The sequence below is a fragment of the Dryas octopetala genome, chromosome 1 (assembly GCF_963921425.1).
Source record: "Dryas octopetala chromosome 1, drDryOcto1.1, whole genome shotgun sequence".
Taxonomy (NCBI): Eukaryota; Viridiplantae; Streptophyta; class Magnoliopsida; order Rosales; family Rosaceae; genus Dryas; species Dryas octopetala.
The window spans coordinates 32,916,685-33,060,863 of record NC_141366.1 but is presented as its reverse complement, the minus strand read 5'-3'; the positions used below and the strand labels follow the sequence as shown (position 1 = coordinate 33,060,863).

Sequence of the window (144,179 nt, the reverse complement as noted above, 5' to 3'; positions counted from 1 at the left end):
ATCATAAACAATAGATTAAATATAAGCAGAGCTAATGAGTCCCATATTTTCCACATGACTTTTGTACAATTTTGCCGGCAATCCTTTAGTCATGGGGTCTGCTAGCATTAACTCAGTGCTTATATGCTGAATGAAGACTTCTTTTTTGTTGACATGTTGTTTGACAACCAAATATTTTATGTCAATATGCCTATTTTGGCTTCCAGACTTGTTATTCTTAGAGAAGAAAACCGCAGCCTCATTATCACAGTAAATTTTTAAAGGTCTTGCTATTTAATCGACAATCCTTATACCTGTGATAAAATTCCTCATCCATAAAACATGTGTAGTAGCCCCGTAGCAAGCAACGAACTCTGCCTGCATGGTAGACGAAGCAACTAGAGTTTGCTTAATGCTCCTCCAAGATACGACACCACTAGCCAAAAGGAAAACGTATCCTGAAGTAGATTTCATTGTGTCTACACATCCAGCAAGGTCCGAATCTGAATATCCAATCACTTCCAAATAATCAATGTGTTTGTATGTAAGCTTATAATCTTTGGTTCCTTGCAAATATCGTAAGACCTTCTTGGCAGCCTTCTAATGTTCCATTCTTGGATCACTTTGGTATTGACCCAACATTCCAACTGTTGGGAAAGATTGCGCCTAATACAAGGCCAATGGATTATTTGATAATCATGCGGATCTACTCTTCCCACTCTTGTCTGATAAAAATGGAATAACAAATCAAGTGAATAACAACAGATAACTAGGCAAAAAAAAAAAAATAAAGGAGACACCGAATTTAATGTGGTTCGGCAATATGCCTACATCCACAGGGCAGCAATAGTAATTTCTTCCACTATGTAATGAGATTACAAGAAACAATCTCACCAAAAAGGCTAAACACTCTCTCTTGGGTTATCTCAAGAGGATCTCTCTTCTCACTCAATTTGAGGCTTTTCTCTCTATTCTCACAAGTGAGACTCTCTCTAATTCTCAAACTCTCTTTGAAAGTTTGGATGTTTTTCGAATGCGTTCTCTCGCTTGCTTGGCTTGCTTCCAATTGCAAGGTTCTGATGCCTTTATATAGGCAATTGGCTTGATGCCATATTGGTAAATATATTGATAGTTGGAAAGCTAAATCCAATTTCTCCATAATTTACGTTCAATATTTGCATGCCATTTAATGCATTGTTTCTTTTATTTTCAACCATTGCTGCACCACCCTTAGCTATACCTATAGCTAGCTCTCCTTTGCTGTAAATGTGAGTCTCAAAAACTACAGCAACTTATTTTCCTCATGTGGTTTTACCCAACCGACATGGCTCACCTATTCAATGCATTTGTTAGAAATCAAACACATGCATTTCTCCTCCACTAAGGAGGGATACCAATAGGGCCCATCAATCTCCCCCTCCCGACTTAGGTAGAGGGTTCCGTCATTCCTGCTGCGCTTCTGCAGAAATCATGCTTGTCCTTCGGTAATGACTTTGTCATCATGTCTAAGCTGTTGTCATCGGTGTGAATCTTCTCAAGTTGTAGTTGCTGAGATTCCAATACATCACGTATCCAGTGATATCGCACATCTATGTGCTTCGACCTTAAGTGAAAACTTGGATTCTTGCTCGAGTGGATTGCACTCTGACTGTCACAAGATAGAACGTACTGATGTTGCTCTTGGCCCAATTCCTGTAGGAATCTTTTCATCCATAATATTTCTTTGCAAGCTTCAGTAGCTGCTATAAACTTTACCTCTATAGTAGACAAAGCCACACATTTTTGTAGCTTTGATTGCCATGAGACAGCTCCCCCTGAAAATGAAAAGTTGACTTTCTTGAGCCAGGATCTCCGGCCATGTCTGCATCTGTGTAACCAATCAATTCAGGCTTGCCATTTCCAAAACACAAACTCATTTTGGAAGTTCCTATGAGATATCTGAGAATCCACTTCACACCGTTCCAATGTTCTTTGCCTAGATTAGACAAGAATCTGCTAACAACACCAATTGTGTGTGTTATGTCGCCTCGTGCACACCATCGCGTACATCAAACTACCGAGGACTGAGGCATATGGCACCTTACTCATTTCTTCTCTTTCTTTCTCACTTGCAGGACTCTGCTTTGAGCTGAGCTTAAAGTGACTAGCAAGTGGAGTAGCAACTGACTTTGCTTTATCCATGTTGAACCAATTCAATACCTTATCGATATACCGTTCTTGTGATAACCATAATTTTCCCTTCTTTCGATCACGGGAGATACTCATACCGAAGATCTGTTTTGCAGGTCCCAAGTCCTTCATAGCAAAGGACTTACTGAGTTCATTCTTGAGCTTTCTGATCTTGTCGCTATCTTGACCTACGATCATCATATCATCAACATAAAGAAGAAGTATGATGTACTCACCATCATAGTACCTTTTCACAAGGACACAATGGTCTGCAGTTGTCCTTCGATATCCATGCTCAATCATGAAGGAGTCGAACTTCTTGTACCATTGTCGTGGTGCCTATTTTAATCCTTACAAACTTTTCTTTAGTCTGCAGACTAGATGTTCTTTTCCTCTGACTTTGAATCCTTCTGGCTGCTCCATCTAGATCTCTTCCTCTAGATCACCGTGAAGAAAGGTGTTCTTCATGTCTAGCTGTTCAACCTCTAGGTTTAAGCTTGCAGCCAACCCAAGTACAACCCGGATGGATGACATCTTCACCACGGGTGAGAAAATTCTTCAAAGTCAATTCCCTTTCTTTGACTGAAACCTTTCACGACTAGCCTTGCCTTGAACCGGGGTTGTGAGCTATTCTCTTCAGTCTTCAATCTGTACACCTACTTGTTCTTGAATGCTCTTCTACCTTTTGCTAGTTTCACTAGATCATATGTCTAATTCTCATGCAAAGATTTCATTTCCTCTTGCATGGCTTTCCACCACTCCCCTTTGTGCTCGTGTGTCAGAGCTTCTTCGTAGAACTCTGGTTCTCCCCCGTCTGTGAGAAACACATACTCATGTAGAGGGTATCTACTAGATGGTCTCCGTTCTCTGGTTGATCTTCTAAGTTGAGACTCAACCGGTTGTTCTGGAGGGTCTTGTTCTTCTTGTACATCATCAGCTGTATCATCAACTGGTTCATCAGCTATGGGGTCATGGACATCATCACCAGCATCTTCAGTTGCATCTCCCTCACCATCATGCTCTGTGCGTAGAGGAACTGGATCCATATTTGCTGGTTCTTCTGTGGGATGATTAGGATTCTCTGTTTTCTAAATGTCTTCGAGGTTCTGGTCTTCAAAGAAGACAACATCTCAGCTTCTGACAATCTTCTTATTGACAGGATCTCATAGCCTATACCCGAACTCTTCATTTCCATATCCTAAGAATATGCATTCTTTTGACTTGGTGTCGAGCTTAGACCTTTCATCTTTGGGAATGTGAACAAATGCTCTACAGCCAAATACTTTCAAGTGTTTGTATGTGATGCCTTTATCATTCTAGAACTTATTCGGCACGTCACCGTTCAATGGAGCTATGGGAGAAAGGTTGATTAGATCAACCGCAATCATTAGAGCTTCACCCCAAAAGCTCTTAGGCAGCTTGGCATGAGATAATATTATTCTGATTCTTTCAACAATAGTTATGTTCATCTTCTCAGCTACTCCATTATGTTGAGGAGTCTTCAGAACATATCGTTTATGCCTGATTCCATTACTTTTGTAGTAGTGTCTGAATGCTCCCATGTACTCTCCTCTATTGTCAGTGCGGATGCACTTCAAGGTCTTCCCGCTCTCCCGTTCAACACTGACGTGGAATTACTTGAATACATCTAGCACTTAATCTTTTGTCTTAAGTGCATAAGCCCAAACCTTCCTGGAATGATCATCAATGAAAGTGACGAAGTATCTTGCACCACCATGAGTACTAGTAGTCATAGGACCACAAACATCAGAGTACACAACATCCAAAACATTGGGTTTTCTCGGTGCAGGTTTATGATGAAACGAAGCTCTGTGTTGCTTTCCAACCAAGCAGTGCGTGCGTGATTTTAGAGGCATATATTTTTCTTTGACTCCGGTCAGTACCTCTCTTTTGGCAAGAATCTGAAGTCCCTTCTCACTTATGTGACCGAGCCGTTTGTGCCATAGCTCGATTGAATCTTCTCCAAGAGTGTGTTCACGTACCCACTACAGACTTTTGCATGTGTCATGTAGAGAGTGTTCTCCTTCGTCCCTCAGGATAGAACTAAGGAACCTTTGCTGAGCTTCCACTTTCCATCACCAAAGACATTTGTGTAGTCTTCATCGTCCAGCATTCCGGTGGAGAGCAGATTAAGACGCATAACTGGAACGTGTCTCACATCTTTGAGAACCAAGTCACAACCCGTGTTGGTTTCAAGGGAAATTTCTCCTCTTCCCACGATCTTGGACAATTTATCATTTCTCATCCTAACATTACCAAAATCTCCATTGGTGTAGGATGTAAAGAAGTCTCTCCGTGAAGTTACATGAAATGATGCACCGGAATTAACGATCCAACATGTATCTTGAGATGTTAAATTAACAAAACCATCTCCACAAATGATTATTACCTCATCTCCATTTGAGGCAGTAGCGGTAGTGTCTTTGGCTTCACCTTTTTCATTGCTTCCTTTTGCTTGCTCTCGCTTGAGCAAACTGCACTCCCTCTTCATGTGGCTTGGTTTGCCACAATGGTAGCATTCTAGATCCTTCTTTGGTTTGGATCTACCCCTTGACCGATCTCTAGGCTTGCCTCGATTATGGAATTTTCTAAAGTTGCCTCTTCCACGATTGTCGACGACAAGAGCCTCTGACTCGGTCGATATTCCTTGTTCATTGAACATGCTATCTTTGACTATGTCAAAGGTAAGAACGCCTTGAGGAGCTGAGTTGCTTAAGGGCACTACCAACGTGTCCCAACTATCTAACAACGAGCTGAGTAGCAATAGTGCTTGGAGCTCATCATCAAGCACCATCTTCATGTTCGTCAACTGGTTCACCAAGCCTTGAAAATCACTCAAGTGTGCGATAACACTTCGGCCATCTTTATACTTCGAGTTCACCAATCGACGGATCAATGAAGCTTTGTTTTGTGCCGTCTTTCGCTCGTACATGGACTCCAACTTTGTCCACATTAAGTAGGCATTGGTTTCTTGTGCCACATGGTGAAACACACTTTGATCAACCCACTATCGAATTTCTCCAACAGCTTTTCGATTGAGAATGCTTCAATCTGTATCTGACTTGCCTGCTGGCTTCGCTCCATTATTTTGGAGCAGCTCGTACAAATCCTTGCAGTAAAGGATGTCCTCCATTCTTGACTATCAAATAGAATAATTTGATGAAGTTAATTTGATCATTGTTGCTGACGACGCCGACTTCTCCATTTAATCGACACAAGATACCACGAGCAATGAATTTGGCTCTGATACCACTTGTTGGGAAAGATAGCGCCTAATACAAGGCCAATGGATTATTTGATAATCCTGCGGATCTATTTTTCCCACTCTTGTGTGATAAAAATGAGATAACAAATCAAGTGAACAACAATAGATAATTAGGCAAAAAAAATAAAGCAGACATCAAATTTAATGTGGTTCGGCAATATGCCTACATCCACAGGGCAGTAGTAGTAATTTCTTCTACTATGTAAAATAATGGGATTACAAGAAACAATCTCACCAAAAAGGCTAAACACTATTTCTTGGGTTATCTCAAGATGATCTCTCTTCTCACTCAATTTGAAACTTTTCTCTCTATTCTCACAAGTGAGGCTCTCTCTAATTCTCAAACTCTTTTTGAAAGTTTAGATGCTTTTCGAATGCCTTCTCTTGCTTGCTTGGCTTGCTTCCAATTGCAAGGTTCTGATGACTTTATATAGGCAATTGGCTTGATGGCACATTGGTAAATATATTGATAGTTGGAAAGCTAAGTCCAACTTCTCCATAATTTACGTTCAATGTTTGCATACCATTTAATGCATTGTTTCTTTTACTTTCAACCATTGTTGCACCACCCTTAGCTATACCTATAGCTAGCTCTCCTTTGCTGTAAATGTGAGTCTCAAAAACTACAGCAACTTATTTTCCTCATGTGGTTTTACCCAACCGACATGGCTCACCTATTCAATGCATTTGTTAGAAATTAAACACATGCATTTCTCCTCCACTAAGGAGGGATACCAATGGGGCCCATCACCAAGTGCATATGCAATATCAGGTCTTATGCATACCTATGCATACATTATACTGCCAACAACTGAAGCATAAGGTATGTTTTTCATCTGCTCTCGTTCCAAATCATTTTGTGGGCATTGATTCAAACTGATTTTGTCCCCTTTAACAATGGGTGCTACGGAAGGAGAACAATCTTTCATTATGAATCTCTCCAAAATCTTCTCAATGTAGGCTTTTTGAGACAAATTTAACGTTCTTAGAGATCTATCTTTGTGAATCTCTATGCCAATGACATAGGAGGCTTCACCCATATCCTTCATATATATCAAAGTTTTGGCTAAGGAAATTCTGTCTCATGTAGCAAACTTAAGTCACTGCTTGCAAGTAAAATGTCATCCACATATAGAATTAAGAAAATATATTTACTCCCACTAAACTTAAGATATATATATATATATGCATATATTGATCAACGATATTTTCAGTAAAGCCATATGAAATGACTACATCTTGAAACTTTAAATATCATTGGCGGGAGGCCTGTTTAAGTCCATATATGGATTTCTTTAATTTGCAAACTAAATGACTTTCTTCATCATCTTTGAAACCTTCTGGCTGATTCATGTATACCACTTCTTCAAGATCCCCATTTAAAAATGTTGTTTTCACATCCATTTGGTGTAACTCTAAATCGAAATAAGCCACCAAAGCCATAATTATTCTAAATGAATCCTTCTTAGAAACTGGTGAGAAGGTTTCATGGTAATCAATACCTTCTTTTTGAGTGAAACCTTTGGCTACAAGTCTAGCTTTATATTGTTTAATATTCTCTGATGCATTTCTTTTGGTCTTGTAGACCCATTTACAATCAATGGTTGATTTTCCATCAGGTAACACAACTAAATCCCAGACCTGATTTTTAGCCATAGATTCTATTTCATCCTTTATGGCATCATACCAGAGATTAGAATTTTCTTTTGTCATGGCTTGTGAAAATGAGCTTGGATCATTCTTTAGTGCAACATCATAATCGCACTCTTTGTAGGTATACAACATAATCTTTATAAATTGCTGGTCTTTTTATTCTTGCAGACCTCCTGACACCTACCTCCTCATTTACGTTGTAAATTTTGGGTAATAGGTTCTTCATGAACTTGTTCCATATGAGGTGGTCCCTCTTGAATCGGTTGTTCTTCAGTAATATCCATTAATAGATTTTCTTGAAAAATAACCAATTCATCTTCTTTTGAGGAAGACCCAATGGGTTCATTTGTTTTCTCAAATTCTACATTACGAGGAAATCCACTCCCACTCAGCTCTAGGTCCTCAAGAAATTTAGCATTTCTTGCTTCAACAATTCTTGGTGTGTGAGAAGGACAGTAAAATCTGTATCCCTTAGAATTGGGAGGGTAGCCTATAAAAAATCCATTCACTGTCCTTGGGTCCAATTTCTTTAATTGTGGATTATAAACCCTCACCTCAACAGGACAGCCCCATATATGCAAATGTCTTAAACTTGGTTTCCATCTGTTCCAAATTTCGAAAGGTGTTTTGGAAACGACTTTAGATGGAACTCTATTTAAAACATATACAGCAGTTTTTAAGGCTTCACTCCACAAAAATAAGGGAAGATTAGAATTTCTCATCATGCTTCTTGCCATATCCATAAGTGTTCGATTCCTTCTTTCAAATACACCGTTTTGTTGAGGTGTGCCAAGCATTGTATATTGTCCAACAATGCCTTCCTTTTCAAGGAATTGAGCAAATGGACCAGGCATTTGTCCCTTTTCTGTGTATCTACCATAATATTTGTCACCTCTGTTTGACCTTACACATTTTATTTTTCTTTCTTTTTGTTTCTCTACTTCAGCTTTATTTGTTTTGAAAGCATCTAGTGCCTCTGCCTTATCATAATTAAAGAAGATAAAGATACATAAATATTAACTAATCATCAATGAATGAGATAAAATATCTCTGACCATTTAGACAAGGAGTGGAAAACGGACCACATATATCTGTGTGTATGATCTCAAGTAATTGAGAACTCCTTTTGGCACCTTTTGTGGTAGATTTGTTGGTTTGCTTGCCTTTAATGCAATCCAGGCAAGTACCAAAACCCTTGAAGTCAAGAGATGATAATATTCCATTATTTATCAATCTCTTAATTCTCTCTATGGAGATATGTCTCAATCTCCTATGCCAAAGTTTAGAGGAATGGTCATCAATAATAATACGTTTAGTACCAATATCATCAAGCATGTTGGTTCAAAGATTGCATTCAAAAGTAGGATCTAAATTAAACTTATACAAACCATCAATTAGAAAACCATTTCCAATAGAAATACCATTCTTTATTAAATTGAAAACTGAATCCTCAAATACAAACTTAAAACCCCAAAGGTGCTAATTTCAAAATAGAAACTAAATTTCTAGAAAATGAAAGAATATAAAAGGTGTTTTCCAAATCTAAACAGAAACCAGATTGCAAAATTATTCTAAAGGTCCCAACGCCCTCCACACTTGAACACATCCGGTTTCCGGAATAGATGCTTTGTTAATTTCCCTTCGGTTTCCTTAGGCTTAGAAATCCCTGCATGATATTGGAAATATGAATTGTAACACCAGAATCAATCCACCATGTATTATTAGGAACATCAACAAAATGAGATTCATAACACACAAGAGAAAATAGATTACCCTTTTTCTCGAGCCATTTCTTATACTTGAGGCAATCCTTCTTCATGTGTCCCTTTTTCTTACAGAAAAAACAAGTGTGCTTATCAAAAGGTTTCTTCATTGACACTCTGCTTTCCTTCCTCGCTTAGGAGATACCATTGCCTTTCTTGGATTTTCCTTTCACATCAGTCACTAGATGAGCAGTCTCTAGTTTCTCATGTTTCAATGTCTCTTCTTCCTGAACACCATGGATCAAAAGTTCATTAGTTGATCATTTTTCCTTATGTGTATTATATGACACTTTGAATGCCCCATATTCAGTTGGAAGAGAATTGAGAATGAAATTGACCAAGAATGACTCTGAGATGTCTATCTCTAAAGACTTTAGTTGAGCAGTAATGTCTCTCACCTCCATGATGTGCTCACGCACACTTTTGGAATTGTCATGCTTCATGCCTGAAAGTTTCTGCATCAAGGTGCTAGAAAGTGCCTTGTTAGATTTCAAAAATTGGTCTTCAATTTCCTTCATGAAATCTGTCACCATATTGCACTCTGGAATTAAACCCCTAATGCTCTTGCTGATATGAGACTTGATGAGATTCAAAGTCAAGTGATTAGATCGCTCCCTCTTCTCATACAGAGCCTTCTCACTTGGCAAACTTAAATCTGTGGGCAAAGGAGGTTGTTCCTCTCGGAGTGCCAAGTCAAGGTCCATGCATCCCAAAGCTAAAAGAACATTTTCTTTCCAATCAGAAAAGTTGTCACCACACAAAATAGGTACATGAGCATAATAAAAAACATGAACAATTGCAAATTAATTCAAAGAAAACATACAAGTTATTTGCTATGAAATTTAGATTTACTGATTGGTGAACAAATGTAAATTCATACCTTCCTGTGGGTAGAGACTTCTGACATAGAATTTACATAAACTTTATTAATAAAACTAGTGAGCATAAGCATCAAAAATAAAAATTTCATGCCTGTGGGTTTAGTAATTTTCTATCTTGATGCCTATCACACTATTTAATTCCAGTTAAGACATAAATAATTACTTCCCTGTGGGGTAGAGCACATATTCAAATGAATCAATCGCAATTTATTGATGTTCTAAGAAAGCAAAACAATCCAGAAATATATAATCTCAAGATGATGTGGCTATTCTCAGATAAATGTCGACAATCCTTATTACAACATCAATAAACCTTCAAAGTCCAATTTAAACTTTCTTTCTGTTATAACTTATAAACTTAGAATTGATTTTATCAACAAGAGATCGACATAGAATAGATATTTCAATTAATTGAGTACAATTACACAATAAGAGATCTACTACATGCTTCTAGAAAGAATATCTCTACGGCATATAATCACAAGAAAATAAAACATTGATGAAGACTTTATACTAAACAGTATGAACTGAAGGTGGCTCTGATACCAAATATAAGAACTGGAATAAAAGCAATATGAATTGCACAGCGGAAGTTAAGTGAGTTTACCTCCAGCCATTGTTGTCCAAGTCGTGAAAAAACAGTCCCCTGATGATAACAACCAAATACTCTGCTTGCCTAAGAACTAATCTCTATTTCAAAAGATCTTCTGACCTATATCTTACTTGAGTGCCTTATTGATAGTATACACATGCATATATATAAGCTAGACCAGGGACCCTTTTGAAATGAACGTGGAAAATCAACTGACTAATATATGTTCCTACCATCAAGGAAGGTGGTTCAGCTGAAATCTCTCCTCAACCCACTACTAGAGTCCTAAATGTAAAAGGTAGTTTGACTTTTGTCACCTCAACGGTCTACTATTATGTTCAACATAAGTGTTTACAATAACACATGTATATATGGGCCTAGTTATTTTTATTAGAGAACTTGATTGTGGGTCACATTAAGTCTCTGAAACAGAGACGAGCCCAACAAGAGAGAGAATTATATGTCTAAAATCCAATAGTATCCAATGGGGGGGCCCAGACAATTTCCACTCTAAATAACAATCATCCATTACTAGCTCTTCACACCCATTTTCCATTGTCACGTACCGATGACTTCATCCTCAAGAAATAGTGCCAAGCAACCGACTCCGAAGAGCCCCCTAATCCCTCCAACCAATAATTAGACAAACGGCTGTGTAAGAGTGACCCTGACCCAAATGCACTACTATTTGAGTATTGCTTGAGGTACGACTCAACGAACTAGGTTGGAGCTTGTGCATGTGTGATGACCTAACAACATTCACTCTATGTGACTTTTGTTATAGTTTGGACAACGAGGTCTTGTCCCGTCACACTAGTGGTCGCCATGCTCAAAACGACAACATGCTCGCTCCCGCAGACAGAGTCATAGACACCTTCATCAAAAGAGACCTTTACCTTCCCTTCCAATCGTGTTCAGATTATGAAGTTGAAAAACTGATCGAAGATTGAGAAAATGGTCTGATGGCGCCCATTGAACTAGGACACCCTGATTGGCCCCTACCTCATAAAAACCATTGACGAATGCTGTAAATGGTTACAAACAACAAAATAAGATGGATCATCGTTTTCTTTGTTTTCAGGTGTTGTTGTTGTGGTTGTTTATTTTATGTTGATTTTATGTGGTTCTAGATGTATTTCTATTGCACTTATTGAATATACCGTTTTTATGAATTTCATATTAAATTTTGAAATAATTACTATACATGCATCCATTTAATCTCTAGTGCACCAATTGATTATATGTAATAATAAGGTAAGAAAAATTAATAATCAGGTATGTCAACGTGTTTAGCTTGACATGTGTGGCATTTTATGAGTTGCATATTTATGTTTTTACCCTTCATGAAGCAAGTACTCTCATACTGCACGGTTCCCCACAGTACATGATGAACCCCCATAAGCCATAACCTACACACTCACGCCCACAATCTACTTGCACACCTACCAGCACGAATAGAAGAAAAGTGAGTTTGGCATAATGTCATTTGTACTCCACATCTTTATACTTTTAGACAAACCAATCAATCAACTAGTGATCTATAATTTTATTTTAAAAAACATATATATTTCCAATTATATTTATATTAATTATTTATCATTTTCAATTTTTTGTTTACTGATTTTTTTGTTTCATGTATTTATGAATGATTTGTATTGTTTTGATTACTTGATTTGTTGTTTTATTTTGTTCTTTTGGTGACTTGAGATTTATTTTGTGTTTTGTTTGATTTTTTGTACATGATTTTGCTTGTTTTATTTTTAAATTGACTGAGATTTAATCTATTATTTTGTTGCAGTTTCAATTTTCAGATGCAGTTTCAGTTTCCTGATACAGTTTCAATTTGTAGTTTCAGTTTGCAATTCCAATTTTCTAATCAGTACGTTCAATTTCAATATTTTCAAGTTTACCCTTATTTTTTGTTGTATGACAAATATAAATGGTCTTAATTTAAGAATTATTGTTTTTGTGTTGGACAGTACCATGCTATGGATAAGTTTGTTTAAAGTTTTTAAAAATTAATTTCAAAGTTTTGTTCGATTTTAGTAAACTGGCATTTTTTGTAGAGATGATTTTTTTTTTTTTTTTAAGGGATTGATTGATATTTTTAACATTGAAAGTGTTTGATATTTTTAACATTGCAAAATGAGTATCTACCTCTAAAATTGATTTACATTTTGAATTATGGGCAGGTCTAACAAAAAAAGTGATAAGATGTCTCTTTCGAAGGCCTTCTTATGATAACTAAATGAATAGTAAAAGATATAAAAAATATATTTACTTTTGCTATGTACGCTTTAATAAAAAAAACAGTGATGATGTAATGATGTGTATAGGGGCAATGTGATTCATGTGCACTGTATTTGCGTGTTGTATCTTTCATGAATGTTCGCAAATAAAAAATGGGTTGTTCGATCAACTGTTGTAATAGTTGGCCCGCAGCAAAGGAAGGAGGGGGCATTAGGTGGGTTTGGTTAAGAAAATAAGGGCCAGTATCTATTCATTAACGGACTCTTAAAGTTTTTTATAAATATTAAATGTCGAACTCATATTAAAGATTTTATTAAAATAGTGAAATTGATATAATTTTCATACGTCTTGTTCATTAACATCTCGGAAATATTATGTCATAGTTAGGGCGGTTAAAGCAACTCTCATACGAGCTCCCGACAGTTCATTCATCTGACCATAGACTAGAGCCATCTTTAATTTTACGTTATAAATTATTAATTAATGATCACTTAATCAAAATTAGATTGTATTTAATTTGTTACAGGCTTACAGCAATATTACTTTCAGCACCGTTATATATACAACACATATAACAAACTACAGATACAGTATGTATTAGAATCGTTCTCACCACTACTATTCAGATAAGATTCATCCTCAGCACTATTTAGATAAGAATCAAGTAACTTTCACACTCAAAATCACTATCAAACTCGCTTACACAATGTGGATGGCCTTATGCGCGGGTCACCTAACAATTTGAATCCAATACCATACTTTTACATTCACTTTGCTCTCCGAGACACAAAGTGAAGACTGAAGAGTGATGAGTGAAAACAAACAATGACAAACATATCAAACATGTCCGGAAATAGAAAAACGTTGGCGCAAGATTCGCACCAAAAAAAGAGGGGATGTGAAACCACCAACCCACAGGGAGAGGGAGAGGGAGAGGCAGAGGGAGGAGGGAAAGAAACGAGAAAAACTAAAACCAAAAACAAAAAAAACAAAAAAAAAGGGGAGGGGATCGAAGGAGGTTGGGGATTGGGGTGGTTGAAAGTTGAAAGTTATAGTATTATTATCAAGAGTGGGGGTGGAGATCATATACAGGTTTAAACAAAATTGGGTAACAAACTGTTTTCTCTCACGCTCCCCTTGCTGTTCGTCTCCCTGAATGCCTTGCCAGTGTTCAGGGTACGTCTCTCTCTCTCTCTACCTCTTTAATTTTTCTTTTCATTTTCTTATATATGTATATATATATGTGTGTCTGTGTGTCTCTGTGTAAAGTTTATATGTACGTCTTTAATTTAATTTCCTTGTATGTATAATTGATCAGTAATGTACAATCTTTTGCCCATTTGCTCTATGTTTCAGAATATCGTGGCGATTTATGTGCGGAGGAGCGAGGGAATAATAGGTTGGTTTTTTATTTCTAGCTTATAATTCCTTTTTCTTGTTTTGTTTTGTTTTGTTGCTGGAGTAATTTTTGTACTGTTCTTAGTCTGAATTTCTGGGTCTACATTCTACATAATATGCAGGTTCTGATGGATTCTTCCGAAATGGAGAGAAGTTGGGCTCTATCTTTGGCCATTCACAAATTAGGGGAATGAATCTAGCATACCATATTTGCCACCTGTATGCCACTCTTTGGTGAGATAATTTTATTATTTCCTTCACCAATTTTAATGTGTTTTCATATCTTACATAAACTTTGTTTTATATTAATGCTCATGAAACAACTCATGTGCAGTGTGAAATCTCTAGAAATTAAGATGAAGGGTCTTATCATCGATAACATGTATATCATCATAGGCTATGTGGGTGAATTTCTTTTTGAAAACCCTGCCTTCCTGTTAACCTTTCTAGATTAGCTGAATTTAGTTTCTACAAGTAAAGTTCAATTGGCATATAAATTGACATAAGAAGGGTTGGAAATTTCTCCACCATGTAAAAGTTTTTGAAGTTCTTCATATGAAATAACGGCAGTAGCTCAGCGATCAACACTAGCCGAGGTCATCTCTTTTTCCGAACAGTGCACGATTCTTAGTTCTTAATTAGAAAGACCCACATGACAGGGGATGTTCTGAAGAAAATGAGATATGATCTGAAATAGATGGAGAAAATTGTCATCAACGTTGGTTGTTCAATGATTATTAAAATATTTATACAGTTCACAATTAACATGCCCGAGTATGCAATTTTGGTAGCAAAAATAATTTTATGACTGAAAGAAATCTTATTTTAAAGAGAATTCTTGTGCGTTCAATTTTTGTTCATTTTCCTTACTACATAGTTGATTTTTTTTTTTTCCCTTTTTTATTTACATCTAGTGATAGAAATATGAGCACCGCTTTATAATTGAGTTTGTAATTCAGACATGCATTTAGATGAATACAACAGTTAAGAATTTTTTCATATTACATCTGAAATCTAGTTTCCTACTATCAGCAAATTAAACTGAGATAAGTTTTAGAATTCTGATGTATGAATTGACATGTCAACTATTTTTTTGTGTCTTAACAAAATGATATTTTGTTTGCGAAGTTTTTTCTTAATGCATTTTGCTATTCTATATGCAATTCTTGGAAACAGATGTTAAGTTTGCTTTTGTTTAACATGCAGATAAATGATGCTTAATCTCCCAGGAAAGACTAATTCTCAGGGGATCTTTTGAGCAAAAGTCCCCTGGCATGCACTGCTTCCATTCTTACCTGCATGAGATTTTTCAAAATGGCTGTAGCAGTTGATCAACATCATGGATTCAAGCCATTCAGCCGATCCCAGCGATGCCGATTACAATCCTACACTCAGCTCGATCACAGCATACTTGCCCACTCCTTAAAACATGCATTCAGAGGTGATAATTTTCACAAAAGCTTCTCCACCCCATGTCTATCCCGAACCACTGCATTGGAGGAAGAGTTTGACACTAATCCGAGGATTGAGATTTTTGGTGGCAGCAGGATACCTAGGGTACATGCCCTCGTAGTGGAGGTCGCCATAGCTTTGGCTTCTGGTGCTGATCTCTTTCCGGTGTCAAGTGGACTAGGGGGTTCCTACTTCGTATGTAGTCAAAATGGTGACACTATTGCTGTAGCAAAGCCCATAGATGAAGAACCTTTAGCTTTCAACAACCCTAAAGGCTTTGGGGGTAGGATGCTGGGCCAACCTGGTTTGAAACGCTCAGTTCGAATTGGTGAATCTGGCTTTCGAGAATTGGCAGCTTTTCTCCTTGACCATGCTGGATTCGCTGGTGTTCCTCCAACAGCTTTAGTAAAAATTTCTCATGTTGCATTCCACATTAAAAATGCAGCCACAATTTCAGCTACACCCTATAAAATTGCTTCTCTGCAGCGCTTCGTGGATCACGACTTTGATGCAGGAGAGTTAGGTGCTTCAGGTTTCTCAGTTTCTTCAGTTCATCGTATTGGAATTTTTGATGTAAGACTTCTAAATCTTGACAGGCACGCAGGGAATATGCTCATTAAGAAATACGAGCAGAACAATTATGCAGTTGGTGTGGCTGAGCTTGTGCCTATTGACCATGGTCTTTGTCTTCCTGAGTGGCTTGATGATCCATATTTTGAATGGCTGCACTGGCCGCAGGCTTCAGTTCCTTTTTCCGAGTCTGAAGTTGAGTACATATCCAATCTGGACCCCTACAAAGATGCAGAGCTTCTACGAGCTCAGATTCCTTCTTTACGGGAGGCTGCTATCCGTGTTCTGGTACTATGCACTGTCTTCTTGAAGCGGGCTACTGTTGCTGGGCTTTGTCTTGGTGATATAGGCGAAATGATGACACGGCAGTTCTGTGCTGGAGAAGAAAGATTGAGTGAATTAGAGAATCTTTGTTTACAGGCTAAGGCTTCCATGCCTAGTACAGATGATGAAAAGAAAGAAAAAATTGGAGAACTTGAAATATTTCAATTTGAGAATGATAGTAAAGAAGGTTTCGATGAGAATTTGGATATTCCTCAACTCTTACAGAGCCATCCTGGAATAAGTAAGCCACCTAATATGTCAAGGTTTTCATCTGCAGGATCAATTACTGGGTCACCCGATGCATTTCTGTCTCCACTATTTGAGGAAAATAACCATGATTACAATGATTATGATAAAAAGACTTTGAGCGGCAGTAATGGTAGTGATGATGGCAGTACTAGTGATGGTCACAAAGTACGGGGTTTGATGAAGAGTGTGAGTTTCTCAGTGCATACTCTCAATTGTGAAACAGGAGCAATATCTTTTGGAGACATGAGTCAAGATGAATGGGAATTGTTCTTGGACAGTTTTGAGAAGCTTTTGCCAGAGGTATTCAACAGCCCACAGTGCTTGAACTTGAAGCAGAGGTTGGGAACTTCCTGCAAGTTCTGAGAAATTAATGTTTTGAGGGAAGGAAAAGAAGAAAAGAAAAAAGAAAAAAGAAATTGATGAACAGCCTTGTTGCTTGTATCAAGTATGAAGTGACTGTACATTATTGCCAAATGACGGTAGAGTAGATTGTAAATAAATACTAAAGGTACAAAGGGAAATGCGATTGGTGAAATGCCATCCTCTCCTTGTACCTTTCAATATTTTCATTATCTTCTATTGTTGCTGTACACTGACATAGAATTGGTTCTCTTGCAGATGTTTTGCAAGGACTTTATTTGAGATGTTCCAAACGGTTGATATTGCTGGATATATGATTATTATATGAACTTTTTGCTATGAAACAGATTGCATATGAGATTAATTCTTATTTGTTTTTTTGTTTGTTTTTTTTTTTTTTTTGTTGTATGTGGTAGAATTCATTAGAAACTAGTTGCATCAACTAGAACCTGTGGCAATTTTGGGCCTGTCCTCCAAAGCGGAACTCATGGCTAAGCTAGATATCAAATTCTTATGTGTTTGGGGGGAACAGATAAAAGATGGGCAGAATAACAGCATATGTTATCAAGATAGATTCAATCTTTCATGAACAAGAATGAGGATTACAAAGAAACTGATGTTTTTCTTCTACTGCAGAACTATTGCTAGCTCCTGCATAATACAGATGAGGTTTTAGGTTATTAAACTTAATATTAAAAGCTACAGACACTCATCTATTTATTCTATGGAAGGAGCCGTCTAGAAAATAAATTTGAACATGTTCCGAGGATTTGGAATTCCTTTGGACTAATTTATGGCTCTGAGGTTACAAATTAACTTCTAACACCCTCTCTTAATTTGTAATCTTCAATTGGTTATAGATGACAGAAAAAAATAGTGACCATTGCTGGAAAATGGTGTATGAGGAGGGTCCTCCTTGGTTGAATGTTTTGATTAACTATAATTAATATATGTCTTTGCTCTTGAAAAAAAATAATTCATCCAAGAGAGTACTGGAAGTATGCTTTAAAGTTAATATCTTAGGATATATTTAATTGTGATTAATTACTATAAATCAATAAATGACAATTAAATATATCCTAAGATATTAGCTTTAAAGCATACTTCCAGTACTACTCTCTTGGATGAATTTTTTTTTTTTTCAAGAGCAAAGACTTAAATTAATAATAGTTAAGAGGGTACATCAGATTCAATCAAAACATTGAACCAAGGAGGACCCTCCTCATACACCATTTTCCAGCAATGGTCACTATTTTTTTCTGTCATCTATTGGTAGTTCTGCAACTATTTCTAGTTGCTCTGAACATTAGTCACACTATTCCTTTCATTTGCTCGTTAGTTGTTCAGGTTGGGCTGGCTAAGTGGCAACAACAGCAACCTTTTCAAATGAAGGGTGGATGTACGTAGCAAACACAAACTGTCCAGGTTTCTGACAGTTTCAAACTGCCACTGTTGTTGCAGTTAGTTGTTAACATAATGCACCATTAAAGGATTAGTTGGTAAATCAGTTTGGCAATTAATTAGTAAACAATGTCCTTCCATGGACCATGGATTGAAGGACTATCATGTTTATATTGGCTCATATGTATAACTAGTTCCAACTATTAGTGGGTATAAACCTACCGTTGTGGTAATGGTTGGCCAGTTTGTTGCATAATTGAAATCCATTGTCACCATTCATCCGATCTGGTGTCTTAACCATATGATTTGCAAAATACTTAATTCACCATTAAAATTCTAGAGGATTTGAATATGTATTTGTGGGATTTGAATTTAGATAATAGTAAAACTCATATGCACCTAAATACATGTAACCTCAAATGAACAATACTAATTAATAGACTACTCAAAAATCTGGAAACACATAATTGAACTGAAGGCAACTTGCATTACATATATATGTCAGTTGAAGCCTAAATTACAAATCTTTCTATCTACCTTCAACATTCTTACAACTAAAAGCATCTAAAACTATTAAACTTGGTCATGCCACAACTAAACCCACTACGTACAAAAGACTAAATTTGTATCAAGCTATATATCACCCTGCCAGTTCTCACACAAAAATGGCCAAGCTATATATCACCATCAGTATCATCCCCCTCTGGATCCCCTTCAGTGTCATCCCCTTATGGATCCCCCTCAGTGTCATCCCTTTCTGGATCCCCTACACCAAGCTAAAGATCCTACTAATAATGTAAAGCTCACATAACTACAAAATGAAATTTGTTGGATAGTACCACCAAAATATGAAAAATAATAATAATAATTGTGGGTACTTACAGTGAACTTAGAAAAGTCCTTCAATTCCTTCGAGGGTTTGCAGTTTATTTTGTGCAACCGATAACCATTTTATATTTACACATGCATGACTTCAACCCCTGATTTTCCAAACCACACAAATTTAGCTAATTTAAAAAAATTCACAATTCGACTTGGAAGCTTCTTATGTGGTATGATTGTATAACATGTAGATAGCCTATATGTGAGGTACAACCATAGAATGGATGCTTTTGCTACCTTAACTTTAGTTCGCTTATTTGTGTGTTCGGTCATCAGGTAATGTTTCTTGAATTTGGAATCTCGTTACAATTTTAACTTGAAAGCTTTCGAATGTTTTCACATTTGTGATTTTCTGAAAGTTGTATGAGCATGCATAGTGGTGACTATATGGAGTTCATAAAAGTTTAGAGTTTATTAAGGTTTAAGGCTTTTAAGTGGCCAAAAAAAAAAAAGGCTTTTAGATTTTGGCTTAGGGAATGAAGCCCTACAACCTAAAGACTAAACACTAATGTTGTGTTTAACCCATAATACAAACACTTGAAAAAAAAATTAACAAATGAAATAAGTTGCGATTGTGACTCAGTCAAAAAGTTGTACTGTTATACAGTTAGAAACACTGAAATTTAGTACCTAAATTTTATGAACCTTAATTCTAGACAAAAAAAATATTACAATATTACAAAAGGAATATTACTATAGCCAAACACTATTTAAACTGTGTGAGTATTATTTTAGAGTTTACTAGATTCTGTCATGTCCTTTTTTATTTAGGGTTATGAAACATGCTAAAACATTAGGGGTTGTACATGAATTTATGGAATCTAAGAGAATGATAAACCTTAGGTGTCAGTGTAAATTACTGCTAAGGTTAAGTTGTCATTTCGAAATGTTTTTTGATGAAATTATAATAGAAGGGGTTATGTGAAAATAGTTTAAAACCTCAAAGGGTCTTGCTGTAATTTTTAAAACTTTAAAAAGTGTATGTAAAAATACAATAAACCTCAAAGAGTGTCAATAATTAACCCTAAATTGAGTACACTCATTAAAGGGTGTTGACAATTATTAGGTGTAAGTGTAAATTAACGCTAAAGTTAAGTTGTCATTTAGAAATGTGTTTTGACGAAATTATAATAGAAGGGGTTATGTGAAAATAATTCAAAAGCTCAAAAGGTCTTGCTGTAATTTTGAAATTTTAAAAAGTGTTGTAAAAATGCGATAAAACTCAAAAGGTGTTAAAAATTAATCCTAAATTAAGCACATTCATTAAAGGGTGTTGATAATTTTCCTTATTTTCTAATAAAATAAAGCGCATAAGCCCAACTCATAACGGGTGGAATATGGATCAAATTCTTGGGCTAGAAGCCTAAAAGTTCTAAAACATGGCTTCAGAAAAACATTGGGCCCCACGGATATTTGAATTATAGCCGTTGGGATCTGAAACGGCTATTTTTCTGATACCGAGTTGTTTAAAACTTGAAAATAGCCGTTTAGAAATCTCATTGTATTAAAAGCAAGTCATCGGCTTGGGTCTTGGATAAGTATTTGATTTGGAAAGCACCTGAGATCTTGGAGTTGGAGCTGATTTGTTGCCTGATTTGTTCCCGGCCAATCTGTAATTGGAAAAGGTATGCACGAGTAATTGTCTAAGACTTGTTCAGCTGGATTTCATATATTGCTTGATTGATTCAATTGAAGAGAGTAATTTTGTTTCATTTCCTCCAAAGGAAAGATGAACGACCTGATGACGAAATCGTTCACCAACTATGTGGATCTAAAGAAGGAGGCTATGAAAGATTTGGACCTGGAAGCCGGGAATTTGGAGATGTCATCCTCGACAAGCGACCTTGGTCTGTTCCTGGAAGAGGCCGAAAAGGTGAAGCAGGAGATGGGTTGTGTGCGTGACATTCTGGTCCGCCTCCAGCAGGCGAACGAGGAGAGCAAGTCGCTCCACAAGTCGGAGGCCTTGCAATCCTTGCGTAGCAGAATCAATGGTGATATTCTGACGGTGCTGAAGAAGGCCAGGGCCATCCGATCTCAGCTGGAAGACATGGACCGTGCCAATGCAGCCAACAAGAGGCTCTCAGGGTACAAAGAAGGCACCCCAATTTACAGGACGAGGATTGCAGTGACGAATGGGCTGCGTAAGAAGCTAAAGGAGCTGATGATGGAGTTTCAGGGTCTGAGGCAGAGAATGATGAGTGAGTACAAGGAGACGGTGGGAAGACGCTACTTCACGGTGACAGGAGAGTACCCGAACGAGGAGGTGATCGAGAAGATCATCTCCAATGGAGAGGGAGGAGGGGAGGAATTTCTTGGGAGAGCGATACAGGAGCATGGTAGGGGGAAGGTGCTGGAGACAGTGGTGGAGATACAGGACAGACATGACGCCGCCAAGGACATTGAGAAGAGCCTGCTTGAGCTTCATCAGGTTTTCTTGGACATGGCTGTTATGGTGGAGGCCCAGGGCGAGCAGATGGACGACATCGAACATCATGTCATGAATGCTTCCCACTATGTTAAGGATGGAACCAAACATCTCACCACTGCCAAGGGATACCAGAGGAACACCAGGAAGTGGATGTGTCTCGGACTCATACTCCTTCTGCTGCTCATTCTCGTCATTGTCATCCCCATTGCTACCAGCTTCAGTCACTCTTGACTCTTTTATTTCTCTCAATTACTTTGGTTGAGGCCTTCATTCTTTTTGTATTAGCTGGTGATTGATTGTCATGAGTTTCCATGAACCATTTTTTTAACTTGTTATTTCACAATGCCAATTGCCCACATCACATATTCGAATGCCAATTAACAAAGCAATGCACACACCATCTCTGTCAAACATGACATCTTTTTAATTATGAACAATTGCCGTTTCCTCTTTATCATCATCATCCGTCACTTGTTTGTCTTTTTCTTTCACGTGCTTTGTATTCAATCTGTGCCAGGCTGCCACTTTAATTGGATGGCCGTTTCTTTCTTCAATATGTATTCATCAGTTTCTCTACCTTTTTCATTGCATTTGACTATTTGAGAGTCTGTTGCTTTTCTCATGATCACGCCACATACATGCTATTACAGTATTACCGCTTCATATACTGTATCTAGCAGCCATTACTCTAAAAAAGAAAAAAAAAAAAAAAAGTTCAAATACCAAAATGAATGAAGCTACAAAATTTCAATTTAAATTAGACTTATTATTGATTTGACACAAGTCTCTTTTGTTGCGATGGTTCAAGTCAATTTGCTATATATTTTTTAATACTTTTCGTATATTCTCCTACAAATTAAAATTTATAAATTTATTTATTTTATACAATTGAAATGATCTCAATGAGATCCTTAAAATGAGCCTAATATTTAATATTTTTTAATAATTTAAATTAATACCCAAAATTAAATTTCTCTATTTTAGATTATAACTATAAAATAACTCTATTAATAAACAACCATAATTCATATAATAAAACATTGATACATTAATTCATATATAATAAAACCATAATTCATGGCAAAAACAAACATTGATACACCAAGCCACATGACACTATCTTTCTCTTCCTTTCACTTTTTCTCATGATGGGTCCCTCCACTTTTTTTGTGCAATTCTAAATCAATTAGCAAGTCAAATTTTTTATCTATTAATTGGCATTTCAATTCATCTATTGTCAATTGACACCCATTGCAAACCATTTTTGTTTCAAATTGTCAATAGATACCAATTGAATTACCAATTGATCACCATTGCACATGCTTCATCAAGTCCGTCAATGGCTCCGTAAAAAAGGATGACATGATGCCTACATAAGTTGACATGGAGCTGATTTGGCATGTTGTCAGTCCCAAAATACTCATCCACATAAGCGCTAGTTCGGCTTTTTTAACGGAGCAATTGATGGACTTAACGGAATATTCATTACAACAAATATGGGCAACATTCACCATTGCTCCCGTAGCAACTAAATTGAGTTAGCTAGTCCAATTGCCACTATACAATCACTAAAATGCTGATGGTTGTACAAAATGGGGTAGCAATTGATCTTTAGCACCCCCAAAAATAATATGGTAGACTAACTTCACCAAACCTGACATTGATGTAGACAGCTAGCAAGCCAACTAATGTGGCAGTCCAATGCTAAATGAATCAAACCATTATTGTTTTGTGGAAGCTTTAGCGGCTGAGTTGTTTATTCAATAAACTATGAATCCACTCTTGACCAACTGGAGGTGACTGTTAGTGGGTGAATCGAGTCACCTTAGTGAATGGTTTCTGAAGTAGTTGCATAGTTCATTACTGAAGTGGCTTAAGAACTACATTTTGCAATGGATCTAGCTACTAATATTTGCAAGCCTCACCCTCATTTTATAGTTGCATAAAAGCTGCCTTCTGTAATGGATTCAACCACTAATTAAGTAATAGTAGCGAAACAAGTATAAGATAGGTAAAATTTACCCACCGAGTGAATCTCTTAATCCCAAAGTAGGTGGAATTTCACCTCCACTATCAGCTTGGACATTGCCTATTGCTCTGTTTGAGAACTTTTTTTTCATATAATATTTTATCGGCTTATTATCAATTTTACCTCCTGAACTATGATTCCATTCCTAATGTGCTTCCTTACTTTTTAATTTTATCAATTTACCACCTAACAGTTACAACGTTATTCTAATATACCCCTTCCGTCATAATTTCCGTTAATTTTGTTGACATGGCGCCTACTTGGCTACATAAACATAAAAAGTGGGACCCACCCCTTTAATTTAATTCAAAATTTAAAATTTAAAACAAAAAAAAAAAATTTTAAACTCTAATATTTAGAAAGAAAAAATAATAATAAAAAAAATAAAAAATAAAAAACCAAACCCACAATCCCCTCCCCTCCCCAACCCGTGCCCAGGCCACCCCCACCTCCCTAAACCCTCCCGATCAGAAACTCACCCCACCACCCTCTCCTCTCGATCACCCACCTGCACCGGCCCCATCACCATTCCTGGCCAATGACCCCTCTCCTCTCTCTCTCTCTCTCTCTCTCTCTCTCTCTCTCTCTCTCTCTCTCTATTTTCCCCTCTCTCTAGATCTGCAAATTGGTGGGTGGCCGTCGGAGGGGATGATGAAGGTGACGGTGAAGTTGTGGTGGTGGACGAGAGAGTTGGTGGGTGGGTGCGACAGTGGGGCTGGGTGGGTGGGTGCGACGGGGTTGGGTGGGAGGGGGGGTGTGACGGGGCTGGGAGATTGGGTTGGGGGGGAGGTGCGACGGGGCCGAGAGAGGCTAGGTTGGGGTGACGGTGAAGTTGTGGTGGTGGACGAGAGAGTTGGTGGGTGGGTGCGACAGTGGGGCTGGGTGGGTCGGTGGGTGCGACGGAGTTGGGTGGGAGGAGGGGTGTGACGGGGCTGGGAGATTGGGTTGGGGGGGGAGGTGCGACGGGGCCGAGAAGGGCTAGGTTGGGGTGACGGTGAAGTTGTGTTGGGGTGGGAATTGCAGAAGAAAAAGAAAAAATAAGGGAGAAGAAGAACTTGAGGGGTGGGTTCCACTCTTGGATCTATGTGGCAAAATGAGTGGTGCTGAGTGGTCTAGAGAGGTCAAAATGACCAATATGCCCTGCCACGTCAGTAAGGTTAACGGAGGTTATGACGGAATTGAGCCGAAGGGGTACATTAGAATAACATTGTAACTGTTAGGTGGTAAATTGATAGAATTAAAAAGTAAAGGGACACATTAGGAATGGAATCATAGTTCAGGGGGCAAAATTGATAATAAGCCTATTTTATCAAACCAGATTGAAACAGGGGCATTTAGGGTCGAAGAACTGTAGGTGTTCGATAGTGTGCCAAAGCACCTGTTAAGTGTTGTTGTACACACACACTATTGTCAAGATGGTGACTTTACAGCTATGGCTTTTGTGGAGTTTGACATTTTAGTAATCCAAATTGTGTAAGCAACTATTATTAAATAGTCAATTCATGGCTCTTTTATGTTAATGGTTTTTTTAAGTATTAAGCAACTACTTTAGCCTTGCCTAGCCACATTGGTTGATGTTAACAAACTCAAATACGGATGACTTATGAAGTCAATGTGAAAATAGTGTTTGTTGACCATAATTTTGGGCAAATGCAATGGTATGGAATTTAGTCAATAAAAAGTATGTGTTGCCCATATTTGTTGCAATATTGCTTACTGAAAGGGTTTGTAAAGTTTAGGAACAAAGTAAGAATGAAAGTTACTTTCAAGGGGTATTTTCACGAATAAACCTTTAAATTATATCGATAGAAATTAATACATTCACAATTCAACCTAAACATCCAACCAGCTACAAATCACACTAAAAATAGATTCAGTTACAAAATTCAAAGGAAATCTAAACCATAAAAACTGATGCAACGACAAATCAACTAAATCACAAATAATAATTCAAAGAAACCAAATAACTATACTAATTGTAGAAATTCATCACAAAGAACTGAATTCATAACTAATACAACAAATAAAAATCATAAAAAAAAGAAAAGAAATAAAAAATAGAATTTCATGCAATAACAAATCTAACTAAACCGAAAAAATTAAGAACAAAATAACATACCTAGTTCCAAAACACTTCCAACAACAAAGAATTATATCTTTCCAAAATTGAAGCCAAAATCAAAAGTGATCGATATGAGATCATTTGCCACAAGAAGCTAACATAAAGAAGTCAATCTCCAAATATAAATTGAGCTACAAAAAGACGATGAAAAAAAACCCAAAAACTTAAAACAAAAAAAAAAAAATACTAAACAACATACATTCAAGATAGCATAATCGCAAAATCATACATGTATAAATCACACAATCAACTCTCATATTTTACAAGCAACAACAAATCAAAAACACACAAAATCAAAGGAATTCGAAAATCATCATGACAAACCTAATCGAGATAGATTGAGAGAGAGAGAGAGAGAAGAAAAGAAAAAGGAGAGAGCGAGCCAAGATAGAAGAGGAAGATAGCGAGAGAAGAGAAAGAGCGAGTGAAGAGAGAGAAGACTGAGAGTGAGAGAATACTTAGAGCGATTGAGAAAAGACAGACGAAGTGTTACAGACCTACACACGTGACAATTAATAAACCTAATAGGTAATAAATTTGTCCTTTAGCTTAATATGATTATTAACTATATTTATGAGTAAGTATGCTAATCAATTAATATGGTTAATTGGAGTTTAATGTTCCAATACAATGCATTAATGCATGTCGGTGTGCTTATCAATTAATGGAGAATTATCTAGAGACATTAATTGATTACAGTGGTGGTCTAGTTCAAAATGTTCTCATGAGGGCTATAAAAATGAGGTGTAGGCTAGCCATTTTGAGCAATCAAGCAAGCAAGGCAATCAACTACGAGTGTGAGAGTTCACTATGAGAGTTGAGTACGTGTGAGAGAATAAGGCTTGGGTAGAGTGATCTTCTAGTTGAGAGAGGATGTACAAGGGGTATCTCCTATTGGGTACAAGGGATCGGATCAGGTTTGACTTCAAACTCTTGAGTACAATTCTTGTACAAAATTATTTCTCTCATAGTGAAGGTGAAAACGCTCTGTGGACATAGGGCATGATTTTGCCGAACCACGTTAAATTCTTGGTGCTCTATTGTTTTGTTTTATTGATTTGTTTATTTTATTCTTCCATCACATTACTAACATTGCCATGACGATTGGATTTACTCCCAATAAGTGGTATCAGAGCTTGGTTCATTGATCGTGGTGCTTGACATCGTTCGTTAAATCCATTCTTCGTTTGTAGTGGTCATTCCTCGATCGTGGTTTCGTCATGGCAAGAAATATTGCCTCCCAATTCACGGTGGAAAGGTTTGATGGAAGGGGCAGCTAGCTTCACTCTATGGAAAAAGAGAGTGAAGGGATCCTAGTTCAATAAGGCTTAACAAAAGTGTTGAATGGAAAGGATGACAAGCTAAAGAATATGTCTAATGATGATTGGGAAGACTTGGAGTCTAGGTGTGTTAGCATAATTAGACTTTGTATTGTTGATAATATTATCAATAGTGTTATAGATGTAGATTCAGCACCGAAGTTGTGGGAAAAGCTGGAGAAGATTTATCTTGTTGAGATCTTGACTACAAAGCTAAACCTGAAGAGGGATTCGTACAAGCTAAAGATGCAATAAGGTGGGAATCTCATAGAGCACATGAACATGATTAAAGAACTATTGGATTAACTAGCCAAGGTTGATGTCAAGACTGAGGAAGAAGATAAGACCCTTATACTTTTCACCTCGCTTCCCGATTCTTATGACAACATTGTTACTAAAGTCTTTTATGGTAAGGATATGTTGAAGCTCGAGGAAGTTTATCGAATGAAAAGAGGAAGAAAGTTGAGGATACTCATAAGTCCTTACATATTGCTCATGATGAGAATCAAAGGGGAAGACAAACTATCAACGGATCTAGTGGTTATAGCAGGTCTAAGTCCAAGGGAAACAATGCTACAAGTGCAATGAATGGGGCCACATAAAGAAAACTTGTCCGGCTGTGAACAAGAATTACAGTAATGGCTCGAATTGTTCCACTACATCAATAGCTGAAAAGTTGTGTGGAATTTGGAGAAATTCTCACAGTCTGCAAAGGTAACACTCCTTCTCAAAATGATTGGATATTGAATTCCAGTTGTACTAATCACATTTTCTCCGTGAAGGAATATTTTGATATGTTCCATGAGTCAAATGGTGAATTATTCTCTTCACTTGATGAGTCCAGTTATGATGCTATGTGCATGGGAACGGTGAAGATAAAAATGTTTGATGGAGCGATGCACACTTTGGGTGGTGTGGCATATGTCTCGAAGTTGCAGAGGAATTAAGCCAATTAGACTCCAAAGGTTGCAAGTGTTATGTAGCAAGAGAAGCTTTATAAATCACACATAGCTTTATGGTCATAATGAAAAGAGAAGAATGTGGTGGTTTGTATCGTCTGATAGGTTGTAGTCAGACCTCGATGAAGAATGGGAAACGGCTTGCACATGAAATCAAGTACTTGAAAAGGGTCTCGTTTGTGGATAACGTAGAGACACATAAGACATGTTTCTAGGGTTTAGATGATGGTGAGAAGGTAAATCCTGCTAGTGAAGAGGTCAAGTCGAGGTCCCTCTTTGGATAACCGGTGATTGGTTACTCGATGCAACTACACATAAGCATTAGCCGTTATGAATTAGGCATAGCTAGGACCATATTCTTATTTGGGTTATGTGAAGCTGGTACTAGTTCAAGGTCAATGGATATCGTTTGTGGTACTCAAAAATGGGCACTTAGAAAGATGGACTTTAGACATTGGAGTCGAGAGAAGCAGAGTCCTTCACAAAAGTCAAGAGGGGAGATTGTTGAGCACCATGCATATTATTCCCTCCTTAGTAGAGTGTTTGCATGCCTTTTGGAATTCTAATAGAAATTAATGGGATTGGGAATTCAATGCTTGACCGTTGGTATTATTTCAAGCAAAAATGGAGTGTATATTCATTTCTGGCATTAAATTGGTGTTGGCACAATGAACATCATGCATGTATTAAATATGATGAAAATGCCCAGTGGCATTTCAGAAGTCAAGTCGATGCTACTCTTCCAAGGCAACTGATGCATTTGTTAATTGGAGTTTAATGTTCCAATACAATGCATTAATGCATGGCGGTGTGCTAATCAATTAATGGGGGGTTTTTTTGAGACATTAATTGATGGTGGTGGTGCTCTAGTTCATATGTTCTCTGCCTTTTTTGAACTTGCACCCTAGGCCCTAGAGAAGGTTTCTTAGCATTAGCATTCATTGGTTTTCTAACAACATGATATGTTTGGAGTTTTAGAAAATAAGGTTATGTGGGATTGACATAAGTTATCTCCTTATGTTTACCAGCCTTCATCAAATAGTCCTTTCTTTGGTGTCCTACCTATTGACATTAAAAATGTGAAGCCTTGCATAATAGTTTATAAGAGTCTTGGGTTACTCCTCTCATTGTCAATTGATTTTTGAATGTATGTCTAGATTCCTTTACTACCAACCCACATTTGATACAAAATGAGCCAAAAACAATCAAATAGTTATCTTTACACACAACCACGCGTGTAAGTTTACTACCTACCTAAGTCGCATTGTTGACATCATTTTTGCATGTTTTTCCCACCATATCCCCCATTTTCTTCACTGTTGCATAATCTACGTATTCCATTGATAAACTAGGAACAAATAAACAAGTTTGAATATCAAAAACTATCATCCATGAGATTTGAACTAAAAACCCTCATTCCACATAGGAGAGGCTGAATGCCACTAGACCAAAGTCATTGGCTAGAGCTTAGGCCTACTACTATGCAGTCGGAAAGTGTGACCCAAAACCCATTTTGGGTCACAAATGGGTCACACCTTAACACTAAGGGCCGGAAAATGTGACCCAAAAGAGGGAGTAACCCAAAGTGTAACCCAAATCCGGGTCTCAGTGTGAGCCAAATTGGCTGTGACCCAAAACCAGCAGAAGCCCACCCATGTAAGGAGAGAGAAGCAACTGCTGGTGAAAAAGTTTGTGGGCCCCGCGCCTGCACCTGCTGCTGTGCTTGTCGGCTGAGCAGAAGAAGTGAACTGGTATGCATCTCATCTCGTGGGCCGCGCCTGGCTTGCTTGGCTGTTGACGCGTGGCTTGCTTGGCTGGTCACCAACGGTCCAGATGAGATGACCGTTGGTGATCAACAGCTGCTGTGCTTTGTCTTCATTTTTTTTTTTAGACGGGCCAAGCAACAAATCAAAGGCCTAGATTAATGGACCGTTGATAATAAACGTTCCAGATCGGCCAAATCTTTTTTTTATAACAAATAATTAATAAATCATTTAAAATAGAAATAATATCCGAAAAATTGCCAAAAAATTTCAAAAAAATTTTAAAAAATTCCCCAAACCCTCCAACAGCTATATTTTCAAATGAGTCTATATATATCACACAACACTCATATGGTTTCATCACAAATTACAACCTTTGTTTACCAAATTTGCACAATTTTTTTTTTCTTTGTCATGGCTCCTAGAGGAAGTGCTTGGGTGGTAGCTGAAGATGAAGCCCTAGTGATGGCATACCTAGAGAGGTCTCCCGACGGTTGTCTTGGTGCCCAAAATAGAGCCGCCATGCTTTGGGAACAAATTTATCAAATTTTCAAGCGTAACATGGGGGGTGAAACCATTCGTAAGGTTGGCGGTGTTAAAGCACGATTCAAAGATATTGCGCGTGATTGCAACAAATTTTATGCTTGCTTATTGGAGGCCGAGCGAATGCGCGCAAGCGGTGCAAATGATGCCAATGTGGTAAGTTTTTATGCATTTATATATTTGTATGATTATTTTTTGTTTTATCAAATTATCAAGCATATTTATATATTTGTATAATTATTATATGTTTTGTTTATAAATGAAGCATATTTATATAATGGTATTACTATTTTATTGTTTTGTTTATGTATCAAACATATTTATATATTTGTATGATTATTTTTTGTTTTGTTTATAAATGTAGCATATTTATATAATGATATTATTATATTGTATTTTGTTTATCTATCAAGCATATTTATATATTTGTATGATTATGGTTTTGTTTTGTTTATAAATGTAGCAAATTTACTATTTATTTAAGTTATGTTTGCATTTCCACAAGAAAATTTATATAGTTTTATTTTTATTTTATTATTGTAGTTTACGCAAGCACTTGAAGGCTTTCGAAACAAGACTGGATTCAAGTTTCCATGGGTGCACATTTGGGAAAAAATAAAGGAAAGTGCAAAGTACGCTGCGGTTCATGCTCCTGTTCGGTTTAGTGATTCAGAGACCCCCGCCACCGACGATGCCGACACTCCCGCCGATGATGATCCCGAGGAGGCGGATCCAGTCATACCACTTGGCGAGGACGAAAACCCACCACCATTCCAACTAATAGGTTCCTCGCGACCAAGGCCACCAGGGAGAAACCATGCAAAACGGGCCAAGGCAGCCGAGCCCGTCCAAACTCATATGGTTGAGGCAGTAGATCATTATAATGAAAATTCAAGAATTTTCATACAAATGAGACTTGACAGAGAGCGTGCAAGGAGTGAAAGAGACGCCGCAAAGGAAGCAAGAGAAAGGATGAAGATCGAGAGGCAGCTAGAATGGGAAGAACAAAATATTATGGGCCAAGACCTCTCCAAAATGAATGATGGGCAACGGATGTATTGGGAGCAAAAAATGGTTGAAGTCATTGCAAGGAGGCAAATGCGTGCTAACCACCATTCGGAGTGCACTCCATCTGAATACTACCCGGATCTTTCCAACCTCAATCACTCAAACCAAGGGTACCCGCCTAATAATTAGAATTAGACCTTGCTCTTTAATTGTGTTTTTTATTTTGAATGTTAATCTTGTTTTAAATTATGTTTTCTCTTTAATTGTATCCTTTAATTTGAACGTCAATCTTGTTTTAAGTCATGTTTGCATTTCCACCCAACATTGGATTCTCCCTTATTAACCACAGACTGATGCATGCTTTACAGTAGATAAGACTGATGCATGAAATGACTACACCATCATAAAGCAAATGAATGTGGACCATTCATTCCTTATCTCAAATGCAAGTGGTTTCAATATAAATACCACTATATTTACCATGTTACACTCAATCTTATTTCAGGATCATTTCTCATTCCATAAACACTAAAATGAATCCTTTGTATGTGTATTCATCCTCCTCCTCGTCTTCGGACTCTGATGCTGAATGGGATAGGGAAGAGGATGGAAGGGAGATGGTGGGTCAGTTGATTGTGTCAATGGGTCATACCATCGTCGCCGGTACACCAAGGCATGGCGGTACTTCTTCAAATCGCCGGTACACACACCGGAATCGAGAAGCCGCCCATGAACGTCTCATGGACAACTACTTCATCCCCTCGCCAATCGAGAACACCGTGACTTTCCGCAGGCGATACCGCATGCACCAACCGCTATTCAATAGAATTCTCGAAGCGGTTTGCCTCCAGGATGAGTATTTTCGTCCAACAGTTGATGCCGTCGGTAGAGTGGGTTGCACACTTCACCAAAAGGTGACTGCAGCACTGCAGGTGATGGCATATGGCATTCCATATGATTTGGTCTCAGAGTTAATAACCATTAGCCAAACCACCATACGACAGTCATTCTTGAAGTTCGTGAGAGCCATCACTGACGTCTTCGGACCAGAGTATCTCCGGAGGCCTACCTTGACCGATTTGAGAAAACTTTTGCGAAAGGAGAGCCGTAGAGGATTTCCAGGTATGATTGGTAGCTTGGATTGCATGCATTGGGTATGGCAAAATTGCCCAATGGCCGAGCAAGCTGTTTACTGTGGGCATTATCGTGTCCCAACAGTTATCCTTGAAGCCGTTGCTGGGTACGACACGTGGATATGGCATGCAAATTTTGGTATACTTGGGTCGAATAATGATATCAATGTGCTGGACTGTTCTCATCTCTTTGATGATATGATTTCCGGCCGAAACCACAGGGTGAAATTCACTATGAATGGGATAGACTACACCATTCCATACTTTCTTGCAGATGGGATCTACCCTCAATGGTCAACTCTTATCACTACATTGCACAGTCCCGTTCTTCCCCACCATAAGTTGTTTGCCGCTCGACAGGAGGGATACATGAAGGATATGGAGAGGGCGTTCGGAATTTTAAAAGCCCGGTGGCAGATTATAAAACGACATGCTCGTTATTAGCGTCCGATTGAGCTTGGGTATATCATGAAGGCGTGCATAATATTGCACAATATGATCGTGGAGGATGAGCGCCCTGAGGATGACTGTAGGGATGACCCAATAGACCCAGAAGCGAGCACTAGAAGGGCAGAAGCTGAATACGAAGGTGTAGAACCATGTCCGACCGGTGCCGCTCCATCATCATTACCTGAGATGAATGTTCGTCGGAATTTTCTTAGGGACCGAAATGTCAACGAATCCCTAAAAACCAATTTGATTGAGCACATCTGGATCCGAGAGGGGAACCCACCACTTGCCCCAACCTAGTCCGACCTGGATCATGGTTCGTCAATGTTGTTCTCATTATCGTATGTTAGGTTAATCTTCGCAGTTGATCCTGAAGTTTGTTATTTGTCTTTGTATTTGCTGTTTAAGTGTGTTTGTGTTTGTCAGTTGCAATTTGTGAAATGAAATAAAGGCATTGATTTCTCTTAGCTGACATGACATGACACAACCATCACATGCTTGCAAAATAATTCACTGAACCAATGACAAGACTATACACTGACTCCACACTCCATCACATGCACAACACTATTGCTTCACATGTGAGATTCGAGTATTTGTGAATCCATCAGGGAATCCAATGGGCAAGTTATGCACATTTTTTCCCTATAAATACCAAGGTTTAACTATAAGGCCAACACATCCACATAACTATCGTTTAGAAATGGCTTCCTCTTCCAAGCAAAGTGTCGGTGAGAGCTCCAAGTAAGGCGTCGGTGAGAGCTCCAAGCAAGGCACCGGTGAGAGCTCCAAACAACAGTGCGATCAAAGCTTGTGTAAGTACCTCCCTAACTGTGCTGCACCATTGTGCGATTATTGTTTAATGATGGAGCGTGCAAAAGAACCAGACTGGAGGTTCTGCAAGTGTTCGGATGATATTTTGGTCCCTTTGTGTGCATTTTGCAAGAGATTGAAGCTCAAGGATCTAGCCAACCACCCAAATCTTCGCCACCAATGGTTGAACCACCTGCCAGAGCCCAAACCACCCGTGCCATGCACCTGCGGGAAGAACCCTCTGATTCAATCATGTAATGAGTGTGAAACCGAACAGAAGATCTCATATTGGTATAATTACAGAGGTGTCAATTCTTCATCATCGGACTCCGAATAAGAAGTTCGCTTCATTTTCTGTCATGTCGAATGCAATTGTTGTTGTTGTTGTTTTTTCTTTAAATCATCGTATTGTTTTTGTTTTTTCTTTTAGTGATCGTGTTGTTCTTGTTTTTCCTTTAAATCATCGTGTTGTTTTTCTTGTTTGTGGTTGTTGAAGTCCCGATGTTGTAAGGCTTATGTTGTCTAATTTATGAAATTTTCTTATTTTAAATATATTCAATATTGACCTTGTTTTAAAGATCTCATTAAAATAAGACAAATAAAATAATTTTTATTGTACTTTAAATTTAAAATTATTAATTAAACATCACTTAATCAATATTAGGCATATTTTAAATATGTATAAAACACTGTGACCCAAAATGGGTCACAGCACCATTGCAGTGAGAATTGGGTCACAGCACTACTCATTTTGGGTCACAAAAAATGGGTTTACCATAGTGGAAGGCCTTAGGAGTTTAGTTGCCAAGTTCCTTCCCTTTTATTGGATTTTTTTTCTTTGGGGCAACTGGGCAAGATTCCTTCCTTTTTGTTGTCGGTTTGCTTTCTACCCAATATTCAGTATCCAACAGAGAAAGTTGATTTGGAAAGGAGAGGAAACATGGGCCCAATGCTAGTGAATAGTGATATTACATCACAGGACGGAAGGAGTAATAAACCATAAAGCAGAATAATGAAACAAGTTCGGGTAAAGTGGTAATCTTATCAGTGTCATCACTCATTAGTGGGCCTCCATGTCCTCGGATCTGATTAGATCCATCCTACATAATAATATACCAACTCATTTAGCCCATTCAGGTGGCTACTTTTCAGATCCAAAAAGAAAAAAGATGGCTACTTTTTTTTTTAGGCCAATGCTATTCAGACCACCCTAAATTGCTAAGTTGACCACCCTATTTTAAAATTTCAACTTTACCCTTAAAACAAAAAAATTTCAATTTTGTTCGTTGGGTCATTCGACAGTTATCTACCGAAATATTTATGATTATTTGACAGTTATCTGCTGAACATTGGTGGATTATTCGGTGGATAACTACCGAATGGAAATGAAAAAGGCATTCGACAGTTATCTGCTGAAATATTTGTATTTATTTGAAACTTATCTGCCGAATATTGGTGGATATTTCGATAGATGACTACCGAATGGATCTAGGTGATTTTATCATGTTTTTGCAATAAAAGGTAAAATAAGAAAAAAATTAAAAAACATTTATTAGGGTGGTCAACTCAGCACAAAAGGGTGGTTTGCATAGCCTCCCTCTTTTTTTTTTTATAGGATGTTGGATACTTGGATCGTTGGATGATGAGAGAATAAAACCATTGCATGAATCTCATAAAAAACAAGAAATAAAGAAATAAAATTAAAGGATGCATAGCATGACAGCACAAGGCCATAATATATCTAAAAAATAAAAGCTGGACTCCAAAGTCTTTCAAAAAAAGGGGATAAAAAAAACTCCGAAGAGGAAGGTGCGTGTTGATTTAAACAGTCTTGGTGGTGTCTTCCTGTTTATCTGTGCCCTTGACCAGAAGTGAGTCAGAGAGTGAGAAGGAGACTGTTGGAGAGCTCTGCTAAGATTTAGAGATTAAAGAGAGACCCACAAACAACATACAATCGTAGATATGGGTGCGGTGAAGGCAGCGATTGGAGATGTTGTGCTTACCTTCATGTGGGTTTTCAGTGCATCGACGCTTGGACTGTTCACGACTATCATCGCAAGTGCTGTTGGGCTTGAAGGGCTGGTCTGGCCCTCTCTCTTCATCACCACCTTCCTTGTCTTCGTTCTTGTCTTTGTCTTCACTTTCATCGGAGACGTCTTGGGCGGGGCCAGCTTCAACCCCACCAGCACTGCCTCCTTCTACGCCGCCGGCCTTGGCCCCGACACCCTCTTCTCCATGGCCCTCCGCTTTCCTGCTCAGGTCAACTCTCTTTACTTTACTCTTTCTTCCCAATTCTCATTAACTCATTATTCCATTTCAATTTTCCTCTTTTCTTCCACTATCAGCCTATCCTATCGTTCCACGATCGAAGGCATGTAATTTAACAGAATCTACTCATTTTAAATTTTATGTCTTTGTCCTCTCATTCCCATTCTTGACAGGGTTCAACATATAACATAGAGGGTATAGAGCTCTATCTTTTAGATATAGAATTATCGTTGAGTTTCCAAACTTAAAACCTGAAATATAATCTAAGAACGGGAGCCCTTCAAACCGATGAACGAGTCCCAATTGACAATTTATACCCTAAAATATTAAACCATGCCAAAAATAAGATCAAAAGGTGAAAAAACAAACCGGTTCTTTAAACAGACATCCTCCAGAGAGAAACACTATGTAACTAATTTATAAACGAATCCAATGATGCTTAGACTGCTTAATATCAATCTCCTTGATTTCCACAGGCTTTGGGTGCTGTGGGTGGAGCACTGGCAATTATGGAGGTCGTGCCCTTGAAGTACAAGAACATGCTTGGAGGGCCTTCCTTAAAAGTTGACTTGCATACTGGAGCTATTGCTGAGGGGGTCTTGACTTTCGTAATCTCCTTTCTTGTCCTTGTAATCGTACTCAGGGGTCCTCCTAGCCCACTTTTGAAGACGTTGCTACTTTCTGTGGTTACTGTGGCATTGGTTGTTGCCGGTTCTGTGTATACCGGGCCTTCAATGAATCCTGCCAACGTAAGTAAAACATTTGTTATTTTTTGTTTTTTATCAAAGTCATAATGTCAGTTTCTTCTCTTCTGCCAATACCATATCAATTCCTTGCACTAAGACGAATCTTATTGAATTTAATGCAACATCACCATCACCATCACCATCTTATAATGATGATTACACTTTCTCCAAATGTATCTATGATGCTATCCATACTGCTTTTAGACAACTTGTACTTGAGATTTGTATTTTACTATTGGAACTTATACTTACATTTTTTGTTTATACTTGTTGATGTATTGCTAAGAAGTTTTCTTTTATTAGAACTGACTTTGTGTACGAAGATTTATATTCTATTGTGATACATGAGATACCCTATATCTGTTGGTGGCGCTTATCATAATACTAAATTTGTTTGATTACTTTTATTGAACACCTTCAGATATTTTCTTTAACATTGCTATTGTGCTCTTCGACTTTTTAATCTGTTTGTCAGATAGTTGTCAATATTTGATTTATGGGACATGTGGACACAATGAGAAAGTATACCATTTTTTTCTTCCCTTTTAATGTATTTTCTATTTTTCTGATTAAATTCTTAGTTGTCATATCTCCATTCGCCCTAAAAGCACTAAAAAGCCTACCTTCTTCTTCATCCCCTCTCTAAACACTTTCCATCCACAACTCTTTGTGTGTGTGTGTGTGTATGTGAGAGAGAGAGAGAGAGAGAGAGAGAGAGAGAGAGAGAGAGAGAGAGAGAGAGAGAGAGAAGACGGAGAGAGGGAGCGAGAGTTGTGCTTATATATTAGGAACTCGTTTATCTTCGTCTAACTCATTAAGTATGAATATATGACATCATCCAGAGATTTAAAAAATTATTTAGTATTTATTATTTTCTGTTTCTGTTTCTATTTCTATTTCCATGATTCTTTATGGTCATCTTCTATCAGAAGTTTGACAGAGAACTATTCAATTTATTCCTTACGATTTTTCTTTTTGTAGCATTAGTGGTTTCTGAATTCTGACGGCAGTAGCATATCGTTGCAAAATTAATAAAACAATAAATATAAAATACTGATGTATTTAGCACATTTGTGGTATTTCCTTAATGGTTAATATATAAATGTGCAATGTTTTCTTATTGTTTAAAAAGTTCCTCTCTACTTTCCCTGCTCTGAAGCCATTTACCCATTTTGAAAAGTCAAGGCACAAATGATTTAACTCTCTCAAAGTATCGTTCCATATTAGCCGTTTTCTGTGACTTCTACATTTTAAACAAGTGCAAAATGTGGGTAATGAAGGAAATGCAGAACCGAATAGGGTGTGAATGCATTAATTACAGTCTAACTGAAATGAAATTGTTTTTTTCAATGAAGGACAGTCTTCTTGGGATGAAAAAAGTAAGATGAATTAATTGGTGAATTTCTTGCGTAAGTTGAAAAATTCCTGTCTTGTGTTGGTGAAATGAAAATTAAGGAGAACTTTCAGTTGGGAACATTTTTTGAGTTCTCCTACGTCTGATTTTGTTGCCTCTTCTTAATTTTTATTTCGTATTTCCTTCCTAGCCATTTGTAAGTAGTGGAACAATTTTCTAGCAAAATCATTTGGTCATGATGAAAAAATTGAATTAGACTGATAGATGCTTGAAATGATTGGGAACTCAAAATCTTTCATGTGTGATGACTTCTTAATACCGAGAAAGATGTAGGAACTTTGTTTTACTAAGTTTAAGATATAATTATATAGTAAGCAATTTCAATGCACTCAACCTAAAATGTACAGATATGAAGATTTCAAGAGATTAGCTTGCCCCTTTGCCTAAACTATATTTTTGACCGCATTTAAGGGTTTACTGCATTGGTCGAAGAGGATTTTTTAGTTTTGAAATCATCTCACAAGGAATTTAATTTTTGGGGAATTGGTTGCATCAATTTGGATACTGTGGGAAGAGAAAAATGTAGAACTTGTAGTATAGGAAACTAGCACATATGGTATCTAGGATGAGAAATATGGTGGAGTTTGATCTTATAATTGATATAAGAGGAATAGTATTATTTTTCCATGAGTTATAATATTTTTACGTTACACTTATTCAGTTAATAATGTTCTTTCCAAAAAAGCACATGTATGCGTATATGCTAAGCTTGAAGTCTGCATAAATTTTTTTATCATTGCTCTTAATTACACAGTTGCGTAGATGGTAGCCTTCCTCTCTAGAATAATTCGCGTTCCTTCAATCTTGATCACTTCAGATTGAGGATGTACTAATCTAGACCTTCCATAGTTTTGATGCATGTTATAAAATACGTTGGTCCTTAACAGAATGTGCAAAGACAATGATCGTTCATTGCTTTTGTTATTCCCTTGTGGGAAGAGATGTGTATTTCTTTGTTGAGTTGTGCACCTTGGCTCTCTTTAGAACCTCTAGGAGGACAGGGAGAGAGAAGCTCTTTCAGTTTGGCAATGAGTGGCAATGCTACCATTGACATTTTTGGTTCTTTAATATCATTGGTGGTGCTACCTCCAAAAAACTTGTATCTCCCACACAACAAAGAAATAGGAGAATTTTTTAGGAAGCTAGGGGTGAGGAAGTAGCTCAATTGTGGGATAGGGTTCGTTTTTGGTCTTTGCATTGGGCTTCGGTATCCTCAGAATTTCGAGATAACTCTCTTAAATCAATACTTTATGACTGGAGTGCAACTGTACTCTAGATTTGGTAGACTTTGTGTTTGGATAAGATTTTGGTTGTAATCAGTTCTGTTGTATAGAGCAGGGGTTTTTGATGAGGGGTTGTGATCTTGTAGCTGTTGTAGTTTTAATGTTTCCTAGCTGTTGTAGTGTTCTTGTTGTATTTCGGTGGACTTCTTGCCCACTGATATGTACTCTTTCATTTTGCTTCCATATCCAGTAAACTTGGTTGGTATTTTTGGGCAACGGAATTTATTTTCTCACGGATTCGTAGATATAATAATATCAAAACTGATTTTTGGATATAAAATGGAGGTATATAATAATATCAAAGCAATGTTTTTTTGTTTTACAATATTAAGTGTATCATGGAAGAAATTATTGACTGGTTCCTTAGTAATTTTGCATGGAAGATGATGTCTTGTGACTATTAGCTTTGCTTCAGGCACACTAGTCTCTTCAAAATTAAAATTCATCTTGTGAACTGAAAATCAACCTTTTGCTTTTTCTGAGCTTCATCCTGTGCAATATTTGCACATAAGCCAATTGAGGTTCTTCATCCCTAGATGTTGCCACCAGAAACTTTTTCCCCTACTATTCTGTACTCGTTTACTTTTTGGGCAATGAGGGGTTGATTTTCAATATATTCTGAATTCTGATTTTATCTTAACCATTGTCGTTTGGATTGTATTAAAGTCAGATTTCACTTTACAGTCATTAATTTGGCTTGGTGCTATAACCATGACCCCTTGCAGGGATGGAGCCATAAATTTTCTTTAGTGGGAGCGACTTCGAACATCAATTATTATGGCCAGTTGTTAATAAACACATCACCTGCCGGATAATGTGGTTAAAATATATGATCCTTCTAACATTATTTAAAGAATTCAACAAAAATTGGTGTGGCATGGCTTATACCCAACAAGATAATAGGATGGATTTAAAAATGATGTATCACAATCCTCAATGTCACAAAGATTTATGATAGGTATTTAGTAAAAGTAAGTTATAAAGGAAGGAGATAAAGCAAAGGAAAAATTTTCTGCATGGGATGCAAGGTAGGGCTTTTTTATTTTTGTGGTGGGTCATGTTTGATGTGAAGGAATGTGAATATTTTGGGGGTAAGTGTATCATGTGTCTTCTTTACACATATTAACATAAATATATATATATATATATAATACATATATGTATATACCCCTTGGTGTTTTCTTTCATTGTATGGTTCTTTAATCTGAATCCTCTGTGAATTTCTTTTTATGATGGATTTATGAATGAGAATCAAATGGCTTGACATGTAAGCAAGAACCTTTATGATTTATGTTGGATTTGAATTATTTATAATCATTTTTTGCCAATTTGTTCTTTACTGCTCTTGCTGTTCTTCTCTGTAGTTTTTTTTAGGGTTTTTTTTTTTTTTTTTTTTTTTCACCTTTGTACCCAAACTTTGACCCATGTCTTATTTTGGTACCCAAAACTCTGAGTTGATCCAATTGTGTATCTAAACTATTATTTAGTATCAATAAGTCCCAAATCCTAACTCCGTCAGTTAACGGAAGAGGATATTCCCAAGGATAATTTTGTCTTTTCATCATCTGCTTCTTCTCCTCTGCCAATGGTTCTCTCTGCCTCAGTGCCTCCACCCACGACACCACCACCACCACCACCTCTCTCCTCCTCCTCCTCCTCCTTTTAGATCCATATATTCCCAAGATTATTTTTCCCCCTCTTCTTCTCCCCAACCCCCAACCCACCTTTTACTGTTTCATATCCATAATTAAAAAAAATAAAAAATAAAAACAAGAAAACTATTGCAGATCCCTCACACCCACCTCCTCCTCTTCTTCTTTTATTGTTTCAAGGTTGGTGCCAATTTATTGGACCAAAGGATATGGGCATATGACAGATCAAAATGTGCGGTCAAAACAGTTGAGTCGTGACCGAAGCTGAAAGCCTGAAACCACCTTCTTCTTCAGTCCTCCTCCTCCTCCTTTTCTTCATTTCCTTAACTTTATTGTTTTTTGTTTTTTAAGCCTTCTGAAATGGTTTAATTGCCCCTCGTTCTGTTTAACTTGACTTATGGAATCAGGTTCTTGATTGGCAGAATTAAGATTTGGGACTTATTAGATACCAAATATTAGTTTAAGTACTCAATTAGATCAAATTAGAGTTTGGATTCCAAATTGAGACACGGGTCAAAGTTTGGATAACAAAAGTGAAAAAGAAACCCTTGTATTTAATATAAAAAGATATGAAATCTTTGGTCTAATTCTTCTTGTGTTTATGATTGTTCCATTTTCTTTTGTTTGCTGGATGTTTAGTTTACGTATTGATTATGATGAGAACTTTCCAAGCTTTATGATATGTAGAGGTCTAACAGAATGTATTATGCTTGGTCTTTGTAGGCATTTGGTTGGGCATATGTAAACAATCGACACAACACATGGGAGCAGTTTTATGTTTATTGGATTTGTCCCTTCATAGGAGCAATACTGGCTTCTTGGGTCTTCCGCGCTCTCTTTCCCCCACCTGCCAAACAAAAGAAGGCTTGAAGAGGCTTGGTAGCATTTTAGGTCATTTTCATCAGTAGATAAGGCTGTAATGAGGACCAGTTTTTCTTTTCTGCTAGTTGTAGCTACCTCACCTAGTGGCTAGTGGTTGTGAAACTATCTTCAAATTATGGATCAAATAAAATGACCTGTCTGGTGAAGGAAATGTATTTTGGGATTGGCATCTTTATGTGCGTGCTGGCAGCTGCTGTGGAAATGAATTGCTGTGTGTTCAATGAGGAGAAAAACTTGTTTATAACAGGTGTACAACTTCTCTCACAATAAATAGTCGCATGACTAGCATGTGAGAAAATTGTGAGAGAGTGGGTGTATATATCTATTACATGCAAGTTTTTCCCATTCAATGAGAGTAGTACTGTTAATAGTAGCTGGGCTAAATTGCTGGTTTTAAGCCGTCCATTTTACATTTCTCCCTTCACCTCCATTTCCTGTATTTCTCCTTTTTCTCCTTTTGATCTAATCTACTCTTACAACTTCCAAGGGATCACAAATTTCACAAAGCGAATGTTTGACCTTTTTTTGCCAATACCTTCAACTTTTTTTTTGCCATTACCTTCGACTTTTTTTTTGCCAATACCTTGGACTTTGAGTGAAGTGTGCATGATAGGAATGCAGGCACTTGAATGTTGGAGGAAAGGGCCAACATGATGCCGGAGAGGGTATCTGAACACAAGCCTTTCGCAAGGACACCATCAACCAAAGACACAAACTCACAAAGTACCGCAAAGGTGCAGAGTTTCCTATTCAATAATCTCCAAAAACCATCCAAAGTAAATTACATAACTTGTTTATATAGTATCTAAAACCTAATAAACTTAGAAAACCAAAAAATAGAGTAACTAACAAGCTAATAGGAAATAAACTCGCAAACAATTAGGAGATATTAAAAAGGAAAGATGAAATATAGGAAAGCCCATTCTTTGCGGACATAATTAATCTTTGAGGTAGCTTTGGGCTTCAGTTTTCCTTTTAGGTCTGCTTGCTGGCTTATTGGATGCTCCTGCATCACAACAGGAGATTATTTGATGAATTGAGGATAAAGAGATGTTTGGGCCGAAAATATTTATGGCTCAAAATATGCAGCTTGGCTCAAAAAGGGCTAACCTTCTCCTCATGAGGATTGAATCCAGGCATCCATTTTTGAACCACCATGTATTGATCAGCAATATGCCAAAGTCCTACAATAAGAACATACTGCATGGCCTCCTCTAGCTAGAACTAGTAAATTGCCCGCGCGATGCCGTCGGTATAAATAATTATTGAAATTGAGTAAACAATTAAGATATGTAAATACAAGTGCTAGCAGAACTTGAAGACAAAAGCAAAGTCTTTAGACATAGTAGTTTTTTGTACATATACATGACTTACCCACTGGAAATATGTTCATACATGACTTACCCACTGACATAGTAGTTTTTTGTACATATATCTTAGATGTATGAACATTTGAAGCCATGGTTTAGTTACAAAAACCAAACTGATGAGGCAATTTTTATGCTGATTGGAATGTTAAGATATTGTTAATATCTTAATCTTAATATACCAAGCATCATTCAAAAGAGGGTTAAACAACAAAAAAGATTAAACAACTTAGTAGTAGATTTGTTTGTGTTCATAACGAAAAGACTTGCAGAACCTAGTTGCTATTTGTTCAAAACATTTTGGGATAGGTGTTATAGGGTGGTCAGTAAACGCCATCGTCTAGACTGTCAGTGGGGTCTTCAACTGGATTTTCAGCTGATGGAGTGGTATTCTTGCCTTCCTCACTTTGTGCAGCAGTGAGATCATCTTGTAGAGTGGTGTTGTGCTGTTGTTGGCTGCAAGTTAAGAAAATGTTAATTTGTGTAAATGAAAAGAGTGGTTTAATTGATATTGATGAGATGGGAAAAAACGGGAGCAGGGAATTAGGCTACTGTATGGAATTTGAAGTTATGTGTTTAAAAGAAAGGCATGCTATAATAATTTTATAGTTGTGCGGTTGTACTTTATTGAATTGGTTTGTCATTTATAAAAATTGGAATAAGTTATATTTGTCTAGCCAACCATTAGCATGTTCCTAATAGTATTGCTCATACTGTTTATTATCATTTGGTTGCCTACTCAAGTGTTTGACTTTCACATGATCAAGAGAATTATGTTCAAATTTGTCTCTCATTGTTCAAAAGAATTTGACTAATTCATTACACTCATTGAACATTGTAATCAAACTCTTAACAATGTATGCATCAAGTTTTTTATTGGCTTCTTTAGAATTAACAGCATTAAGGCGGTTGATTACTTCATTATAAGTATCATAAATATAGAGTTGAGAAAATTTTGGGCATTGTCCTTCAGGTAGTATAAATGAACCCATTAAATGACAAACTTGACCACTAATTTTAAAAATGTAAGGGCATGGTCTATTGTTAATTGAATGATCAACTTTCGTTCCCATTGAAGTGAATGCAAACTTGAAATTATACGCCCTAATGTTCTCCCTAAATAGTAAACTTGATTGGCTTTTGTTAGGATCAAGCAAAGTCTCCAAAAAATAAGGTGTCGGCTTTACAGCTGGAAGTTTGATCTTCCCTTTTTGACAACAAAGAGTAAATATAGGCTCATTGTTCTTAGTTTTTTTTTTTTGAATGGATTCTTTTAACCAAAAAAGTGCACCACAATAAATGCACTTATAAGTCTTATCTCTAAAATCCACATATTCATCAACCATTCCTATGAAGAGAAGAAATGCAGAAAAGAGAAGAAAAGACAAACACACCTTATCAGTAAGAGAGCAATAATGTTGAAATTTGAAAAAAAAAAAAAATTCAACAAAGAAGAAGACATACTCTGTCTTTTCTTGTGATATTATGTCTGACCTCTATTGGTCTGATTTGAAGTGCTTTCAATAAATGGGGGAGTCAAAGTTTCAATACTGGAATGAAAGGACTCTCACGACAACTCAAAGGATTAGAATCATAATCCAATTGATTGAATTGAATCTGATCTGCACTTGTGCAAGATGCATTGAAATCGTCTGCTAGTCTACTTTCAATAGATTTCCTTTTCTTACTATGATTTGCATTTTTTTTTTTTTTGTATGTTGATTGCCTCTAAGAACATCACACTTATCTGTTCCAGGTATTCCTATAGACTTTGGGATATTAATTTGTACAACGGGCTTGTTGTATTATAAAATCTCTGTTAGACAGCCTAGTGTTTGTACCCATTGCATTGAAACGAAAATACACTGACAGATAAATTTGCAGCTCGAAAAGAATACACAGGAAAATAAACAATTGGCCAAGGCAAGTAATACAAAGATTGAAACAATGTACAATTTGTAAAGAAAACACACATGCAAATTACTATGAGGCAACACATTTAAAACAATAGATGTGGATTGGTATTGTACTACAAATTTAAAAGCGGAAAAAAAAAATGCTGAAAACGCATTAAATAGAAACTGACCTGTTGCTTAGCAATGCACAACTGATTGATGAAGCAATTTCAACACAGCTGTTCCAAAGGCAGGGAAACAACACCTACAAAGCATAAATTTATTTGCCGTTAAAGGTGTGAAATTTGCCTATTACGGCGAATAGATAGCACAAATGGAAAGATCTAACTGTCATAACAATCAAAGAAAAAGAAATAGTCTGAAATAGGAAAAACTAATTTTTAGTGACATGTAGACATTTTTAGGACCAGTTTGTTATTTCAATAGACATTTCTCATATGTGCATGTTCACCCAAAGAAAAGGAAAGAAATAAAGATGCACATATAAGCAAATCTAAGAATTTATTTTTGGCATTTCCTATACAAAAAAAAAAAAACCAGTAAGAAAAGAAGTTAAAAAACACAAATGAAAATATTTTATCATAACAACAACTAAAGAAAAAGAAATACTCTGTGAGGGCAAAAAAATTTTTTTACTCATGTGCAAACAGATCACTCTATTAGAAAATTTGATAGTTGTTCTTTAAGGTTGTCCACTAATCATCAATTGTAAAAAAGTGTATGTGGTTATGGAAAAACGTATGTCATTTGCCTTTTTTTTTCTTCGTAAAATTAAAATGTTTAATGCACATGATTTGTGCAGAAAGTTGATAGTCAAATTATAAAATGTTTTCACATTGATACACAAAGGTAAGGTAGTTACATATTTGAAATTGTGATGATTCGAACCTTTGTTTAGCTCTTTAACTAAATGCTTTTTGATTTAACACAACCAGTTTTTGATGAAAATAGACATAAGACAATTGGAAATTTGATCCATTCACTCTCAACTTTTCTCTATTTGTAAGTAATTTATTAAAAACTTGTTTAATCGAAAGTTTGATTCCCACCTAAATCTTTTATAGCTGCATGAATTTCACACCACATTCAAAGTATAAATTTTTTTTATTTAGAAAAGTTAAAATGGATTAAAGTATGATCACTCACATCATAGAAAAACTTTATAGCCATGAAGGCATTATGCACAGATTCATAAAAGAAAGAGGCAACACATACAACTTATAGAATTGCATGAAATCTTAGAATCATTAGTGACCCATTAACACAAAAATTAAAAGCCAATTATAACTTAAAAAGGATCCAAACAAATTTATTTGTCATTAAAAGCGGGAAAACTGCTTATTTGGGTGGTCAGACAGTACAAATGAAAACTGATAAGTACCCCAATCAAATAATAAACTAATACAATTTGTAGGAAAATACCCCAACCAACTAATAAACTGATACCTAATGATGGTCTGACAATCAAATTGTAGTCAGTTATACAATAAAATTGTATACATTATTTGTGGGAAAGAGTAAATGCATATTGAAATTATATTACAAATTTAAAAGAACAAAATATAAGATGTTGAAAAAGAGTGGAAAAAAACTTACCTCTTGATACAATTCGTGCACAATTGTTTCAAAAAAAAAAAGCATCACCTGCAAACCACAAAAGTGTTTTAATTCAAAATGACAAAGGTGTCTATTCCAATGGGAACCAAAACATATAACCAGAAGAAAATCCAAAGGGAAAACAAAGAGCCTAACAAAAAAATAAAAAGACCAATAAAATTACACCATACAAACAAAAGACCTCACCAATAATCAAGTAAAACCAGCAGTAGAAACAAAAAGAAATGAACCCCATGCACCTGAACACACTCCCCAAAGGAAACTAAACTACCTTGAACCCATATCATTTCCACAAACTCTAACCCACAGTAACCCAAAATCAAGCACATGTTAGACCATGCTTAACTAACTGAACACATGCTTAAGACAGCCACCAACAACCCATTTGGGGACCCAAAAAAAGAAACACATAACAACCACCAAAATTCAATCTCATCTTATAAAGCTCTATAAAACGCAAAACAGACCAAGGAAAAGCATCAAATGAACACATATAATAAAGAAATTGTGACACATTAAGCAAAAAATTATGAAAAAAAGAAGACAAAAACTTAACAAACACAAACAAATGAAACCGATGAGCATGCACAATTTAATTGGCCTCTCCAACAAACTATAGAAAACCCAGAAACAAACAACAGACTTCAGCTAAAAGCAGGACAAACACAGCAAAGATAAAAAACAAACAATCATCTAGCAAAACCCAAAACGAAAAAGATGAAAACAGAATAAAACATAAGAAAGGAGAAGCTGTAAGTTACCCAGAAGAAAGAGAAGCTAGAATCTCACCAACCTAGCCCAAAAAAACCCAAAGAAAAACTAGAAATGAGAGGGGGAGACTTGTCTGAATAGAAAAAGGTGATCTTTGAATCACCAAAAAAAATTGACGGTGTAGAAGAAGACAGATCAACACCGAACAGTAAATTCTCCATGGAGAAAGGAGCCTGACACGGAAAAATCAATCAATCAATCTAAAAAAAAAACTTAGACATGAGATGAAAATATCTCCAAAGGACATACACTCCATTTTGACACACAACCCACCGATGAGGAGTAGGTGAAAATTCTTAACAAGTTTAGTTAGATCCTTACCAGACCAAAGCGATCCTCGGCAAACCAAATCACCCGTAGCAAAAACCCCAAACCAATCTAGTCATCAATTGTATGTTTCATCGAAGAGGGAAAAACACCTGCCTGGGTTGTTTACATCCCACAAAACACTGGGCTAACAAACATAAGAAAGTCCAAGAAAATAAACATCTCAATCCACGTTTAGTATTTGGATGTTAAAAAACAAACATCATAAGGGCAAAGAGCAGGGGCAGAAGAGTCATGAACATGCTTAGGAACAATAAGTTTTGGGTTCAGCTTTAGTATATATTAAATTTGACAATATAGTGGATCCTTTGCTTGTTTTTCTCTTATTGTTTCTGTTTGATTTTTATCTTAGCCAATGTATTAATAAATCAAGGGTAGGGAGTTGTCACATCCCGAATCCCGGGTACATAAGAGCGGAACCTACCTCGAGAATACCCAAGATTATAAAACCCATGTCTCAAGTGTCATAATCCCAAATACTCTAAAAAAAAAGGTTAAACCCTTTAGGTTTAGTACAATGGGTTGATCAGAGTATTTAAATACACAAGGAGATATAAGGATAATTTACAAATGTTTCACAAAAGACCAACCCCCAAAATTACCATAGTTCAAGGACCTTGAAAAATTTATACAAGACCCAAGAATAAAAAGAATTGAACAAAAGGTTTCAAAACCACACAAACACAAGTTTTTAAATGTAATGATGGATAAATGAAGAAAAAAACCAGCTTTAGAACGACTGAGTGGAATCACCGAAACAACTAAAGGAGTTGACAAGCTAGTTCACTTATGCTAATCCACAAGACCTCCATCCAAATCTGTCACTTCTTCATGCATTGTTTCTGAAAATAAATCCAATAACCATGAACAAGAGAAAGAAGAAGGTAAGCATCACATAAGTTCATAGCTTCCCCTTTGGGGATCCTATCCAAGTTTGCAAACATATACACAAACGTACGAGTCCATTAAGAAAATCTCTTATAATCTCAATGCACAACAAAAACCTTATGTTGAATTCTTTAAGCACAAAAACAGTTATCATGCTCACACAACTTTCCAAAAACATTTATCTAAATGAAAGCTCTTGAGAAATCATACCTGATGACCAATCACAAAACGGACAACTACGCTTACCGATAAGAAATACTCGGAATCATAGCGAGAGTAGCCATTTCACTGGTAAGGACCCCATAAACTAGCCTCTTAATTGGACGACTCAACTAGTTCATCCGTACAAACTCCGTCAGAGGTATAGGGAATCAAAACTTAAGGTCAAGAAAATGCAACTCTTTACTCTCTAATCATCCAACCATAAACAAGATGCGAAAATCATACAACATGGCATAAAACATTGCAAGTTTCTCAATAACATGAGTTAATACATACAATAAAAGGGTCTCTAAATAGGGTGTGAGATTCCCCATACTTGGAGCCCAAAGCTCTTTCTTGTGTGCCCACGTCCAACTTTCTGTTTGCCACTTCAAAGTGATTTTTTTCAATACCTGGTTTCCATAAGTTCAACAATAATAATGACTTAGTCAAAAGACACAATCAGCAGAGTTTTAGCATGACCTTTCATTTCGATCATATGCCTCTAGAAAGTTCCAGAAACCAGTCTTCTAATATCGTATTTAACTATATATGCACTTTCACAATGCCTAAAGGTTTCTACTTAAGTCCAATTTTAACTTAGGTCAAGAAGTTGACCAATTAAGTACCTACAACATGACCAGGTCAGAGCATGGAAGACTAGGGAAGCTCTGGCCCAGTGTCCATCACCTATATGCTCATACACTAACCTTGACATCACGTTGTTTGATTATCAATTTGTATGGTCTCAATATTAATTAGGTTGATTGAGTAATAAGATAAAACTTGCCTTAGTTTGTAGCTATTCCATTATTCAATTTATTTAATCCAACTTGAATTTTTTAACAAATAAACTAATCTTAATTAAACTGTAACCTTTAATTAATTAATTAGTTGTATTCTTCAAATTAACTTAGTAATTAAACATAATTAATTAATAATTAAATCCAATTTGATTAATTAACCATAATTAATAATTATATAGAGAGGGTTGAGAAAATTATCTAGTTGTAGACCTCCTTAGTTGAATTCCCAACCAACGGATCAACTAACTAAAACAAAAGGATTTAAGCCTAATTAATAATGGTAACCTAATTAAATAACTTGGCCAAGCTTAGGGTTCTTAAAGGACCTTATCGAAATACCTTACTTACGGGACAGGTCGAAAATCTGGTAAAGTCAAACTACAATTAGCCTAATGTTTGATTGTTATGTCCTGGGTGCAAAATCCTTATTGGGCTAAAGACTCCCAACAAGTGGTATATCCTAAAGGGTAGAATTGGAAAGGCTAAAAAAAATATGGTTTGTCTTAATAGTTCTAGAGAGATGCTCTAAATTTTCAAAACTTAGTTGAAGATTTGTGAATGAAAATGAGGGGGTGGCTTCCTATTTATAAGCATGGAGGGATGCAATGAAGTGTTGTGATCATTTGGGCTAAAATGGATGGTTGGGATGGGTTTTAGTGCATCAACGACTCAAATTTGATCAAGAAAATGCGGAACAAAGATTGAACTCCAAAGAAATCCATCGATATTCCTTTCTTCCATCGAGAAAGGTTCATTCCAAAGAATTTTTTTTTTTTTTTTTTCCTTTTCATTATGGTAAAGCAAAGCAAAAGAGGTCTTAGTTCAATCGGGTCATGTGACAACCCATGGGTCGACACTCGAGTTTTATGTGAGTACAAATGGATACTCAAGCGGGTGAGTGGGTAAGAAAACTGGGTAGAACCAAATAGAAACAAGTAGGTCAAACTAAGAGAGAAATGGGATCCACACGCGGGTGTGGAGTGTGCATTTCATGACATTTTATGTTACTAACTCCCTAATTTAAAGTGTTAGAACTCGATATTTTGTATCTTGTTAGTTTGTTTCAATGTTTTGTAGGTCAAATAAAGCATTGAGGATGAAAGGAGCCTAATGGGGCAATTTTGAGCTAAAACTGGAAAAATGAATCTTGAGAGAATCTTATAGAAGAATCTGAAATTTGAAAGGAATCTTTGGAGAATCTTGGACAAAATCTTTTGGGGAATCTTTTTGTCAAAGTCAAAGGTCAAAAGTCAAAGTCAACGGTTAACCATGCCACATTATCACATGACATGGATCTCACATGCAGCCCATGCACCATGGGCCATGCACACAACCCTAGCCCAAAGGACCATGGCCATACGCCTATTGCAAGCCTAAATAGAGGAAGCCCAAGTCGTGTCATCCAAGGTCCACAAGCCCAAAGAATTCGCACCACACATCTGATCTAAGGCCTAAATGGAAGGAATCCTTCATATGCAAAGAAAATCTCACAAGATTCAGTCAAAGAACACAAGAAATCCTAGCTGAAAAAGAAGTCAAAACCCTGGAAAAATAGAGCATGAATTTCCACAGTGATTTTGTACTTCTCCAGATCGAACCAAGTAGCATGCCATATATGGCTGGCAAGATACGGATGTTAGCTTCGCAGGGAATTTTATGGAATTCGATTCTGAGTTTTGTAGCTCAAGATATGGTCATTTTAGTGGGGGTAGCGCAGCAGTTCTGCAAGTAGAAAACAAAGTGACGTCCAAAAGCGTCCAAATTCAGCCCAAGGCCTAACCTTTTACTGAAAACCCTAGCCTTGTGGGACAAGGAAAGCCTCACCTCCTCACTCCTATATAAGGTCCTCATTCTCTAATAATTCAAAACTGAACCTCGACCTTAAGCTTGAACCATTACCTAGAGATACTTTTAATTTTTTGATTTTATTGTGAGATTTCGACACCAAGAGGACAAAGAGAGAGTCGTTGTCGCAGCCCTAGTCGTGAGCCTCTTGCTTGTGGTCACTCTTTCTCTCTTGCTTCCTTCTTGTGCCAAAATCCCTTGTGTAGGGGTGGGCATTTTAACCGTGCACCATCAAAACCGGCCGAACCGCACCGATAAAACACCGTAAAAAATTGTGTTGACAAAAAAAAGTCAACACCACAAAGAAAACCGAACCGCATCGGTTCCGGTTCCGGTTCCACACTTCATTTAACCAAACTGCACAGAATCGCACCACATAAATAAAACAAATATATATTTTTATATTTTATACCATTCTTATACATATATATATACTATTTTTATATACTTTTTATACATATTTATACCATTTTTATATACTTTTATACACATTTTTATGTTCATTAACTTGTAGTTGTAGTCACTGATTGCATAATTGTATTTATTTTTAACTTTAAGTTTTAAGCACTAAAACAAAGTTCAATGTGTGAGCCTTTTTGGTTAAATTTATTGAATCAACTTGTAAACTTGTTTTTTTTTTTTTTGCCAAAACTTGTTAATTAGGTTGGGTTTGCATCATTAAAATAATTGGGCTTAGACTTAAAAAAACAAAGTTGAAGCCCAAAAGTGCCAATATGAATAATAACTCATTAAACCCAGAACCTTAGTGGAGAACCGCACCATACTTTGAATGGTTTGGTTTTTCTCCTCCCTTTCCAGTTTTTAGCACTGAACCGCACAGTATAGGAATGTCCGGCGCGGCGCACGGTTCCGGGGGTGAACCAGGCCGAACCGCACCGCGCCCACCCCTACCCTTGTGTGATGATTTCTCTTGTTTTTCTTATTTCAATTGTTTAGTTTATTTTAGTTTGTTATCAACAATGGATTGAGAATTTATTTACATTATGCATCATTATTTTCTGAATTCTTTTCTTATGATTAGTTAGTTGATTATTCTTGCATGTTGGGATGAGAATTGATGTTTTAATTATGTTGTTAACCACAAGTGCATCAGTCTTCTAGTTGAATGATTTGGAGTTTGCGTATAATAAGATTATTTTATCTATGTTTGAATGTCATGCTAGTTGTAGGATCTCTTTAACTAGCTACTTTAGGGTGCATCTAGACTCATGTTATGAAATTAAATAGGCTCAAAAGGATGATAGTTTCAAGTGGTAACAAGTGGATATCCTAAGAACGTATCCATGATAACAAGAATCCATAGATGCTCATAGGTTACAGGTTTCGATGGGTCTATGCTTATGTGTTTGACGTTTCCCATGATCAATAATGACTCTTACATGGCTAACAGCCCTAGGTATATTCAAGCCTTAGGAAACATGTATAGTTAACTAACTAGGGCATAATCAAACCTTAGTTATGACATAGATGAGCAATTGTTGAAAAAACAATAATCAACACTTTTTAGTAGTCAAACTTTATTATATTGTATTTGAATTGATTGCTAGTAAGGTTTGTGATGAGGGATTGCATGATTAAAATGAATTTTGGATTCTCAACATTGCAAGATAATTGGGTGTGTGCGTATATATGATTGAAGTGGTGTGCGTGAGTTTCATAACCTACAAACCCTCTTTGTCGTGTGTGTGTTAGTGATTTATAGTTGATAAGCATGATTGATTTGATGTATATTTACCTATTCCTCGTGGGATCGACCTCATACTTGCACCCTTTGCTATGGATGCGATTTATGCACTTGTGAGTAAACTTAGAGTCGTATATGTTTTAATTGATTAATTTTATACCCTAAGAAAACAACAACAGTCGCGGGTCCACTCCGTGAATCAGACATCGCAAAACGATTCAGATTTTGATGTCGTATGGGACCAACGGCTAAGATTCTCGATCACGTGTCAAAACGACGCCGTTTTGGTGAATGCAGCATTCCTTTTGCTTTTCTAAATCAACGACCCATATGGCGTTTAATTAATGATGCTTAATAGTCCAAATTAAAACGCATCTGATGTGGTGTAATGCAGCACATTCTATCACCTGTTATGCGTCCTCTAAAGCTTCCACGTGTGCATGAGCTTTAATATGACGGATGAGATCTTCAACTGTCTCTTGCTTCATTAGCTCTTCCCAGCGAATTTCAGCGTGCCACGCGCGCAATTGTCAGTCCACGTCAATTCCTTAATTTTCTAATTTCTAAAATTCTCCAAAACTTAATAATTCATCACAAATAGCTTGGGTGTCCAAAAAATTCTTCGAAAATTCCTACAAACTTTCTCATTAAGTATTATTTATTTAAGTCCTCAAATATTATTTTGACTTTCATAAATTTTGTGAAAAATCCAACTTCCCAAGTTAAAATTCTGGAAAATCAAAAATAGCCTAAAAATATTTATTTAAACGTCAAAGATTCATAATTCCTTCTCTCAAACTTTGATTCACTCCAACTAAACTTCATTGGACTCGTAACGCGCATTATCTAATAATGGTTCCACCTTGACCATTTGATTTCGAGAAAAATGTGTCAAATCTCTAGGGGATAAATTCTAATTTTACTTGGACCAAGTAAAATTAGAAATGGAGTCTAGCACTTTTTGGGTGTAATTGAAGTTACATAATTTCTTGGATTTATATTACATGGTTAGGATTGACACAAACAAAAACAAGGAAAGTAGAAAATTCAAATCTCATTTTTAAGATTAATTAAAGACATCGAACATCTCAAACACCATTTATATTGTTGCTCTTCAAAATGAAGTTATAGGTGTGAGATCGGTCCATGAATTTGATAAGGATTGGACAAAGATTCCTCTTCTAATAAGCTAATTAATTATTTATTGTGTATTAAAGTTTATGATTCATTGTATATTAAATTTAGGATTTATTTTTCTTGTCTGGTTATGCCTTATACCTCCATAAATATATCAATAAACATCTTCAGTATGTCTGAACTGTTTCTTAAAAAAATCTATCAAACAGCTCTCAAAGACTAGCAGAGGCTTTACATCCCTTTCAGTACCATAGAGTAGAATTCAAGAGCATCTTCTTGAAACTAGCTGAGAACAGAGGTGGATTCAACAATTTCAACTTAACTTCCTTAGCTTCTCCATCAACGTCTACCATATCATCAGAATGAGATCACTTACCATGAAGAGATGCCATTATGGCGGTGCTACTTTCCGATGGCAAAATTGAGGATTGGCTTAGCTCCGACCACCATGGAAGGTGGTCACTGGTCAATGACAAGAACAGTGTGAAAATTTGTAATAACTAAAATATAAAGCCTTCTACTATGGTAAGGCCTACCACTATGCACTGGCAATTGTGACCCAAAAGCCCAAAATGGGTCACATTTGCCTCACATCCACTCACTGCGGGCCGGAAAAGGTGAGCCAAAATGGGGTGTAACCCAAATTGAAACCCACTTCTGGGTCACAGCTGTGAGCCAAAATTTTTGAGAGCCAAATGCTGGCTGGCCCACCCACGTGAAGGAAAGCAAGCTTCCCACTTGCCTGCAGCCATACTGACACAATACCAAAATTGTCTGGGATAGTGATATACCAGCGCATGCTTGGAAATTGAGATGCACCAACGGTCCAAATAGCTAGACCGTTGGTGATGAGCGACCAACAAGAAACAGTCGTTGGGCCCTTTTTTTTTTTTTTAAACCCAAACCAAATTGCAGGGCCTAGATTAAAGAACCGTTGATTATCAATGGTCCAAATGGTAGCCAATTAGTTTTTTTTAAACAAATAATTTTTAAAAAAAAAAACACCTGAAATTTTTTAAAAAAATTTCAAAAAAATGTTTAAATTTGTCCAAACCCTCCAACAGCTATATTCTCAAATGGGTGTATATATATATTATACAAAACTCATAGTTTTTCATCACAAACTACAACTTTTTTTACCAAATTTGCACAAATTTTTTTTTTCTTCGTCATGGCTCCTAGAGGAAATGCTTGGGGGGTAGCTGAAGATGAAGCCCTAGTGATGGCATACTTAGAGAGGTCTCCCGACGGTTGTCTTGGTGCCCAAAATAGAGCCGATGTGCTTTGAGAACAAATTTATCAAATTTTCAAGCGTAACATGGGGGGTGAAACCATTCGTAAGGTTGGCGGCGTTAAAGCACGATTCAAAGATATTGCGCGTGATTGCAACAAATTTTATGCTTGCTTATTGGAGGCCGAGCGAATGCGCGCAAGCGGTTCAAATGATGCCAATGTGGTAAGTTTTTATGCATTTATATATTTGTATGAGTATTTTTTGTTTTATCAAATTATCAAGCATGTATATATATTTGTATGATTATTATATGTTTTGTTTATAAATGAAGCATATTTATATAATGGTATTATTATTTTTTGTTTTGTTTATGTATCAAACATATTATATATTTGTATGATTATTTTTTGTTTTGTTTATAAATGTAGCATATTTATATAATGATATTATTATTATTTTCTTTGTTTATCTCTCAAGCATATTTATATATTTGTATGATTTTTTTTTTGGTTTTGTTTATAAATGTAGCATATTTATATAATGGTTTTATTATTTTTTGTTTTGTTTATTTATCAAGCATATTTATATATTTTTATTTTTATTTTATTATTGTAGTTTACGCAAGCACTTGAAGGTTTTCGAAACAAGACTGAATTCAAGTTTCCATGGGTGCACATTTGGGAACAAATAAAGAAAAGTGCAAAGTACGCTGCGGTTCATGCTCCTGTCCGGTTTAGTGATCCAGAGACCCCCGCCACCGACGATGCCGACACTCCCGCCGATGATGATCCTGAGGAGGCCGATCCAGTCATACCACTTGGCGAGGACGAAAACCCACCACCATTCCAATCAATAGGTTCATCGCGACCAAGGCCACCAGGGAGAAACCATGCAAAACGGGCCAAGGCAGCCGAGCCCGTCCAAACTCATATGGTTGAGGCAGTAGATCATTATAATGAAAATTTAAGGGTTTTCATACAAACGAGACTTGACAGGGAACGTCAAGGAGTGAAAGAGATGCCGCAAAGGAAGCAAGAGAAAAGGTGAGGATCGAGAGGCAGCTAGAATGGGAAGAACAAAATATTATGGGCCAAGACCTCTCCAAAATGAATAAGGGGCAACAGATGTATTGGGAGCAAAAGATGGCTGAAGTCATTGCAAAGAGGCAAATGCGTGCTAACCACAGTTCGGAGTACACTCCATCTGGATACTACCCGGATCTTTCCAACCTCAATCAGTCAAACCAGGAGTACCCGCCTAACAATTAGAATGAGACCTTGTATTATGTTTGCTCTTTAATTGTGTTTTTTATTTTGAATGTTAATCTTATTTTAAATTATGTTTGCTATTTAATTGTATCCTTTAATTGAATGTCAATCTTGTTTTAAGTCATGTTTGCTATTTATTTAAGTCATGTTTGCATTTCCACCCAACATTGGATTCTAACTTATTATGGTACAACTCCAATGGATGCATGCATGCTCTACAATAGATAAGACTAATGCATGCTATCATTACCGCAGAACAAGCATACTGTTGAAAACGACTACTCAATCAAAGTGCATCAAATGACTACACCATCATAAAGCAAATGAATGTGGACCATTCAATCCTGATCTCAAATGCATGTGGTTTTAATATAGATACCACATAATCAACATGTTACACTTAATCTTATTTCATGATCATTTCTCATTCCATAAACACTTAGATGAATCCTTTGTACGTGTATTCATCCTCCTCTTCGTCTTCGGACTCTGATGCTGAATGGGATAGGGAAGAGGATGGAAGGGAGATGGTGGGTCAGTTGATCATGTCAATGGATCATACTGTCGTCGTCGGAAGTCCAAGGCATGGCGGTACTTCTTCAAGTCGCCGGTACACACACTGGAATCGAGAAGCCTCCCACGAACGTCTCATGGACAACTACTTCATCCCCTCGCCAATCGAGGACACCGTGACTTTCCGCAGGCGATACCGCATGCATCAACCGCTATTCAATAAGATTCTCGAAGCGGTTTGCCTCCAGGATGAGTATTTCCGTCTAAAAGTTGACGCTCTCAGTAGAGTGGGTTGCACACCTCACCAAAAGGTGACTGCGGCACTGCGGGTGATGGCATATGGCATTCCGTATGATTTGGTCTCAGAGTCAATGACCATTAGCCAAACCACTATACGACAGTCATTCTTGAAGTTCGTGAGAGCCATCACTGACGTCTTCGGACCAGAGTATCTCCAGAGGCCTACCCCGACCGATTTGAGAAAACTTTTGCGAAATGGGAGCCGTAGAGGATTTCCAGGTATGATTGGTAGCTTGGATTGCATGCATTGGGTATGGCAAAATTGCCCAATGGCCGAGCAAGCTGTTTACCGTGGGCATTATCGTGTCCCAACAGTTATCCTTGAAGCCGTTGCCAGGTACGACACGTGGATATGGCATGCAAATTTTGGTATACTTGGGTCGAATAATGATATCAATGTGCTGGACTGTTCGCATCTCTTTGATGATATGATTTCCGGCCGGAACCACAGGGTGAATGAGATAGACTACACCATTCCATACTATCTTGCAGATGGGATCTACCCTCAATGGTCTACTCTTATTACTCCATTGCACAGTCCCGTTCTTCCCCACCACAAGTTGTTTGCCGCTCGACAGGAGGGATACAAGAAGGATGTGGAGAGGGCATTTGGAATTTTAAAAGCCCGGTGGCAGATTATAAAACGATCTGCTCGTTATTGGCATCCGATTGAGCTTGGGTATATCATGAAGGCGTGCATAATATTACACAATATGATCGTGGAGGATGAGCGCCCTGAGGATGACTGTAGGGATGACCTAATAGACCCAGAAGCAAGCACTAGAAGGGCAGAAGCTGAATACGAAGGTGTAGAACCATGTCCGACCGGTGCCGCTCCATCATCATTACCTGAGATGAATGTTCGTCGGAATTTTCTTAGGGACCGAAATGTCAACGAATCCCTAAAAACCAATTTGATTGAGCACATCTGGATCCGAGAGGGGAACCCACCACTTGCCCCAACCTAGTCCGACCTGGATCATGGTTCGTCAATGTTGTTCTCATTATCGTATGTTAGGTTAATCTTCGTTGTTGATCCTGAAGTTTGTTATTTATCTTTGTATTTGCTGTTTAAGTGTGTTTGTGTTTGTCGGTTGCAGTTTGCAGTTTGCAGTTTGTGAAATGAAATAAAGGCATTGATTTCTCTTAGCTGACATGACATGACACAACCATCACGTGCTTGCAAAATAATTCACTGAACCAATGACAAGACTATACACTGACTTCACACTTCATCCCATCCACAACATTGTTGCTTCACATGTGAGATTCGAGTATCTGTGAATCCATCAGGGAATCCAATGGGAAAGTTATCATGCTTTTTTCTCTATAAATACCAAGGTTTAACTATAAGGCCAACACATCCACATAACTATCGTTTAGAAATGGCTTTCTCTTCCAAGCAAAGTGTCAGTGAGAGCTCCAAGCAAGGCGTCAGTGAAAGCTCCAAGCAAGGCGCCGGTGAGAGCTCCAAACAATAGTGTGATCAAAGCTTGTGTAAGTGCCTCCCTAACTGTGCTGCACCATTGTGCAATTATTGTTTAATGATGAAGCGTGCAAAAGAACCAGACTGGAGGTTCTGCAAGTGTTCGGATGATATTTTGGTCCCTTTGTGTGAATTTTGCATGAGATTGGAGCTCAAGGATCTAGCCCAACCACCCAAATATTCGCCACCAATGGTTGAACCATCTGCCAGAGCCAAAACCACCTGTGCCATGCACCTGCGGGAAGAACCTTCCGGTTCAACCATGCGATGAGTGTGAAATTGAACATAAGATCTCAGATTGGTATAATTACAGAGGTGTCAATTATCGTCATCGGACTCCGAATAAGAAGTTTGCTTCATTTTTTGTCATGTCGAATGCAGTTGTTGTTGTTTTTTCTTTAAATCATCGTATTGTTCTTGTTTTTTCTTTTAGTGATCGTGTTGTTCTTGTTTTCCCTTTAAATCATCGTGTTGTTTTTATTGTTTGTGGTTGTTGAAGTCTCGATGTTGTAAGGCTTATGTTGTCTAATTTATGAAATTTTCTTATTTTAAATATATTCAATATTGACATTATTTTAAAGATCTCATTAAAATAAGACCAATAGATTAGTTTTTATTATAATTTAAATTTTAAATTTTAAATTAAACATAAAATAATTAATATTAGCCATATTTTAAATATGTATAAAACAATGTGACCCAAAATGGGTCACAGCACTATTGCAGTGAGAATTGGGTCACAGCACTATTTGTGACCCAAAATGGGTTTTGGGTCACAAAAAATGGGTCTTACCATAGTGGAAGGCCTAAGACCTATTTTTTGTGACCTAAAACCCATTTTGGGTCACAAATAGTGTTGTGACTCATTTCTCACTGTAACGCCTACCACAATGCATCTGAAAATGTTACCCAAAAACTCATTTTGGGTAACAAATGGGTAACAACTCCCCACAATGGGCCGGAATTTGTTACCTATATTCTCTTGTGGCCCAATGTGTTATCTATATTTAGATAACAGTGTAACCCATTTTTTTTGTTACTCAAAATTGTGATGGCCCACCATGTGAAGACTTGCAGGAGGAGAGAGGGGAGTTGACACCAAAGCTGCAATGTTGCTTCTTCTGTTTGTTGCGAAAGCTAGCACGTGAAGATCAAGCAAGGGGAATGATTAATTGACATGATTGGGCCTTTTTTGAAATTGCTTATTAAATAGGGACCGGTCCTTGAATCCAACGGCCCAGATTACATAGCCGTTGGATATCAAGGGCCCACATCACTCCCATTCTATTTTTTAAAAAATATTACTAAATTAATTGCAAAATCCATAAAATACTCGAAAATTTTTTAAAAAATTTCTAAAAATCTACCACACCCCCAACGGCTATATTCTCAAAGATTATATATATACTACACAAGATCCATGATTTTTTCATCACAAACATCAATCTTTCATACCACATTTACAAAAAAAAAAAAAAAAAATTATTTATCATGGCTCCTAGAGGATGTTCTTGGGCACAAGGTGAAGATCAAGCCCTAGTGAAGGCTTGGCTAGAGAAGTCTCCCGACAGTTGTCTTGGTGCAAATATAAGAAAAAATGTGCTTTGGAGTGACATTTACGCAATCTTCAAGCGTAACTTGGGGGGTGAAACCGTGCGTTCGATTGGCGGCGCTAAATCACGATGGGTTGATATAGCACGGGATTGCACCAAGTTTTATGCTTCGTTGATGGAGGCGGAGCGAATGCGCGGAAGCGGTGCAAATGATGCCAACGTGGTAAGTTTTTATTTATTTATTATTGGTATGATATTTAATTTTATGATTGTTTATTTATTAAGGAAATTTATTTAATTTTACGATTGTTTATATATCAAGACAATTTATTTAATTTGAAGATTGTTTATTTATCAAGAAAATTTTATTTAATTTTACGATAATTTATTTATCAAGACAATTTATTTAATTTGAAGATTGCTTATTTATCAAGACAATTTTATTTAATTTTACGATTGTTTATTTATCAAGGCAATTTATTTAATTTTATTGTTGTAGTTTGCGAACACACTTGGGAGTTTTGAAGGCAAGACTGGATCCAAGTTTGGTTTCTTACATGTTTGGGACCTATTAAAAGAAAGTGCAAAGTATGCCGCGGCAAATACCCCGGCCCAGTTGAGTGAACCAGAGACTCTCGCCTCTGACGATTTCGACATTCCCGAGAGTGACAATAATGTATGTCCAACCATTCAAATTAGTGATGACGAACACCCACCACCATTTCAACCAATCGGTCCCTCGCGGCCAAGGCCACCAGGAAAAAACCATTCAAAGCGGGCCAAGGCCACTGAGCCCGTCCAAGCTCAAATGGTTGAGGAAGTGCATAATTTTAATGAAAATGTAAGAATAGCTATACAAATGAGAATTAACAGAGAGGCTGCAAAGAGTGAAAGAGAAGCGGCAAAGGAAGCAAGAGAGAGGATAAGGATCGCAAGGCAGCTAGAATGGGAGGAACAAAATATTTTGGGTCAAGACCTTTCCAGGATGAATGAGGCCCAACGGATGTATTGGGAGCAAAAACAAGCTGAAGTCATAGCAATGAGGCAGATGCGCACTAACCAAAGCTCGGAGTACACTCCATCTGGATACTACCCAGATCTTTCTAACCTCAATCAGTCAAATCCGGGGTACCCCCTAACAATTAGAATTCGACTTTGAATTATGTTTGATCGTTAATGTTATGTGTCGACTTAGGATTATGTTTGCATTTTAAGTATCCATGAACTAGGTTTGTATTTCACGTATTTCAAGTTTGAATTTCTTGTTATATATATGGCATGTTTGAGTTGGTCACCCAACATTGTATTCCCTCTATTATTGCATAAGATGAATGATAAGACAATTGATAAGACGAATGCATGATACCAATTGCCCTGACGATTGATAAGACAAATGTATACTACCTTTATTCATACAACAATTGATGGGACGAATGCATGATACCATGACGTTTGCATATGACAAGACTACACCATCATGCGGCTTATTTATAAATACTACTATATTTACCAAGTTCCATTCACTCTATTTTCAGGATAATATCTCTATCCATTAACACAAAGATGAATCCTTTGTATGTGCATTCATCCTCCTCCTCATCTTCGAACTCTGATAGTTCATGGGATAGGGAAGAGGATAAGAGAGAGAGAGAGGGTGGGGCAATTGATCATGTCCATGGGTCATAATGTCGTCGCCGGACGTCCAAGACATGGTGGTACGTCTTCACATCGTCGTTACACACACCGAAATAGGGAAGATGCGTACAAACGTCTCATGGAGGCCTACTTCATTCCAGCACCAATCGAGGACACCGTGACGTTTCGAAGGCGATACTGCATGCACCAACCCTTATTCAATAGGATTCCCGAAGATGTTTGCAGCCATGATGAATATTTTCAAGCAAGACCTGACGCCCTCGGTAAAGTGGGTTGAACGCCTCATCAAAAGATTACTGCGGCTCTGCGAGTGATGACATATGGCATGTTGTTTGATTTGGTCTCAGAGATGCTGACCGTTAGCCAATCCACCATACGACAATCATTTTCGAAATTCATAAGAGCCATCTCAGATATCTACGGGGCCGAGTATCTTCGAAGGCCTACTGCTACTGATATGAGAAAACTTTTACGGAAAGGGAGTCAAAGAAGATTTTCAGGTATGATTGGTAGCTTGGATTGCATGCATTGGGTATGGCAAAATTGCCCTATGGCCGAGCAAGCTCATTATTGTGGGCATTATCATGTCCCTACTATTATACTTGAAGCCGTTGCATCGTATGACACGTGGATATGACATGCAAATTTTGGTATACCTGGGTCGAATAATGACATCACCGTGCTGGACTGTTCCCATCTCTTTGATGAGGTGATTTCCGATCGGAACCACAGAGTGAGATTCATTATAAATAGGGTAGATTACACACTCCCATACTATCTTGCCGACGGGATCTACCCTCAATGGTCAACTCTTATTACTTCATTGCACAGTCCTATTCTTCCCCACCATAAGTTATTTGCCGCTCAACAATAGGGATACCGAAAGGATGTGGAAAGGGCATTTGGGATTCTAAAAGCCCGGTGGCAGATAATAAAACTCCCTGCTCGTTATTGGCTTCCGATTGACCTAGGGTATATCATGAAGGCATGCATAATATTACACAATATGATCGTGGAGGATGAGCGCCCTGGGGATGACTGTACAGATGACCCAATAGACCTAGAAGTGAGCACTAGAAGGGCAGAACAAGAATATGAAGGTGTATGCAAGGCGTCGGTGAGAGCTCCAAGCAAAGCGTCGGTGAGAGCTCCAAGCAAAGCGTCGGTGAGAGCTCCAAACAACAGTGCGATCAAAGCTTGTGTAAGTGCCTTCCTAACTGTGCTGCACCATTGTGCGATTATTGTTTAATGATGGAGCGTGCAAAAGAACCAGATAGGAGGTTCTGCAAGTGTTCGGATGATATTTTGGTCCCTTTGTGTGAATTTTGCATGAGATTGGAGCTCAAGGATTTGGCCAATCACCCAAATCTTCGCCACCAATGGTTGAACCACCTGCCAGAGCCCAAACCACCAGTGCCATGCACCTGCGGGAAAAACCCTCCCGTTCAGCCATGTGACGAGTGTGAAACCGAACAGAAGATCTCAAATTGGTATAATTACGTGGGTGTCAATTCTTCGTCATCGGACTCTGAATAAGAACTTCGCTTCATTTTCTATTATATTGAATGCAGTTGTTGTTGTTGTTTTTTCTTTTAATTATCATGTTGTTCTTGTTGTTTATGGTTGTTGAAGTTGCGATGTTGTACGGTTTATGTTGTCTAATTTATGAAGTTTCCTTATTTTAAATATATTCAATATTGACCTTATTTTAAAAATCTCATTAAAATAAGACCAATGATATAATTTTTATAATTATTTGAGTTTTAAATTATAAATTAAACATTACTCATTAAAATAAGACCAATGATATAATTTTTATAATTATTTCAGTTTTAAATTATAAATTAAATATTACTTAATCAATATTAGCCATATTTTAAATATGTATAAAATACTGTTACCCAAAATGGGTCACAGCACCATTACTGTGAGAAATGGGTAACGTCACTATTTGTGACCCAAAATGGGTTTTGGGTAACAAAATTTGGATATTCCCATTGTGGAAGGCCTAATGGTGCTGTGATCCATTTTATGTCACAGTGTTTTATACCTATTTAAAATATGGCTAATATTGATTAAGTGATGTTTAATTTATAATTTAAAACTCAAATAATTATAAAAATTATACCATTGGTCTTATTTTAATGTGATCTTTAAAATAAGGTCAATATTGAATATATTTAAAATAAGGAAATTTCATAAATTAGATAACATAAGCCGTACAACATCGGGACTTCAACAACCATTAACAACAAAGACAACACGATGATTTAAAGAAAAAACAACAACAACTGCATTCGACATGACAGAAAATGAAGCGAACTTCTTATTTAGAGTCTGATGACGAAGAATTGACACCCACGTAATTATACCAATCTAAGATCTTCTGTTCGGTTTCACACTCGTCACATGGTTGAACCAAATGGTTCTTCCCGCAGGTGCATGGCACGAGTGGTTTGAGCTCTGGCAGGTGGTTCAACCATTGGTGGCAAAGATTTGGGTGATTGGCCAGATCCTTGAGCTCCAATCTCATGCAAAATTCATACAAAGGGACCAAAATATCATCCGAACACTTGCAGAACCTCCTATCTGGTTCTTTTGCACGCTCCATCATTAAACAATAATCGCACAATGGTGCAGCACAGTTAGGAAGGCACTTACACAAGCTTTGATCGCACTGTTGTTTGGAGCTCTCACCGACGCTTTGCTTGGAGCTCTCACCGACGCCTTGCTTGGAGGAGGAAGTCATTTCTAAACGATAGTTATGTGGATGTGTTGGCCTACTAGTTAAACTTTGGTATTTATAGGGAAAAAAGCATGATAACTTGCCCATTAGATTCCCTGATGGATTCACAGATACTCGAATCTCACATATGAAGCAATAGTGTTGTGCATGAGATGGAGTGTGGAATCAGTGTATGGTCTTGTCATTGGTTGAGTGAATTATTTTGCAAGCATGTGATGGTTGTATCATGTCAAGTCAGCTAAGAGAAATCAATGCCTTTATTTCATTTCACAAACTGCAACCGACAAACACAAACACACTTAAACGGCAAACGCAAAGACAAGAAACAAACTTTGAAGATAAACAACGAAGATTAACCTAACATACGAAGATAAACCCTACATACGATAATGAGAACAACATTGATGGACCATGATTCTGATTTCAATGTGTTGGTGCAAGTGGTGGGTTCCTTTCTCGGATCCATATGTGCTCAATCAAATTGGTTTTTAGGGATTCGTTGACATTTTGGGCCCTAAGCAAAGTCCGACGAGCATTCATCTCAGGTAATGATGATGGAGCAGCACCGGTCAGACATGGTTCTACACCTTCGTATTTAGCTTCTGCCCTTCTAGTGCCCATTTCTGGGTCTATTGGGTCATCCGTACAGTCATCCTCAGGGTGCTCATCCTCCACAATGATATTGTGCAATTATGCACGCTTTCATGATATACCCAAGCTCAATCAGACGCTAATAACAAGCAGGTCGTTTTATAATTTGCAACCGGGCTTTTAGAATCCCAAACGCTCTCTCCTCCACTATCGCCTGCGGAAAGTCACGGTGTCCTCGATTGGCGAGGGGATGAAGTAGTTGTCCATGAGACGTTCGTGGGCGGCTACTCTATTCCGGTGTGTGTACCAGCGACTTGAAGACGTACCGCCATGCCTTGGACATTCGGCGACGACGGTATGACCCATTGACATGATCAACTGCCCCACCATCTCCCTTCCATCCTCTTCCTTATCCCATTCAGCATCAGAGTCCGAAGACGAGGAGGATGATGAATACACGTACAAATGATTCATCTTAGTGTTTATGGAATAAGAAATGATCCTGAAAAGAGATTGAGTGTAACATGATAAATATAGTGGTATTTAGAATGAAACCATACACATTTGAGATAAGGATTGAATGATCCACATTCATTTGCTTTATGATGGTGTAGTCATTTCATGCACTTTGATTGAGTAGTCGTGTTCAACAATAGGCATGTTCTACAGTAATGGTAGCATGCATTAGTATTATCTACTGTAGCATGCATGCATTCATTGGAGTTGTACCGCAATAAGTGAGAATCCAATACTGGGTGGAAATGCAATCAAGATTAAGAATACAATTAAAGAACAAACATGACTTAAAACAAGATTAACATTCAAAATAAAAAACACAATTAAAGAGCAAACATAACACAAGGTCTCATTCTAATTGTTAGGCGGGTACCCCTGGTTTGACTGATTGAGGTTGGAAAGATCCGGGTAGTATCCAAAAAGAGTGTACTCCGAACTGTGGTTAGCGCCCATTTGCCTCCTTTCAATGACTTCAGCCATCTTTTGCTCCCAATACATCTGTTGCCCCTCATTCATCTTGGAGAGGTCTTGGCCCATAATATTTTGTTCTTCTCATTCTAGTTGCCTCTCGATCCTCACCCTCTTTCTTGCTTCCTTTGCGGCATCTCTTTCACTTTTTGCACGCTGCCTGTCAAGCCTCATTTGTATGAAAATCCTTGAATTTTCATTATAATGATCAACTGCCTCAACCATATGAGTTTGGACGAGTTCAGCTGCCTTGGCCCGTTTTGCATGGTTTCTCCCTGATGGCCTTGGCCGTAATAGACCTATTGGTTGGAATGGTGGTGGGTTTTCGTCCTCGCCAAGTGTTATATTGGATCGGCATTGTCGGGTTCATCATCAGCGAGAGTGTTGGCATAGTCAGTGGTGAGGGTGTCTAGATCACTAAATCGGACAGGAGCATGAGCCGCAGCGTACTTTGCACTTTCTTTTATTTGTTCCCAAATGTGCACCCATGGAAAATTGAATCCAATCTTGTTCCAAAAGCCTTCAAGTGCTTGCATAAACTATAATAATAAAATAATAATACAAATATATAAATATGCTTGATAAAAAAATAATAACAATAATAATACAATTTTATAAATGTGCTTCATAAATAAACAAAAATAATAATAATCATACACCCAAGGAGTAAAATTTCGGTTTCGAGGAAATTTTCAAAGGAAATTTCGATGGAAATTTTCGTGGAAATTTTTATCGAAATTTCGATTTCGACAAAATTAGACAAAAACGACAAAAATTGCTATCAAAATACGGAAATTTTGAATGAAACTTGACCATATGTTTATTTAACATATTATCTACTACATTGATAAAAAAATATTGAAGAAACCAAATTATATAATAAATTTCATGTGATATAAGATAAATATAATGCGCGCTAGAAGCAAATATTGTTAAATGAAATTAGTATATTCTATATTATCTATGCACTAAACTTTATATACTCTATATTATTTATGATATGATATAAGATATTAGAGTTTAGGCCTTTTAGGGTATTTTTAATTATTTTTTATATAAAAATATATTATAGTTTATGGTTTAAAAACAACTAAGTGAAACCCCAAAAGAGCCAAACCAAACCTCAAACAAAACCCCAAACTCTTTTTTTTTTCTTTCCAATTGCTCAAAGGCATCAAACCCCAATCAACCCAAAAGCCTTTTTTTTTTTCCTTTCCTTTTCCTTTCTTTTTTTTTCTTTTTTTTTTTTTCCTTTCTTTTTTTTTTCTTTTTTTTTTCCTTCCTTTTCTTTTTTTTTTCTTTCCTTTTTTTTCTTTTCTTTCTTTTCTTTCCTTCCTTTTCTTTTTTCTTCTTTCCTTTCTTTCCTTCCTTTCTTCCTTGCTCGTGACTTCTTCCTCCTTGCAATGACTTTCTTCCTCTTCCCTCATTTCTTTCTCCCTGCGCATAGTCTTCTCTCCTCCCTCTCCCTCCATGATTTCTTCCTTCCTTCTTCCTCCTCTCCCTCCTCTCCCTCCCTGATATCCTCTCCTTCCCCGATCTCTTCTCTTTCTTCTCTTTCTTCTCTCTCCTCCCTCCTCAATCACCCTCCGATCTGCCGCCTCCGACGACCTTTGGCGACGAGGCCAGCTCGCCTTTCCTCCCCTCTCTCCCTCTGGTGTTTGCTGCTGGAATGTTAGACTGACTTAGTGAAGATTGGGTTTGTGGCTTCGACACTAGTTGCAGCGAAATTTGGAGAAATTTTACAAAAAACACACTGCTCTATAATCGAAATTTCGGGTGTATAATCGAAATTTTGGGCGAAATTACCGAAATTTCGCCAAAATTTTTACGAAAAATAAGGGATATATGATAAAATTTCGGTATCCCAAAAAAATGAAAATTTCGCCGAAATTTTCGAAATTTCATTCCTTGCATACACCTATATAAATATGCTTGATAAATAAGCAAAACAAAAAATAATCATACACCTATATCAATTTGCTTGATAAATAAAGAAAACAAAAAATAATAATACCATTATATAAATATACTTGATAATTTGATAAAATAAAAAATAATCATACAAATATATAAATAAATAAAAACTTACCACATTGGCATCATTTGCACCGTTTGCGCGCATTCGCTTGACCTCCAATAGGCAAGCATAAAAGTTGTTGCAATCACGCGCAATATCTTTGAATTGTGTTTTAACGCTGCCAACCTTACGAATGGTTTCACCCCCTATGTTACGTTTGAAAATTTGATAAATTTGTTCCCAAAGCATGTCAGCTCTTGCCTGGGCACCAAAACAACCGTCAGGAGACCTCTCTAGGTATGCCATCACTAGTGCTTCTTCATCTTTAGCTACCCCCCAGGCATTTCCTCTAGGAGCCATGATAAAAAAAATTATTTTTTGAAGCAAATTTGGTAAACAAAGGTTGTAGTTTGTGATGAAAATCTATGGGTGTTGTATGGTATATATAGACCCATTTGAGAATATAGCTGTTGGAGGATTTGGGGAATTTTTAAACATATTTCTGAAATTTTTTAAAAAAATTTAGGTGTTATTTTTATTTTTAAATGATTTTTACATTATTTGTTTAAAAAAATTAAGTGTAGTGCGATTTGGACCGTTGATTATTAACGGTCCATAGTCTAGCCCATTTATTTCAAAATGGGTTTAAAAAAAAAAAAAAAAAGACTCAACGGGCAATTAATCCCAGCCGCACATCACCAACGGTCAAACAATCCAAGCCGTAGGTGATGTACACGCTGTACAAATTGGCGTGGAACAAATGCAGGGGACAACCATTGTTGTTGCGTCAGTCCCTCTCTCTCTCATCTGCTCTACTGGATCACATCGGGGGCCAGCTTCAATTTGGGTCACGATGTGACCTTGAAGTGGGTTTTACTTTGGGTTACACTACAATTTGGCTCTTTTCCCGACCCATAGTGAGTGGGTGTGAGCCAATTGTGAGCCATTTTGGGTTTTTGGGTTACATTTGCCCGTGCATAGTAGAAAGCCTAAGAAATATGATTGTAATTTTGTATTAACTTAAATTAAAATGAAACCAAACTAAATGACAAAAAATGTAATTTATCTTGGGTTGAAAATTTGAAATAGAAACGGCCATAATAAATCCGTAATTAAATGAAATCCATCAGTCACTAAAAGGGTGGACCGGACCCCATATGAGTATTGGGAACTTTACGGGAAATATAAGAAATGTGTGGCTTGTTGTACAATTTCGATGAATTTCTTGTTTTTATTTTTTTTGTGTGTACTTTACACAAAGTTTTTTTCTTTTATTTTTTTGAATAAAAATAAAAATAAAAAAATATTTATTTATTTTTTTAAAATACATATAAAAATGTAGGCCTCAGCGTCAGCCTGAGAGGCTAATGTTGATTGATCCCAAGCCAAGCTTTGCTCTGATTGTGTGCAGTGTGCAGTGCAGTGGTGTGGTAGTTTGGGCAGCAAAAGAGAAGGAGGCATTTGGGGTTGGGATTGTTGATTTGAACTTTTGAAGAGAGTGGGAGTGGGATTGTTGATCCCAGCAGTTAGAACCAAATCTGGAGCCGGCAGTCGTCAACGGCCAGATCCGATACAGATCGCCTTCGTCGGCCGAACTGCTGGAGGCCCAGAATCTGAATTCCCCACCGTCCGATCCCCACCACGACTCGCTCTCCTCCTCCTCCGACAAGATGCTGAAGCGCCCCGGGAGGGCAGGACTCGGAGGTGGGACCCAGTACGACTCCGTCTCCGATAAGATGTACAAGTACAGGAGCGTCATGCTCGTCATTTCGGTCCCTCTGCTGCTGCTAACAATGGTCCTCTACGTCATGCCCGGGCCCATCTCGACGACCACGAGCAGTCTCAACCACCACCGCAAGCTACCTCCCAAGACCTCCTATGCTGTGATCTTCGACGCCGGTAGCTCCGGCAGCCGCGTCCACGTCTTCTGCTTCGACCAAAACCTGGAGCTCCTTCCCATCGGCAAAGATCTCGAGCTTTTCATTCCGACCAAGCCTGGATTGAGTGCCTACCCCAAGGACCCTCGTAGTGCGGCCGAGTCCCTCACCGGCCTCCTCGACTCGGCCGAAAGCGCCGTCCCCAAAGAGCTGCGTGCCTTCACTCCCGTCCGCGTTGGGGCAACTGCTGGCTTGAGGGCGTTGGGGGGCGATGCCTCCGACCGCATTCTGCAAGCGGTTAGGGATCTGCTCAAAGATAGAAGCACCCTCAGCTCCAGCCCCGATGCCGTTACGGTTATTGATGGAACTCAAGAGGGTTCCTTCCAGTGGGTACGCTATGCGCGCTCTCTCTGTTTCTTTATGGTATTTGTGGTTGGTAGACAATTTTAGTGTTGCAATTCTTATTCGGGACTTGTTTTTCAGGTCACAATAAACTATCTACTAGGAAATTTGGGGAAGAAATATTCAGATACTGTTGGGGTAGTTGATCTTGGGGGTGGATCTGTTCAAATGGCTTATGCTATCTCAGAGGAGGATGCTGCAAAGGCACCAAGAAAATCCCAAGGAGAGGATATATACGTAAGGGAAATGTCTCTCAAAGGAACAAAATATAACCTCTATGTTCACAGGTTTTCCTCTTTCTTTCCGCTTAAGTCATTGATGTCTGTGATTTATTTTTCGTCTTTTATTGTGCCTTTGTCACATAACATTATATTTAATTGCATTCATTTATTTCCTTGACTTCATTGTAATCTTCACATCACATAATCATTATAGATTAATAATGCTTTCTGTATTTTTAATACAGTTACTTGCATTATGGGTTACTAGCAGCTCGAGCAGAGATTTTAAAGGTTTCTGACGATTCTGGCAATCCCTGCATCTTATCTGGATACGATGGTATGTTGAGTTGCCATTTCCATATTAACAACCTTTTTATTTGTTTTTGTTTTTTAAATCCCAAATTCTTTTTTTTTTTTATCTGTTTAGCTAAACCATCTTGCATTATAATACTTTTTTCTTTAAACTTTTTGGTGCTGCATACAATGCTTCTTTGCAGTGGCAGACCTAGGATTTTATCTTTATGGGGGCAAACTTAAACTATAATTAGACTGAAAAAATATGAGAAATTAACAACATTTGTTGAACTAAAAGTATAGAAATAGAAACAAGAAGCTAAGAAGAATGAGCTGCTAAGTGATTCCTTTTTTTTTTGTTGGAGTAATGGAGGTTTGAAGTATGAAAGAGGAATTGGAGCCCTAGGAGCAAACTCTCTTTTGGGCCATGATAGGTAGAACCATTGATGGAAATAGAAACTTAGAGAGCTGAATTGAACCATTAGAGTAATTGTGAAATTGCACAATGTTTTTATTCCCTTCTTTTTTTTGGTTACCAACGAAAAAAAGCTAAGGAAATTTAAGTGAAAGTTTGATGATTTGAGGCAGTTCAATTAGCCAAATACTCACCTCGTATGATAACCGAGAGTTTTTGTTTGTGAAGGCTCAACAAGAAGAATATATAAAAAAAGGATTTAATTGTACAACGATCTTTAACTATTTCCCGTGTCTCACTTGGATCCAAATTAATTTGTCAAAAAATAATTCTTGAACTTCAACTTGAGTTGCAATGCAACGCATATCGCCAAATTCGTTTAGTTTCCTGTCAATAATTGGTATGTGCCAATTACATGACCACATTTTTCAGTGGTATAATGGTAAATTTGAAATACTTCATCTCTCCCCTCACCTTCATCATCACGCCCTCTATCTCTTTTTGTCCCCCCACTCTCCCTCTCCTCTTTCAAAGAATAGATGTCTTCATATGAAAGAATCTTTTTTAATCTGATATCAAAACCATGGACTTTCTTTTATTTCCTAGTAAACCTTGGAATCTAAGTTTCAGATTAAATTGTAATCTTTCACATAACAGGAAAAAAAAAATCAAATTTAATGACTTGACATAGCAATGCCTCTGCTGGGCGGACTTGGTTGTAAGTGAAATTCCCAAGTGGATTTATCCTTAAAGATTTCATGTGTACATTAAAGCATATATAACACTAAGTGAAGAGATGGGCAAAACCCAAAATTCAAAACAAAGAGAAGGAATAGATGCTCATGCTTATTCATTTCTTGTCCAACTTCTCGATTTGAAATTTGGACACCATTTTGTGATGAAAATTAATTTAGGGACCAAAGTGGGACTCATGCAATAGTTTAAGGATTAGTGCTACACTTAATTATCAAAAAAATGCACAAATTGCTTTCAGTGGGGAAATTGCCCCCACTGGGGTTTTTGGGAGTACCAACCGACATATTCTACAACTTTGTATACTGTAGACTGAAGAGAAATTCTATTTATCTCAATTTTTTTCTGTTCTTATGTTGCACATGATATGCACACCACATCATTGCATTAAAAAAATTACATTGTAGAACCCAATGTGAAGATGCCACCTTGTTGACAAAATAATTGGGTTGCATAGCATTGTACGTATAGTAAAAGCATTCTATATATTAAATGATTGCAAAATCATTACATGTCGGCAGGCAGCTCTATATTGTTTCATAATGAAGCACAGGCATCTATCTTTTTACTTTCTGTTTGTGGATTAGTGTGTAATCTATTTGGTGGGAAATTTTGTTAAGGTAAATACAATTATGGAGGTACTGAGTATACAGCATCAGCTTCTTCATCTGGATCAAGCATTGAGGGGTGTAGGAGGGTAGCTATGAAGGCACTCAAAGTAAACGAAGCAACATGTACACACATGAAATGTACATTTGGCGGGGTATGGAATGGTGGGGGAGGGGATGGACAAAGGAACCTTTTTGTTGCTTCATTTTTCTTTGACAGAGCTGCTGAGGTATTTAATCATCCTAAACTTGTACATATTTTGCTTGATGGGGATGAAAAGGTTAGGATTCATTTTAGACAACTGCATGCTTTTGCTAACTACATATTATACATATGTAGGCTGGTTTTGTTAACCCAAATGAACCTGTTGCCAAAGTTCACCCTGGGAACTTTGAGGAGGCAGCAAAGCGTGCTTGTGAAACTAAACTTGAGGATGCCAAATCCACGTATCCACACGTTGACGAGGACAATCTGCCATACTTGTGCATGGATCTTGTTTACCAATTTACATTGCTTGTAGATGGATTCGGTAGGTTTTAGTTTAGCAAGTTCACAATGACATTTCATCTAAATAAATTCTAAGCTGAATTCTAATATGCTTGTATCTCTGGTACAGGTCTAGATCCCTGGCAAGAGATCACATTGGTGAAGAAAGTTAAATATCATAACGCCTTGGTTGAAGCAGCATGGCCACTAGGCAGTGCCATAGAGGCAGTGTCCGCATTAACATGAATGCAGATCACATTTTCAGCTAAATTACTTAATGAAAAATTCAGTGGCCTTTGACTTATTGCCATCCGTGCTCTTTGAACTCCAGGGTTGGTAATGCTCAGAAGCCAACCTCAGAAATTGATAATGGATTGAATTGGGAATTGGATTTGGTCTTCTATTTTGGGAATAATGAGAAAATATAGTTTAATTTGTCTCCATTTGTAATTATTCAGACTTACCATTCTTGAGATAACAATTTGATTCAATTAGTTCTACTAGTTTTGCCGGCTTAGTAAACCAAATGGTGATACCATGTCATTCGTGTTTCTCTCCATGTAGTAGATAAGAACACAATTGCTTGCTAAAGTTTCTCATTTATATTATACCATTCAGCTCATTTATTTTTCTTTTCCTTTTGTTTGAGTTCCCAATTTGAATTGAAGTGCTTAGGAATTGGGATAAAGTGCATGAAGAGAAACAGATGTCCGTGCGGAGAAATAGGACTCATGTTAGATGCAAGAAATTGGTGTTTAATGGATTCAACCTCTCCCTGTCTTCTTTGTGGATCGTTCTAGGGCTTGGAGTGGCCAAGAGTCGAGTAGTTCTAGAGAGATTTGGGAGAGGTTTTGTATGATAGAAGTTGTGAACCCTTTCCATTGATGCGATTATTATAGGCAAAGAGAGGCAGGAGATTTTTACTTGCATGGTGATGTTTGGCTCATAGGAGGTTTGAACAGTGTCATGCACAACCACTAGAGGTGTTTGCATTTAATGGTAGGCATGCTTGGGGTATGCTTTAGGTCATATCATCACCTAAAGCAACCACCAAAGCACCATGTTAGGATGAGAGACTCTTCGATGGGGCATGCCCATACAAGATTTAGTCTCTTAGGATGGGAGGGAGATGGAGAATGTCCCATCTCTACACTGTCAGGCCAGGCTGGGCACAATCCCAAATGCACTTGAGTGAACAAGCCAAATATCATAGTCCGTTCACACTAGTGGTCACGTGGTTAAGTTTAGTACACGACCGTGCCGACCCGAGCTATCCACCGAGGGATGAACTTTGGTCAAGTAGTTGTAAGGATCTTGATTGTCAGAGAGGTCAGTCGGACCCGTGACATGTTATTCCACCTGAGGTGGGATTAATAGTAGTCAGAGTCGACTTCAAGTCTGTGTTAATACTTGTTGATGTTAAAATTCTTGGAAAGAAATTAATTAGTTAATAATAAATAATTAGGAATGTCCTTCTGCAAAAGACACTTCGATGCCAAAATGAATATTTGCTTAATCTGATTGTAAGTAGAGTTATGAATGATTGCATACTTTTTACGTTTGCTTATCTGGGCTATTTATAGGCAAACCAATCCTTGCTTCTCAAGGATCCTCCTCCACTATCACACTTCGGACTTCCCATTTTGGGCATGGGATAGTGGGTTGCATCTCCGTTCTTTGTACTTTTGGGCTTTTGGTTTGGGGTTGGTGGTGGGTTTCGTCTTGGCCCTCTTGGGCCCTGCCAAAATTTCAACTGTTGTGGTGTGCAAAGTGAATTTTGAATTTTGCATTTGCAGAAGTCACAACCTCATTAGCTTGTCTTAACAACGGCCAGAGTGAGACAGGAGTCTCTACCGTGTTTGATTGCAGAGTATGAAGTTTGAATGAATAAAAGAAAGGAGGGCGAAATCATTCAGAATTTGAGACATAATGGATTAGAATTTAAGACTGCTTGCCTTTGCGCAATTTAAGGGCAGGGCAGTTGAGTGTTGAGAAAAGGTGCATCATCGAAAAGGTATCGAATTGAAGGATTATTGGTTTAGTTCTTTTCGCAAACAGTTGATAGGCTTTCTGTGCTTTGTAGAAATACGAGCATGGCAAGAAGAATAAAATCATTGTACACGATTTTGCTTAAGAAACCCACCCATATGAGCTCTGTTATACCCATTGTTGCTGCCTTTGCCTTGAAGCAAGTCCCATCCATATCAGCTCCAACTTCTCCAACGCCAACGCATTCCTTTACTCCGTTCCTCCTCCGCCTTTTTTCTTATTCTTCTTCTACACTGACGATGAAGAAGTTGAAGAAGTTGCAGAGCTCCGATGACGACGACACTGACGATGAGGATTCCATCGGAGCAGCAGCAGAATCACATGGCTTGAGACTCTCGGATTCGGATTCGGATTCAGAGGGTCTTGCCCGAGATGTAAAAAGCATTGTGGATATACTAGGTCTACGCGAATCGTGCGGCTCTGAGATGAAAAAGAAGCTGGACCAATGCGGCATAGCAGCCTCGTCGGAGCTGGTAGTGGAGGTTCTTTCTCGGGTTCGCAATGATTGGGAATCGGCATTCACCTTCTTCCTGTGGGCTGGAAATGGAAAGCAGCAGCCGGGAGGATACTCTCATTCAGTGCGTGAATACCATTCCATGATCTCCATTCTGGGCAAAATGAGAAAGTTTGACACTGCCTGGGCCTTGATTGATGAAATGCGAGGTGCGTCTCTTGTCACTCCTCACACTCTCTTGATCATGATCAGGAGATACTCTTGTGTTCATGATGTTGGCAGGGCTATCAATACTTTCTACGCTTACAAACGCTTTAACTTCCACGCTGGGATGGAAGACTTCCATGGCCTTCTCTCTGCCCTTTGCCGCTACAAGAACGTTCAAGAAGCCGAGCACTTGCTCTTCTGCAACCGAAATGTCTTCCCCTTTAACACCAAGAGCTTTAACATTATCCTCAACGGTTGGTGTAATGTCATCGTGTGTTCGCGTGAGGCCGAGAGGATTTGGAATGAGATGACCAACCGAGGTGTCCTGCACGATGCTGTCTCATATTCATGTCTCATATCCTGCTATTCAAAATCCTGCAACCTTAACAAGGTGCTCAAGCTCTTCGACCGGATGAAGAAGATGAAGATTGAGCCTGATAGGAAAGTTTACAATGCACTCATTTACGCACTTGCAAAAGGGAGGTGCTGGAAAGAAGCTATCAATCTCATGAAAACAATGCAAGACAAGGGTCTTGCTCCCAGTGTTGTCACTTATAACTCGCTCATCAAGCCTCTCTGCAAGGCCAGGAAAATTGATGAAGCTAGACACATCCTCGATGACATGTTGCAGCAAGGCCTTCATCCCACAATTCAGACTTACCATGCCTTCATCCGTATTTTAACATCTGGCGATCAAGTGTTTGAGCTCTTGGACAAGATGAAAAACACGGGTTGCCTTCCAAATACTGATACCTACTTAATGTTGATTCGAAAATTTTGTCGATGGCGCCAGCTTGATTATGTGTTCAAGTTGTTGAGTGAGATGAGTGAGAATGGAGTTAGTCCCGATCGTAGCTCATATATTGTGCTGATACATGGGCTCTTTCTGAATGGAAAGTTGGAGGAAGCCCACAAATATTATATAGAGATGAAAGAGAAACAGTATTTGCCAGAACCAAGGACAGAAGAGATGATTCAGGCATGGCTGTCTGGTAAGCAGATTTCCAGATTCCAAACGACAAGTGATGAAGATGATCAATTGGATTGTAGTCAGCCAGCCAAGAATACTAGAGCAGTAATCTCGAAGAAATCTAATCAGGAAAAAGATTTCCGTCGGCTACCTGAAACTAGGAAAGTTGTTAGAGAGCGGGGCTTTTCTTTCTGGGAGCAGTAGGTTTCAATGAAATAAGAAATCTCAACAGAGCCTGGTCATAGCTGGTCAGAAACCTTTGGCATCAAGTTTCAATGGCTTATCAGGTGCATAATGTTTCCTGTCACATTATGTACTCAATTATTTACTTTTGTTGTCACAAACAAAGAATTGAAATTTTTTTTACTTGCAAATGAACTCAAACTTTTACAATATGGGTATATATATATACAGCTGGGTGTGAGATGTTCGCACGGTGCGAAGTCCGCACCTGAATAAATTTCTATATATATATATATATATATATATCTCACCTAAAATCATAACTCATATATTGAGAACAACCTCAATCATAAAGTTTTAAGTAATTTGGGTGGCACAATGATACACTACCATGCATAAACCTGAACTTTATCATAAGCCTACAACCATAACACAGAAATAAGTTGTCCTGAAAACCTGCAACTAATACTCACTCCTTAAACATTCCATTTCAAAAGGCCATCCCTAAATGCCACGCTACTTTACAAGCCAAATGGCTTTTCCCCACCTAGTGGGGTCTTATGGTTTCTAGATGACCTAAACCCAGCCCGCCATGTGACAAACTTTAGCCAGCAATACCAATACAGCAATGCATCCTATATGAACTACAGCCCAGCTCTTAATTATGCATTCATATGAATTTTTTGTTTCAATCTTAACATATTCTGTTCAAACCTATAATTTTATAAGCCTCCACTGCTAAGTTTATAAACCATGTTCGTTGGTGCGCACCTAATCGAATATATGTATATATATATATATAATTTTTCTCAAGACAGGGTTTTTTTTTGGTTTTTTGTCATTTTTTATTCCATACTTGACATGGTTCAATATATGCTAGGTATATATATATATATATATATATATAATATTATCTATCATTAAGCAATGCACAGACTTAAGAATTTAAATTAACCCATAACTGAGACACCATGGACTGAAGTTGTATAAAGTATATAGCCCAACCTCATTTTAAAAGCCCTTTTATGGAGCTTGACATAACGCAACCCATGCAAGCCCAATTGATCAGCCTTGAGAATAGAACTTCATTAGAAATCCCATACTTCTGCATAATTTTCACATGGCAACTTAGCCTCTTACATTGGGATCCAAAAAAGAAAAAAAAGTGTCTGCATATATCATACTCCCCTCCTCATTTTTGTCTGGAAGTTTGAATAGAGGAGAAAAAAATCAGATTGGTAGCCTCCAAAACCATAACTGTACAGAAAGAATTCTTTATCCAAATATATGTTAAATTAGTTGTCTTTCATTACCTTGTTTCTCTGGTAAATTTCAACTTTGAAAGTGCATGTGGGAGGTCTAGGATAGGATTTGAGTTGGAAAAAGATTGGAGGTTGTGGAAAAATACTTAAGAGGCAAGAGTTTGAGGTAGGTCAATAAAATTTCATGTTGGATTTTGTGTTTTTAAAACTGAGAGGCAGGTTCTTGTGTTTTAGATCTGTTTTCATAATTTTACAATCGGTAGCTGCAACATTCAAATTTTTATACAAAGTTTGAACTTTGAAGTGCATGCATGTAATGTGAATGATAGCGGGTCGTTTCCAATTTTTATGTGGCTTAGACGGAGTTTTCAATTGGGTCTTTAATTTCAATTTGACAGGATAAGTTTTTCCATTGAATGCTTTCTTGTTGAGTTTCGTTTTTTTTTTTTGGTCACTTTCCTTGTTGGGTTTCGTTGAGTATTCAATTTTTAGTGAAACTTTGAAGTTATGTGCAAGCTCTTGGAAATTTCTTGACATCTGCTCCAAACCAAATTTAGTTTTATCAAAACCATATTAGATCTTCTTGAAATGACTTGAGGTTTTGGAAGGATAAAGTTTCACATGTATATTTCAATTCTGAAAATTTTATACACATTGGATCTATCTTTAAAAATGTTGAATTTTTAAAATTAAGTACATTCTGGAATTTCCTTGATAGCAGCTACAGCCAACTGCTGATTTATCAAAACTATAGTAAATCTCGGCAAAATGAAATGTGATTGTGGAGACTAAACTTGTATATACCTATATTAGTTATGAAAAATATCACAAACATTGGACAGAAATTTAGATTTTGGTGAGTTTTTGTTAAGAGACTGTTTTGCCTGAAACTGATAGACAACATGTGTGAGGCAGCTGCAGTTGCACCAAATCGAAGCTTATAGAGGAGTTGTAAAGCTGTTACTGGTTTAGTTAAGATCTGTTGAGTTTTGAGAGGATATAATGACAGTTACGGTAGTTTAGCTGTTATAGCTGAGATGGCATTCAGTTAAAAATTGCTTGGCATTATTTAAAAGCTTCTGAAGCAACATTCTATTTATTGAATTTGAATTACAGTTCAGTTTCACTCATGCATTGGTTTCTCCCTAACTGATACCTAAACCTTAAACTTTCTAACACTCTGCCGATTTTCATCTTCTTCATTTCTGTTACTGCTATTCATTTCTTTCACGGTATCAGAGCCTCAATGCCTCACACCAGATGAAATTTCTTAAATTTTCTTGTAGTTTCCATCAGTTTCTTGTACATTCAATTTCTTCATGGCTTTTCTACACTTCAGATGTTAATCTATCTTCTTTCCTAATTTCATTCCTTTGAGGTTGGGTTCAATTAATTTTATCTTTGGAAAATTCAGGTTACATAGATTCTCAGAGCTCACAATCTTCCTCCTTTTTTTTTTTTTTTTTTTTTCCGCAGAGCTCACAATCTACTTGGATATGTAGATGGTTCTTTTTCCTGCCCTAAGGAATTTTTGTGAACAGTAAAGGAGAATAGACCTCATAAATCAATCCAAGCTATGAAGCGTGTACACAAGATCAAGCATTGATCAGTGCTACACTTTCATTTACTGCTCTTTGGTATGTTGGGGATTGTGCAACATCAAGGGAGGTTTGGACACACTCTTGGATGAAGGTTTGCTTCTCTAACACGCTCAAATATTATTAAGCTTAAGACAAATTTGCAAACAATTACTCAAGGTTAAATAACATTGATCACATGCAATGAATTAGAGAGTGTTAATCAACAGAAGTAGATTGTCAACTTTCTAATCCTACAGGATGCAATTTCTCTGTATCTTGTCAAGGAATCAATTCAGTCAATAATTCTGGAAGAATTAGAAGTCAGTCTCAACAATTCAATGTGCAAAAACAGCAGAATTCTCAATTTTTTAATCCTACATAAGGCAATTTCTCTGTCTTCTCAATCTCAAATTTGTAACCGAATCCAAACCCTTGGCTGCAATGGCTGCTTCCTATAGTTGTAAGCAACCGAATCCAAACCTTTGGCACCATGTATGAAGGAGATGTAGTCATACCAAACCAACGCTTATATAGAAGTTGTAAAGCTATTAATGGTGTATTTAACCGTCAGAGTTGTTTGAGAGGTAAGAATTACAGTTTGGGTAGTTTAGCTGATATTGCGGAGATGGCATTCAGTTAACAATTGCTTTGTATTATTTAAAGGCTGCAGCGGCAATAGTCTGTTCATTGAATGAGAATTATAGTTTCACTCATGAATTGGTTTCTGTCTAGCGCTCTGCAAATATTAATCTTCATTTCTCTTACTGCTATTATTCATTTCTCTTAGAAACTAGTTGATGAACTTAATACTCATTTTGAGTCCCCTGTTTAACAAGGGTTTTGATGTTCAAATAGATTGAAGATATTCAAGATTATATTTTAGTAATATGTTTAATATACTATTTTATTGGGGTGATATGTTATTTCAGGTGGATTATTGGATATATCAACTTCTTAATTCAAATTCGTCCAATATTTGGATAGTACATTTAAACACAATTTTCTATAGATCTCTGAAGCATGTTTATTGTTTACAATCATTTTAAAGAATTTACTTGTGAAATTTTAAACAATGCCTTACATGGATTTATATTGAGCTGACATGAAATTTTAAGAACTGTTACAAGTTGATATTTGGTGAGAATGGAACGCACAAAGTAATAAATAGCAGTTTACATAATAGCAGGATTAGCAGCTCATTTTGAATTGGATAGTTGGAATTGGAATTCAGTGAAAGTTACAGATTTTCTTCAAGCAAGTGATGATAGCAGACATAACGGCTATTAATTATGGTTAGTTCCCTTTTTGATCTGATCAGATTAGCCTTCAAATCAATTATTTTATCCAACTAATAATCTTAAATGAGAAGGAAAAGACTGCCGCCATATACATGCCTGCCGCGGTCATGGATAGCCTATAAATAGAAGTGTGTGTTGATTGCATAGGGCTTTGATCAGATTAGAGTGGAAAACCTCTTACAAGTGTGTTTGGATGAAGAACTTCTAATTTCACAGAATTGCATCGTATTTAGTTATTTACAACTCCCATTTAAATTTCCATCAATTTCAAAATTCATTGTTTGGATAATTCATAACACGTGTTTAAGAATTTAAGCATCAGTAACTCAAACAACTTTCCCTAAAGAATACATGTCAAAGAGAACATAAATTCTATGATAACTGCAGGCATTGGAAGCCTTGAAGGTATTGATCGTTATATCAGCTCTAATTGATCTAACGAATAAGAAAAAAAATAATGGCTCAGCAGGTAGCAAGTTGGGTTTAGGGTATAGAATGTTAGCCGTCATAGTAGAAGGTCCAGTTGTGTAGATATAAAAGAAGGAATAAAAAAAGGTTTATACTAGTGATTCATTGTCGCAATAAAATAAAAATATCAATTGAGTATGAATATATACAGGTATCTTCCATTAAGAAATTCTTCCAATAATTTTATTAATTAAAGAAATCTCTCATGAGACACACTCCATATAATATTTTAACGATGCAAGTCATCTATTTTTTAGGTCTCTATTCAAAGATCATATCAGTAAAAAATTAGGCAAATCGGGAATTATTAATCTATCTAATTTTGATGAAATAAATAAACGAATAAAATATTTTTGATAAACACTTGAAATAATTTCCAATTTAATGAATTTTTTGTAAGGATGATTATGCAATAAAGACTTAAAAGGTAGATGGTTCCTCATTAAAAAACAATGTAAAGTGGGCCCCACACTTCATCTCTTAAATAATTTTTTTTAGGGATCCTTTAATGGAAGCTCCCTATATATATAGTATCAGTAGTGCTACATATACCACATTTTTATATCATAATTTCATACCACTTTATGTGGCAACTTACATGGCATTCATACATTAGATACTAAAAAATAAAAATAAAAACCCAAAAAGGAAAAGAAAAACTTTGTCCAGTAAAGTAATGACACGTCAGATGGTATAAAAATGTGATATAAGAATGTGGTAAAAGTTGACAGACAGTCATATAAAGACCTTAAAATGTTGAACCCAACCAAAAATTGAAAAAAAAATTATAAAGATCTACGTCCGTTCTTTAATACTCCATAGAGAATTTTTGTGTATATATATATATATATATATGAGTTAATTAAATTAATGGTTTATTGGTTAGTAACAAAAAGAAGACAATTAAGGTTGATTAATATATTTTTAACCGTTTGGTTTCCCCAATTTTAAACTTTTGATTTGAAAGAATAAAATTTAAATTTTGTTTTATAAAAGTGCTGATATTTGCAAACTCATTTTCCTTTCACTACACACCCCTCTCCTTCATTTATTAAATTATAATTCTAACCATTAACCAAAATGACCATAATACCCACATTACACACCCCAAACTACCCATCACCACCTCCAAGTCTAGACCCACCCCGACCCCACCATCGTCGGCGCTGCCCTATGGCTGGTGACGGCCTCCCATTCTCTCTTCTTCCCTCTATGTCTATTTCCTCTCTCTCCTCTCTCGCTCCCCTCTATCTCTTCTCTGCCTTTCTCTCACCTCTCTTCTCACCTCTCGTCTTTCTCTTCTCTCCCTCTCTCTTTCTCCCTCGCCATTATAAGAACGGATTGGACTTCACTGGAATTTCAATGATATTGATGAACTTGAGACCCAATTTCGATGTTTGAATTTGTGTGTGAATCATAAGGCTACGATTTTGATTTAGGGCCCTCCTGGCTTGTAGGAATTTATTGCCAAGCCAATTGTTACAAGGGCCAACTCTTTATTTTTGGCGGAGGTATAAGTGGGGCTGAAGTCCAAAATTAAATCATAAATATTTTCTTTGCATCTAAAGAAAATCATATTTTTTTTAAAGTAAATGATTTCAAAGTTTATTTTTCACCCCTAATTTTAAATCAACCCACCTAATGTTTCCAAATGTTAAAAAGGTGCAGTTGTTGATAAATAAACCCACCTATAAAACAATACTCTCAATTTGACCAAAAAAAAAAAAGAAACCCACCTAATGTTTCCAAATGTTAAAAAGGTGCAGTTGTTGATAAATAAACCCATCTATAAGACAATACTCTCAATTTGACCAAAAAAAAAAAATAAGAGTTGATAAAGGTTGATGTAACGACGAACATTATAATGGTTGATGTAACGACGAACATTATAATGGTTGATGTGATGACAAACATGATAAGAGTTTATATGACGACATAAATTTTAGTGTTTTATGTTATGTTGGTTTTATAAACTTTTAACATATTTATGTAAAGTGGTAACAAAAAAACATGTTTATGTAACAAAAAAACGGAAGGTATATATATAAGTATTATATTGATACCCTTTGTTTTTTTTTAATAGTATTTGTTACATAGTTAGTATAGTCATTATTCAACAGTGACTCTAATATACTGTAAAACACACAAAAAAAAAAAAATGCAGAGTGTGTTGGGATCCATGCCCCACACAATTTTTTCAGTAATGTGGGTTGGCTTATGATTGGCTAAAGTATCATCTCTCCCTTCTCAAGTTATAGTAGAAGTCTTGAGTAATTTGTTCTGCAATTAATTTCAATAAATTTATTTATTATGTAATTGAAATTATTAATTTTAAGAAATTTATTATAATTGGGTAATTATTGACAGTGTAATTGTGCAATTGTCGCAGATTAACAATTATAATACGCTTTATAAGATGTGCAACTATATCATATATATTTTTTATTGCATATTTTCTCATATATAATATTATCATTATATTATTGCATAATTTATAATAATTTTCAAGAGCATACTCTAATTCGTTTGAAAAAAATATCAAATAGTTCCTATGATACTCTAATTTATTATAATTGTCAAAAGACTCAAGAATCAAGACCATTCTCTAATCCGACGCTCTCACATGCGTCTATATAAGTACACGTGCGTCTTTATAAATTATAAACACACCCAACCGAGGAGGATGCGTTCATACTTCATCGTTGCATGCAGAGCACAGTAGCTACTTCATATTGGGTTCTTGGAGCACACAAAGTACAATATATTGACTTGTCGTTGTCGTCCTCAATCATTCGAGTTTTGTTCTTGAATCTTCATCGAGGAGTACCGTACGTGCGATCGAAAGGTATTATGTATTTAATTTGTATATTTTTTTTTTCCATTTCTGTAGAGCACTTTGTTAATTAAATAGTAGTTTTAATGGGATATCAATTACTCTCTCTACTCTGTATTCAATGATTGATTCATCCTAATGTCTCAGGTGGATATTGAACAGAGGGGTATTCCAATTAATAACGATCGAAGAGGTATGAACTTTCTTTCTTTCTTTCTTTCTTTCATTTTAACAAAACACATTCTTTATTACACATTTGACGTTATATTAATACCTATCTATCATCTTTTTCACTTAATCTCTGTTCTTTCATATATATATATCTATATATATATCTCTCTATGTTTTTTGATATATATATCTCTGTTATTTGGAATTGCATTAATGCGTTTCTCTCCTCCTTCAAAGCATGCTTCTTCATGGCTCCACACGAACAACTTTGCATATCATTGTAGAATGCAAGTTCATCCCACAAACCTTTCATCTTGGGGTAATAATTGGCGATTAACATCTGCCCTTGAGTAAGAGAAGCGATGTCTCGCTGAATTTGAAAGATTCTTGGAGCATTGCTTTGAGAAAAACGCTCATAGAGATTAGCCCAAATCTCACGTGCTGTGGTGGAGTAAATTACACTGTCTACAATGTCTGGATCGAGGGAATTGAGTATCCAGAAAAGTACCATATCGTTGCAACGCTACCAAATGGAGAAGTTGGCTAGATGTTTTTCTTGTGATGGTGCTTCGACCGTGCCATCCACAAAGCCTAATCTATTCTTTGCGCTCAAGGATATGCGCATAGAACGACACCCATGTAGATGCATGATTCCTTTGACCAACATCTCCTAGTCCACCTAAGATTCCTTGTAGATGCATAATTCCTAGTCAAACTTTGTTATATTGTGTTTTAATCAATGACTAATAAGGTTTGTGATAAGGGATTGCATGATTAAAATGGATTTGGGATTCTCAACATTGCAAAATAATTGGGTGTGTGCGTGTGTGTATTTGTTTGGTGGTGTGCATGAGTTAATCAACCTACAACCTACATTGCTGTGTATATGTGTTGGTGATTTCTAGTTGATAAGCATAATTGGTTTGATGTATATGTACCTATTTCTCGTGGGATCAACCTCGTACTTGCACCCTTTGCTATTAATGCGATTCGTGCACTTGCGAGTAAACTTAGAGTCATAACATATTTTTAATTGATTAATTTTATACTCTAAGAAAACAACAACAGGGTTTCCCTTGCTCTAATACCATGTAAAATAGGCTAGAAAATTATAATTGGCTGAATTCGTTTTCTATTGAATTCAGTGAGCCAGAATTCACACTTGATTGAATTTGGTGAATAACTTATGCTCCTTCAATGTCAGCATGCAATACTATTACCAAATTTCGTGCATGTTTCTCTTCAGTAGTTGAGTAGATAAGAATATTATCAATAAAGACAATCACAAATTGATCGAGATATGGTCGAATTACTCGATTTATCAAATTTATAAATGCAACTGGTGCATTCGTTAATCCAAAGGGCATAACTAAATACTCGTAATGTCTATAACGAGTTCTGAAAACTGTCTTAGGAACATCTTCTGACTTAACTCGAAGTTGATGATATCCTGAATGAAGATCAATCTTTGAAAAATACTTAGAATCTCTTAGTTGATCGAACAAATCATCAATCCTAGAGAGTGGATACTTATTCTTCACAGTTCACTACAACAAAAATGTCGATAGATATCAGTCGTGGACTGATATCTATTTGGGTAGTCGTCTGATATAGCGCGTCGTGATATCTAATGTTCACATTTTAGATATCAGTTTTAAACTGATATGTAAACATTGTTTATATATCATTTTTGATATTATTTCTGATATCTATAAAATTCGAATATCAATAATTCTGATCAATACATATCGTATTTGAGATAGAATATGATATAAAATCATGATATCAATATCAAGTTTGAGGTAGAATATGATTTAAAATCATGGTATCAATATCAGGTATATGATAAATTCTAATATATAATCTTGATATCAATATCAGATATGAAACTGGCCCTGATATCTAAATATTGTTTATATATCAAGTCTGAGAGAGAACCTGATATCAAAACAGTATAACATTTCAATTTTTAGACCAAAACTGATATTGTTTATTATTTTAAGTTTAGAAAAAGAATTTGAAATGTATGATATATATCAGTTTTTTTTCACCTAAAAGGGATATCAATGAATTGAACATACAATTGTGGCTATAATTTAAATATAAGGGCAAAATGAATATATAAACACTGAATCAAAATTACACATTCATTAGAATATAAAAATTGCATTGATAATTTCATAATAAAAATAAGTCAAGTATTACAAGCTACCAAACTATTAGAACTAAAATTAATGTTCAAAGAGTCATATACCAAAATTACTAAGCTACACATCACCTACAAAGTATATATGACTTGAATAATAAGGGGCTTGTCACTTGAAGGCTTCACTTTTCCTTGAGGCGTTGTTCGTGTCGATAAGCAAATGGAAGAGGAACCAGCAAGCCCAAACCTGATGAACAAGAAATACATTAAGAACATTTTGCAACATAAATGAAACAAAATAATTAGAGATTTTCAATATTCAAATTCTTGAAGCTGTTCAAGCACCAAATTAAAAGAGGCATGAGACCAAACCTCTCTGCTCTAGCCTTTCTCTTCTGCTGATCCTCTAACGTTTTAGATGCTTCTGATCCATGAGATGTGGAAACAGTACCAAATCTGCAATAATTAAGATCCATGATTATCTCATTTTCAGAATCAACTGCACCACAAAAATTTATGAGCTGAAATAAAAAGAAAAGAAAAGCAACTTTAAACATATGGAAATAGGACATGCTGCACATGCACATACAAAAAAGTGCATTCTCATACCTTGTACAAAGCAGCAAGTTCATCCACCAACCTGAAACCAAGCGATGAATTAATTAATATAAAAGATAAAGGATTCCATGTTTAATGAAAGCCTGATTTTATACTAAAACTACATTTAAACCATAACTCACTACACCCACCTACCCACCTACCCACCTACAAAGGGACACACAGAAGAATATCATTCTTCGCAAGGCTCTCAGCAACTAACTTGATACTTTTGATGATTGCAGTTTCACTCACAAAAAGCCTGCAAAAAACCAACATCTCAGCTAAAGAATATTATAATAAGAGGACCAGCAGCAAGAGAAGTGGGTTTAAAAAACAGAACCTACCATCAACCAGACTTCCAGTGCTCTCTAACAGTTCAGGAGAGACAGGGAGTTCAGAAAGGGTGGCAGCAGTAACTCTCAGCCGTGAGAACTGTTCATGCTCCCAAGAAACCTACAGCAAGTAAAATGGTTTATCGCCCGGTATAAACAGTAGAATATAGGAGTGCACTGAAAGCACATCAAATTTATAGCAATGAAGGAATAGTAACTAGGAAAAAAAAACCAAACAGAGATTAAAGAAAGGTACATCCTGATTGATTTACAAGCTCACAGAAAACACAAACTAAGTAGCTTCCTGTTTAGTTGCAGCACCAAGAAGTTGAGAACAAACCAACAAACTGTCTACATAAGGTTTGACCTCAACATAGGCTGAACCAGTAAAATACAATAGAGGAGTTGTTTTTGTGGATGATATATAAAGATGAAAATAATGAAAATAGATTAAGCCACAATGAACCCCATGCATAACAGAATAATCAGTTTGATTATTCTAGTGCTGATATTTGGGTAAAAACTTCTTTTCTTATTTTATCAAGTTGTCACATTTTTCATAAAACTTTGTTATATGAATTGTGATATACTTTTATGGTATTGAGTTCTGATAAATTTCCCTGCCCAAGCCAGCAGTGAAAATGAGTGTGGACATCATAAGTTCCCTTGGTACACGATTTGCAATCAACCTAGCAACCAGGTTCACAAAAACAAGTACATAGCCTAGACAAATCAATGCAAAATAATAGTTTTAATGTTCCAAAGAATAAAGTGGATAACAAAAAAAAAAATTCATAGTTTGAGGCATTAAGTAATGAACTTAACCATCAGAATTTAGAAACATTAGCTTCATATATTGCATTTTGGAATATAAAACATCCAGTCACATTACTGAACTTGTCACCACATCACAATTTAGAAAATAATGAACGCTGAATTATGCTATTTGATATTCAGTTCCAAAAATTAGAATTCATCAGCAGATAAATTCATTTCCAAATGAACAGAAATTTGTTTTGTATTTAGGTTCAGATAGTATGTTATTGAATAAAATATGAATAGCTAATTTTAAAGAGAAAATAACAAAATGCAATAAAGCATGGCCAAACAGATCTATAAGACATACCATGGAGTAGTGCAGGCTAATACAGGATATGTATAATGCCTGTGAGTAGTATTGTTTGAGACCTTTGCATTTTCCTGAATCCTCCAAACAATTTACGAATAACTGACAATGAAATTTTCAATTTCGCACTGATACAAAAGAAGAATAATTGATCATGAAATTTTCTGGAATAGAACGTACTGGGAACAAACTTAAAATGAGATGTTTGTAAGATGACAAAGATGGTATATAGTATTAGAAACTAACAATCAAATATGGACTGGTATTGGAAACAAATATCATAAATGATAGGTAAGACTATATATCAAAATCAATGCAAATGTAGTGATAAAAGAGTATTATCACCTCTCATCCATGGATTTTGTTTCTCTGCCTTTGGTGGATCTACTGTTAGCTGCCTTTTGTCAAATCTGGTCCATTCAAAATATCCAGTAAGTACATGGAGCATCAGTTGCCTCTCCACATGAAGCTCATGATGACCATGGTTTCTCCTAGAAGAATGATATAACACAATAATTAGAACAGTAACTACACTAGAAAATAATTAAAGGTATATATTTTTTTTAGAGAAATTAAACATATAATCAACAAATGGGATTGCAAGATGTGAAATACCTAGAAAGTATTGGACCAGAAACAGATCATGTAACCTCCCCACTTTGCTATGCTACATCAGACCTAATAACATTTAAAGAAAATATCAAAGTTTAGGCCACTATAATTAAGCAACAATAAACTAACGATAACGGCAACCATAACTGCAACCACAACCAAGCTCAAAACAACCATAACATAAATAATTACAAGTCATTGTTTTCACCTTTTAGTCGTTGAGGAGTCCTAGAATCGGGATTCAATAGCTGCAGGTTGAGATATTCATATTTCTCACTTCTTTCACTTTCAACCAATGTGTACGTGTGTGTGTGTGAGAGAGAGAGAGAGAGAGAGAGAGAGAGAGAGAGAAAATCTGAAAGCACACAAATCAAACCGTGAGCATTGCAAGCCTGCACAAAATTTAAACAAGTTGTTCATCACATTCTTGATCATATATTGATTATATATAAAAGTATCACAGTAATGAAAACAGAAAAGAAAAATTAACAAAAGCAAAATGAGATTGAAAAGAATGACCAAACAATACCTCCATTTCCAATATCCATTGAGGGCAATTTGAACCATAAATTCCAATCCCAGAGCCCTATTACAAGATTATCAACAAAGCCATACAGAGAAATTAATAGACCAGTCTCAGTTGACCAAACAGAGGAACAATAATAAACATAACCTCTCCTTTAGCAACTAAAAATTAAAATAAAAAAGGTTGGGGACTCACTCTGATGGGTTGGGTGAGGTCAGGGAGTTGGAACCGGAGCTCGAATGTTGGGTGGGCTTCCTTGTCAAGCTTAAGCTTTTTGGGAAGCATGGCCATATTGTTGTACACATCCCCAAAAACAAAACCCAAACAAAATCTTTGAAATCGAAACCATATATAACATTAAAACCTAAACAAATCGAAGCCCTAACCTGATTCGAGGGAGCTGAGTATTCTTGTATGGCTTAGTGGCTTTTTGTGATGACTGATGAGGAGATTTCAGAGGCGACCTAAGCTAACAGGCGAAAGTGAGAGGAACCTAATCGAAGAACTAACTTGATTCGAATCGCTGCCAAATGAAGACCATGGATTGACCAGATCGACGAGGGGAACCCATTGCGGCCGGATTTCGGTCGCAACGCCGCCAGGATTAGGAGATCGTCGGAGAAGACCATCGAGTCTGTGTGGCTCGATTCGAGTTTCTGGCTTGGTTTCAGGGCGAGTGAAGTACAAGGAAAGAGAGAGGAGAAGGAATGGAAGAGACTGGTGGTCATCTCGCCGGTCACACTTGCCGGACAGCGAGAACCCGATCAGAGATAGATCGAGTTCGCAGGAGAGAGAGAGAGAGAGAGAGAGAGAGAGAGAGAGAGAGAGTGTATGTGTGTGTGTGTTATGGGTCTGGGTTTGTGTTTGATCGAGCTTTGTGAGTGAGGGTTAGTGAATTAATTTGTGCAAGTGTTGGGAGTAGGACAAAAAAAATTTTAAGTGGGAAAAAGATATTACATATCAGGTGTGCTCGGTGGTAGGACAAAAAAATTATAAGCGGTGTGTTAAGATATCAGTTGGCAGATTACATTGATATCTTTACAAAATTTTTATAAAAAGGGAAAACATTATATATCAGGTTAAAAAATCTGATGATTTCTAATAGAGTTTAGAAATCAGTCAAAAAATTATCTGATATTATAATTTTTACAATATCAGTCGATTTCAAATCTGATATAAATTAGGTGATATCTATTGACAATTTTGTTGTAGTGGTTACTCGATTCAATTGACGATAATCAATACACATCGTAAGTGTTCCATTCTTTTTCTTCACAAATAAGGCTGGTGCACCCCAAGGTAATGTACTAAGGCAAATAAACTCCCTCTCTTGTAAATCTTTAAGTTACTCCTTAAGTTCTTTTAACTCTGCAGGTGTTATTCTACGTGGAGGTATAGAAATATAGTTGTACCTGAATACACTTCGATCGCAAATTGTACTCCTCATTCTAGTAGTAATCCAGATAAATTCTCTGGGAATACATTAATAAAATCTTTAACTACAGGAATTTGTTCCATATGTAAGTTATCTCCATCTTCAAATGTAAAAGCAGCTAGTATCCTTGGAAAATTACAATCTTTTACACTTAAGAAACGTTGGGGTTTGAAAATATCCTTATTCCCACAAAAACTAAAGGTTTCACCTTCCATTATGGTTATAGTTATCGAATTTTTACCAAAGTCAAGAATAGCTTGGTGTTTCTTAAGCCAATCTACTCCCCAAATAACTTCATACCCCGAAATATCCATTATCAATAAATCAAATACAAGCTTATGACTTGAGAGTTCTACCATACAAAATTTATACACTCTATCAACTTTTACTTTAACACCCAATGGAGAGCATATAAATTTTGGTGGGTTCAAAACTTCTGATTCTAATTCAAGAGGAGATGAAAACGATGCAGATAAGAATGAAAGTGTTGCACCAGTATCAAAAAGTATTCTAGCCTAAGAATTGAAGATTGGAAACGTACCTTCCACTGCTTGGTAATCTCCTTGATCTCCCTCAGTACCAGAACACTGGCCCTCTCCAGTGTAATTATACTGCTCTTTCCATAGAATAAAGATATTGCTCCTCACCCGTAAATTCACTATGCTGGTTGAGCATAAGATTACTCTGGTTTTCAATTACAGGATCAACAGGATATTCCACTATTGGATCAGCTTGACTTTCCACTTGTTGAAGTGCAAACACCCTCCCGAGAGTCTGGGTCTGATAGCTCCTGATCGTCCCCCTGGACGTGGTGGTTGTTGACTAATGGTTGGTTTAGCCCAACTTTGTTCTTCTGTTGAGGCAGAAAAGGTGGTCGTGCTTAAAGTAGTGATGGAGAACGATATTGTGGTGCAGATGAAGCTCTAAACTAAATTTGGGGAGCTTGATACAAAAATTATGGTGCCCGATATGGTGGTGGTTGAGTACTTGGCATTTAGTAAGATGATAATGATGGGCACTAATTATGAATGTGTCATACTTGTTTGCAGTAATGGTAACGTCTTCTATCAAAGTATGGCGTCGTCGGTGGTTGGTAACGAGAATGACCCAAATTCGAACGCTTATTGCTCTAACCTCCCACATCATTTTAATGTCTAACATTGCTTGTTTAGAGATTAAGGCGCAATCAACAACATCTGCATACCTTTCTAATTTCAAAATGAAAACTTTTTAACAGTTGGTTTGAGACCCACCTGGAATCGCTTGGCTTTCTTGCTTTCATTTGGCACTAACTCCGATGCGAAACACATTAGTTCTTCAAATTTTGCTTGATAGTTTGCTACCGATAAATCTCGTTGAGACAGATTGACAAATTCCCTTGCCTTCATATCTTTGATTGTATCAGGAAAATACTTCTCCAGAAAAAGTTCCTCGAATCATGTCCAGTTCGTGACCTCCTCCTCTCGAATACTCGTTACTGATTCTCACTAATGATATGCTTGTTCTTCTAGGTAAGAACAAGCAACAATCACTTTAATTGAATTCTTTTGGAATCCTTTGTTCTTGCAACTTCCTCTTCATCTGGTGAAGCCACTTTTCAGCTATCACATAATCAGGTTCACCCTTAAACACTGGTGGTTTTGACTTTTAGAATTCCCCTTGAATTCTCATAACTCGCTCCTAGGCATTCTTCTGCTGATTCTCTTGAGTTATAGTTTCCCAATTAGCACTTGGCATCTCTCGTATAGCTGCAACCACGTCTTGGTTACTATTCACATTCTCGTTCGGAATTCTTTGTCTTTCCGCCATCTTTTAAGAGGATTAAATCTATAACTAATTTAAAGTTAAAATAAATATTTTCTAAACAAAGCTTTAAATTACTTTGAAATAAAATTTATCAAATAATTAACATAAATAAAATTAATAATGAAGAGATAAACAACAAAACATACATATTATATATCACAAAATGATTCAAAGTAATTTACAGTATAGTAAACTTTTATGTAAAAGTCCAAACAACATTCAATCAACTTTACCATCCTAAGGTCTGGCACCTATTTCCTACGACCTGAGCTATCAGTTCTTCCACCTGATCTAGTAAAAGTAGCATCAGCCTCTGTATCACCTGAAGCTCTAGGACTTACTACCAAACCTCTTGATTCAGCTTGTCCTGAGTAACCTACAGAAACAGACTCAGACTCTACTGGTTGTTCTGGATCTTCACTAGGATCCTCTTCCTCTGTACATTTTTCCTGAGCTGGAACTGGAGGTAATTGTATTCCAGCTGGTGGCCACTATCCTTCTTCTTGTTTTATTAGGTGTTGAACTCGTTCCTCATAAAGATTAGGATCATTACATTGTCTTATCATCTCCTCAAAAGCAGTATTCCTCTTCTAAAGACGATATATTACTTCTAGTTTCACCATTTCACTAGTATAAATTAAATGGTTTACAATTTCCTACTTCTCTGATTTCTCTCTCCAAGTTGAGGTTTTCTTGTCGCCTAATTTTTTCATCACGTCTATGAGGATCCCAGGAATTTATACATTGACGTCCCATATGATGTCCTCCCCATGTATCATTAGTATCAAACGAGTCCATACCTATATTAATTCTAAAAGAACAATATTAAAATCAAACTCCAAAATATAGTAATAGCTTAACCAAAATATTCTCAATTAAAACACTTCAAATTTCAAGTCTTAATGGCATTCTAACCCCAACAACAAACTAAACTCCAAACTTTTCTCTGAGCACACAATTCAAGCCTAGGATTCTTTTAAACCTTGAGCTCTGATACCAACTTGTCACGCCCCAATTCGTGATTTAGAACTAATTACGTATCAAGGTGTGAATCACACTCTAATTATAGATTTAACTTCTATAACTAGAATGTGACGGAGGAAAATAAAATAAAATAAAATAAACTCCTTAATTTTCTTTATATAGAAAAACCTGATTCAAACTTAATTTACAACACATAACCTATCTCCATAACTTAGGTTTTACAAAACTTCCCAAATTATACGAAATTAAACTTTAAAGTCTGTTCACACTTATTTACACAAACTTCATTTTGCTACCTCTTCTAAGGGTTTTGATCTTCAGTGGTTGAACCTGCAAAGTCTAAGAGGAGTTAAGCTCTAACCAACAGCTTAATAGAGACATTCAACCTTATCATGCAAAATTAATTATACCGAATTTCAATGAAACATACAACATGGAGCAGATAATATATATTATAATAATATTATTAATGCATGAATGTTATGCTGCACTTCCTCAATTTAAACCCTTGAAAAGTAAACCCCTTGAAAAGTAAATTGCAATTCATTATAACTTCGGTCGCAACCGAAGGTTCCAATGCGCGTTAGGAAAAAGATAGTTTTATCAGTCCCAACTGAAGGGGCGTCTCTCCCCACGCACTTAGGAATTTAAATTTAACACTCAATCTCTTCTCACTCATATAACTCCATTCTCAATGGATCATATATGCTTCACATTCAAATAAATACACATAATTATAAATATAATAATTAACTAATTCATATCATGCTCAAGTAATTCAGATAATTCACATAAGTCACGTATTAGTACACATATCGCATTTTTCAACAAAAATCCAATACAATCAAGTTTGCAGTCAAAAGTTTCCCAGATCTCCCTACCTCGAATACGAACTGACTTAGTCGTTAGAAATAGCCTTGTGTCTCCGGGTCGTTCTCTGAACCTAATCTCGTACAAGAAAAGTAAAATAAATTACGGAATAAAAGTTGCTCACTCTTTAATTCTAGTGTGTGTAGTGAAAACACTAAGTTAGAGGTCTCACATCATAAAACGAACGCCACCGTCGGACTCGGAATCGAAAACACAGTGACGACTTTCCCTGGCGACCGGAGCCGCCGCCACGCACCAGTGTGCGACAGAGGGTTCGGCTGTATTGTTCATCATCTTCCCAAAAATTCTGCAACTTTTCTAGAAATTCCTTATTTTTTCTCAACTTTGCCCTAACATTTGACCTATCAAAACACTACCAAATTGAGCAAACTTATATTCAATTTAATCATACAAAGAACACTCAAAACGGACAGTTAGAACTCCAGTTAATTGGTCTCAAAGGTTGGTACTCAAAATTGTCCAAAAATTGCACAAAATTTGCAGATTTCCAAAAATTCATCCAATTTCAATTCTTTTCGATTCTCACCATCCAAATCAATTCCTAAGGCTAAGTAATGATAAATTATAACTTATACTTCAATTAAAATCAAAGAAAACATAACCAAATCAAATGAAATTCAAAAACTCAAAAATTGAAAATTTTCTCTCTACACCCAATATGAATTCTCCTTTAATTTCTATGGTGTTTGTGTTCCAATAAACAACTCTAACACTAAATAAACCTCACCAAAACAGAAAATCACACTTCAATTCGAAATCACAGAAAACAGAGCATCCAAGGAAACTGGAAATTACCTTCTTCGATCTTCCTCTTATTTCCTTCTTTGTGTTCTTCTCTCTCTTTCTCTCGTCTCGGTTGCTCTTCTTCTTTCTCTGGTTTATCTTCTCTTCTTTCTTTTCCTTTCTTCTTCCTTTTTTCTTCTTTTTCTCGGATTGGCTGGGTTTGTTTTGGTGTTCTAACTTTTGTTCAAAACCTCAGCCTTATAACATACACCAAAAACACACACACCGCCCAAACCACACACCTCACTTAAACCACAGCCCAGTCACCACACTTCACTTAAACCACCGCCCAGCCACCACACTTCTAACCAACAAAACTAAATTCTAAAACATCAAAACTAAACTAAACTAAATTCTACACGTCTAAATTAAAAAAAAAAAACATAAATATAAAAAAAAATAATTAATATTAATATTAATTAAAAAAAATTACTAACTAATTTAACAAAATTCTATTTAATTAAAAACTAAGTTATTACACTATTCGAATTTGATAATGGAATAATCAAATCTCCATTTGATTTTCACACGAGATCGAATAATTGCACTTATACGAAATATATACAGATGCATTAGACCTATTATTCACTGGGTTTCCAAAGGTCTTGAGTGACACTTAGTTATGTTTAGGCTTCGTCAAATTGAATAAATGATCGAAACTTATTCAGTTGCAGTAACAAATTAATACAGTCCTTCTATCCTTTAGTCATCCATTTTCCCAATCACTAATATGAGGTATGAAGTATTATCAAAATCTCTAGTATGAGCATGGTTGAGATACAGTCGAGAAAACCTCATTCCACTGTCATCTCACCCATATGCTTTAGTCGAAGTCTTTGACTCACATTAGATCAATCGCATATGACAAACTTTCCTTCCACATTGGGTAAGCGATAGATCTCTTATTGACCACTTATATGTCTTTGTGCTCCCTTTTACTAAATCCATCAATACACACATTGTACCTCAATACACATGCATTGTATCACTAAATATTGCGATCATAAACTGTCTCAGGGTAAAGGCTAATTTGAATCCACAACCTAAGTAGATCTTGTTTGATGTTTGTTTCACTTCATACAAGGATCTTATTTGTTGATCTCGTTCAATGGACCTATATTTCAATAGGTACCTATGCTCTTGCCTTTGTGTCCCTCACATGCGCAGTCCGAGACTAATTGCCTCTACATTTGAGTAGGCTTAAGAGCTATACTTATCTTACTTGAATACGCTGTTACCCAGGTACCAATCTTTTGGATCAAGAACTATTTAAGAACTATCAACAGAGATGTATATGTCTCATGAATAACAAACCTTTAACCACTTATACTCTCCTCTTAAATAGCTCTAAGGTGTTGTCATTCTCTATAAGTCTACTTGACGAACAACTGTCTAAAATATTATCCTCAAGGTAAGGTCATTATTGGCCTTATGGCACACATTTCCTACATCTCATGCCACGTGAAGCACTAACACAAAAATTAGCGTTGTCCACGTGACAAATGCAGTTGGACCCCACAAAAATCCAAATGGTATCCCAATCACCATTTCCAATACCAGATTTTGTACAACAATGGCCACTATACCATTTTTGGTACCTCTCATTGAAGACTTTTTTTTTTTTTTTTTATTGCTTGGGTACCAAAATTGGAGATGAAATCTCTATTTGGTACCCAATAGAGATGTCTTAGTGGAGTTATAATCTTCCATAATATTTTATTAGCGTGTAACATTATGAGAATGTTTCATGAAAAACATTATCAAATGTTGTAAAACTAAAAACCTAAAAATTTATGAAATGTTGCGTTTTGAAGGCTTATCTGTGAACTCCAAAAGTAGAATTTTTTTTTTCTGAATTTAATAAAATATAGAACAAATGGACAACTCCCTTAGTACGTAATTGGGGAGGGTTTCTTGAATTAAATGTGGTAAAATGGGGGCATGGATGATAGATAACTAAAACAGAAGGGCACGAATAGAAATACGATTTATAGAGGTGGACTCCGGAGTCGGGATATAGAATTACAGACGTACAGTGTACAAAGTACAATTCTTATGAAGTCAGCATTTTCTTGAAATTTCACTTACATCTGGAGTTCATTTCGCATTGCTGTTCGAAAACTAAAAGCCCAACCGCAGAGAGTCAAGAGAGAGAGAGAGACGGACTCGGACACAAGTGACTCTGCCAAAAAAATAGAGAGAGAGGAAACAAAAACGGAAAGACCTCTTCCTTCACAACCTTGAATCTCACCCTTATCGACTCCATGCGAGAGGTGCTACTGCCGTGAAACGACACCGTTTGCTCCACGAAGAGATGGCCCAAAAGCTTGAGCAGCAGCTCAAGGAGGTGGGATCCAAGCTCGAGACTCCTCCTTCCTCCAAAGACGCTCTCGTCAAGCTCTTAAAGGTTCGCATTTCTCTAATTTCTTACTTTGTATAATCAACTCTTTTTTTTTTTTCCGTCGCTTGTAGCTCCCTTCAAATTAATTTACATACAAGTTCGTGTTTTTGTCGAAATTCACGCTCTGTAACGTTAGTTATTTTAGTTATTTTCTGTTTGGTTTCTCGGAAACCAGTGGAAGGAAGGAAACGAAAGCAAGCATTACGAAATTTTGAGTTCCGTACTCCATTTCTCTTTGCGAATTTCTTTTCGAGACTGAAATTCTCGCCTCGAGCAAGTAATCTAAGTAGTTGAATTAGGGTTTTCTTAGGGGATTAAACAGATGTATAATCTTAAGATTTGAAATTAAAATTCCTTTTTGATTTTGGGGATTAAACGGAGGGTCTAGTGAACTTTGTCTGTGTAGAGGTTTTGAATTCTGTTAATTTGAACAAGTTCGGAGCAATTTTGTTGTTTTAGGGTTAGTGGTGGTTAGATACGTCTGAAAATCTGCATGTGTTGTTTGGATGCCAAGGTAGTGAGTGGTACAAATCAAATTGGAATTCTGGGTTTCTTGTCTTAACATTATATTGTTTACAGGACTGAATTGCACATCTCAACTAAGATAAATGGTTATGTTTGATTCACTTGTGGGAATGCTTTAGATTTAGTCAAGGAGGTTCTAGATTTTTCTTGGTAAAGTAGGAAAAGTGTAAGACTTGACATTTGAAGTTCAATTATTCTCATGATTTATTAAATTTAACCACTTAATGCAAAACATATTTCTTTTATTGGCAGTATTACGATATGTGGTCAGACTATGGTTCATTTCTATTTTATAGGAGGGTTCATTCTTGATAGTCTGAATGTGGAAGTCCGGATGTTGGAGCAAATTGTACCCGGTCTGAGTGATAAATATGTTAGTGACCTAAAAGTAGTTAGAAGTGTGAGTTTGGTCATATTTGGAAGCTGGAGGATGGTGTTGCACTTAAGAGGATCTTGATAGCTTTGTCAATAAGGAAATATTACATTTGTAGTGGTGCACTGGTGCTTGGGTGGTAAATCAGTGAGTGGTGTTTGAAGATCTAAGCAAGCACAGCCCTTTAACCAAAAGTTCGATTGTGCTAGTCATTGGAAATTTCAGTCCGTGTTTGCATATGCTTCTTTTAGGTTATTCTAATTTTAAGTTTGTTAATAGCTGATAGTGGGAAAATTATAAGGGTCATCTTTCCCAATTGCAAAATGGCTTTCAAGAAACATCGCAGAGCATCATAGACAATATAAAATGGCAGGTCACAGTTTTTAGAGATAACTTGAAAGCTAATTTGTGGCAGGTGATTATGTAAAGTGGTCAAAATTACTAATTTCCTCTTGGTCACAACTCACAAGTATTCTGAGTTACATTGTCTCACTGTTAAATTTTGAATGGTAATTATGACATGATAGTAGCACAGAAATGTTCATCCTAATTTGTTATCGTCTGAGTTAAAAATGCTTGCTGTGTTCCTTGTAAGTTGAATCTGTCGATAAACAAAATAAACTGTTAGGAACTGTTGTTCGGCCATGTGGTTCTGAATCTAATCACTCTGAAGCCACATATATTTAGGACTCTTCATTTCCATATTCCGATCATGTAACTTCTGAAGATCTTATTAGCCTACTGCAATAAAATATTAGTCTTAGGCTCTGTCTGGCCTGATATTTTGAGGACTGAGTTCTTTCATCTTTTGTTGGATAAATTTGATTTGTGTTCAGCTTTATGGTTTTTATTTTCTTCCAACTTGCAGCAAGCTGCATCATGTCTTTCTGAGTTGGATCAATCACCTCCAGCATCTACATTGGAGGCAATGCAGCCTTTCCTTAATGCAATTGTCAAGCCAGAACTGTTGACACATCAAGATAGAGATGTCAAGCTTCTAGTTGCGACCTGTATTTGTGAGATAACCCGGATTACTGCACCTGAAGCTCCTTATAGTGATGATGTGCTAAAGGTGCATTTATTTTATTAAAGTCAACTGGTTAAAGGATATACTGTGTTTCCATTTTATCAATGTTTTTTGGGAATTTCACTCCCAAAGTCCCAGCTGATTGCTCTGGATATCATTGCAGGATATCTTTCACTTGATTGTGGGTACTTTTAGTGGATTGAAAGATACAAGTGGTCCATCATTTGGTAGGAGAGTTGTCATTTTGGAGACTCTTGCAAAATATAGGTCATGTGTTGTAATGTTGGACCTTGAATGTGATGATCTGGTGAATGAGATGTTCAGTACTTTTTTTGCTGTTGCCAGGTTTGTTTTGTTTCTTTTAAATATTTGTTTATGAGTTTGAGGAACCTTGTTTTCATGGTTTTTTGATATTGTCAAAAGCATGTGATTATCTCTCTAATGTGGTCATTTCTATTCCTACTATCTTTCATGAACAATATACTTTAATTAAGTTTCTTGATCTTTCTCATTTATATATGATACTGTATATTCCAAGATAATATCTGTAGATCAGTCTGATAATGGACATTATTGTCAATAATGACTAGTTTAGTTCCCCCTGCCTTTTATCATATATGATGACATTATGTACATCAATAAGAAGACAGCCATTCAATAAGTTCATGATTAATGGTTTTTGCTATACGAGATAGAATGAAAGACACAATACTTTAAACAAGGAAAGATAACATTATGTTATCTGCTATGTTGTGCACGTACGGATACGGGATATGGAATTTGATACAATATGTTATGGGATACTGAAAACCCTAGCCCCTTTAACCCTTTGCTGTTGCGTCACACCAGAAAGTAGAAACAAAGAACTTCTCTTTCTTATTTACGTGGTTTTTTCTCTTTTTGACTCACTAGGTTTTTACAATTGCTAACAGAACCTAGGTTTTTTCGTAGAAAAATTGCAAAGAATCATTACTGGACTTTAGGATATGTGTGCTGATATGGTGTGGATACGGGTATCCTAAAGTCAAAATTGTCAAAAAGTCAACCGATATGGATTTGAAGTATCCGATACGTATCGAGGATATTTGGGCAAGTATTGGGACAGTATCGTATCCAATACGCGCGTTCTAAGATTTTTGGGATATCCGTGCAACATAGGTTATCTGTTAAATATTGACCTGTATTGATTAGCTGTACGTTGAAATTTCACTGAAGGCAAAAGTTTCTGCTCCAAATTAATACCTACTGTTTTGAATTTTGGCTACATATGCAGGGATGATCACCAAGAAACTGTTCTTTCATCGATGCAAACAATCATGATCGTTCTTGTAGAAGAGAGCGAGGATTTTCCAGAGGATCTTTTATTTGTTATATTGTCTATATTAGGTCGTAATAGAAGTGTAAGAATCTTATCTCTATTTACTGGTGTATGGAATTAGTTTTATGTTGTATATTGCTACTACAATTCTTTTGACTGACCTTGTAAAATTCAAATACTAGGATATTACTGCGGCTGCTAGGAGGCTTGCCATGAATGTTATAGAACACTGCGCAGGGAAGCTTGAATCTGGCATTAAACAGTTCCTTGTATCATCAATGTCAGGAGACAACAAGTCGGTGAATCATCAGATTGATTACCATGAAGTCATCTATGATGTATATCGTTGTGCTCCCCAAATCTTGTCAGGAATAGTTCCTTACCTAACTGGAGAGTTACTGGTAAATACTGATACAATGTCTTACATTTCACTTCTTCCTCTATCATGTATAGTATTCAATAAATTTGGGTTTTGTAACTTGAATTCTTTGTGCCAAAATGATGGATTAATGTCATTAATAACAGTGCATAACTCTTACTTTATCTATTTGTGAGTCTAATGTTATTCTCTGGAGACAGATAATTTTGCTTGTGTTTATATTTTTTGAAAATAATATTCATCAGGAACTTAATCTTATGTTCATACTGTAGGAATGAATATTAAGTTTGATGAGTAAATTCTCAGTTATAATTTTCAACTTCTGCAGACTGATCAGCTAGACACTCGCTTAAAAGCGGTTAAGTTAGTTGGGGACCTATTTTCTCTGCCGGGCTCTGCCATCTCCGAAGCATTCCAGCCAATCTTTTCAGAGTTTTTGAAGAGGTTGACTGATAGAGTTGTTGAGGTTCGGATGTTGGTACTTGAACATGTCAAGAGCTGTATGCTGTCAAATCCTTTCAGAGCTGAAGCTCCTGAAATCATTTGTAAGTGTATTGGAATATTTGCACAAATTTTATACATGTCTTACACCTGCTGATTTTGAGCTGGGTGAACATTTCTTAGCTGCCCTTTGTGACCGGCTGTTGGACTTTGAAGAAAAAGTACGGAAGCAAGTTGTTGCTGTAATTTATGATGTGGCATGTTCTGCCCTAAATTCTATTCCGCTAGAAACTATGAAACTTGTTGCAGAGCGCCTTCGAGACAAATCTGTATATACACTTCTCCTTTTTATCTTTGATTGTGCCCATCTGATTTTTACTCTATTCTTATCCGTAATACTTCATTTTTCCTTTCCAAATGTCAGTTACTTGTTAAAAAGTATACCATGGAGCGGCTAGCTGAGATATACAGGGTTTATTGCGTAAAGTGCTCTGATGGCTCGATCATTTCCAGTGAATTTGATTGGATTCCTGGGAAGATTCTGAGATGTTTTTATGACAAAGATTTCAGGTAAGACCTTTTCAGGGTTTTCATTATGTTTAAGGAAACAGAGAGGTTTGCAGTGGTGCTCAATATCACTTTTTACAAGGCTTCTGATTTTTTCATTGTACATGAACATCAAGCAAGAATTGTAGGCAGTTTGTACCATTTGTTCAAATGCTAGGAACTAAGTGATGTCAGGTCGGTCATGCTTTTGATGGACATGTCCTTAATCCCACTTGTGAAACTTTCTTTATTAAGATGTTTTTTATAAAAACAATACTGACAGGTCACCCTTGGCTTTTTTCATTATATGATTGATTTGTGGATCAACTTAACTATTTCTGTTTGCAGTGTATTCCTTTTTTCTTTAAAAATAACCAAAGTCCATATATTCCACTTGACAGAGGTTGTGCTCTAAGACATGCGTACTATATCATATTTATTGTTGAGATTTAGGTTTTGTCAATCTCCAGTGCAGTGACTCAAATTATTTACATTGTATAACCATGACTGTCAATGAATGAACATAAGATGATTTATTTTCTAGTAATAGATTTAAAAGTATTCTGTCCTCGGAGCGTTTTGGGTCTGAAATATGAGCATTTAACTTTTGAGTACTTTAAATTTGCAGATCAGATACAATTGAAAGTATTCTTTGTGAGTCCCTCTTCCCAACTGATTTCTCGGTCAAAGATAAAGTTAAACATTGGGTAAGGGTCTTCTCAGGATTTGATAAAGTTGAGGTGAAGGCTCTTGAGAAGATACTGGAGCAGAAGCAAAGGTATGTTGTTAATGCTTGGCTTTGACACCAGGCTGTGACTTTTGATAAGCCTCTCACCTTTTCAATCTTGGTATTTGATGAATTGTGCACTGATTTTCAGGGGATTTCCTCTTGGATTGCAGGTTACAACAAGAGATGCAGAAGTATCTGTCTCTTAGGCAGATGCATCAGGTTAGCAAATGTTGGAAGTTAGTAAGTGTGAAGTGTCACATATGATATCCCAAGAAAAGTGTCTGATTCTCGTTCAAATGCAGGATGGTGATGCTCCTGAGATCCAAAAAAAAATTATGTTTTGTTTCCGTATAATGTCACGCTCATTTGCCGACCCTGCAAAGGCTGAGGAGAATTTTCAGTTTCTTGATCAATTAAAAGATGCTAACATCTGGAAGATTTTAACAAACCTTGTTGATCCAAACACTAGCTTCCATCAAGCTTGTACTTTACGGGTAAGGAATAACTTACTGACTGATACAAAAATGTATAGTATGTTATTTAAAGGTAAAAAGTGGTGGAAATGGTTTTGGCATTGGATTCAAGGTCCATAACTGGGAATATTCATCTTTCTATTGAAATTGATGCCAGGAAATCCAATGGAGGATATTATTTTTAGATTCAACAGAAATGAATGTGGAGTAGGAAGAATTTAATGTATAAGTACATTCACTTTTCTACCACCATGACCTTTCAACACTCCACCATCACTACCACCATTGTCAACAGAATCACTATTGTACAATGATCATGAGTACATTGGACGTTCACCAAATTGTTAAAAGTTGGCAACAGTTTACCAACACAACTGCAACCACTTAAGCTATTTCCCATGACAATTATTCCTGCTACCACCACTGCACAAGCAAGGCAACCCTTTGTTGGTATCCAAAGTCAAAGGCCTCATGCTTTACTCTCATACTGTTGTTGCCATGAACATAATGGCTGCCAATCTCACCACTTTTGGCAGCTACAATTGCTACCACTTTATGGACAACTTTAGCCAGTTGATATGCCCCCATCCTCAACACACGCACACGCACACGCACACACACACACACACACAAACACACAAACACACACAGAACACATTCTTGGGCACCCACCACTTTGTTTTAACTTTCTATCATATCCTTCATTAATATATGTCCATCCTCAACTTGTCACTATTACAGTTCTATAATTAGATATATTTCCTTTTGGAATACTGAAGAATCACTTCAACAGTTAAATGCTAATTCCGGTCTTTCTAAACTCAATCCTGCAACCCTAGTACAAGATATGATTTTCTGAGCCTAACTTGCCCTTGCCTTTCTTGATTAGTAAGAAGGCAAGGAAACTGCATCTTGAGGTTGTATTTAAAATGATATTCATGCAACCTTTCCTTTTTTGCAGGATGATTTGCTAAGGATTCTGGGTGAAAAACACCGACTGTATGATTTTCTTAGCACTCTCTCTGTGAAATGTTCTTACCTACTGTTCAACAAGGAGCATGTGAAGGAAATTCTTCTGGAAGTTTCCACACATAAATCTACTGCAGATATGCAATATACACTATCTTGCATGAATGTTTTGGTGGTAATAACACATAATTCCTACTTCTCTTTTGTAGATAAACCTGTAAAATGTTTGCTCTTAGTACTATCTACTACTTTTTCCTAGGCTTGCAGTTAAGGAAAACCCAGTTTTCTCCACTTATGTGGACAACAACTATGTCCCATATTCGTCTTTGCTTTTGCTTTCCATTATTTATATTACATGTCAGGGTAAAAACTCAAAAGTAACCGTATCATTTGAATTAGGTAGTTTTTAGAATGTTATCATGTGTGGGCTCATATAAAATAGTTAGCAAGGGTTTGCAGTTTTATGCCCCTAAAATTTTAGCCACTTTTATTTGAGTATTTTCAAGTTCATGTTTCTAATTTGCCTTTAATTTATTTCCAGATTCTTGCACGCTTTAGTCCAGTGCTACTCAGTGGAGCAGAAGAAGAACTGGTAAATTTTCTTAAAGATGATGATGAAACAGTAAAAGAAGGAGTTTTGAATATTTTAGCAAAGGCTGGTGGTACCATCCGGGAACATCTTGCAGTGTCATCAAGGTTAAACTGTTAGAATTTTTGAACTACTAGATCATTCCCATTGTATATATTGCTCATTTTCACCCTATTGTCCCACTTGCAGTTCCATAGACCTTATATTGGAAAGGTTGTGTTTGGAGGGCAGTCGAAGACAGGCAAAGTATGCTGTACATGCCCTCGCAGCAATAACGAAGGATGATGGACTTAAATCACTCTCTGTTTTATACAAGGTCTAAGATTATGATTACTTTATGCATCACATGTAGATCCCCGTAATTCGTACAATTTCATGTTAGTGTTAGCAGTTGGGAAGTTCATGTTTCTGATTTTGCAGAGGCTTGTGGATATGCTAGAGGAGAAGACACATTTGCCTGCTGTTCTGCAATCTTTGGGGTGTATAGCCCAGACCGCAATGCCAGTTTTTGAAACTAGAGAGAGTGAAATCGAAGAATTTATAATAGAAAAGATCCTTAAATGCAGTAATGTATGCCTTTTAAACTCGCTGCACTTGTGACATATCTTTGATTTATGACATAATGATAATTTGTTTTCTTGTATATGGGTGTTTTACTTTTCAGAAACCAGGCGATAATAAAAAGCCGTCTTGGGATGACAAAAGTGAGCTTTGTTTGTTAAAGGTTGGTCAATTTTGAGAAAGTTTTATTCTTATTTTTACCATTTTGAAAATCCTGTGGTCAATTTCTTTTTTCAGTTTCGGTTCTCAACAAGGAATTAAAAAGTTGTTTAGTCAATTTGTCCAGAATAATATATAGTAATATAATGATGCAATACCTTTTTGCAATTCCTTATGCATTGGATTGCACTTTAGTTTTTCTTTTTTCCCTTTTTGAGCTGTAGATATATGGGATTAAGACATTAGTGAAAAGCTACTTGCCTGTCAAAGATGCTCATGTTCGCCATGGCATTGATGGTCTGCTGGAAATCTTAAGAAATACACTTTCTTGTGGAGAAATATCAAAAGATATAGAATCAAGGTAATATCAAAACTGTATATTTTCTTGTTCCAGTTGAAAAATATGCTTCAATTTCTTGCTTGTATATGAGGCTTAAAATTTCATGTAAATCTTTTGTAATGTACAGTTCAGTTGACAAGGCCCATCTGAGACTTGCTTCTGCAAAGGCAGTTCTTCGTCTGTCAAAGCACTGGAATCATAAGATACCTGTAGATGTCTTCCACTTAACCTTGAAGACTTCAGAGGTGGAGCCCTTATATTTAAATATTTCTGTAATTATTTATTTATTTATTTATATATTTTTTTAATACAAGTTCTCTATTGTTATATTTATGTAACACCTAGATGTCCTTTTTTTTTTTGGGTCTTCTAGATTAGTTTCCCTCAAGCTAGGAAACTATTCCTGAACAAAGTTCATCAATACATAAAGGACCGGCTTTTAGATGCAAAATATGCTTGTGCATTCTTATTTAACATATTTGGATCAAAGTCAGCGGAGTTTCAAGAGGTATCCATACTAGGCTTGATTCACTCAAAGTAATTATCCATGTTTTAAGTGTGTTTGTTTGCTGAGTTTTGGATTTTGGTTGAAATGCCAGGAGAAACAGAATCTAACTGACATTATTCAAATGTTTCACCAAACAAAAGCGCGGCATCTCTCTATGCAATCTGATGCTACTTCCTTGACTGCTTATCCGGAGTACATCCTCCCATACTTGGTTCATGCTCTTGCTCATCATTGTTGTCCTAATATTGATGAATGCAAGGATGTCAAAGCTTTTGAACTGATATACCGGTATTATGCTTTGTCTAGTTGAATTTATAGATACTATTTCATATGAAATAGCCATTTTTGAATCTCTGCAAGCACACATTTTCCTATATTCCTTACCCTTTGTTAGCACCTGTTGGTTTAGATAATTTTTCCTAATTAATCAGTGGCATAGATTTTGGAACATGACTGATTGAAAGAAACAAGGTTGAATTATTTTACATTCACATACTTTGCAGTTATTCAGGATCTCTTGGAATTTAGTACATTGGTAATGCTCATTCTCACTGAAGTTATCGATTCCTGTATTTCCAGGCAATTGCACTTAATTCTGTCTATGCTGGTGCATAGAGATGAAGATTTCAAGTCAGAATCTGGTAGCAACATTGACAAGGAGGACATTTCTGCTATAATCTCTATCTTTCAAAGTATCAAGCGCTCTGAAGATATGCATGATGCAGCAAAGTCAAAGGTTGAGTATAAAATATCTCTTGTTCATATTGTTTGCTTTTATTCAGTTATGCTGAACATATTTGATCATTGACTCCTCCCTCATCCCAATGTCAAGCTTACATATGTGATAATTTGAAATTCCCAGAATTCACATGCTATTTGTGACCTTGGGCTGTCAATTATCAAGCGCTTAGCCCCAAAAGAAAATGATTTACAAGGGTTGACTGCATCAGTTCCTCTGCCTTCTATGCTGTACAAGCCATATGAGAAGAAAGAAGGAGATGAATCTATGGTATTGAATCCCTTTATCTTTATTCTCTTGCTGGATTAGGCATGTAATGATCAATAGAGGGTGCCTTGCTTATGTGCTGGGCATGGAGTTATATTTTTATGAAAAATTGAGTGATTCAATCCACCTTTTATACTTTAAATGGAGTTATAAATTTCCTTGTATCTGTACAAGGGTTGAGATCTCAAAACAACATTACTTATAAAAAGAACTCAAAAAATGACTTAAAATGAAAACCCACTCAAAAAACTCAAGACTATCCTTTTATAGAAGGAATCATTTTCCCTCGTGTGTGACTGACCCAGCCTGATGAATTCTCAACCTATTTCTGACCAATAAAGCCAAAAAAAAAAAAAAAAAGAACAAAGAAAATAAGACCAATGTTTGTTGCTAAATTACCTGGGCCAGCTGCATTTTCTAACATATTTGAATATCTTGGGTCATATTCCAAGTTCTCTATCATATCTATTGATATAATGCATGTATTTGACAGGCCATTGAAGGGCAAACGTGGTTGGCTGATGACAGTGTGCTGGCTCACTTTGAATCCCTTAAGTTAGAGACTAGTGAAACGGTATATTATACTGCCGAAGATACTTAGCTCTCTGGAAATATGCGTGATATTTGGTGCATCTTTGACCTTTTAATAACTTGTGTGCTGCTTCTTTGATCACAACAGGGATTTTCAGAAGTTAATGAGGATGAAGTTCTGAAAGATGGTGAAAGAGATGGAAACGAAGTGCCTTTAGGAAAAATAATAAAGCGCTTAAAATCTCAGAATTCCAAGGCTAAAAAGGTGAAAAAGAACAAGGCTTCATCAGCTGATGCAGAGAATGCTGAAAACGATGTTGATATTTTGAAAATGGTCAGGGAGATAAATTTGGATAACTTGGGAAAATCTACCAAGTTTGAATCAAGCAATGGTCATACACAATCTCCAACGAAGAAATCAAGAATGGATCTAAAGCACCCAAAGGGTAACAAAAGAAAAGCTAGTGATGCAACATCTGTTCCAGTACCAAAACGGAGGAGGTCATCATCCGCTCACAGTGTTTTCAGATCACCGAGAAGTACTTCAAAGTCTCCTCTAAGTGCTTCTGGGGATGATTCTCTTAATGTAAGAATTTCATTATTTCAAGCCATTGACATTAATGCTGAGATTCACCCTGACCCTAAAGATATAATGTCTTTGCAGAGAAAATTGGTTAAAAGCACCGAGTCAGATTTGTTGGTATCATGCTTCCGGAAGAATGCTACGTCATCATCACAGCGTAAAGGCAGAGCCTCTGATCATGGCCATAATGATGAGGCAAATGAAGTTGGAGAAGCCAGTGACTGTGAAGTGAGATCTCCTTCTTTTCAACCTTTTTCTTAGAAATCACATACTCTCAGTGCTCTTTTAGCTCAGCTGTTCCATGTTATAGTATACTTATTTTCTACCTCTATTGCAGGAGCCTAATGTGCTGGAGGCTGACAAGGATGACCTAAATAGTGATTCCAAGTTTCCTACAGTACCCATCAAGAAGCGGAAAAGAAAGAGCATGGCAGGATTGGCAAAGGTAAGTTGATTGAGCCCTTCTCAACCAACATTACAGTGGTTATCTCATTAAAACTGGCCCATCTTCCTTTATAGTATGTTGGTTTCTGAACCGATTCATTTTTCTTTTTCTCCCCTAGTGCAAATTCAAGGAAGGTGGAAAAGATATTGAAGACTTGATTGGTTGTAGAATAAAAGTTTGGTGGCCAATGGATAAGAAGTGAGTGCTCTATTAGATTATATGCAGACAAGAAATACAGAAGGAAGCTTTTCTTTTTGTTGTTTATTGTAACTAAAACTTTTCCTTTCAGATTTGATTAATTTCTTTATTATATTTGTAACTGAAACAATATGATTATTTACTAGTATATAAGTAAGCAGAAGAATACTTCTTTGACTTATTTTATTGGCAAAATCTACAGATTTTATGAAGGCACAGTGAAGTCTTATGATACGCTAAAGAGGAAGCATGTGGTAAGCTGCACCTTTCTTTCCCAACTCATCTCTTGAATTTTTAGATTACTTGATTTAAATTTTCATTTCAAATAATTCACTCATTGATGTCATATGGAAGGTACTATATAATGATGGAGATGTAGAAGTACTTCGCTTAGAAAAGGAACGGTGGGAGCTCGTTGACAATGGTCGCAAGCCCACAAAGGTCTGAAAAGTTTTTATCAGAATGCTGTCCTCTAGTTGATAGTGATTCACTTGTTTCCAATAAAGCAGGGAATCCTGACATATTGAACTTTTTCCTTCATTTACAGAAGTTAAATTCGTCAAAGAAATCTCCTTCAAAAGAAGTGTAAGTATGGCCTTTCTGATGCTTGTTTGCAGATTATTTGTTCTTCAAAATGATTGACAAATATTTTTCGGGCTTTGGTGGGCATGCTATCTTCATTTTCTTACTTTCTTTCATTTATTACAGGTCACCTGGTCAGAAACGTAAACGTTTAGGTGTTTCACATCAGAACAAGAAATCAATTAAACCGTGAGTGAAATTTGCATCCTTGGTGCAATTCTCTGATACTTTTGTTTTTGCTTATAATGGAAATTGTAAATGAATTGATCTTTGGTTTTATAGAGTTAAAGGGAAAAGAACGCCAAATAAAAACTTGGACGGAAAAAAGGGTGTATCGAAAAGAAATCATTGGGGAAGTAGGGACAAAGAGAGTTCTTATCTGTCAAATGTTGAGCCCACCCTGATGTCGAAAGTTGATGAAATGAACTCAGGTAAGGTCTTTCAACTAGATGTCAAAGTGCCTTCTGCCATATATTATACCAATTGGAAAATAACATTTTTGGAAAAGATCTAGATAAACACAAGAATTATTACATATTTTATAATTTCTGCCTGTCTTTTTTAATTTATCTGTGCAATGTTTCATTTGTTTATCTACTTAGCATGGCTGATGCATGTAATTGCCCAGCCAGGCAGCCACAATGTAGATATTTTTTTTGTTTTTTTGTCTTGTTTAGAATCAATTTGTTTTTTTGCAGGTAGTTCAGATGGAGAGCAAGCTGAAAGAGTGAATGAGAAGGTGTCAGATGAGGGGGACTCTGACAAGGAAGTGAAGTCAGTTTCCGAAGGAGAACAGTTGGAAGATGCTGAAGGAAGTCCAAACCATAGTGAGGAATCAGATGAAGAGAAACCTGATTCCAGTGGGAGGCCTGCTGAAGATATGGACAGTAGCCCACAAGATGCTCAAAATGGTGTGAAGGAGACGCGTCATTCAGAAGAGAAACAAACAGATGAATTTAGCAGTTCCTCAAGAGAGGCTAACGAGGAAGATCCATCAGATTCTGAAGGGAATCAAGAAAAAGATGAGAAACCCCATGCAGAGCCTTCAAGTTCATCTAATTCTGGGGCTGCCGAACTTTCTGATGATGAGCCTCTTGTACATGCCTCCAGCCTTTCTTTTAGCATTCATAGTGTCATTGGTATTTTAATTTAACTTTTCTTGTTTTAATTGTCTTTTTTTTTTATTATTATCTGGATGCAGAGCAAGTGGACGAACCGAGTAGGGAAAAGAGGTTCAAAGCGAGTATGATAAGTGGTTCAGCTACTTTTACCGGTTATCGTTGCTAGGCTGTGGGGCTGCAGATTTTGGTGCAATCTGTCGTTTGAAGTTTAGCGTGGACAGCAAAAGAAGATGCATGACATCCAACAATGGGAAAATGCTAATAAATGTAATGAGCAGTTACCGAGCAGCTTCGTGTAGATTGTAAAAATTACAGTAGGCATCCCACTCTAGGTAAAAGGTGTTAGTGCATCGTTTAGCAAGTGACTCTGTACTAGACTACTAGTGGTAGATGATAGTTTTTGACATAATGATTAACGGGCTGTAGTGCATCTACTCTTCTTCACCGCCATAATTTGTGCTTAAATGGCCCGCATGTACAGCTATACGTGGGGATGGATAATCATGTTATTCTTGTTTGAATCTTAACATCCATGTAAGGAATACTCTTGCCTACTTTTTTTCTATTGTTTCCGTTTAGTTCTCTTATAATCACTATGTAATTGACTCGATTTTATTCGCGTGTGGTTTCACAAATTCTGGTTAGCTTTGGGGACCGTCTGCTCAATTGAATTGATTTTTACAGCATTAGACTTCTGAAACTCTAGATAATGTGTAAACCCCACTCATGTATTCTTTTTGGGGACTAAGAGTGTTTATGAGAATCAACATGATTACGATTTAAGTGGAATTCAGTACCTTGGCCAAAAAAAAAAGTGGAATTCAGTAAGTGCAGAAAGAGAAGTTGATATATATATATATATATATATAGAGAGAGAGAGAGAGAGAGAGAGAGAGAGAGAGAGAGAGAGAGAGAGAGAGAGAGAGAGAGAGAGTTGAAGATGACTTTTGCCGGCAATGAGTGGCCGGGGATGACCACCATCATCGGAAATTGAATCAAAGGAGAGCGAAGTGAGGTATTGCGAATGACTGGTTTTGGCTGAGCGATTGGAATATATATATATATACAGTTTTTCTCTAAGGCGGCTTTGTTCGTGTTTTTTTTTACGGATTCTCATAGTCGAGTGCTCGGTAGTACATTTTTTATAACAGCCGAGTGTTCCAACAAGTGCTCGGCACTACTTCCTCGGCCAATTTTTTAGGGTATTTTCTCGACGGTTCACCTCATTCCCTCTTAGGATGTAGAATAGGACTTGTGGAGGCTTCCGTCCAAAATTCGAGAGTTAAAACCTAACATAAAGTCAACAAACCAGTGCCGAGCGCTCAACGCTAGAAATCTGTGAAAAACAAATTGTCGGTGTCTGCCCCAAAGGACTATATATATATTTATATATATGGGGCCTTCAAGTGTAAAATCTCACATTTAGGCTTATTTGTGGGATCCATCATGCATTGTATTTTGATAATCGGAATTGTCTACTTTTTTTTTTTTTTTTAATAATCCTTAGTGTTTTGGTTGGATAAGTTATCCTATAGAATATAACTTGGGCTGAATTAGGTTGGATTAGGCATTTTTCAATCCAAAGTCATATTTATAGTCCAAACATGATAAATAGATTAAATATCTTATTCCAAGCCCGTATCTTGCCCAACAAACGAGACCTTTAGGGTTATTAGAGTGATTAGCTGTGGTAGGTTACTCTTACATCCTTCCTCTAATTGTATATAGTTATATCTGTCATTTCTGGCAACAGAGACGAGTCCACGTTGTGGGCTGCCTGGGCTGTAGCCCATGTGGATTTTTTTTTTAAAACTATTCTTAGTTTCACACTTAAGCCCACCCCAAAATAACCCCAGCCCACTTATAGCCAACTAATCAAAATCTCCGCTGGTACTCACAGTAAATCACAAATCACTTTACTCTTCAGCTCTCTCTCTCTCTCTCTCTCTCTCCTCTGTAGCTTTGTCCGACTGTCCCCTTCATCTTCGACAAATCATCTTCTCTCCAGGACCACATGGTCCACCGCATCTTCGGTCTTCCAATCCAAATTTTTGGTGAATAATCTATACTTCTCTAGTTCTCTAGTCTCTACAACTCAGCTTCAAGTTCCTAGGTACTGTTTGTCCCTTTTTTTTTTTTTTAATTCTCAAATTTTAAAATTAGGGATTTGATTATTTTATATGATTAAAATTAGGGATTTGATGATTAAATTAGGACTTGATTTTGATTAATGTATTAGTAAATTAGGATTTGATTATTTTGATTATTGTATAGGATTTGATTATTTTGATTATTGTATATAGGATTTGCTTTGTTGGTCATCTAGTGGAATGCCTCACTTGTTCTAGCTATTAAGGTGTAGTGCTTTGCTAAGGTAAATTTCTTGTCTCTATAAATCTAATATCAATGCATTATTTTTGTGATGATTGAAATCTTGGACTGTTCTCTTAGCCATAGAAATATAGAATATTAGTCACTGCATTTATTCTTTTCCAATTGCCTTGTTATTTTATGCTCACTATATCTATATATAACTTATAGGTTATATTTTATAATGTCAGATCATGATCGAAATCCGAAGAGATTAAAGAATATGTTTCATTTCTTTAAAAAAAAAGAATGATGAATCATCAAGTGGGGTGTCTTGTGGCTCTTCACAAAGAGTTGAGTCTGCAATAGCTTCTCAAGGAGTTGAGTCTCCAAGAGTCGTCTATGATCAAGAAGTAGATACTAATTCTCTTGAACGTGATCCGGGATTACGTCGTCAAATATGTGAGTATCTGGTTAATGAACGTGACAATATTCGAAGAGCATATATGCTTCTTGGACCATGTCAACCCAAATTAGGGGAGTATCCAAGCCACTTGGATGGAGTACAATCTCGTCAATTTCAATATGTTTGGTTCACACAATTTCCTTGGCTTGAATATTTGGTTACTAAGGATAGAGCATTTTGTTTTCCATGCTTTCTTTTTGATAGTGAAAAGTTACACAAGGCATTTATTGTTGATGGGTTTATAAATTGGAAGAGGATTGGTGGACAAAAATGTAACTTCCTTGCTCACAGTGTTGGTTTAGCACATCAGCGTGCTATGCAAGACTGGCGTGGCTTAGGAAACCCATCTCGACATATTGACACAGTCATGAATGCACAATCATCAGAACAAGTAAAACAAAATCGGTTGCGGCTAAACACCACAATAGAGAGTGTTAGGGTGTTAGCAAGTCAGTGATTGGCTTTTAGAGGTAATGATGAATCCAGTGACTCAACCAATCGAGGAAATTTCATTGAATTGGTTAAGGCTTTTGCAAGATGTAATGTTGAAATCGATAATGTTTTTTAGATAATGCTCCTGGAAATGCCAAATATATTGCATCTGATATACAGAAGGAGATATTGCACATTTTTGCTACTAAAGTGAGGAATAAGATTCTTGAGGAAGTTAGGGATAGAAAGTTTTGTATTCTCGTTGATGAAGCACTTGATGAATATGGTAAGGAACAAATGGCTATTATTTTAAGATTTGTTGATTGTCATGGGTTTATTCAAGAACGGTTTTTTGATATTGTGAGCGTTCCTGATACTACTGCTCTAACTCTTAAAAATGGGATATCCAATGTACTTGCTCAATATAATCTTCAAGTGGAAAATATGCGTGGTCAAGGATATGATGGTACTAGCAATATGCATGGTGCATGGAATGGATTACAAGCATTATTTCTCTAAGATTGTCCATATGCATATTATGTACATTGTTTTGCTCATCGTTTGCAATTAGCTTTAAATGGTGCAGCTAAAGATGTGAAGGTTATTTGGAGATTTTTTTCAATGTTGACTAATGTTGTGAATTTTTTTTGTGCTTCTGCTAAGCGACAATCTGAGTTAAAATTAACTCGAAAAACTGAAGTTGAAGACTTGTTGGAGGCCGGAAAGCTTGGAACGGGTACAGGGGCTAATCAAACTTGTAGTTTGCAACGACCTGGGACTACTCGTTGGGGTTCTCATTTTAGTTCTATTCGAAGTTTAATTGAGTTATTTGGTGCAATAAAAACACTTCTTCAGGATATCAGTGATAATGGACCAAGTCAACAATTTCGTGGAGAAGCTGAGAGTCTTTATATTGCTATTACATCTTTTGAATTTGTGTTTAGCTTACTTTTGTTGAATAAAGTGATAGGATTCACTGATTTTCTTTGTCAAGCATTCCAGAGAAAATCTCAAGACATTATAAGTGCTTTGAATTTTGTTTCAAGCACAAAATTGCAACTTCAAGAGTTGAGAGAAGATGGTTGGGATAATTTGATCAGTAGTGTCATATCATTTTGCGAACAACATGATATTGAAGTGCCTGATATGGATGATCGTTATAAGACTGGTACAGGTCGTTCTTGTCAACAAAAAGATTCTATTACAATTAGACATTATTATCGTGTTGATATTTTTAATGCTCTAATAGATTTTCAGTTGATGGAGTTGGATAATAGGTTTTCAGAGCAAACTGTGGAACTCCTTACTCTTAGCTCAGCATTGGATCCTCGTAATGCTTTCAACTCATTTAAAGTTGATGATATATGTAATCTTGTAGAGAAATTTTATCCTGAAGACTTCACTACATCTGAGTTGTATGCTTTGAAGCTACAATTGGGGTTTTATAAGTGTGATATGGATCGTCGTCTAGATTTCTCAAATATTGATTCAATTTCTCAATTATGTCAACGATTAGTTGAAGTTGGGTTGTCAAGAGACTATCACTTGATTCATAAACTGATTTGTTTGGTGTTGACTCTTCCTGTTTCTACTTCAACGACTGAACGAGCATTTTCATCTATTAAGTTTATTAAGAACCGACTTCGAAACAAGATGGAGGATAAGTTTCTTGCTGATTGTCTAATGATCCACATTGAAAGAGAATTTGCTAACAGTATCAGTAATGAATCAATAATTAATGATTTTTACTCAGTGAAGAAACGTAGGGCACAACTTAAGTAGTCTTATATTGTATTTGCATTGCATGTGTAATTATTCTTTTGTTGTCTTTTGTTTTTATGTGAATTTTATCTATATATAGATGTGCATTTTGAGAGGTAATAGACTCATTATGTCCTCCTTATTTGGTGTATTTTTAAAAAAATAAAATAAAATTTACTCATATCGTCGAGTTTTTTTATAAGCTAAGCTTAGCCCATCCTACTTTGGAATCCTGGATTCGTCCCTGTCTGGCAATATTAACTTTTGGTTTTTCTTCCACAGAAATAGAAAGCATGATCAAGAATCCTGTAACGCAACAATTACCTGAGTGACCTACCACATTAAAAAGAAAAAGAAAGTACTTAAACCAATGGGTGCAACTTGAATTGGATCATATATTTGGGTCGGAGCTGAGTTGAGGATTTTGTTAGTCTAAACCCAACTCCAATCCGAACCGAATTGAGACCGTGAATTTAGATTGCACATCTAATAAGTTAAGAATTGACTTAATCAATGATCCATATTCACAATCTGATAAATAAGAGTAAACTTTCATATCAAACATAAAAATGGGGAAAGTTCCTATAAAGCATTCCATACAATGTGGAAACCTTTAGAAGGGTGACACTGGTTATAGTAGCCTGAAAACAAGACAAGCCCCATTGCATTTATCTTCAATGATACTGGCAGTGCACAACTGCATACAAAACTTCCACGCGGCTAGTTAACATATGAAACAAAATGGTCCCCAGATCTGACTGGTAATGGAAGTAAATTTGGCACCAAAAGGACAAAGAAAGCCAAAAGATATAACATGATGCACTAATGTGTGGGTATCCTGCAGAACATGCACAAAAATTGAAGTGCTATGGAAATCATGAGTCTTGGTATTGATGTCTAAGTGGGGAAATGGGCAATTATGACAAATATAACAACTTTAGATTCTATGGCTACGTTTGGTACACTGGATTGTGTTGGACTGGACTATTCTTATGGATTATGCTGGATAATGTTAGAGTAGAGTAAGCTAGATTAAGTGTTATCTTGTATTTGGTGCATGCTCAGACTAAATAATTTTTTAATTAATAAAATATGTTAATTATCAAACTTGTAGGTATAGTTTATAAAAATCTTTGTCTAAAAAAAAAATTTGGCAGCATTACATTTGTTTTTTAACCATTTTACAAATTTCACAACCTGGTAATAGAATCAGTAAACCAACTTAAATAGCTTCCACAATCAATACTAATAAACTTAGATTAATTCCACAATCAATACTAATAAACTTAGATTAATTCAAAGTTGATAAATTAAGTTTAAACATAAAAGAAGCATGCATGATTGACAAAGACACCATCTAATCATATGTTCTCCGCAAAATAAGTCACTTGGCAACCCATTACCAACTGAATCTAGTCCACAAAATAGACATGAGCAACACCCATATACAAGATAAAGAGAGAGCATTTTTGCTCACCCCCTTTAACTAAGGTGTATGCTCACTTCCCATCTAAGATACTACCATGTGTTTTAAAAACTAACTATGAGTTAACCCATAAATATTTATTATTTTATTTTATTTTTTCCCCCAAAATCCGGATATGATTTGAGAAGTAGCCTCTGCTATGAGCCCTTTATTATCAGAATCTAATATTTCAGAGAATCACTGTGAGGCACATAAGATTAAGTCTCCTCCTTCAATAACATGTTAACATCTCATTCACCCAGCCTATGTAAAACAACCTTTATTATAATCAAGTAGGCATATAATTAACCAGAATTTTCCTTTTCTTGCATTCAAAAATTTATATTGAACCATGGTGGAAATTGGTGGAGGACGCTTGTTCATTGCAAAACTTCAGTAGCTCTATCAAAGTTTTTGGTCAACTAAGCAAATTGGTTTGGATCGCCATGTGCTGGGAAATTAAGGCAGACAAATCCAAAATAAGAAAGAAAGAGAAAAAGGGCTAATGATGATATGATAAATCAATTCTCATATTAATTGTATACATCATAGAGATTTACAATTTACAATCTTTTTGTAAATAAACAAAATTCTTCAGGTCCAACCATGGCCAGCTTGATGAGCACACATATTTCTATCTAGCTATCATCATGCCATAATGTCTGAACTTGAAATCAAGGCCTGCCTTCACTGCCAAGTTATGGGTGAATTCAATTGGGACCCTAGCAGATGAGGTACATGACTTTCCTCAGAGAATCCTCAGATTGCTTCATTTTCTCATCTCTGAGTTTATTTGAAACCACAACAGAGGATGAGGAAGAGAGTTTCTTGGCCTGAGAAAAGGGGTTGAGATTGTTCTTGGCATGCTGCTGCACCAATCTCATTGTATAATTCCACCTGCAGATGCCCTAGTCTTTCAAGGCCTCCACAAGTCCTACACTTGCTGCCACAATCCAAGCTCTGCTTGCTAATGAAGTTAGTTAGTTACTGGTTTTGATTCTGTACCAGAAGTTTTAGTGAGAGCAGAATTGATAGCCATGAGCTTCTAGTGTTTCTCATGAGTTGAAAAGAAAATGACATGGGCTTCTAGATGTGTGGATGTGTGTCGTCTGGCGAGGGAGAGAAAGCAGGGGAGAGAGAGAGGAGAGGGAGAGGGTGGTTGATTGGTTGCAAGTGATAGCCGCCGGCGAGCTGGGCTGGGGATGGAGGTGCAGAGTGAGAGAGAAGCACGGGGATGGAGAGAAAGGAGGAGAAGAAAAAAAAGGGGAGTGGAACCGGATTTTGGGAGAAAAAATAAAATAAAATAATAAAATATTTATGGGTTAACTCATGGTTAGTTTTTTAAACACATGACAGTATCTTAGATGGGAGGTGAGCATACACCTTAGTTAAAGGGGGTGAGCAAAACTGCTCTCCAAGATCAATTACCAGTTTATAGCATCCTCAAAAGAAGTTACTTAGCAACCTACTAATAACCGAATGTAGTCCACAAAACATGAGCATTGCCCTTAACCTCTAGCATCACATGTCAACCATTATCACGCTCACTAAGCGTCCTGCGAACGTACAGTTCTTTGACATTGGCATCCAATGACTTGAACAATGATATAGTTTGTGGCTTTTCCAAAATGATGGTTAGTGCATCAATCTGTTCCATAGGAGAAAAACCCATTTTGTTGAGTTCATTTGAAATGTCACTGCAATCTTCATTACCTCGCACTATTGCATCAGTAGCAAGTTGCATTCTTTTTCCAGATTCAGCAAATAGCTTTTCCAATGCAACAACTATAGCATCTGTTCCATCACCTGAGTTTCTAGTTGCTCTTTTCCTCTTAATTTCTTTGACTGCTCTCAAATTGACCGCCTTCTTGGTTTGTTGACATAATTGATGGATCATTCTCAGCTCCATTTAGACTTTTAGGAACCTCATCATGGCTTTGCTCCTCCATCATTTGAATAGGGATTTCCAATGCTATTCCAGTAGCACAGTCCTTGCCATATATATTTGCAAACCTTTCAAATAATTGGAAAGGTTTATTTCTCCATCCTTCAGCATCTTTGTTTTTCTACAATTAAATAAGACAATCTCATTACTTTAAAATTAATTGCAAGTAACAATGATAATCAAACTAAAACTCACTACAATAAAAAAAAAAATGAAACTCAAGGCTATTCATATACCTGCACATAAGAAAGCCATGCATCATTCCATGCAAATCAACTTGTGTTACTCATGTCATAGACAATGCTATAATATTTTTTCCATTTTTTTTATTCTTTGACTCAATGTGTGGAAATGCCAAGAGGCCAGAATCAGAACATAATTCATTCAAGGCCTTCTCAATTTGGACCATTGTACCGGATTTAAAATTTCCAGTCTCACATCCTTCTCAATTTGGACCATTGTATAGGATTTGAAATTACCAGTCTCACATCGATGACCTCGAGCAACAAAATCTTCTAGGACTTTCAACAATGCATCCTCTTCAAACCTTGTTCATGAACGCCTAGCCTTTTTCTTGCTACCAGCAGATTCCATCCCTAAACAAATGCACTTATAAGAAAACAACATATAAAATGCTAATAATCAATAACATCACTCAAGAATCATGAAGGGGATTGAAGAATATAATTACTATGTCCACTTTTCTAAAAGATGCTAGATAACAAGCTGTAGGATAATCCAATTTATTTCTCATTCAAATACATAGTTGTGTTCTCATGTAAAAAAAAAAACTAAAAACTAAAAAGCTAAGTTCAAACTCAAATTACATAAGCAAATCCATAGTAAGGTTCACATCCACATCACATAATCCTAAAAGTTGCCTAGTTCTGCGTACTTCCCCTCCACTCATTGTACATTTGCATAGCCAAGTCATTCCTCCATGTAGTCCATTGATTGGATGCTCCAATTGTACCAAGCATATCACCTTCCGCCATTGCTATATTTTCAGCATCTCCCAATTCATTCATTTCTCGCTCCATTGGATCTTCAGACATCTCTCTCCTAATAAAATTATGTAGAAGATAACAAGCCCTAATTATTCTACATTGTGTCTTTATTGGATAATAAGATGAGCTTCTCAAGCTGGCCCACCTAGCCTTTATCAAGCCAAAACAACATTCAAATACATTTCTAGCAGATGAATGTTTCATATTTAAAAAATCCTTTATATGGTTCAAGAAATCCTTCACCATTTGTGTAACCACCAGTAATAGCCTAAACAAATAGCAAGGACAATTCCTATTAGTGTGCGCACAATATTCAAGTTTCTAATAACTTCGAGACTAACTAATATCCTTACCGATAGGAGATTTTAACCCATTAGGCTTAGTTATTGCATCATGAAGTACTCTAGAATCGGATGCAGAGCCCTCCCAACTGAGTAACACAAATATGAATTGTATGTCTCGTGAATACACACCTAGCACATTTGTTGCAATTTCGCCCTTTCTTATTCGGTATCTTGGTTTGTCAATTTCAGCTACACAGACTTTAATGTAAGTTCCGTCTAATGCTCCCAAGCAATTCTAAAACAATAAAATTGTAACCTTCAATTAATTTGTAGAAAAACAAGTCAAATGGTAATTAGTGTTTAGCAAAATTATTGTATAAAGATACCTTAAACCATTTCCATCTATGGTTTGTACAGTTATCACCTACAGGATCCGGTACTTTGAACAAGCTACCTTGTAATCGTAAAACGCCTTGCAACACCGTACAAAGTTGAAGTACCTACTAATAGTTTCCCCTAATCGGAAAAATCTACCACTAATAGTATGATTCTTAACATGATGTGCAAGCACATGTAAGAACATACACACTTGCTCCTCCAAAGACACCAAACCATCATTTTTTTCCTCTTCCATCATTACGGAGCAATTCACATAATAAACCAAAACCTCTTCTATCCATTCTCAATTGATTCACACACTCCATGTCACTATTACCTATTATGCTATCTAGATAGCGCAAATGAGTTTCATGTCTAACAAGTGAATGGTTATTCAAGGCATTTCTTTCCATTCGAATCCGTCTGTTTTTTAACATCATCATCACAAGTAATGCACAAGCACACATTCTAAATGCATTTGCTCCAACAATAAGATCAACAAAATCTTTCTTCGGTCCATATCTAAGAATTAAAAGTTAAGACACATTATTAATTATAAATTAAATCCATGTCATTTGAACTTTCTTTACATAAACAAAAAATAATATGTATACTGACATATAACAGTTGCTCAATAATATGTAGCCTTTAACAAAACTTAAACAATGAAAAAAGAGCAGCATTACTCACCAAGAAATTTCAGCAAACTCATACAATAATCAAATGGGTATTTAATGCCACATTCCCCGACCAAAAAGAAAAGAATAAAAACAAGCTTTGTTTTTTATTTAAAATTTACTAAATAGTAAGAGACAAAGCAAGCTTTCTTTTATTTCATTACAAAAAGAAAAGGATAATAAACAAGCTTTATTTTTTATTTCAGCAAAAGCAAAGCCACTGATGCTCACCATTTTCCCAAAGTTCCCAAATCTAGTTCTATATAATAGTAATAGAGGAAAAAGAGATAAAGTGAAGAAAAATTGGACAATTAAAGATTACATTTTTATATTGAAATTATAGACATACATGTACAGAGAAAAAAGATGAAAGTGGAAAAGCGAAAATGATTACAAGCAGAAGAGCTTACTGAGCTTATTACCTGGTGGTTTGTGGAAGCTTGTAAAGAAACTTTTGTCAGAAATCTTTGATTAAGAGAAAGAAAAATCATAATTTCATATACAATCCCTAATTTTTCATACAAACGTAACAAACCCAATTTTAGATATAATCCCTAATTTACAAACACATATCAGCCATCAATATTTAATAAACACCACATTCCAGAGCAGAGAGATGATAGCAAAAATTAAAGAAGAGAAGAGATATAGCAATGAAAATTAAAAAAAAAAAAAAAGATTTGAGAATAGAAGAGAGAGCATAGAGATGATAGCAAAGATTAAAGAACAAAAGAGAATAGAAAAGAAAATAGAGAAGATGTGAGAGAAGAGGGTGAGAGAGAGTGAGACAATGAGAGAGTGAGAGCAGACCTCACGACTAGGGGTGGGCACGGGATGGGGGGGGGGGACGAGACTTACCTCATCTCGTTCCCATCTCATGATTTGAGTTCGGGATCGGTACGGGACGGGATGGGGGTTTTGAGATTATGGTACCATGTCGTCCCGTACTAAACTGGTCGGTACGGATTTGGTACCATCTTGATCCCAAACTAAAAAATAATAAAAATTCAATTATTCAATTTTTATTCAAGATTCATCTTCAAATAATAACCTGTAAACATAACCTATTTTTATTCAACTATGCAAATGGAACAAGAATTCAAGTACTAACCTGTTTTTATTCAAGATTGAAAATTCATTTTCAAGACTTCAACAATTCAATTAATCAACAATTCAAAATTCAAATAAACAATAATACAACATAAACTTCAACAATTCAAATATTCAAAGTTTCAAAGTTCAAACATAAGCTCATAAATCAGTAAATCACAATTAAGCCTCATGGCTTATTTACCAAATCCAAACTAAAAAACATAATTAAGCCTTATGACTTATTACATCCCAAACTAAAAAAAAAAAAAAAACTAAAAAACATAATTAAGCATATGACTTATTACATCACAAACACAACAAACATAATTAAGCCTTATGGCTTATTATATCTCAAACTCAGAAATTAGAATTAAGCCTTATGGCTTATTACATCTCAAACTCATAAGTAATTGAAATCCAAATTACTTTCCCTTTGCTTTTGGATTTGAACTCTTCAAACTACAAGTGGCATCAATGGTAGTACTTGCATATTCTACACAAAATAATTCATAGCAATAAGTAAACTAGTCCATGAAACTCACAAAACAAATACAAACTTACAAAGCAAACCAAGTAAAGTTTAAGATAATAAACAAAACATTACCTGCTTCAACACTTTCAAACAATTCAAGTTCTTCAAGACAAGGTTCATCTTATAAATCCAAGTTGGAAATATCATCTCCCCTCAACCAGTTTTGCATACAAATCAAGGCCTCCACTGATTTTGAAGTTAATGAACTTCTAAATGCATCTACGACCCTGCCCCCAGTGCTAAAAGAACTCTCAGTCTCAGATGCAACAGTAGATACTTGAATGGCAAGAACATCCTTTGCAATTGCTGCCAACACAAGATATTTGGGACCATTGATCTTCCACCACAATAAAATGTCAAAACCATGTGCTCCTTTAGCTGTTCATTCCAAAGGATCCATCAAGTATGTATCAACTTCATGTGCCACCACTGCATCATTACTCTCTTCCACCACCTTTCTCCAATCATCCAAAATATCATCTCTCCCACCACCTTTACCCCCATCTACCATAGAACTAGAAGGAGCATTTTGTGAATCAGAATCCTGGTTCTTTCTAATTTGTATGCCACCATCTACTCTTGGTCCATAATCTTCATAAAGGGCCATCAAAATTTCTGTAATCCGTGAGGTCGTCCCATCCACCTCCCATTCTTCAAACCCTTCCTTCCTATACAAATGAGTTACATGTCTCATCTTGAACCTTGGATCCAAAACAAGTGCAATCAACACCAATTGGTTCAGCTGGTCTATTCTGCAAAAATACTTATCGTATTTTTCTTTCATATTGGCTGCCAAGTCACACAACACTTTCTCAGTCTCTGAACCAGTGGCCATCTCAGGTGTCACAAATAACCTGTTAATCTCACGGTTAATAGCCAATAGATCATGAAAAGTTGTGTGGATAGTAGGGTGCAAAGATGCACTAACCCTTAAAGTCACATCATAAAACACCCTCAAAAACTGCACAAACACCCTTTCTTTTTCTCAATCATCCTCATTAGGTAGTCCAACCCTAGACCGCTTACCACTGTTCTTAATCACATGGTCATTCTCATCATATTCTTCATCTAGTTCCTTAAAGTAAGCCAAAAAGGGGTTGTCCTCATCCTCCCCCATTCTTGCAAAAGCCTTTTTAAATTTCAAGGCTAGCTGCCTCCAACATTATAAATTTTGAATTCCACCTTCTGGGGACATGCATGCATACAAGACTTTTGGTGGACAATTTTTCCTTTTACATTGAGGATTTAAAATAGTCCAATCTTTGTGGAGAGGACCTCACAAACTTCATAGCATTCCTAATGGCTAACACATGCCTATTCATCTTCTTCAACCCACTCCCCACTATTAGATTGGTTATGTGAGCAGCACATCTCATATGCAAATACTTCCCACCCAAAACCGCTTGTGAATTCTTCCAATTAATTATTCATCTTAGACCTCACCTAATCTATGACTACTTTATTTGTAGAAGCATTGTCAAAAGTTATGGCCATGACCTTCTCTATCCCCCACTCCAACAAACAAGCCTCAATAAGCCATGGCCATCACACAAAAGTATAAAACTTTTTTGTGCAACTTCCAATCACTATCAATGAAATGAGCAGTGAGACCCATATAACTGTTAAGGTTTTGGACACTTGTCCAAGTGTCAGTAGTGAGGCTAATCCTATAGCCACTCAACTCCTTCTTCAAGCTGGCCTTATGAACATCATACATATTGAGAAAATGTCTAACTATAGTTCTTCTGCAAGGGACATCAAACAATGGGCAAGAAACACTACAAAACCTCCGAAAACCCATCTTCTCTACAAAACTAAATGGAAGCTCATCAATCACAATCATCTTAACACAAGCTTCCATAACATCACTCTGCACAAACCCCCCAGAAACCATCTTGTTACCCTGACACTTATCACCAGTAAGGATCTTTTGGTTTTTATCTCGATTGGGTGGGTAATATCTACAATATTTTCTAATGTATTTAAGTATTCCTGATGTCCCATTTTTTCCACTATCAACAACATAATCCCCTAAAGTGATCCCCTTAGGACAATATATGCATTTAGCTCTCTTATGAACAACTTCTACTTCTATCATCTTCCCTGTTTCATTATCTTTTCTTTTTTCTTTTTTCTTTTTTCTTTTCCTCATACTCTTTAAAGTGATCCCAAACCCAACTACGCTTGTTTCCAAATCTACCTTTACTATCTATATTGAGCTCACTTATAGGTTCATTTTTTTGGGATATCATGTTCTTTCCTCCCCATTGCTCTCTTCTACTGCAGATTCAGTTTGCATAGAGTTGGACAGTGGGCATGGTGGTCCCATTGGTGATGGTGAGGTTCCTGTTGAAGAACAAGCAACCCCACTTGGGCCACTCTGCTGCTGGAGGGGATTAGACTGCATAACACATAACATATAAATTTTATTATTTTAAATTGATATAAACAATTGTAAATATAACCCAATAACCAATAACATATAACATATCAATTAACATAAAAAAAACCTAACTCATAACACATTTCGGCTAATAGAACAAATACGTTATAATAAATCTAAGTATCTAACATTCTAACCCAGAATGCTCAATCAACAAATCAAAAAAATTTTATAAACCAAATAACAAATCTAACCCATAAATATCTAACCTAGAATGCTCAATCAACAAATCTAAAAATCCAGAAACTAGTACAAACCAAATGCTCAATCACAAACTCAATCACTTACCATGACCTGTCGAGAGAGGTTAGTGCAGACGTGCAGTGGTGCGATGCGAAGGGGAGAGAGGCTGCCAGGCTGGTGCGAATGTGCTGGCGGCTGGCGCAGTGGTGCGATGCGAGGGGGAGAGAGGTTGGTGCGACGGCGACAGAAGTTGGTGCGATGGCCAGAGAAGCTAGTGCGACGGCAATGTGCAGTGGTGCGATGCGAGGGGGAAAGAGGCTGCCAGGCTAGTGCGAATGTGCTAGCGCAATGGTGCGATGCGAGGGGAGAGAGGCTGCCATGCTGGTGCGAATGTGCTAGCGCAGTGGTGCGATGCGAGGGGGAGAGAGGTTGGTGCGACGACGATAGAAGTTGGTGCGATGGCCAGAGAAGCTGGTGCGACGGCAATAGCGAGAGACTACAACATCGAGAGATAACAACGACTTCTGAGGTCTGCGACTAGCAGTCCCTTGCGAGTTGGGATGCAAAGTTGGGATGCGAGGGAGAGTAGCCGCTGGGAGCCTGGGAGAGGGTTGGTTTGGAGTTTGAGAATTGGAAGTCTGAATTGATTCAATTGAAATTCAGAAATTGGGAAATTGCCAATTTTGGATTAGTGGATTAGGCATTTAGGCCATTTAGGAGTCATAGGCCTCACGGGTGTGAGTTGGGTTTTTGGGTGAAAGTTAAAAAATAAATTGGGCTTTGTGATATTTGGGCCCATTAAATTAAATAAATAAATTTTTAATTAATTGGTACGGGACGAGACCATTCTAGTATTGAACCTTCAGGACTAATCCCATCCCGTTTGAGATCGGTACGGTACGGGATTGGAAAAAAAAAAAGGGATAAGACCAAACGATACGGAATGGCACGGAACGGTATGGTTTCGGTATTTTCGGTCTTAATGCCCACCCCTACTCACAACGATGTAGAAGCGGGATTGCAGCGTGTTATCTAGCGAAGTCTGAAGTCATCGTTATTTAGCGAATAACGATAACTCCGGATATTGAGTAGTAACCATGTATTATAGTATGTGACAATTTCTAGCTTTTATGTTATAATCAATCCCGATATTGAGGTAAATGTTGATTTTAACAGCCTTAGGAGTAGCAACTACTAGAATAGTTACAAAACACTGGTCTACACACTGGCTATGCTACTGATACTAGGTAGAGAGATTACTGATGCCAGCCCGGGAGACTAATGTTCAATCTTTTCTCCTTAGTTGGGAGTGGATGTGAGGTTAAACTATAATCAAATACCACTGCATCAACCATAACTCATTTTGGTTTGTTTGTCAAGGTTCCCAAAGACTTCAGCACACTCGAACATACCTTGTCAGCAAGGGCACCTTTTTCTAAAATCAAAAGGGACTTGTCCTTAATTTACTAAGCTTTGTAGCCTTCTCGAATCAAAGTCAAGTTGTTCTTGATCTGCATCACAAGGACAATAGCAAAAGATTCGTAATCTATTTCTTGAAATTAAAAATGAGATAATAATTACTTGAAAAAAGAAACTAACAACAAATATTGAGAAGCCAACAATGCTATTCCTAATGATTATTTGCCAACAATTTCTCCAAAGGTAAAAATTTGCCAACAATGATTATTCCTGATGATTTTTGAGAAGCCGGACTCGATCTTTGGTCGTCATCTTAGAGAGCAGAGGGGGGGTGTACCTGAAAAAACACTCTGATGCCTAAGTTAGCATGAGTTCAACATGTTTGCAAGTTAATTCAGTCTGAACGCGTACCTAGAAATGATTTAATCTCCGGTATTTATAGAGCTCTTGAGTCTTGGACTCTAAGTTTTGGTCATCCCACGTTCTTCTCCACTCACACACCTTCCTTCTGCTAATGGGAGAGAATGATGGAGAAAGTGGTGGTCATGCCCTTCTTCGTAGGAGCATGTAATTTAACATGTTGTAGCTTGGTTATTGACTTTATCAATAACTCTCAGCTTGCATTCCGTTTATAGGCCCAATACCATGTGCCTTTTGTGGGCTTTAGTTTCTTCCATTCCGATCTGGTTTTAAGCCCAAATAATACTAATATTTTCGTGTTATTTTTTACCCCAACAATGCCCAATTTTCTCTCTTTGTACACACTCTCAAGTATGGAGAGAGAAAATCTCATATTAGTAAAAAATAGTTCGTGAATAAAAGGGTAATAAATGTGTACCTTTTCAAGCTTGCCACCAGTCTTTGGGCTTGAATGTCCTTTGCTTGGACTCGGACTTAGGCTGACTTTTCGGATCAGTAAAACCTGCATCTTTTTCACTCTTGGTTTTGTGATACATTGATTAGTTCAATTTGTGAGCTACTAAAAGCTCTATTTAGTTAGTGGGGGATTCTTGTTTTCCCCAATTTTCTATCCTTTTGAGGACGTTTTCTCGGGCCCTCGAGCTCGGTCTTTAGGCTTTTCCTATGCCACCTCTTAAGGTGTAGGATAACTTTTATTCTTTGAGGGTGATCTTTCGAACCCTCGAACTCGATCTCAAATGTTTTTCCATACCACCTCGATTCGTGAAGTGTAGGAATAAATGCCCACTGAATGTCTAAAAACATTTTTATGCCACTTTGTTCGCAAGGCAAAGTGTAGGTCAAAATGTTTTCTTGATCTTTTAGTGGTTTTTCCAAGCTCGACAGAGACCTTCCAATTTCGGTCTTGGTCTTGGTCTTAGTCTTGATCTGCCGCTAGTGCTTCTTCAAGCTTGGCTTGGAAAATATTTTCGTGCCATTGGGCCAAAATGTAGATAAATATTTGATCGAATTGATCTGAAGATTTTATTTACTTTGCAACAATATTTTCCATGCCATTAATTCTTGAGTGCAGGCCAAATATGTCTTTATAAAATAAGTGAACTACTTTGCGACGACACTTTCCATGCCACTAATTCATTAGTGTAGGACAAATATGTCTTGCAATTTTTTATATCTGGTCCATGCTACTAATTCATGATTGTAGGAAAGACATGCCTTGCAATTTTTGATACAAGAGAATATCGATCCAATAATCAATCATGGATTTTTTTGGAAAAATAATCAATATCGTTCAATTATCTTTAAGAGAGTGGAGTAAAGAATCCTTAGCTCTCTTTTGTTTTTCATCTCATGCTTTGAGTGGCGCATTGATGTCCCCTTACTCCAACCTCGATCTTCGTATGCTTCCATTGGGTTATGCCTTTTTTCCTAGCTTACATAGATGGTCGATCTATCATGTCTCTGCATCAAGTCTCTGAATAGGAGTTTGGGAGGCTTAAGCATGCTTTGTAAATTTTTAGCGAGCTTTGTTCTCTACTTTAAAGAGCATTGGTTGTAAAATCTAGTTAACCTGATAATATCATTTTAAAGAAATAGTACGCCAAGCAATAAATATACCTTTGCGAGTTTGGGAAGTCCAATACTTTGACGATCAAATAATAAGAGGGAGCTTAGCTGTCAAAGTAGTCATAGAGTGTCATGCCTTCTCCCGAGCTCTTCTTTTCTTTTGTGTTTATTTGAGGGTTCCATGTAAAACACTTGCAGCAGCACTAGGATAAGTTTTGCTGCCCATCATTCGTGCAAAGCGCGCCATATGATTCATGAGCAAACACTAGCCCTATTTTTAATGAGCATTTGGATGTTTTCATGAGCACTGCATCCAATACAAGATATAATGCAGCCATAACAGTATATATCTCATTTATGCCCGTTGACTCTTATATCATAATTCGTGCCTCACTCCAATGCCAAGCTTCTTGTAACGCTATCAACATCTGCCTTTGCTGCAGATACATGAATTTGATCCCAAGTAGCTGTAACTTTTCGAAATCCATTAGGGGATGGATCATCTATTAGATATCACTTATGTTTGGGCCTTAGTCCTTGTATCACTAGGTTCACTTTGTATTACTTGTGCCCTAAGCTATTAGGCCTATATTGTCTTTGTATAAATACTGATATTATTTAATGAGAAGATCATCAATTTACCAAAACTCACATGGTATCATAGCAGGTTAGGTTTTCTTTTTCTCCCCCCGCCCTTAACCCTAGTTTTCTACCTTCTTCCCGCGCCTCCCTCCTAGCTTCACCATATCAGCAACAACACCCACGACACCTTCCTCTCTATCTCTGGACCCAATGTTGCTCACTTCTTCCACCTCTCCCATCAGAGGCCACAAGGAAATTTCCAGCTGCAACATTCACAAGATTGCATTGTACATATAGCAAAATGTTGCAACCCAGTCAAATATATAACATCTAATGTTCAGGTTTTCAGAAAGCAGACTTTTATTGACAAAATATTATTGCTCCCAGTCCTCTGAGTATTTCTTTCTATATGCATATATAATGAATCAAATGAAGGAGATATCATTTCGTTCTTATCCTTTTTGGAGGTTCTCAATGTCGATAGTGAGATACAAGCTAGCTCCACGACCAGAACAGAAACCAGATAGTGAGAGTGAAGGGACGCCTCGACTTCGTCCACCCACCCAGGTCATGTGTCCCACAACAGCAGCAGGAGAATGAGCAGAGGGAGCGCGAGCAGAGAAGATCGATAGCAAGGTGGACGCCAGTAGGTCGGAGCTAGCGAGTCACGCGAGTTCGCAGGTCGGGTCGGAGTTCGCAGGTTGAGTCACGCGAGTTTGAAGCTCGCAGTTCGAGGTTCAGGTCGAGCTTGCAAATTAGAGCTCGAAGTTAGTCACGCCAAGCTCGCAGGTCGGAGTTAGTGCCGTCGGAGCTCTCAGTTCAGAGTTAGTGACGTCGGAGCTCTCAGTTCGGAGTTCGAAGCTCTGGTCGTGCAACACTTTGCGAGTCGCTTCATGGGTTACTGGTAAAGGGGCGAGTCGCGGGTCGCAGTTCGCGGGTTGAGTCAAGTTCGCAGGTTGGGTCGAGCCCGTCGCAGGTCGCATTCGCGACTTCGTTAAGTTTGGAGTGTGCGTTCAGGAGCAGGTCGCCAAGCTACTCTACTGCGGATGCAGCGCAATGCCCAGTAATGCGACTCGCCGTTGACGGGCTTTGACAAAACTGACAGGTGCAGGCCGCGCCACGGCGTCGTGAGCTCTGGCAGTATAGCCCTTCCCAAAGTACAGTCTCTCCCTATTCCCTGCTATCCAACCAATTAAGACAAAGCAGCAAAACTAATTTTGTAATATGTGTTACAAAAAATTGAGTAAACCCAGCAGCTTCTTCTAGCAATAGAGTTAACATTAATTAATCATCTAAAAATAGACCAAATTAGTACTAATTTTGATTGATGATGATCATCAAGTGCTTGTGTAATAGGTAGCAGTGTTTTCAATAGCGCGACGGGCAAGGAATGAAATTTTGAAATTTTCGGCGAAATTTCGCCGAAAATTTCGTTTTTTTGGGTCACCGAAATTTTATCACATACCCAATTATTTTCGGTAATTATTTCGGCGAAATTGGCGAAATTTCTCGAAATTTCGGCTGGGTTTGGGGGAAAATGGGCTGGTTTCGGGAAAATTGGCAAAATCTTCGATCCGCCGCCGTGCGGGATCGTCAGAGCCAGGGAAGCACATGGGCAGACTCACCGTGACGAGAGGAAGACAACCCAGGTGATGGGAGGCCGCGTCGTCGCCGGAAAAGTGAGATCGCCGCCGGAGCTCCAAGGATCGGCCTCAGCTGGTTCGCGACTCGGGGGAGGTTTCTGGGCTGCGCCGCCACTAGGGGGAGGAAGAAGGAAGAACGGCGAGGAGATCTGGGCCGGTCCCGTTGCTAGCCATGGCTGGACGCGCCGCCACGCGCCGGTGGCAGGCGCGGCGAAGGTGAGGCGCGCGAGAGAGAGAGAGAGAGAGAGAGAGAGAGAGAGAAGAGAGAGAGAGAGAGAGAGAGAGAGAGAGAACCGGGAGAGAGGAGAGAGAATGGGATAAAAATCTGGTTTTTGGGTTTTAAAACCCCTTTTGTAAAAATTACAAAATTGCCCTTTACTTCAAATGTCCGTAACTTTCAAACCATAACTCCAATCGACGCGTGCTACGTGTCTACGAACTCGTGAACTCGAGACCTATCCAACGTGCCTAAAGTCCGAATCAAAAGTCCACTAAATTTAAAAGTTAACTTTGGGTCAAGCCTAATTTAAAACAAAAATAATTTAATAATTAAAATTAAATTAAAACCTTTTTAAATTCCAAATAAATTCTCAAAATCCTTAAAATAAATTCTCAAAATATTTAAAATAATTATCTGGAAAATATAGAGTCTCACAGAAAAGGGGCTGGGTGAGGGGGCGCGCGGGTGTGTCGGGGATGGACTGGGTTGGGGGGAGAGAGGCAGGGGGTTGGTGCTTGGTGGAGAAGAATACCCTAAAGGGCCTAAATTATAATATCTTATACCATATGGTCCATATCTTAAAGAACATACAGTATATAGAGTTTAGTGCATAGATTATAGAGTATAAAGAGTATTAGAATATATAGAGTATATAGGGTTTAGTATTAGGGTTAGTGTATAAATTATAGAGTATAAAGAATATACTGATTTCATTATTCATTATACTAATTTTGTTTAACAGTATTTGCCTCCAACGCGCATTATATTCATCTTATATCACATGAAACCTATTATATAATTTGGTTTCTTCAATGTTTTTTATTAATATAGTAGATAATATGTTAAATAAACATATGGTCAAGTTTCATTCAAAATTTCCATATTTTGATAACAATTTCCGTCGTTTTTATCTAATTTATCGAAATCGAAATTTTAATCGAAATTTCCACGAAAATTTCCGTCGAAATTTTAATCGAAAATTTCCTCGAAACCGAAATTTTACTCCTTGGTGACGGGTGAGGGGAAAAAAATTAATTTTTGTATTTTTTAATCTAAGCCATTCATTAAATCTAATGGCCAAGATTTTACCAATAAATTAATCTAATGGCAGTGCACCTATGTGATTATGTGAATATTGAGAATTTTTGTGAATAATGAGTATTGGGAATTGTTGTGAATAATGAATATTGGGATTGTGATTATGTGAGTATTGATATGTAATATACTTAGGGCTGGGTCGGGTTGACCGAAAAACCGAGGCCGAGGCCGAAACCGGCCCAACCGATGCCGAAAAAAACCGTACCGAAATAAAACCGTACCGAAGTTCGGTTTGGCTACCGAACCGGGAAGTTCAGACTCGGTTTCGGTTCCCATATCCTTAAACCGTCGGTAAACCGAACCGAACCGAATATACTTAATAAATCATTTACATAATTCATTTTTATACATTTCTTATACATTTCTAATAAATAATTTATAATTTTATATAATACATTTCTATAATTTATATAAAACATATATAAATTTATAAACCCCTATAATTTTAATTTATATGTTTTTTAATATATATACATATATATAAACTAATTAAAAATACCCTAAACCATAATATTAATATATTATACTAAATTAGTAAATTCTAAACCCTATATATCATTATAATTTATATCCTATATCAGTATGTATATCCCATGCCCTAAGCCCCTAAGGGCCTAAGCCCTATTGTGTGGTTCATTGTTGTGAACCTGTGGTTTATACTTTATATCATATATGGTATATAATTAATATACCATATATGGTATTATGGTATATAATTAATATATTATATAGTATATAACTATATACTTATATACAATATACTTATGTAGGACATGGTATTATACTATTATGGTATATATTAGTATATTAGTATATTAGGACATGGTATTATGGTATATAATTAATTTACTATATAGTATATACTTATAAGTCTTATATAGTATAATAGTATATCTGTATATGACTATATGGTATTATACTATTATATAGTTATACTATATACTTATATAGGATTTGGGGTTTAATACAATAATATCCTATATGTATATCACTATATTGTATTATTGTATAGACTATATACTTATAGAGTTATAGTCTTATATACTATATAACTATATACTAATATACTATATACTTATATAGTATATGGTATGATGGTATATAACTATATACTATATAGTATATCCTATAGTCCTATACCCTAAGGTTATTTTAGGATATGGTATAATATTTTTATTAAGATATGAAATAAATTAAAAACTATATAAACTAATAAACAATATACTAAAAAACATATGTAATAAAAATCAAAAACTCCAAACCCCAATTCAAACCCCAAAATACTCTAAACCCTAAACCAAACCCCAAAATACCCTAATGTCTTAATAAAAAAAAAAAAAAACTAAAAAACTTTAAACAAAACTAACTTAGGTCAACAGACCTAATTTTTTTCACTGGGTCTCTCATTCTCGAATCTGCCTCCTATCTGGCTCTCTCACTCTCCGCCTCCTCTCTGCCTCATCGCCCCCTCTCTGCCTCATCTCTGCCTCATCGCCCCCTCTCTGCCTCATCTCTGCCTCCTCTCTGCGTCCTCTCTGCCTCCTCTCTCAGTCTCTGTGTCACGATCTCTCTCTGCCTCATCTCTCAGTCTCGATCGCCTCCTCTCTGCCTCATCGCCCCCTCTCTGCCTCATCTCTGCCTCATCTCTGCCTCCTCTCTGCCTCCTCTCTCAGTCTCTGTGTCACGATCTCTCTCTGCCTCTTCTCTCAGTCTCGATCCAAGTAAGTACGATCTCACTCAGTCACTCTTCTCTCACACTCTCACTCTCTCTGTGATCTCATTGCTCTCTTCTCACCGATCTCTTTGTTTCTCTGTTCTCTGCCACATCGTTCGTCACCAGTACCACCACCTCACAGAGCAGCATCGCTCTTCACCACCACCTCACAGAGCTCGCTCGTCACCACCACCTCACAGACCAGCATCGCTCGTCACCACCACCTCCGCAGGTAAGAGTTAGGGTTTGAATCAATTTAAAGGTTAGGGTTTGGGGTCAATATTGGGGATTAAATGGATTAGTAATTAATTTAGGGTTTGGGGTTTCAGGTTTGAGTCAATTTAAGGGTTAGGGTTTGGGTCAATATTCTGGATTAAATTGATTAATAATTAATTTAGGGTTTGGGGTCAATATTGGGGTTTGAATCAGTTTAGGTTAGGGTTTCAGAATTGATGATTTATTAATCAATGTAGGATTCTTTGCAAGGTTGAAGAGCTTGTTGGTGTTGCTGCTTAGCCTGCTTGTTGGTGCTGCTGCTTAGCCTGCTTGTTGGTGCTGCTGCCTACTGCTTAGCCTGCTTGAGGTATGTCGCCCTTGTAATTTTGATAATGATTGAATGATTATTGGTGCTGCCTGTTGATTGTGTGATTCATTGTTGAACTAGCTTCTTAAATGTAAATGTAAATGGAATTTGCAATCTGTTTTCAGCTGGTGATTTCTACTTTCTTTGTTTTCACTTATCATGATTGCTGATTGCTGTTGTCTAAATTTAATTGAGTTTGTTACACTTTGTCAATTTGGAATTTAGGGCACATGGAGTCTAGCCAATCCAGCACTATGAATGCCTCTGCTAACCTTAATTGCCCTACAATAATGTCACCTCTAAACAGACCAACCAACCAGTACCTACACCTTCACCATCAACCCAAACCCAAGATGAGAATGATGACCAAGTAGAGACTAAAAGCAAATCTAAGAAGACCAAGTCTATAGTGTGGACACATTGCACCAAGTTTGAAAAAATGCATGAGCAGCGTAAGATTATGTGGCCATTTGCTAGATGCAATACTTGCAAACAAGAATTTACAGCCCATACTACTCACAATGGGACTACTAGGATTCTAAATCACTTAAAAAGGCAATGTCAAAAATGTCCAGCTTACATAGGCAGCATTTCTAAAGGCCAACCCACCATTACACAAGACACAATGGGGGCTCCATTGCTTCCCCATTCCTTTAATCAAAAAAGACATGAAGAAAAGGTTGTGAGTTGGGTGATTAGAGATGAACATCCTTTTAGGATAGTGGAAGGGGAAGCTTTTAAGGAATTGGTCCGTGACTTGTGTCCTAGGTTTAGGATACCAGATAGAAAGAAGGTGGCTGCTGGTGTTCTAGATCTGTACCAGATAGAGAGGGCAAAAATTATGAGTGTCATTGGGAATCAAAGGGTTAGTATCACAACTGATACTTGGACATCTGTCCAAAACATAAATTACATGGTTGTGACTGCCCATTTTATGGACAGTGAGTGGAAGTTGCATAAAAGGATAATCAACTTCACAAAAATAACTAGTCACAAGGGTGAGGAGTTACGAAGGGTTCTTGAGGGCTGTTTGAGAAGTTGGGGGATAGAAAAAGTCTTTAGCATTACGGTTGACAATGCTAGTGCAAATGATGGGCTTGTTGAGTACATGAGTAAGAGGTTGAAGGAGGCAAATACATTGCTATTTGATGGTGTATACTTGCACATGAGGTGTGCTTGTCACATTCTGAATTTGATTGTCAAGGATGGGTTGAATGAACTGTTTGGGTCCATTGAGGCAATTAGGAATTGTGTGAAGTATATTCACTCAAGTCCTCAAAGATTGGATAAGTTTAGGGACTTTGCTGTCATTTTTAAGATGGGGGAAATGTCCAATGTGCCAATGGATGTGGCAACTAGGTGGAATTCCACTTACAAGATGTTGGAGGCTGCTGCCAAATACAAAATGGTGTTTAATAGGATGGCTGAGGAATATAGGCCATTTAGGAGCTATTTTGATGAGAAAGAAAGGGATGGAAAAACAAGAGTTGGTCCTCCAAGTGATGAGGATTGGATGAAAGCAAAAGCCTTTGTGCATTTCCTTAAAAAATTTTATGATGCTACCTTAGTCTTTAGTGCCACCAAAACTTGTACATCATCGCTGATTTTTGTTCAAATTAGTGAGTTGCAATGTGAGATTGCAGAAAAACAACAAGATTATAGTAATATGGTGTTGCAAAGGGTGGCTGCCTCAATGATGCTTAAGTTTAACAAGTATTGGGGCAGTTTTGAGAAAGTGAACAAACTTGTCTATGTCTCACATGTGTTAAACCCTAGATTCAAGCTCCAAATGATTAAAGCTGCATTTGAAGAGCTAGGGGCAGATACTGAAAAGGTCTCACACATTATTGGTGAGATCAGAAAATGCTTGTTCAATTTGTATAGTGCATACAAAGGAGGAGCAGAAAATCAAAGCAATGTCCCATCAAGTGTGGTCATTCAAGAAGCTGGACTTACTAGGCTGGAATTAAGAATTAAAAGACAAAGATTGGAGGAAGAGGCTACTGAGATATCCAATGAAGTGGATAAGTATCTAAATGATCCATTTGAGAAACTAGAAGAGGTGGGTTTTGATTTCTTAGAGTGGTGGAAGATTAACCAATCTTGGTACCCAATTCTCTCAAAGGTTGCCAAGGATCTCTTCTCCATCCCAAGCTCAACAGTGGCTAGTGAGAATGCATTTAGCTTGGGAAGGAGGATTGTGGATCCTTTTAGATCTTCTTTGACCCCAAAAACCGTAGAGGCATTAGTGTGTACTAGTGATTGGCTTAGGGCAGAAGAATTCAATTTCTACAAGGAGCCAACTGATGATGAAGTTCAATTCTACAAAGAACTTGAAGAAATTGAAAGAGGTAAGTGGTTGATTGCTTGCTGCATTTTTTTTTTCTTGTCTTTGTGTGCTGCCTGGTTGTAAGTAATTGTTCTCTTTAATATTTTGAAGTGGTGGATGCCTCACAAAGGTCTTCAACTTCAAGTGCATTTCCTCCAAGTACACCAACACATGCTTAATTTCTGTTCAAGTAAGTTATCTTGCTAACTTGGTTATTTTGCTTAACTGTCCAAGTAAGTTATTTATTTATTAATTGATTAATTATATTTTGATTCAGATGTTACAAAGGTTGTGAATATGTTTGGAGTTTTAAGGTTGCTGCAAAGGTTTAACATTTCTGTTGGAGCTGGTATATGGTTGTATGGAGCTGGTCTGCCATTTTTGGAGCTGGTATATGGTTTTTTGGAGCTGGTCTGCCATTTTTTGGTGCTGATCTGCAGTGTTTTGGAGCTGATCTGCAGTGTTTTGGAGCTGGTCAGCCTACTATATAGTTTTTAGGTTTGTAATTGAATTGGTAAATTGGTTTTTGGTTTGTAAATCAATTAATTTGGTTGGAGGTGGAGCTGAAGCTGGTCTGCAGTTGTTTGCTACTTTGCTTGTTTATTTTTTAATGGGTTTGTAATTATATAAGTTAGTACTTGTAAATTTGGTTTATGTAGATTGTAGTAGTAGCAAAAAAACATGGAAGTTGTCATATTTGAACATTTATAGGATATTATTATAGGATATTATTATCAGTTCTCTTTAAACAATTAAATATATGTATTAATGTATGTAGATAAGTAGATTACAGTTTATTGAATGTATGATTAATTGATTACAGCAAAAGTGACAGGTCTTTGAATTACAAAGTTGGTTAATTAGAAACTCAGAAGTGGCCTTGAGTGAATGGAGTCAAGGCCCAAAAATGGCCCAAAATGTGGCCCAAAACATGGCCCAGCATGTGTTCGGTTTAGGCCCATGTCCGAGCCGAGCCGACCGGATTCTTCGGTTTACCGGCTTGCCGGTCTCGGTCTCGGTTGCCATGGAGGCTTACCGGATGGGTTCGGTTCGGTCTTCGGTTTAGGAGTTTCGGTTCGGTTACCTATCCGAACCCACCCCTAAATATACTAATATGGATGATTTTTATTTATGTATGACAATTAATGTTATTTTTAGGTTATATAATTTTTTTTTTATTATATTTTTTTATGCCCGAAAAGCTTACGCTATACGCGTCAAGGCTTACACATCGCCTTGCGAGACTGCAAACGCCTCGCGGAACGCTTTTGCGTCTGAAAACACTGATAGGTAGACTAATATAATCAGTTTCTGCTGATGAAATAAACTTTTGCTGAATAAAAGTTACTTCCAGAATATAGGTCCAATGCTTATATGTTGGGTCAGAGAGATGTAATTGACTGTCGGCCTTCACGAGCTGATTGGCCATAGACGACGACATCCATTGCTTCTTCAATGGCCTTTTGTTCCAGGTTCCCACAGACGGCATCAACCGTTGATGCCAAATTCCTCCGAAGGTGAAAATTTTCCAACAATGATTATTCTTGATGAATTTTTAGAAGTCAGACTCAATCTTGGTCGTCATCTACGAGATCCGAGAGGAGGTGTACCTGCAAAAACACTCTGATGCTTAAGTTAGCATAAGTTCAACATGTCTACAAGTTAATTCGGTCTGATCGTGTACCTTGAGATGATTTAATCTCCAGTATTTATAGAGCTCTTGAGTCTTGGGCTCCAAGCTTTGGCCATCCCACGTTCTTCTCCACTCACACACCTTTTTCCTTCTGCTAATGGGAGAGAATGATGGAGAAAATGGTGGTCATGCTCTTCTTCGTAGGGGCATGTGATTCAATGTGCTTTAGCTTGGTTATTGACTTTATCAATAACTCTCAGCTTGCATTTGGTTTATAGGCCCACCAGCATGTGCCTTTCGTGGGCTTCAGTTTCTTCCATTCCGGCCCGGTTTTAAGCCCAAATAATACTAATATTATGGTGTTATTTTTTCTGAAATCAAAAGGGACTTGTCCTTCACTAAGCTTTGTAGCCTTCTCGAATCAAAGTCAAGTTGTTCTTGATCTACTTCACAAGGACAATAGTAAAAGATTCATAATCTATTTCTTGAAATTAAAAATGAGATAATAATTACATGAAAAAAAAAAACTAACAACAAATTATATATATATGATAACAACTTATGAATTCTGAGTTCATGACTGTACTGTTATGAATTCTGAGTTCATAACTGTACTCCTAACTTTCTTTTGACAGTAATGAGAGACAGAACAGCAATTGCAGCCACGTTTATCTAAAAAATTAAATGAATTCCTCCAAGAAGCTTCAAGGGTAAAGTTTGAAGAAATTATACATAACCAGGAGGAACACAATCAGAGATTGATTGAAAACCTTTCAGCGGGAACAAAGAAACCTATAGTTCTAAATTCTAATGATAATTTGATGATGAACAGATCCTTCTTATCTTCAATACAAATTTATCCTATATAATCTACTAGCTTCCTTTTGTGAGATTAATGGATGATGCAAATCAGGAGATGGCATCTTCATGATCATCTTTAGGCCTTTTGAATGGAAGGTAACTAGCTCTAGAGTCTCAACCGTTAGACAGATCATTCAACCAGTCATCTTGAAAAATTTAGTTAAAGCCAACATCAATTCTTTGATTTTATTTCCAAGAACAAAAATGAGTGAGTAGATTCCAAAATACTAAATTTTTAACACTCCTGCATCTACTAGGTCTTCCTTCATGGATAAGCATTCTTATATATAAATAGGGCTCCTCTAGTGTTTTGAACTATCGTCCCTGAATTTTAAAATTTTAAAATTTTAAGCCTAAACTCTAGTGTTAGTAATTTTTGCTGGGAGGAAAAATCTGAGGAACTGTATGAGTTAATGTTGTGGATGCCTTTTGATTCTTTTAGTTGGAGTCTTGCATTCCCATATTTGTGTCCTTATCATTCTTTATTTTTGCTCTTTTTAGTATATAGGTAATTTTAATATTTTAGTTATTTCCTCCTGCTTGGCTATAGTCTATAACAAAACTCTGATGTTGCTTGGTACAGCTCATCCCTCTATTAAATTGGTGCTATAGAAGCAGTATAATTTAGCTCCTGGGGTGTAGGTGTAGTTCCTAAACATTGAGAATTTGTGGGGCACAAATACTAACTGTTGACAGGGAAATGATGCTTATGACCAGTAGTAGATAAAAGTAATTTCCATGCTTATGACTGTGAATTGGGGTTGGTGTCTCTTGCAGCCTTGGATGTATAATAAGAATAATGCTACTAGGTGGTTTGAGTTTCGACCTCTATTAGAGAGTTGGTCGGCAAGGAAGTTAGTAAATGTGATCAAATAATAGAGTTGGTCGATCAGCAAGGGAGTTAGTAAATGTGGTCTTAATAAATCAAAATGACAAAATGTAACCCATGTGTTTGATTTATTTTATAATTGGATGAGAGAGAGGTTGACTAAAGAAGAGGGGTTAGAATTACATCCATTGAAATCCAACAAAATTCATTAAAATCCAATACTACAAAATTATGTAAAATCCTATGAATTCTTTGGAATTCCATTACGTACAATTTACAATTCATGAAATCTGCAATACTCCATATCTCTTTTAAAATCTATTAAAATCTGAGTTTTGGGACACCCCCTTACTTTCTGTTTTAGTTTTAGTATTAGGTTATTAAGTTATTACATAGTTTTTTTATAGGCCAATGCTATTCAGACCACCCTAAATTGCTAAGTTGACCACCCTATTTTAAAATTCCAACTTTACCCTTAAAATAAAAAAATTTCAATTTTGTTCGTTGGGTCATTCGACAGTTATCTACCGAAATATTTATGATTATTCGACAGTTATCTGCTGAACATTGGTGGATTATTCGGTGGATAACTACCGAATGGAAATGAAAAAGGCATTCGACAGTTATCTGCCGAAATATTTGTATTTATTCGACACTTATCTGCCGAACATTGGTGGATATTTCGATAGATGACCACCGAATGGATCTGGGTGATTTTATCATGTTTTTGCAATAAAGGGTAAAATAGGAAAAAAGTTAAAAAAAATTTATTAGGGTGGTCAACTCAGCACAAAAGGGTGGTTTGCATAGCCTCCCTCTTTTTTATATATATATAATAGTTTATTAGGTTATTACATCTGTTTTTGGTTATTAAGTTAGATAATAGTTTTACGTTATGAAGTTATTATATATATATATAAGTACTTTAAAACTAACTAGTTAGCAAGTTAATACGAAGCTAACCATGCTTTTGGGCCAATTACATAACTAATTTCATAATCTGAACCATCAATAATTTAGGCTCTACTTCAAAGATCATCATTGCAAAAAATTAACTAAATCGAAAATCATGTAGTAATCTAATTAAGATCAAATAAATAGACAATCATTATTTTCGATAAAAACATATAAATAGTTGTTATTATAATCAAATGACTAAATGATTTCCGATTTTGGACATTTTTTACAGGGATAATCTTTGAAGTATAACATAAAAAATAGACGGTTCAGATTTTGATATTACATTATACAGTGGGCCCAACAAGGTGGTTAGCTTTGTATTAACTTACTAACCAGTTAGTTTTAGAGCATTCTTATATATATATATATATACCTAATTATAAATTATATCTATATAAACCCTATACTCTAAACCATATATCATATACTCTATATTAGTATACTCTATACTTTATACCATATATACTACAATACTCTAAATCCTATACTAGTATACTCTATACCCTATACCATATATATAAGTAAGTCATTTTCTTTTATCCAACCCTAATTTGCCCGCTCCTAGTTGATAGCCTAAACTGCCCCGGTTACTAAAACGATGTCCGCCCCGGTCTTGGACAAGTTCAATTGTACAGGTCAGCAGAAGGCAATCGTTTGACTGTGCTCAATGGATAGCTTTAGTTAGGCAATCCACCCCATTTTTTTTTTGGGTCAAACTGTCAAAGTATATTACTTTAGTGTGAGAGTGAGGTGAGACGGCCTCATTTTTCAATCTTAAAAGTGATGCACGTGGAGTTGTGGATGGTTCACATGGGAATCT

General features: G+C 36.8%; 8 protein-coding genes, 1 long non-coding RNA gene and 6 pseudogenes across 21 annotated transcripts; 9 read left to right on the top strand and 6 right to left on the bottom strand.

The window, feature by feature from the left end:
• Positions 1 to 8,519: 8,519 nt before the first annotated feature.
• On the bottom strand, positions 8,520 to 9,653 carry LOC147299915 (uncharacterized; annotated as a pseudogene). Its single transcript, XR_015120456.1, has 2 exons — positions 8,861 to 9,653; positions 8,520 to 8,753 (listed from the first exon to the last, which is right to left on the bottom strand). The product of XR_015120456.1 is annotated as an uncharacterized LOC147299915 (transcript).
• Positions 9,654 to 13,610: 3,957 nt separating this feature from the next.
• Positions 13,611 to 17,294, top strand: LOC147299914 (phosphatidylinositol 4-kinase gamma 8-like). Of its 3 annotated transcripts, none has more exons than XR_015119876.1 (5): positions 13,611 to 13,749; positions 13,930 to 13,972; positions 14,094 to 14,205; positions 15,178 to 17,011; positions 17,185 to 17,294. XR_015119876.1 is itself a non-coding variant. In XM_086229131.1 (4 exons), exon 4 carries the CDS (start codon positions 15,271 to 15,273, stop codon positions 16,927 to 16,929), a length of 1,659 nt encoding a protein of 552 aa, XP_086085257.1. In that variant the 5' UTR covers positions 13,611 to 13,749; positions 13,930 to 13,972; positions 14,094 to 14,205; positions 15,178 to 15,270; the 3' UTR covers positions 16,930 to 17,226. The 3 variants fall into 3 exon arrangements, 1 of the variants encoding a protein (XP_086085257.1); XR_015119875.1 differs by having other exon boundaries at positions 15,178 to 17,045; positions 17,185 to 17,232; XM_086229131.1 differs by having other exon boundaries at positions 15,178 to 17,226.
• A 3,460-nt stretch (positions 17,295 to 20,754) lies between these two features.
• SYP111 (syntaxin of plants 111) lies at positions 20,755 to 21,944 on the top strand. Of its 2 annotated transcripts, none has more exons than XM_086229511.1 (2): positions 20,755 to 20,834; positions 20,934 to 21,944. In XM_086229511.1, the coding sequence occupies exon 2, from the start codon at positions 20,939 to 20,941 to the stop codon at positions 21,866 to 21,868; it is 930 nt and encodes a 309-aa protein (XP_086085637.1). In that variant the 5' UTR covers positions 20,755 to 20,834; positions 20,934 to 20,938; the 3' UTR covers positions 21,869 to 21,944. The 2 variants fall into 2 exon arrangements, with proteins under 2 accessions (XP_086085637.1, XP_086085638.1); XM_086229512.1 differs by having other exon boundaries at positions 20,757 to 20,834; positions 20,939 to 21,944.
• A 9,969-nt stretch (positions 21,945 to 31,913) lies between these two features.
• On the top strand, positions 31,914 to 32,957 carry LOC147299912 (uncharacterized). The gene has a single exon (XM_086232747.1). The coding sequence runs from the start codon at positions 31,914 to 31,916 to the stop codon at positions 32,955 to 32,957; it is 1,044 nt and encodes a 347-aa protein (XP_086088873.1).
• A 2,583-nt stretch (positions 32,958 to 35,540) lies between these two features.
• LOC147299911 (aquaporin SIP1-2-like) lies at positions 35,541 to 42,460 on the top strand. The gene is made up of 3 exons (XM_086229174.1): positions 35,541 to 36,035; positions 36,521 to 36,793; positions 41,863 to 42,460. The coding sequence occupies exons 1-3, from the start codon at positions 35,739 to 35,741 to the stop codon at positions 42,007 to 42,009; spliced, it is 717 nt and encodes a 238-aa protein (XP_086085300.1). The 5' UTR covers positions 35,541 to 35,738; the 3' UTR covers positions 42,010 to 42,460.
• Positions 42,461 to 62,729: 20,269 nt separating this feature from the next.
• Positions 62,730 to 63,860, top strand: LOC147299910 (uncharacterized). The gene is made up of 3 exons (XM_086232726.1): positions 62,730 to 62,874; positions 62,959 to 63,143; positions 63,486 to 63,860. Exons 1-3 carry the CDS (start codon positions 62,730 to 62,732, stop codon positions 63,858 to 63,860), a joined length of 705 nt encoding a protein of 234 aa, XP_086088852.1.
• A 6,463-nt stretch (positions 63,861 to 70,323) lies between these two features.
• LOC147299909 (apyrase 2-like) lies at positions 70,324 to 74,640 on the top strand. The gene is made up of 6 exons (XM_086237672.1): positions 70,324 to 71,216; positions 71,310 to 71,515; positions 71,695 to 71,786; positions 73,532 to 73,749; positions 73,860 to 74,049; positions 74,137 to 74,640. The coding sequence occupies exons 1-6, from the start codon at positions 70,620 to 70,622 to the stop codon at positions 74,250 to 74,252; spliced, it is 1,419 nt and encodes a 472-aa protein (XP_086093798.1). The 5' UTR covers positions 70,324 to 70,619; the 3' UTR covers positions 74,253 to 74,640.
• Positions 74,641 to 75,876: 1,236 nt separating this feature from the next.
• On the top strand, positions 75,877 to 81,460 carry LOC147299908 (Tetratricopeptide repeat (TPR)-like superfamily protein). Its single transcript, XM_086237660.1, has 2 exons — positions 75,877 to 77,973; positions 80,608 to 81,460. Exon 1 carries the CDS (start codon positions 76,100 to 76,102, stop codon positions 77,888 to 77,890), a length of 1,791 nt encoding a protein of 596 aa, XP_086093786.1. The 5' UTR covers positions 75,877 to 76,099; the 3' UTR covers positions 77,891 to 77,973; positions 80,608 to 81,460.
• A 6,171-nt stretch (positions 81,461 to 87,631) lies between these two features.
• LOC147299907 (uncharacterized) lies at positions 87,632 to 91,674 on the bottom strand. Of its 9 annotated transcripts, none has more exons than XR_015123398.1 (12): positions 91,019 to 91,674; positions 90,827 to 90,883; positions 90,665 to 90,689; positions 90,506 to 90,545; positions 90,301 to 90,363; positions 90,031 to 90,176; positions 89,686 to 89,759; positions 88,572 to 88,680; positions 88,393 to 88,486; positions 88,237 to 88,267; positions 88,000 to 88,083; positions 87,632 to 87,874 (listed from the first exon to the last, which is right to left on the bottom strand). It is a non-coding gene; the product is annotated as an uncharacterized LOC147299907 (long non-coding RNA). The 9 variants fall into 9 exon arrangements; XR_015123399.1 differs by having other exon boundaries at positions 88,385 to 88,486; positions 89,686 to 89,813; positions 90,674 to 90,689; XR_015123401.1 differs by having other exon boundaries at positions 89,686 to 89,813; positions 90,674 to 90,689.
• Positions 91,675 to 98,844: 7,170 nt separating this feature from the next.
• LOC147299906 (binding protein) lies at positions 98,845 to 113,081 on the top strand. Its single transcript, XM_086242636.1, has 34 exons — positions 98,845 to 99,129; positions 100,890 to 101,093; positions 101,212 to 101,393; positions 102,322 to 102,448; positions 102,549 to 102,767; positions 103,074 to 103,290; positions 103,370 to 103,515; positions 103,611 to 103,756; positions 104,361 to 104,510; positions 104,633 to 104,681; positions 104,765 to 104,956; positions 105,897 to 106,079; positions 106,446 to 106,600; positions 106,683 to 106,809; positions 106,914 to 107,063; positions 107,158 to 107,217; positions 107,438 to 107,574; positions 107,681 to 107,798; positions 107,927 to 108,061; positions 108,153 to 108,349; positions 108,641 to 108,797; positions 108,924 to 109,070; positions 109,561 to 109,641; positions 109,747 to 110,184; positions 110,263 to 110,409; positions 110,519 to 110,626; positions 110,745 to 110,824; positions 111,027 to 111,078; positions 111,179 to 111,265; positions 111,372 to 111,409; positions 111,533 to 111,595; positions 111,689 to 111,837; positions 112,105 to 112,502; positions 112,608 to 113,081. Exons 1-34 carry the CDS (start codon positions 99,037 to 99,039, stop codon positions 112,653 to 112,655), a joined length of 4,980 nt encoding a protein of 1,659 aa, XP_086098762.1. The 5' UTR covers positions 98,845 to 99,036; the 3' UTR covers positions 112,656 to 113,081.
• A 2,000-nt stretch (positions 113,082 to 115,081) lies between these two features.
• On the top strand, positions 115,082 to 117,517 carry LOC147299905 (uncharacterized; annotated as a pseudogene).
• A 2,154-nt stretch (positions 117,518 to 119,671) lies between these two features.
• Positions 119,672 to 119,938, bottom strand: LOC147299904 (uncharacterized; annotated as a pseudogene).
• A 551-nt stretch (positions 119,939 to 120,489) lies between these two features.
• LOC147299903 (uncharacterized) lies at positions 120,490 to 121,500 on the bottom strand (annotated as a pseudogene).
• Positions 121,501 to 121,787: 287 nt separating this feature from the next.
• On the bottom strand, positions 121,788 to 123,095 carry LOC147299902 (uncharacterized; annotated as a pseudogene).
• Positions 123,096 to 124,766: 1,671 nt separating this feature from the next.
• LOC147299901 (zinc finger BED domain-containing protein RICESLEEPER 2-like) lies at positions 124,767 to 127,128 on the bottom strand (annotated as a pseudogene).
• Between the last annotated feature and the right edge of the window lie 17,051 nt (positions 127,129 to 144,179).

What these genes read in the sequence shown, in the direction of transcription:
- LOC147299914 (XM_086229131.1), top strand. Translation starts at nt 15,271, where the DNA reads ATGAGATTTTTCAAAATGGCTGTAGCAGTTGATCAACATCATGGATTC.
- SYP111 (XM_086229511.1), top strand. Translation starts at nt 20,939, where the DNA reads ATGAACGACCTGATGACGAAATCGTTCACCAACTATGTGGATCTAAAG.
- LOC147299912 (XM_086232747.1), top strand. Translation starts at nt 31,914, where the DNA reads ATGAATCCTTTGTATGTGTATTCATCCTCCTCCTCGTCTTCGGACTCT.
- LOC147299911 (XM_086229174.1), top strand. Translation starts at nt 35,739, where the DNA reads ATGGGTGCGGTGAAGGCAGCGATTGGAGATGTTGTGCTTACCTTCATG. An exon ending in CCCTCCGCTTTCCTGCTCAG is followed by an intron (nt 36,036 to 36,520) that starts GTCAACTCTCTT and finishes TGATTTCCACAG; the next exon opens with GCTTTGGGTGCTGTGGGTGG. An exon ending in CTTCAATGAATCCTGCCAAC is followed by an intron (nt 36,794 to 41,862) that starts GTAAGTAAAACA and finishes TGGTCTTTGTAG; the next exon opens with GCATTTGGTTGGGCATATGT.
- LOC147299910 (XM_086232726.1), top strand. Translation starts at nt 62,730, where the DNA reads ATGGAGGCCTACTTCATTCCAGCACCAATCGAGGACACCGTGACGTTT. An exon ending in AGCAAGACCTGACGCCCTCG is followed by an intron (nt 62,875 to 62,958) that starts GTAAAGTGGGTT and finishes ATTTGGTCTCAG; the next exon opens with AGATGCTGACCGTTAGCCAA. An exon ending in GCTTGGATTGCATGCATTGG is followed by an intron (nt 63,144 to 63,485) that starts GTATGGCAAAAT and finishes GCTCAACAATAG; the next exon opens with GGATACCGAAAGGATGTGGA.
- LOC147299909 (XM_086237672.1), top strand. Translation starts at nt 70,620, where the DNA reads ATGCTGAAGCGCCCCGGGAGGGCAGGACTCGGAGGTGGGACCCAGTAC. An exon ending in AAGAGGGTTCCTTCCAGTGG is followed by an intron (nt 71,217 to 71,309) that starts GTACGCTATGCG and finishes CTTGTTTTTCAG; the next exon opens with GTCACAATAAACTATCTACT. An exon ending in ATTGCTTGTAGATGGATTCG is followed by an intron (nt 74,050 to 74,136) that starts GTAGGTTTTAGT and finishes TCTCTGGTACAG; the next exon opens with GTCTAGATCCCTGGCAAGAG.
- LOC147299908 (XM_086237660.1), top strand. Translation starts at nt 76,100, where the DNA reads ATGGCAAGAAGAATAAAATCATTGTACACGATTTTGCTTAAGAAACCC.
- LOC147299906 (XM_086242636.1), top strand. Translation starts at nt 99,037, where the DNA reads ATGGCCCAAAAGCTTGAGCAGCAGCTCAAGGAGGTGGGATCCAAGCTC. An exon ending in ACCTAACTGGAGAGTTACTG is followed by an intron (nt 102,768 to 103,073) that starts GTAAATACTGAT and finishes CAACTTCTGCAG; the next exon opens with ACTGATCAGCTAGACACTCG. An exon ending in CTTGCATGAATGTTTTGGTG is followed by an intron (nt 106,080 to 106,445) that starts GTAATAACACAT and finishes ATTTATTTCCAG; the next exon opens with ATTCTTGCACGCTTTAGTCC.